The sequence below is a fragment of the Scomber japonicus genome, chromosome 18, assembly GCF_027409825.1.
Source record: "Scomber japonicus isolate fScoJap1 chromosome 18, fScoJap1.pri, whole genome shotgun sequence".
NCBI lineage: Eukaryota > Metazoa > Chordata > Actinopteri > Scombriformes > Scombridae > Scomber > Scomber japonicus.
In genome coordinates this window covers 11,050,520-11,193,743 of record NC_070595.1, presented here as the reverse complement: position 1 = coordinate 11,193,743, position 143,224 = coordinate 11,050,520, and the positions used below count along the sequence as shown (strand labels likewise).

Below are 143,224 nucleotides of genomic sequence, written 5' to 3'. Positions count from 1 at the left end.
GTTTAAGGCTTCATAATGGTTCCCTAAATTGATTTAAATCCACTGAAACATATTGTATGCATTGACACAGGGCGCTATAATTCTTTGCAGAAGACAAAACAAAACACTGTTGCATGCTTATTTTCAGCTTCACTGCCTGCTCTACTGTAGGTATCTGTGGTAGGCCTGATGCTGTTTGCTAGTTAAACAGCATGCTGCCTGGCACCAATCCCCCTCTCTGCTGACGCATGTATTGGAAATCAATTCTGTGCAGGCGAACTATACAGACAGCACTGCAGTGGGGCTTTCCAATGTCCTTACTGTGCCTTATGTGCTAAAGAGGTAAACACTGCCCAAGTCCAATTTTCAGAGTCATTACTGCAATTATAATTACTGTATTCATCAATAAGCTGAAGTCATTTATTATATTATTTCTGGAAATAAAAGGCAAGTGGGGGGACATTGCATGGTGGGTTTGTGCTTTACGAAATTCAAGCTTGTAAAATTTGATGGAATCCAACTGCTCTTTTCAGCCCTGCCTTGAACAGATATTGATTGGGTACTTGATCACCTACACAGCTGGTTTTAATGACAAAATCCAGCTTCTGTGTTGACCCCTGTAATTATTTTTGCCATAAATTGACTACAGTTCCTCCTCATTATTCTTTTTCCTTAGAAGCTGTTTGAGAATACAGTGAGAACAGAGGTGCCATTGATCATTCTCCTGTGACTGAGTTGAGTGCTGAAGCATCCGAGCGTGCATCATGTGCTTTGGGAAGCTACTGACATCAACTGAAACAGGTAAAAGAAATTTGATGAATTAAATAAAACTAATGGATAACAAGAACAGGGAATGAATAAAATGAATTAAATATTGAGTCTTGACATATTTGTCCCTTCTTCCATGTCCTGGAATTACATAACAATGATACATGTAGCAACGTGATTATTCATTATTAGATACCAAACACAGAAAAGGAAAAACTGACAACACACAAAAAGGTCAGTAATTGTGTATGTGTGTATGTGTGTCTCTGCATGCTGAGAAAAAAAACTGAAAATTTCACACTTTCTAATTAGATGATTCTCTCTCGCTTTCCCCCTCTCGACAATAACTCAATTTCCTGATAAGTGATTACTCTGTGCTCCCTCTGACACGAACAAGCGCCACGACACTGACCCTGCTTGCTTTGCTTCGTTAATGTTCTTTCTCTGCTCAAACCAACTGTTCTTTCCCAGCACTGACAGTATTCTGTCTTATCTCTGACAAAAGGATTTCTATAAGCTAAGCTGAACAGGACTTTTGATGACGTCCTATCTGTTAACATCAAACGTGATCATCACCAATTGTGCTTTAAAAAAGATGCTGAATTTTTTTTTTTTTTTTTTTTTTTAAGAACCGGTGCAGACATTAAAGAAGACTTGAGCTGTCATCCGGATCAGGTGTAATGAGAACAAAGTGTCTTTGGAATTTTGTCGTGGTGTCAACACAATATTAAGCATCATCTCATGTAAAACCACTTGTGGTTTGTGCAAAGCAAAACTTTGATCTTGATGCGTTTTGTGTATTTCTGCCTGTTTCTTTTAGCAATGGAGGCAGATGTAGCCTTAAGAAGCATAGTGAACTATAATGACATTTTCAGCTGCAACTTTCACCAATTTTCTTGCTTTCCATATCATTTCACCTCCTTCTAAAATCCTCTCGGCATCTTGTTGTGGAAGCATCGGAACCTGCCTATGTTAGCTGTGTAACTTGTGGGAGAATAGTGCTTTTAGACAGATACATTGAAATGGATACTGGGTGCAGATTGAAATAAGGAAAAGAGAGATGCTAAGTCTTGTGAGGAGGAAGGAGGGTGAATGAGAGAATATACCACACCTGCAAAGATTGGGGTTTTGTGTTATAAAACGGGGAAATTATAATCAGCAGACGTGCAGGAAATATTAAAATGATTGTAGAGAGATGCTGGAGGTGTTGAATAGAAAAGGGACATTTTTATCTACAGATTGAATGCATGCCATAATTTATTTTAAGCCCTCTTCTAACCAGATGATGCAGACTAGATTTTGGATAGTAAAAGTGCACACCCAAACAATCTTCCAGCATCATAAAGAAATGAATAATAACAGAGATGTAATCTGTCACATACTGTAACTATATCTATATATGTTAGATACATGGTCGAATCACTATGGAAGTCACACAGCGAAATCTTACAGAGATTTACAACCAGCAGATAGTGTTTTCACATCACATCGAGCTAAGTTAGAGAGGAGATCGTATGAAAGTCAAGAGGTGAGAAGAAGAAGTGTTAAGGCGTGCTTTTCTGTGGTTGTGATTGTTTCAGTCACAGCTGCTAATCTTTCAACAGCACTTGCAGTATAAGAGAATCCTCTTTGGCCCCTCTGTGTGAAAACAGGTTTAAATGTGGAGCCAGAGTTGAGAAAGAGAGTGAGAGAGGAAAGTGGAGAGTGTGTCTGAAATGTGAATGGCTGAGGCTAAGGGAGTGTGCAGGAGGAGCAAAGAAAGACATGATATTTAGGGCACATTTATGGGGGCACACGAAGAAGACCCTGAGGAAGGTCTTCTATCCAAATATCAAGAATGCAACATATGTCATTGCACTTGTCCAGACTGGATGTTACACAGGCGGGGAGTTCCAGTCCTCTGAAATGAGGCCAACGCGGAAGTAACTTAGAGCTGCATTCTATAAAAAGGCCACCAGGGGGCGACCATCTCTATACAAGTCAATGGAGAATTCACCAATTTCTCACTTGATTTCTAACCTCAGTAAACGTTTTCAAAATGTGTTTATGGTCTCAATCGCTAGTTTAAAGCCTTCTTCAATGCAGTATGATGTTCATTTGTGAAATTTTGGCCTCCCTGATTTTATATTTAACGATAAAGCAGGGTATGCATTAGGGCGTGGCTACGTTGTGATTGACAGGTTGATTGACCAATGTCCTCGAGATCCAGCCCTCGCAACCAATCGCAACCTCCCCGCTCCGCCGTTGGCTCCGCCCATACTTCTGCCCATGACTCCGCCTCTTTCCCATACAAGTAGAATCCGTGTTCTTTTTTCCCAGCATGCACCTGAAATTTTCAAGATGGCGCTGCCTAGATTCGAAACTATTGGCTTCCGAGCAGCAGTCCACAAACCAATGGGTGACGTCATGGATGTTAAGTCCATTTCTTTTATACAGTCTATGATGTTACAACACTGTAAGAGGAGACAGAAAGAAGTGAAGCGGACATGATTTTGCTGGCTTCAAGTCCAAAGTGTAATAAACAAGCAACTACTGTACATCAAAGGTTAGACAAGCTTTACAACAAATAAATGTCTCCACCACAACATTATAGAAAATATGCAAAAGCAAAGGAAAAGTTTATTATTCTATAATGGAGAGATAGTCAGTGATCAACTGGTAAGATTTAATGCTTGCTTGGTTCTCACGCAGCAATATCCGCATGACACTATATGCAGTAGCTAACACATGATGTATATTGTATGTCTTTTCATTAAGGCTTTCTCACTGACAACTACTAACAGCTTTACCAGCAACAACCATAGCAGTTCTACAGCTAGTGGGACACACTAAACAGCTAAACACACACTGGCCTGTGCAAGAAAAGAGATCAGAGAGAGAATAATAAGATTTGAACTCCACCTTCTATCTGTTGTCATGGGAAATGTGCGGCGGCTGAACGAGAGGTGGATAAGCTCTCTGCCTTGATCTTCACTCTTTGGGAATATCACAACTGTCTGCTAATATGCTTGACTGAGAATACACTGGAAAATAACTGACGCATTGATCATGCCGGAGGGTATGCAGACAGTGTGGGCAGAGTGTATAGTGTAGAGCAGAAACTGTTATCATGCTGGGGTTTGGCTCCTGTGTTAATTGAGGAGTGTTAATCTATCTACTAAAGGAAGGAATCTCTATCTGTGTGTCTGTCTTTCTGTATGTGCTTCGTGTACCTCTTGAAGCGTTCATCCGGTCCACTCCACACTGGGGGAAAAAAGGGAACGATTTGTCGAATTTGGTGCAATTTGGACCAGTGTTATGTTTAACATTAATAAACTTTGAATGTACCAGCGATCAGTGAGCCACTTTGCTCTGTGCAGGGGCAGGGCAGCTTAAGGTCTCTGCTGACTGACTCCCACATGTCAGGGAGACAGCAGAGATAAGGCGTGACACAAGTCAGAGAGTAGTGCTCTAAACAGAGAGCTTTATATGCAGATTTATATGACATTTATCAGATCAGCAGCAGCAGCAAGGGACAACACAGGAAGTGATCAGGTACATGGTTGAGGTAACCCACGTTTTGGAAGCGATTGGAGCCCAAAACATAATGACTGTATTTAATAGGGCTGGGCAATTAATCGAAAAATAATCAAAACCGACATTTAGAAACTCTAATCGACTTAATCTTCCTCATGTCAATAAATCATGGTGTTCATTGTTGCCATGACAGCAAAGGTTGCATATCTTTTAAGGAATGTTGTCTCCAGTGATCATTTTAACCCAAACCATGATCTTTACATAGTTCTAATCAAGCAAACTAGACATTAACCACAGCGTCACACCTTAAAACATCTTTATTTTCACTCCCTAAAGATACTCATGAACAATAAACTACACTAACCTAAGTCTGCTTCTGACCTCCTGAAGAGAATTGACAAACTGCTGCACTCTTACCTTCACTGAGACATGGCTACACAAGAGTATCTGACTCCACTACCCAGCTAGCCGGGCTGACTGTCTCTATGACTGTCTCTAGTCCAACACGATTGCTTCATTATGCAGTAAGACCTCAGGCAGTAGCCTCTAGCAGTCAAATTTAGACATTTGTATCTATTAAAAAGTTTTTGGACCGGAAATTCCAATTAAAAAAGTTATTTTATATTAATTATAACTTGCTTTTTCTCTGTTGTAAGAAAAGGTCATAGCCCTAGCCCTTGCATTTTAGGATGAGGCAGATGTAAATGATCTTTTAATTATAATCCAGAATTGCCCTCCATAGACTAAAACCAACAAATAGTGAATCCTGTTTGTATGTGTACCTTATGGCTGCTCCATAGAAATAAATTGTTGTCAAAAAAAAGTTGCACATGGTGACATATTTGTAGGTTTTCCTGGCACTTTGGAGTTTAGCGTAATATTTTGGAATAGTTTAACATAAATCTTAATGCTAATTGTAGACCTAGTCAAAGTTTTGAATAAAGTTTTAGTTCATAGTTGCATTTAGGAATAGGAATTAAAACTGCATTTAGAGTCTAGAGCACACAAACTATTAAGGTAATATATGACTGGTTAAACTGCTACCTTTAATACTGCTCCCAGTATTAGTAATTTGATAGTATTACCCACTCTGTCTTCCTCTGCCATCGTCTGCTGCTTGTATTTTTGGGAACCACGTGTTCCACTTATAAGAAAGGTCAAGTCAAGTAACACTTGCATCTGAGTCATACATCTTACAACTCTAATATGTCATCACATGACACAGAGTGCACAGAATACAGTTGCTCTAAGAAGGATAATATGAGAGAGGAAACAGGAGGGATAAATATCTGCTAAGCTGAAATTGCTCAATTGCTCAGATTTCTGTATAAACACACTTTCCTGAATATAAATCACGTAATTACATTAATTAATTAATTACATTACATGACATACATATTCATATTCTTATTCTATAAACGGTTGAGCTGTGGATTAAGTTTATTTTGTGTCCAATGCACAAATTATTTAGATTATTCTGAAATTGTTTCATGTCCTCTATGGTCACTAGTCCATAAAAAAGGATCCCCTGCAGACATACTGTATATGACAGACATGTACGGTTATTTTTTATTGAATAATAATTTGTGTCCGAATTTGTTTTTTTTGGTTTTTTAAGGAAGAAAATAGACAGTTACTCAATTATACTTCTCATCCATGTCATCTACCAGTGGGCGTATTTACACATGTTCTGTGGTGACACACACCACCCTGTGTTAACAGTCATATTAATGCACAAGCAAACATTACATCAGCTTTCTGAGGGCTCTGTTGCAACTTCACTGCTGCATAAAGTGTCTCCTTTGACAACTTTTATGGACTTGAGCTACAGTCTGGAAACCATGTGTGAAGTAAACAACCTGTTTTTCAAAGCACCCTTGTTTTACTAATACATTCTGTCAATGGCCATTATGATACTATAAACTGCTTTTTTCTGTAACCCTCTAGGGTTTCTCTAGTCATGGGTGACTGGAAAAGCATGTTATGCTTTTATTAAATTTTGATAACTTATTCTATAGGGACTTCTTGTTCTGCAACACACATTACAACAGGCCATTGCTTGGGATTTGAATCCTTCCAGGGGCTTTGCAATTCATGAAGCCACTGTGTTATTTTAAGATGCGTAAGTGTTTCATGTCCTTATTCATCATCATTTACCATAAAAACAACTATTTGGGTCTTCTGGTGAATGAAATCGATGGCAGCCATATTGACTCTCTCTCGACGAATCATAAACTTCTTAACATCTTATTGATCAGTGTGTAAAGAGTTGAGCCAATGAGAATCACAAACTGTCAGATTGCCAATTTACCAACATAATTGGAGAGCTCTATGGTGTGTCGTCCTTGGGCCAGGAAGTAGTATGGAAGTCTGCAGTTTATCAATGTAAAGGCATGTTTCTAACTCTATGCCCACCTGGAGAGCATTGTATGCACAATGTGTCACCGTTAAAAAAATGTGCTGACACTAACAATAAAAATGTGAATAGTGAATACATGTGAAGTTGTAAAGAGCATGAGCTTCATTCACTGCTTATTTCTTCAATTTTGGGTGAGAAAATAGTTATCTGTTTGGACTACCACCAGTTTGCACCCCTGGGTCAACACATACCAGTAATGTACAATACTGAGAAAGACATGGCTTGAGACACTCACTCTGCAGCCAAAGGACAGATGGACATAAACATACTGTAGGCAGATGGACAGACAGAGTATGAGATCAAACATAGTGACCTGACAGAAACCCTGACAAGAAAAACTGCACATCATCGTAAACAGATGGGAACCCTGGATGCAGAGCTGTCTATCTGTGTGTGTATCTCTGTCTCTCCTCTCTAGCCTCTCTGGCAGAGGTTCAGCAGTTTTATTGAGCAGAGGGAGAAAGTATGGAAGCTGTCAGGGGCCATATGATGCTGCCTCTTGATGAAGAATACACATTTGGGCCCCTTCAGACTTGCTAATTGATTAAGTCTGGGAGCCCCTTCCCCTTCAGGCTTGCTAATTGATTAAGTCTGGGAGGCCCTTCCCCTTCAGACTTCTAATTGATTAAGTCTCAGTGCCCCTTCCTTTCCCCCTGCTAGTTTGGCTTTTTGATCTTGTCGACTGTGTCCTTCCTGCCTCCTGCAGGTCTGAATCCAAACACCCCCCCCCCTTCCTGCCTTTTGTTTCCATTGGTAACTATCCCATCTGATCACTGCCTTCCCTCACCCCCTCGATCACTATACCTATTCACATACTTTCTGATCTCTGCTATTGTTACTGTATAAAAGTGTTTTTCTGTCCTTTTTCTTAGTCAGCTCACTGGCTCAGATCCTCTCTGCTTTAATAAACTCACCACTACAACAAACCTCTGAACAGGACTTGAATGATTATCTTCAACACTCTGCAGTTTACACACAGAGACACGCAGAGAGATTGATGGCAAGGACCAAGAGACGTAAAGAGTTCTGCCAGACGATATTGAATCTTATACTGAGGGCTGAAGGTAGATATTAAAGCAATATTCAGCCATATTTCAACCTGGCTTATTTCCTATGAATGTGACCATTATAACTCTATGGATCATGCTAACTTTGCATTCACCGTTACAGAAATGTGGGGAAACGAGGACTCACGCATGACAACATATATCGGGGGCAACACGCTGAGCCTCCTGCAGCTTTTCAAATTAAACACAGAATGTAACCATCTGTAATAGCTATTATTAACTACATTTGGGACATCATGCTAGCCAACCTGCCGACCCTGCACGCTTATCAACACACGCCAGATTGTTTACATGCGCCAAATTGAAATACACCAAAGTTTCCCTTTAAGACACGAATCCAAGTAAGAGTCATTTTGATCTATATTCATTATTCCCATGTGTTTCCTCTTCATACCTGTAGTTTTTGTCAGGTAATGTGTGTTGTGTGTGTGCGGTAAAGGTCAGTACTGTCTCCACCACTCAACTGACCTAGTTTCAAAAGGCCCTTATTATGTGTGTTCGATGATGTGCACATTTGTGTGTGTGTGTGTGTGTGTGTGTGTGGGTGGCCTGCCACTGTCTCTGTATAATCCCCCTGGTAGCATTTGGTTTTGAGCATAAGTCAGAAAACAGTCAGGGACTCAGTTGGCAACAGGCCTGACCTACATCGGCTGCTCACAGTGCGCTTAAGACGACACATGAAGTCACACTTACTGTATCTTCCCTCAACATATCTGCTTTCAAGGGCGTGTGGACACGTGTGTCTGTGGTCTGCTTAAGCGCACACACACACACACACACACACACACACACACCCAGGCTCAACAGTTTAGTAATGATGGTACTTTCACAGAAAATGCTGCTGTCACATTAAGGCAAGGATTAGATTCTCCTTAAGCTTCTCTCACCAGGCTGCTTCTCGCCAGGTGGTTAACAGGAGAGGTATAATCTCCACACACAAACACATACACACACACACACACACACACACACACACATAAACTCACATAAACGCACGTATACAGTGACAAGAATACAAAAATAATTACAGGCGGTGAAATATAGAGAAAAGACATGCAGAAAAAGTCTTGTAAAGGCACAAGAAAGGTGAAAAACACATCCTGCACATGAATATCAACTGTACACCAATACATCTACACAAGGGCACACACATGCACACACATACACACAGACTTCACTCATTGTGTGCTATTTGCAGCAATGTGGCAGCAGTAATTAGAGGTGCGACAGCCAGACAGGTAGAGGTGATGATAACGGGCCGCAGCTATTTCTGTTCTCTACTCGTTTGCTCTCCACCTCTCTGTCTTCACTCTCTCCTCAGTCTCTCCCGCTCACAAATTTTCTCATTGTCAGGGGCCCAACTCTAGTCCAGGCGGAACTGAAATATCCGTACACACACACATACATGTCATACACACTCCGACATGTATGCCTCGCTTTCCTTACAGACCCCCCCCCTTCGGCTCCCTCCCTTATTCCTCATTCATCTCCTCCTGAGTCCTTCCACACACTATCTCGCACTGCTTAATTTTTTCCCATCCTTTTGTGTGGTGAATTGATGAGATGTCAGCTTTTCCTCCGGCATCATTACGTTCCTCAGTCAGTTCCACCATGTTACAGAGGGGGGGTGGGGGGGGGGGAGGGTAGACAGTAGTTAAGGTGCACAGTATGGAAAAAAACATTAACACAGCAGAAAATGAGCCGTATACAATAGATGCTTTAATGGTAAACTGCTGAAGCTATAGCACCATGTGAGATGTTATTATCAAAGAAAATTCCCACTGTGGTAGGTACATCAAAAAACTGCGTTAAATTTCATCACATTCATTTCAATAAAAGTTATCAAGATGTATGGATATCACCAAATTAAATGGGCCATGCTTGCAATTGAATGTAAAAAAAAACATGTTTAGATGAAACTCATTTAAAGTTGGCAGTTCACAGAGTTCATAAGGCACAAAGAGTTTAGTCACCTGATTCATTTATTCCACTTATTATTTCTCAGTCAGAGAGACAGTCCTGAGATAATAAACCTTTTCATATCAGTGGAACCTTATAATATTTAATGTAATATTATCTGAAATTGGAAAATGTTATGATTTCTATTTTACATTTTTTTCACTAATTAAACCGTTTACTTAACCCTCATGTCGTCTTCCCGGGTCAAATTGACCCCGTCTGTTTTGACTGTTCCTTCCTTCCTTCCTTCCTTCTTCCTCCCTTCCATCCTTCCTTCCTCCTTTTCTTCCTCCCTTCCATCCTTCCATCCTTCCATCTTTCCTTCCTCCCTGCTACTGTCCTTCCTTCCTTCCTTCCTTCCCTCCCTCTTTCTTCCTCCCTTCCATCCTTCCTTCCAGTCTTCCTTCCTTCCATCCTTCCAGCTTTCTTTCCTTCCTTCCTTCCTTCTTCCCTTCCATCCTTCCATCCTTCCTTCCTCCTTTTCTTCCTCCCTTCAATCCTTCCTTCCTTGACTTAAGGACAACAGGAGGGTTAAGAAACAGAAGTCTGGAGGCAATAGGATTGACATATGAAACATTGGGCTACTTTTAAGATGATTGGGTAGTTGTAGTTCTTTGATTAGGCTACTTATTGTCAGTCGTACTTTATCTGGTGCCACAGTCCTTGAATCTACAGTACATCCATTATTCTCCATTTATGTCTCCACCAACTCCAGAAGAAAGTATCTGGCTCTTTAGCTGCACAATGCTCCACCATGTTCTCCAGCTAGAGGCTAACTATGTCTGGATTTTAGTACCATGCAGGTAATGTATCAGGGGATTCATCAGAACTTTATCAAAACAGCTGAAAACAATTGAACATGACGCTAAAGAGAGCAATGAGGCTGATTCAAAACAGTTAAGTTGCATGCCAGAAAACATAAACGATTAAAAGACGCTAAAATGCTCAATTTTTTGGTGTTTGGGTTTGTTATAGAGTTGTAGTACACTGACTGTGCCAAAAATGGGCAGAATTAGATAAGGTTTATTACACAATGTGAATATGCATTTAGCTGGGCCTTTTGTCACTTAAGTCATGCTGTTGTCAAATGAAGCCTACAGCTAGATGTGGTGTTGTAGCTAATGAAGCTAAATAAGCCACAAGGGGGGCTAATTGGAAGAGACAGACCTGAACATACGGATATAGATTAGACGTGTGGATATGACTTGCTTTTTTATTCCTTTGTTATTGCTTGTGCAGCCTAAAGGGTTTCGTGTGGCATCACAGTCATGCAATGTGTTCATCTTATCATTGTATCCATGTAGCTGTAAGAGCTAAGGTGAGAAATGTGAGTTAGTGGTAGGAAAAGCAGCTATGTAATAACTGATTCATGATTCAAATAAACAAGAACAATGAGTCAGACGTTGTTATGACACCATTGCATCGCTACTGCATGCAGCACAAAATGGCGACGTCACTGCAAGACCTCAATTCACTTAACATGCCTTACACATTTAGCCTACACCAATAATACAATGACAAAAAACAATAATAGGCATGTTTGTCCGTGTGCTTTTACTCAGCTGCATGCATTTCTCACAGCTACGATCAGCATTTTTGTCCGTACATACAGCTGGAGATGAAGTCTGCCTTGTGTGTGTGTGTGTGTGTGTCGGTATGAATATTTCATCACAGCAGGTTTCCATTAGAGCAGTCCAGATTTAGCATATTATCTGTCATCTGGAGTGAGACTGCTTTGACCTTGAGGATCTTACTAAGAATACATGTTGCACAGTTTCTACTGTGCTGTTCCTCTCTTCTCCTCCCTCACTCCATCCTGCCGTGTCTTTGACAGTCTCATTCTTTCTTTATGGGTCTCTGCCAGTTTGAAAAGGATGCTGCATTAGAAGCCAGTTATTCTTTACCCCCTTGCTCACTATGAATTAAATTCACTCCCTCGTTCACCACAGGGGTGTCATGATGTTTGGTCTGAAATAACCTAAGCTTTCAAGGTCTGGCACATTTGATCTATTACAATAGCGCCTCCACAACCAGTCTCAGAGGGTTTTCAAGTGGTCTTAGTGGTCATAGCCCCAGTAAGTAAGGGTACTGGGGATTCTGCAGCACCCAAAAATGTATTTACCCAAAAAATAGCGAATGTGTGATATTGGATTTTCTGCTAATATTTTCCATCTAATTTTGGCCTATTGCCAATACTGATATATGCACATATTTTTCCCCACCTGGCTGAGGAGGCTATTATGCAAGCAATCACAGCATGTAATGAGTATCATCAAGAAGGACAATATATGAAAGAAGAACTTAGGAAGACTGGAGTTCAGGAGCTCAGTATTAAAATTTAATGAACCTGCCAAGTGGATCAAGGGGTAGAGTTTTCTTTGAGTTTATTAGACAGACAAGATTAATGGGCATGATTTAATCTCTGATCTACACTCCGAAGCAGAAGGTGGCAATGATGCACCTAATATGCCTGTTGCCAATTTATGTTATAAACCAAAAAGCAGTAGTCTTGCATCTGGTCAGCTGAGTTGTTTCTAATCTGTTCAGCCACACAAAGTAGCTCCTCCACAGACTATAAGACCCTGAGAGTCCTGGTGCTTCCTCCACAAGCTCCACTTCACCCAGCTTCATGACAGACTGGCTGCTTCTTCCCACTTTAACCTGAATAAAAAACCAGGGCTCAGTGCTCCAGTTGCATCCACACGGAAAGATGGAAGCAAAGCCTACCCCCATTCCCAGCTCTCTGTGTGGATCCAGCCAGAGCACAGACCACCAGTGTGTTATTCAGGTTAAACTGGGATAAAGCAGCATGTCCGTCAGGCAGCTGAGTGAAGTGGAGACTGCAGAGAGAAGCACCAGGACTGTCAGGGAACAGTCCACAGGGGGAAGTACAGCCAGGAGGTGGAGGAGAAGGCAACAAATACTAATGACTCTTAAAATAAGCTATTATTGACAAATGGCAATTTGTTTTCAGTGGCAGAGAACATACTGTACACAATATCTACTGCAGGACTGAGAATATCAGGTGAGCACAGGATGACAAAAATCTCAGTCCGTTATTGATACGCAACAGAGCCAGGGGCAGAAGTGCAAAACTCATGGTGACGCAAGTTTTATGAAACAGTGGATATGGTTTCAGAGGAACTAAAGAGGAAGGAGTAGCTCTCAGAGAGAATATGGCAGTGAACAGTGGAAATAGATTCCCTTTACCTTCCCTTGCACTTTTACAGAGCCCGACTGAAGATCCAGCTGAAAATGATGGTCATCGGTGACTCTGCCTGTAAAAGACATAGCTGCAAGTATGTCTAAACTCCATCTACAAACAAAGAAGCTGAAAAACCTCATTAAACTACTACTATCTCCATCTCAACTGCTTCATCGGAGAAAACATTTTCCACTCTGCCGTCTGAAGACATAGTCACACACAACTACGACACAATAAAGGCTGACACACCTCGCTCTCATGCATGTTCATGTTGGTATTTTGGACAGTAAGGACATCAATGCCCTAATTAGGACCTTCATTAGTGCCAACCCGGAGAGAAAGCCATGTCAGTGTATTTTATTAATGTTGTTAGTTAAGCATCTATATGCACACTCATAATGTCATTCCTGTCAGGCCCAATTCTGCTCAGTTAAGGGACCCCCCTTCCGGCCCCCTTTTATTTCAGCACCCCCTGTTCAGAATACCTTCCTGCGGCTATGTTAGTGCTTGTTTGGTTTGCAGCAGAACTGTTTTTATTGGATTGTGTATATCATTTCTGTATTGTTATATTTCATAACCATTTTATAAAACACTGCACGTCAGGCTGAACAACACCCCTTAGCCATGATATAATCAAAATATATTACAAGAGTCATGAGATAGTTTTTGATTACTGGTAAAGCTGAGGCCCATTTTTAACTACATAATATATAGCTGGGTAGCTTTTTGTATTATTTGTTCATTATATGTTGCATTAGTGTAAAACAAAGTAACAGTGTTTAAATAAATGTAATAGAGTAAATAGCAAAACCTTGAAATGTCATAAAGTGAATACAAGTATAAAGTAGTGTCACAAACTGGCTCAGGACTGTAACAAGGAGGAAGTCCATGCAAGAGTTTACCCAAACCAAATGTTTATCATGACTAAGGTTAACACACAACAATAAGGTGTTCAGAACAAAGTGCGGAATCAAAAGAGGATGATGCTAGATGGATGTTGGAAGGAGGAAGGGGGAGAAGGAGTGGGATAGATTTTATACAATGGCGGGCCAAGGTGAATCATATTATACTGACAAACCTATCTGACTGTCAGCCAATAGACAGAGGTAGGGGTGTCACAGCACCATAATATGGAATTATATCTAGTAAAATAGAAGTATGCCAACATTGTACAGCCCAATACTTGAATAAATGCACTTGTTGCGCTTTTCCACTACACAGTTCCAGCACGACTCGACTCGATGCGGCTCGACTCAACTCTGTTTTTATTGCGTTTCCACTAGGGATAGTATCTGGTACCTGCTACTTTTTTAGTACCTGCTCTGCTGAGGTTCCAAGCGAGACCAACCGATACTAAATGTGATGTCGACAGACTGCTGGCCGCTGATTGGTCAGAAGAGTTGTCGCTGGAAGAGTCATGAGCCGTCCCACACAAGAATCAAACCCGCCATTTTTAAATACCGGTAACAGTGTTACAGCCATACGGCTCAATTTTGTTGCTTTGTGTGTGACAGAAAGCCACATACAGCAGGAAGTACACCACTGCCTCCATGTCCTCCATTGTTTATGTGTTTGTGTCGTGTATAAAACGAAGTCACGGCAGTTTCACGGAGCCGTTGCTATGACGACCCCGCCCATGTTGAGTAGGTACTTCTTTGTAATGGAAAACGCCGTTCCTGGAACCGAGGCGAGCCGAGTCGTGCTGGAACTGTGTAGTGGAAAAGCGCCATTAGTTACTTTCAATTACTGATTACAACCAGGCAAGCTCTCTGTGATGATGATGATGTTCATGAATGATGATTAAAAACTTCAGAACAGCTACTAAATGGAAGAAGAATAAAGTAGTAGTTGTTGGAATGAGTACAAACCGATTATAAGGATCTACAAATATAATTTATTCTCTAATGGTTCCTGAACAATATGAGCCTCACCCTTTAATATTTTCCTTTGTAAGGGTTGTAATTACATAATGTGTGTACTTGTGAACTCCTGTGTTTAAGAATAAATCCCTGTTTACATCTTGTGTGTATTTGTGAGTGCATGTGTTTCTCTGTGTGTGTGTGTGTTTGCAATATGTGCAAAACATGCTTCCAGATCACAAGCAGACCCCCTCTGCTGCGCTGAGTTGCATCAAAGCATCTGTGGAATTACTTCAGGCTGCCTTATGGCAAAACTCCCTTTAAGACCAGCTCTAGCACTGGATTTATGAGTGTGAATTAATTTGTGTGTATGTGTGTGTGTGTCTGTGTGTGTGTGTGTGTGTGTGTGTGTGTGTATGCATGCAGCTTACACTTCTGGCTCATGCTAGAGGTTAAGATATGCATATTAGAGTTGGTGGGATAACAGACATAGTAGAGCAGAGGGTTGCAGTTTCTTTGGCGCTGACTTTAAAGAACGCCTCTCATGAATGTCTTCAGAAGTGGTTTGTTTTTCTGACCTGGTAGAATAACACAAGCTGCTCACTTACACTAACATCAATCCATTCCATCCATGTCCACTCCATTTATCACTGAGCAAATGACACACATGTATAATATTTCCATTTCAACTGGTATAATTCCCAGTATCTGGAGGTCATGTGATTCCTTTGTGCAAGGAAGGAGACAACAAGATCTCAATAATTATCTCCCAATATCCAAACTTCCCTCTCTGGCAACAATCCTGGAATCACTGCTGAATAAACCAGCTTCAAGTATTTCTGTCCAAATATTCTGTTGTGAGCTCTTACCAGTGTTGCTTCAGACCTACGAAAGTGCCATCTCTCTCTAGTTGTAAACAATATTGTTTCCTGTATGGATAAAAAAGGGGAAAAAAGTATTGTGCTGCTGTTTTTTGTCAAAAGGATTCAACACAACTGCTTGCAGATTGTTTCATCGTTACCTTTCTGAAAGATGTGCCAAAGGTGGAAATATCCAATCTGAGTTTTACCCGTAACAAAAGGTGTTCCACAAGGATCCATTCTGGGCTTTGTCTTGTTTACAATTTATATTAATGCTATTGTCTCTTGTCATACTGACTGTAATATTCATGGTTACACAGATGACACCACACTTTTTGAGAACGTACAACTTAATTCCACTTTGGTTCAAGATGCACAAATGACTATTCATTGCAAGCAAAATAAAGTTCATGATTCTTTCAGAGCAAGAAATGGATCTAAACAGTCTAGACCTATCCACACTGAATGCTGCTGCTGTTATATTCTACTTTTCTATTTAAGGCAAGCTATATTTTTGAAGTAGACATTATGTTACCTGAGGCTTATTGCACTTCTTTTGATTTGAAATAAATCTGAAAGTCAAGTTCACAAATTAAAAACTGTTGTGAAATACAAAATAACAGAATTTTAAACATGCGATAAATCAATTCATGATTAATCGCTTTTTATTTATTTCATCATTTTTCAACCTTAATATCTAGGTATTTGGTTTGATGAGACATTTGACAGCATATTGAAAATCTGATCACCAAACTGGCAAAAACAGAACTACATAAAGAGCTTCTCTTTGAATTGTAGGAACAGTGTAGTTGAGGCAGTCTTTCTATCAGTCCTATAGACACACTGCTGCTTCTAGTCTCAAACCGCTAGATACAGTTTATCACTCTGCACTCAGATTCATTACCGGAGATCATTATGATACTCACCATTGCATTCTATATGATAACGTCAGTTGGTACTCTCTGTCACTGAGGCATGATAAACACTTGTATCTATTCATCCATAAATACCTTATTGGACACAGCCAACATCATCATTAAGCACCCTACTATCTATGCTGGACTGGACCACAGGATCCTACCAAACTAACAGTCTTAAACTACTATGGGTTTATTCCGAACTCAGAAAATGTGCCTCTAGTTTTCATGCACCAAACACATGGAATCATATTCAGTACATCCTCAAGATCAACATTCTCACTACTCCTGGACAATTCAAGATCGCAAACAGTTTCACCTCATCGTGCAGTTTTTTGTTTTTTGTCATACACTGAGTATTGTCTTCTTTGAATTGTTTAGCTCTGTGTATTTCTCTTCATCTCAACATCATTGAAAATGAGGGAAACCTCAATGATATACCTACTTAGCCTAAAATGAAAAATAGTTGATTAAGACATGGACGTTTTTAAGCACAAAACTTAAATCAAATCATTTACTGAAGTGAAAAAGTCCTCAACATCACATGAATTGCACATATAATTTATTTTACTGAAGTTTTTCTGAATGACTTGAAGGTCTGCTCATAGCTATTTAACATTTTTAAATTAATTCGTCTCACATCAACATGGTCTTGTATCAGTGGTTGTATGTGCATGGATGTGAAAGAGTTTAGATTTGGGAGCTCTTTATTCACACACACAATTCTTTGTTATGGGCTTCAGTGGGAGGCCTGGGATGCCCACTGTGGAATGGATATTAGCCTGGCATCCTCTGCTCCCCTCTATTAGTAGATAGAGTTGTTATCAGCCAATCATCCGCCTCCTGCACATGCCCACCCATATCCTGGTCTGGCAAGGATGTGTGTGTGTGTGTGTTGATCTTCATATGTTCATGTTTATTCCAGTATGTGTGTGTGTGTGTGTGTGTGTGTGTGTGTGTGTGTGTGTGTGTGTGTGTGTGTGTGTGTGTGTGTGTGTGTGTGTGTGTGTGTGTGTGTGTGTGTGTGTGTGTGTGTGTGTGCTCCCTCTCCCCAGAGCTGTAACCATGCAGTTATCAAGTTTTCCGCCCTCTTGTGACTCACTTTTTTTACACTACAGTACTATCATCCTCCTGCTCAAATTTAACTGCCCAAATGTGTGTGTGTGTGTGTGTGTGTGTGTGTTTGTACAGGTTTGCATGGAGGGGGGCTTGCTTGTGCATGTGTTTAGCAACGGCATGTGCATGAAGACAGTATAGCATTAAGGAGAGCTTTCTTACAGTGGGGTGCACTTGCTTGTTTGTGAGTGTACAATTTCTGCAACTGTTCAGAGACAAGTAGACCATAGTGATTTTGAAGGCCAACATAACTGTGCACATAAGCATGCAATTATTTATGTGCTCTTTGGTTCAGTTTCATTAGCTTTTATCACAGAATGTCTGGGAACATCAAACCAACAAAGACCTAATGGACAAATCATTTAGTTCTGTTTTTCTAAATTGAAAGTCTCTACTTTTATTGACTGACTGTTCCAAAATGTCAATGTGATTATAATTAATAAAGCCCAATGTAGCACTCATATGTGCTGTAGAATGCAATTGCTATTTACAATATTTGCAATTTCTTGTAATCTTATCTGTTAGTAAATTGCTTTATTCCCCTCGTCAGCTAATGACCTCACTGTGTGTGTATTATGCATGTACACACAAGAGAAAAAAGCCAGCAGTTTGTTCAATAGCTGATCAAGTAACATATGAAAGTAGTGTATTGCACAGTACACTATAATACTCAAGGATGCTACTAGACCAGAAGAAGGTGAAAAAGATGAAAACAAGGCAAGGAGAGATACCAAATAGTGTTTTAACTTTGCAATTACATATAAATATATCATCATTATTATAGTTATTACACCACACCAGACTTCATTGCAGTACTTTTTCTTTTATTAATAAATCCCCTAAATTCTTACATTTATGCAAAAGGCCAAGAACCTAATTATTTACATGAAGCAGCTCAGCACCTACACATATATTACAGCAGGAAAAACAAATGCCTTGTTAATTCAAAGGCCTCATAAGTTTGACTTTAGTTGAAGAGTGTTTCATACCAGGCACTTAAAATCCTTAAAAGGTTCAATGCAACCCCACATGAGAGGAAGTTTCAATATGTGACTGTATTTATTTGAAATAGCTGAGTTTGCAGTATTCAGTAGGTTTGTCAAACAATACCTGACTATTTACAAAGCACTCCTTTGAAACAATATTTCTTCCATTAAAATGACAATAATATAATCATTTCATTTGTTTACTATGTAACTGTTAGTTGCACAGTAGTATTTTGATGGAATATTTACATTGACACATGCCCTGTGAAGCAGCAAGACTGTACACATCTGACAATCAAGAAACTTGTACTGGACACATGATGAAAGCTATGCAGACTTATGATAGAGAACAACAAAACCTGCATAATACTGATGAAGTAAGCCACACACAAATCTGAAATATGATTAGAACAGTATGATGTTGTATGTTTGTGGTGACAGAAGCATAATATGGTAAATGAAATGTGGACAGTAGAAACACAAGTCTGTTGTCTCAAGAGCTTAATACAGATAGTTTGTCACAAATAGAATGAATGAATTAATGCAGAAACCTTAATTAACAGCATTCTATAACTATACAATCAATTATGTCTTGTTATATAAAGCACTCTCAAATCTCAAAGTAGGAAAGGACTTAAATGAAATGTCTTTTCTCCATTGACTAAAGTACTGATACAGTACAGGACATCAAAAAATATCACTGAAAAGACAAACATCAAAATAATTTAAAAATTCCTTACAAAGAAGGAATTTCATCCCACTAAATCATCTGTCAAGAAAGTGTGATGTATGTATTTATCCATTAGTGCAACTATAGACAGAAAGCATCCTGAGTGACCACAAGGACCTGTTAGTACCATTTATAAACAGGAAGCATTGTGAACATACAGTATGTGTAAAGGTCACATTAAGCTGTGTAGTTACTATTAGATGCAGCAATACATAAACATTATTCTCCGACCTTTACATTTAGGTGGCTTAATAGTAAAGGATACTCATAAAATATGAATACATTTGAATAGATACTATGATGTACATTCCACAAAGTAGCATTAGGTTGAATAAAAAGTAAGACACTTGGAGTCATATGTGACATATTCAAAGAACATTTTACAAAATGCACAACATTCTGCATAAAAGTTAGTCATTTTTTAATTGTGCCAAATAAATTGGACCATTTAGGTGTATTCTGTTGTCATTATCTGCAGGAATCAGCCTCTCAGAGCTCAGTCCCTGACAAATACTAGACCAGAAAAAAACGTCTTAGAAACACTCAATAATGCACTTATTCGCTTTGATGAAGTTGGGTTATGTGTTACTATACTTCCTCCTTATATCATGTCTACAGCTACAATGATTAGTCTATTAAATCAATTGGAAACTATTTTTTTTTAATTAATTAATCATTTTGAGTCAAAGTTAAAATTCTCTAATTGCAGCTTCTCAAATGTGAAATTTTCTTTTTTCTTTAGTTTTCTATGACACTACACTACACTGATGGTCTATTCATGAAAGGATCACTAAACCTGCGCAAATAAGACTGAGCTGCCAAGCCAAAGCTGTCTTGGCGCTCCGTTGCTATTTGCAGGTATGTATACTCATAGATTTGGCACAAAATTGGCCCCTTTCTATGCAAATGAACCTCAGTCCAATTCACAAAGACCAGTGCTAATAGACACATGCAGTTAGAATGAAATGATTGGTTGGTGGTAATTGAATCTCACTCGCACTCTCCCTCTCTTGCTTCAAATCTTCAAGCTTGTGAGGCATTGAATGATATTGAATTGATATTGAATAGGCAATTCTGATGAAGCTAAGAATCCCACTGTATAAACCTGAATGTGTGGCTAACAGCCGAGCTGTAAATGTGTAGCAGAACACAGAACATTAACTAGCGTTAGATCCTGACTGATCCGGTGAAGTTGCTGTGCCAAATGCGTAAATTGTATTGTTCCAGCTGCTGTGTGGTGCTGCAACCAGCTGTAACACACAGCCAGCTGTGGGAAACTGATGTTTCTGCTAAATCCTAGATACATTCAGTGACACCTGAACAACATTATTGTAAGAATCAGACATTAACATGTTTTAGACCTGCCTGAATTGCATTAATAGCTGTAGCCTATTTTGATGGACATTTCAGTTATAGATGCAAAATACTAGAGAAGTAAAAGATGCATAATAAGGTTGGTTTGGGATTGTGGAGAGCTCTGTGTTTGTGCACCACTGTTAATTAAAAACTTGCAATTTGAGGCTTTTGAGCTCTCTGTGGTTTTCATTAGGGACCTGTCTGTGTGCTAAAATGAATAATTAATTAACACTAATGCACAATAGTGTACACTTCTGTCACTTTTACCACAGCAGCAAACTGCAATGTATATTTTCTTATCTTCAGAAAGGTTGTTAGATGCTTCTTACAACTGGAAAACTAAAACCTTTGTTTAAGTTAAAGCTTGAGGTGGTTTTGTGGAGCGGACCCCAGATTCAGTCAATGATTTTGATGACTCCATATTTTGTCACTGTACTCCAACATGGAAGTTATGAAAAAAATGTGCGTTATCTCACAGTTTTGTCTTATCTCATAATTTTAACAGGGAAGGTTCAGTATTTCATCATTTGACTTGTAATCGGTCAAAGTTTCACCTCTGAAAGTTTAAAAATATCTGTGTAGAGAATATAAATGAATGAAAAGTTCCAAACAAAAAGTGCCATGTGTAGTAACACTTTCAGCACTGTAATATATAATTATAATGACTGTTATAAATTACTGTCACTAAAATTGATGTGAGGAAATCATTTTCTCTCCCTTTAACTTTGGTTATTGATTAGCTATACCTGTTTCCCGTAGTGGTAACCTATTGGTCTTCTTTACTACATAGGGCAGTTAAGAGTAAATTCCCAACCTAATTAGACAAAGGTCAGAAGAATCAATATACTTTTTCAGTTAGGTGGTGTCTGTGACAAACGAAAGATGAGATTAATTAAGATGTAGCACAAATAGAAGCACATATAGATGTAGGACCTGCCTGATGTGTGCACAAAAGTCAATGGTGCAGTTTGTAAATAAAATAAATAAAGGTCAAAGTGCTTGAAGATTCAATATACCAGTGTGTGTGAGACACCAGAGAGAGTGCTCTAATCAAACACTGAAACCTCAGCAATCAATTACACGATGTTGTGCATGTAGTTCCATATTGGACACTTGTTTTCCGACTGCTGTAGGCTATAGGCAGGAGTCCCAGTGCATTTGCAGGTCATAAGTGTCCAAGAAGTCTGTGGAAAAGACACTAGTGGGTGTTGGAGGGCCCAGTGGAGCCAGTGTGGGTGTTTCCTCACCCTTCTCTTCCCCCATGGAGAGGCCCAACCAGTCCATACTGTCCAAAGCTTGCTCCCCCTCTGGTGTCAGGTTGAAGGTATCCATGGGAGATGGTGGATGGTTCAAGATGCTGGGGGTGCATAGCATTTGGCTGTGGAGGTCATCAATCAAAGTCAATAGGCCACCAGGCTCCACACCAAGGAGAGGTGTCCCAGTGGTGCTTTCCAAAAAGTCCTCCAGACGTCCACTTGTACAATTACTGAAGTGTTGCTTCTCTTCTGAGTTGTCGGCTGGAGTCTGAAGCTCAGGAGGTGTAGAAGGAGTGAACTGTGGGTTGTCACAGCCGGCCAGGACGGGGGGAGGAGGAGGAGAAGAGGCAGAAGATGTGGAATTGAAGTGGTCCAGAGAAGAAGAGGCAGAAGACGTGGAATTAAGGTGGTCCAGAGAAGGGTCTGGTTCTAGTTTGAAAGTGGTGGACATTTCTGAAAAGGAAAGACACAGATACTATTAAAAACACAGAATTTTTAATGGTTGCTTAATTGAGTACATCTAAAAAAAACCTGCTAAATCAGAATAAATGTGTTGTTGTTATTTCATCTCACCTCCTGTCCTGTCCTTCAAAATGATGTCAATAAAATCATCTTCATGCTCTTTATCCTGAGAACAGGTGAGAACAATACAGTTCAGCTGAGTCCACAGTTAAATCACAACACACTAATCTAACTTGCTATGGTGTAATACATAAGGTACAGTAGCAACACCTAAGAAACACAGCAAAGGCAATACAAACAATACTTTTAGACTATAATAATTAAATTAATGATGTAAGAAGGGTCTCAGTGATACAGTCAAACATGTCAAACATACTTTGTTATCAGGTGATGAGGCAACTGTCTTAATGGAAGCTGGAGACAGAGGACTGAACAGGACATCCATATTAGGGCACACCTCCTAGAAAAGAGGACAGGAGAAGAGAGGAGGAAATTAGAAGCTTACATTCACTTTTGGTAGCCAGATAAGGGCCAGGTTTAATTTTTGTTCAACCAAAGTTATCCCAAAATCTTGTGCAATGTGACTGGATGATACAAATCACAGTGGAAGATTATCCATGTCATCAGTAGACTACTTACGGTTGGAGAGGAAGGCAATGTGGTGTTTTCCCCTAAGGAAGTGGTCTCTAAGTCCTTGAAGAAAGGCTTCAGACTTGGTGGTGCTGATAAACACTGAGTGACTCCCTGCTGAGGCTGATCTACAGATACCTGCAGTCCCCCGCTGTGTGCCTTCAATTCATTGGACAAAGTGGGAAAAAAAAGTTCAGACGCAACAGTACTAGTAACAAAGCCAATACTTTGAAACAGAAAGAAGCAAGGTTTTCTATATTGGACTTTATCTTTACAGTGCACATTCTTGATTTTAGTAACACCAATGACTCATTCATAGCTGTAAACACATCTGCCAACACAAAAGAGAGATGCTTATACACGCTTTCTGGTCAAGGATGTCTTGCTCTCATCATCTGACCTTGCAAACTTCCACTTAAAAACCTTCTTCAAAAAAATTTACCCTCCTGCTACGCACTATAAAGAGTGTCATTGCAGGGATAAAGAGACACGGGAAGACTGCTGATGACAGCAGAAAGTGAAATCAGCACACAGTGTCCCACTAAATCTTGTCAGTTTTGGAGGCAGGCTTTGCCGCAAAGACCAAGTGATCCAGCACACCTGCACTCAATGAGAGATACCGTATATCTCAATTAGCCGAGATGCGATGGTGTCTTTGTTACTCCTCGGTTAACAACATAAATCATAGTAATGGAGGGTGTCGTTAGAGTAATTAGCAAAGCAATAATAATCAGCATCAGGCTAGTGTCAGACACTCTTATCATAGACTGCTGTCACTATCTCAAACAGCATACATCATTAATTTCTGCTGCTATTGGACTCAGTGGAGCACTTCTCTTTCATTCCTTTATTTCTCTCTCTCTATTTAAAGAACATTAACAGACTGTTCTGTTGTTGCACACGTGACAGAGAAACTCAAGGACTTTGTGGTTTGGTTGAGTATGAAGTGTTACATGTGTAAAAGTGATGGTATGAACAAGTTTCTTCATGTTTAGGTTTAAAGCCAACATCTTATGAAGGCAGGAATGCTCAAAGTGGAAAAATAAGTAAGTACACATGCTTACATGACCCACAGTCATACAGCTTAAAGTGTTAAGTCTGTATATTAGCAAAACCACTTTTATGGCTCAAAATAGCAGGCGGGGAGTTCCGGTCCTCTGAAATGAGGCCAACGCGGAAGTAACTTAGAGCTGCATTCTATCAAAAGGCCACCAGGGGGTGACCGTCTCTATACAAGTCAATGGAGAATTCACCAATTTCTCACTTGATTTCTAACCTCAGTAAACGTTTTCAAAATGTGTTTATGGTCTCAATCGCTAGTTTAAAGCCTTCTTCAATGCAGTCTGGTGTTCATTTGTGAAATTTTGGCCTCCCTGATTTTATATTTGACGATAAAGCAGGGTATGCATTAGGGCGTGGCTACGTTGTGATTGACAGGTTGATTGACCAATGTCCTCGAGATCCAGTCCTCGCAACCAATCGCAACCTCCCCGCTCTGCCGTTGGCTCCACCCATACTTCCGCCCATGACTCCGCCTCATGCCCATATAAGTAGAATCCGTGTTTTTATTTTTCCCAGCATGCACCTGAAATTTTCAAGATGGCGTTGCCTAGATTCGAAACTATTGGCTTCCCAGCAGCAGTCCACAAACCAATGGGTGACGTCACGGATGTTACATCTATTTCTTTTACACAGTCTATGCAAAATACCCATAAATAATTTACAATGCAATGTTTCTGTTAGTTTCCATATTGTGCAGTACCAGTCAAGCCATTTAGAATCTGCGAGATCAACATTCATTTAAACCTCACCTTTGAATTTTGTTGTTTGGAGAATCCAAGCTGCATGTTCTGTTTGGATTGATTATCAGCTGTTAGTGACTGAACAGGGTCTTGGCTTGGGAGCTTGGCTGGAGTAGACTGTAGTCGCTAATGGAAAATGGAAGTAGCTTAGTTAGTAATGTTTAGTATTGAATATAATAATAATATACTACATCAGGTAATAGCTTTTACATGACTTAGTATGAGGTAGGAATGGTCAGGAGCATGTATTATATAGGCTCAAGCAAAAGAAAGGATTTAAAAACTGGCCTCCCCAACAAAGTGAGTCATGTACCTGCAGTGTAATGTGATTGGTTTCTTTGCTCTCGGGTGCGTCAGTTCTTTGGTCATCAGTGATGTGACTGGTAAGTGCGATCAGGAAGTGGTTACCGTTGCCGTCAGTGACCAGAGTTGGGGTAGAGTCACTCTTGAGGAGATCCAGAGTGAAGGAGGGAGTGGAGCCTGACTGCTGGTTGAGGTGTGCTTGAGACAGCTGTACAAATATATATATATATAAAAAAATCACTTTTAGAGAAAGAATATCAATTTTCCAGCACATTGTTATAGCAGCACGACAAAATTGTGCCTGGAAATTCTGTGTTGACTTGCTGCATCTGTTATTAGAACAACATTCAGTAATATCTGTGACAGAATCCCTTGCCCAAAAATAGCATTGCATTGTTGTAAGATCTGACCTGCAGTGACTGCTTTTGTCCCTTTTGTTTCTGTTGTATTAGAAGCTGCTGCTGCTTCAGATGTATCTTTGTCTGGATCTGGATTTGTTGTGGCTGTTTAGTCTGCTGCTGTTGTTTTATTTGCTGGTGTAACAGTGATTTTTGTTGCTTCAGTAGAATCTGTTGCTTCAGTTGCATGGTCTGTTGATGTTGTTTTGACTGCTGGTGTTGTTGTGACTGTTGGCTCTGCTGCTGCTGCTGTTTGAGCTGCTGTTTGTGAGATTTCTTCTTTCTCTGCTGGGAAAGTCTTTGCAGGTTCTGTTGATTGTCCAGCGTCTGATTGTTGTTCTGAATGTTGTGCTGCTGCTGCTGCTGCTGCTGCTGTAGTAAGAGTTTCTGTATGGCCTGTTGCTGGGCCAGCTGCAGAGTGGTTTGCTGAAGACGTACATGTTGTTTTGTTTGTATGCTCGTCTGGCCTGGCTTGATTTGCAGCTGAATCTGCTCCTGAGTTTGGGAGTGCAGTAACCCATGAGCCATGCCTGGTGATCGCATAGTTGTCTCAGATTCAACTTCCTCTGCATCGATGGCTTCCTGTTTAACGGTTACCTTGGTAACATCCATCTCATATGAAAGTGAGGATGATGGGATTGTGAGATCAGGCTTGTCAGGTGGTTCTTGTTTTACTCTTACAAGAACAACAGGCTCTGCAACTTGTCCTCCTCTCTTCCCATGCTCCAGCTGCATCCTGAGTATCTCCACCAGCCTCTGTTTCTGCATTAGCAACTTGGTCAACTCCTCTATCTGCTTATCTTTCTGCTGCAGCATTTTGTCTTTGTCCATAGTCGCCGCTGAAGCTGTGGTTGTGGTGGTGGGAGCAGCTGATGAGACAAGGCAGTGTTTCTGCAGAGAGACTGCCTTTAAAGAGAATTGACAAGGTGTGGCGGTGGAGCATGAAGGCTCTTCTTTAATGGTTGTGGAGAGCTGAGGAGTTGAAGATGGCTGTAGGCCCAGCTGTGAGCAAGACAGGAAGAACAAACATAGGTAAACATAACATATTAAAGGTACAGTAAGTTTTAAAATATACTTGGCTATACATAAGTGTACTATGCTATTATTTTTTTTATCTAAATACACCTTTTGTACTTAATATAAATATACTTTTATACTATACTTGTGTGAGATTAATGTTCAATGTCATATTTTGAATGTCATATTTTTAAAGTGTAAATACTAATAGTTGTCTAAAAGGTATTAGGTAATTTCATTTAAGCATACTATTAGAACTACGTAAAAGTTCACAATTATTACAAAAAGTAAACTTGGATAAACTTAACAGTGTCTTGTAGTGTATTTAAGTATAAAGCTTTATTATTTATATATTGTTAATGCACTGTCAGAGTACAATACTAGTTAAAAATAGCACATTTTGTACATTAATCATAGGCGCATATTGAAGTACTTAATACAATACAATACAAGTACAATATACTTTTTTTTTTTTAAATAAAGGAACAGCAAAAATGTGTGTGTCACATCCTGGTAGTTTGTTAGACAGTCAATAACCATACTCAAATGTTTAAGATGAGGAATATTTGTGATTATTTAAGAAGATCACATATGAAAAATACAGACCATTTCCAAAGGGTTGCTGTTAAAGCAGGTTTCTTCTGGACTCATGGAAACCAGCGAGTGGTCAGAGGGGGTGAGGGGGACGGCTGGGGGAGATACATTCCCAGCACAGTTCATAAGATGCTGAGCAGTGACTGCAGCTGGGGTGGCACTTCTTCCTGCACTAGCTATATGGAGGTTAAGAAAGGTCATGTAACATTACACAAACAGCACACAGATAATACATTATCTATGTTGTTGCCTTTAAAAAAACTTGATTTAACCATAAAAAATGAACTGAGCATGTATGTTTGTCATCAATATATGCACAGTATATGCAATGATGTTTGCAGCTAGACCCCCCTGACCTGATAGATAATTCTGTAATTGCATTAAATTACAAACAAAGATGTCTATAAGTAGGGTTTTATAGTTAAATCATCATTTTTCAATTACCTGAATGACTGATCAGAGAGGATGTCTGATGGCACTGAAACTGAAACTGTTGCTGTTGTTGTGATGAACTGATGGTGGTTGCAACAGTTTTAGGGGATTTTCCTACTCCTTCAGCCCCTGGCACTATGGTACCCCCTAGTGTGGGAGAAGAGGTAGTGTCACTGCCTCCATTCAACTCCTGGTAGGTCTTCAGCCTCTCAATGAGATCGTTTTTGGTGCCAGAGACAGGCAGGCTACGCAGCTTCAACTCGGACTTCAGTTCTGCAACCTGACAGAGGATGGAGTAAAAAAGAAATTGAGATTGAAGGGATGGAGCTAGGAATAGAGATGAGGATACATATTAAAGGAAAATTGAAAAGGATCAAAGTAAAAAAGAAGAGAGAGAACAAAAAGACAGAGCAATCCATCATTGTCCCTCTCTTTGTCAGCTCTGAGTTTGCAGACCAATTTTCAGTGACAAAACTTTGTTAACAGAGGATTTTTTACACACATCAAGTTCTATCCACCAACTATTCCATCTACTCAGTTGCTTGTAGGCAGCACAAAGAGGGCTGCTGGTTTGCGCTGTACTGATTAAATCAGATCTGGGTGAGTAACCATCACCATTGCTGCTCACATCATGAGAATGAGACAAAAGATATGGATCATTAACTAAACATGTTCCTGTTTCTTTTGGATTTGCATGTTGTTCTGCAACCCACCTTCATTTCATCCAGGTTTGGAGGTAGACACACCGGTTTGGTCCCCCGTGAAGAGGTAGAACTCTGATGGCTGAGACTGTCTTGATTAGAGGGGGCTGTTGAAGGGGTAGCAACAGGCCAAGGTGGAGAGGAGGTGGTCATGGCATTGGAGGAGGATGTGGAAGGTGGTTGCTGGTCAGTCTGAGGTCTGTTGTATAGAAAGAGAAACATGAAGGAAATGGACACATGATCACAACAGTCAGATTTACACAGCTAAATGGAACTAAACCTTAACACAAAATAAAATAGCCCAGTTTTAGCACCACCTTGAATTCATGTTCCCTCAAGATGAAGTTAACATTAAACTCCACTAACTCAAAAGAACAGTTAGGAATGACTATTTTTCTGGCTGCCTTATGTTCTGAAAACATACTTCAACAATGCTGTGTTACTATAACCTACAAACAAACATGAAAAGACTCACTTGGGTGGTGCAGGCAGGATGGTGGGGTAGTTGTGCTGCTGTTGCTGCTGTTGACTGAGTATCTGGAGCTGCAGGAAGAGCTGCTGCTGTTGGAGGATCTTGGCATATGATGAGTCCAAATGAGGAGGAGGCTCTTTATCTCCCTTTTGGTCAGGAGGGATGTACTGATGGTATTTTAACTTCTTTATCTAGAAGGCAACACATTATCAAAGGAACAAATCGTTTCATAAATATTGATTATTCTTTGTATTAGATCTAGTATTAAAAATCGTACAGTCTTACATGTCAGAACCAAAAGATCTACCTTAGGCTTGTTGTCCTTTGGTTTCTTGTGTCTTTGGGCAGAGCGGTCACAGTTAAGTTTAGACTGGGACTACAACAAGAGGAGATATGCTGAAAACCTTTACAGAACTGTATTGCTAATTGTGTATCTAATGTCAGAATAACAAGTAACTTTAAAACCTGCATTAATTGTTTTATGGCCAAGCATCCAAAGCAAGCATCCAACAGATACAGAACAACATTAGCTTTAATTTGGAGTCATGTTTCAGGCCACTTATGTATTCTTCTGTTCTCTCTGTCTGCAATGTGGCACTGTATGTATTTTTCAAAGGTCTTTTAAACCTGGTATTGATAAATGTTGCTTACCTTGATTTGGGAGGTAACACCAGTCCTCTGGGCAGATGGTGCTGCCACCCCATTGGTCAGCTTCAGTGAGGGGGAGGATCCAGAGATTGATGGGACAGGGGTAGCTGGAGGAGGGACCTGATGTATGAGAAGAAAACAAACTTTGAGGATTGGTTTTCCCCCGCCTTACAACACAGTACTTACACCTAAACCTTGAAAAAAGAAAAAACTAAAGAAGAGGATGAAAATTCAACAGTTAATAGACCCCAGACATAAGATGACATAGTGAAGCTAAGTGGTTTTTCTGTCAATTTAGTTATTGCAATGGAGCATAGATACATTTACTATGAGCTCCAGTTTTACACACATGTTGGTCACACTGTGTCGTCCTGTCTCCAGAATGATCCTACCTGTGATGGAGATGGGATGCTGCTGCCAGCCAGTGTCTCTGGTGGAGAGGGCATAGGTCCCAGACTCAGAGGAGACTCCTGGTTAACTGGCTGCTCTGGAGAGAGACTGTCATAGCTGTCTTCATCACATGACGAGTTATCTGCTGAAGCCTTTGGAAACTGTGTCTCTAAGAGTGAGAAGGATGAAATGTGTGGAGAGAGAGGAATAAAAACATAAATAAACCTTAAAGCAGTGTTGAGCAAGAACTGTATTTATCCTTATGTGAGGGAGAAAGTGTGAGACATCCCAAAATCAAACATTGTGTGTGTGTGTGTGTGTGTCTGTCTTGCTTTTGTACATCACCACAATAACAGACACACACACAGCAAACTGTTCTCACCTGCACTCACAGGTATTGAGACAGTAGATGCCTCCATACAATCCAGGCTTACTGCACTGTGACAATAAACTAACACTTGTAAGCATACCAAAAGTTGGCCAAAATGAAAGAAATTCTGCAAGTGTGCCTCTACTACATAAAATACTATGAAAAATACGCATAACAGTATCTGCTCTAGTAATGTCAACCAGCGCATTAATGTCTTGACTGCTGTAGAACAACATTGCCCTCTCTGTGTGTGCATCATGTCCATGACAACCAGTTGTAGATGATATCTTCACAGACAAAAAATGCTTCTTTTTTCCGTGATGACTCAAGCCTTATCTGACAGAAAGTTTCCATTCATCTAAGTTTACTTTCAGCACAGCCTCCTTACTCATACTGGTATTTATCTGACAGATGGAATCTCTCTGAGGAATGACGTTATGCCGAGAATTCTGGATCATTTCTGTAATTTATGCTGTGAATGCATTAACTGTTTATGCGATGGCTTATGCCAGCCTTCTGTGCTACAGTACTAATGATGTACTCCTTACAAAGTGCTTTCCAGGCAACAAATTAGCATAGCAGAATAAGTTTTTAGTTTTTTTTAAAAAAGGACTAACTCAGGGAAAGTCAACCAGTCAACCAAAGGACGAATGTTTCCATATCAGTTGACATCCATCAGCTTGAGACATCCTACAGTGCAGCAGTGAGTCCGAGCCGTGCTCCTGCTGCTAATTTCCCCTCAGGCATATCATATAATCATGTCATTAATATGCAGGCTTTTGAGTCTTTACAGGGCTTTATGAAATAAAAGTACCTGCAAGGATAATCTGGACTAGGATAGAGACTTTTCTTTCTCTGGTGTATGTGTGTTATTTAATTAGAGAAGCTGCTATGGGCTGGATAAGATAGCTATGTAGAATACACCGCTGGCCATTAATTTAGCATCAGCAGGCGATGATGAAAAGACAACATGGGGCTGATTTAATACCCTCTGATCCAATAATGTGATGACTTCCCTACTGCTGAGCTTTGCCAGTGTGTATCTTTGCTTGCTATGTTTGTGTCTTTGCATGTCAACTCTGTAACTCTTGTGTTCCCAGTACTCCTACAGTAAGTGGCGGTAATGCAATTGTGTTTATTGTGTCGCGGTGACGGAGACGGATAATCCACTGACACTGTACCTTATTGAATCTCAGCATTCCTTCCACACATCAATCAAGCAACTGCGCCCACTGTCTCTGATCTCATCCTCTAATATCTGACAGTTCTGGCACTTGACTATAGATATACAATAAAAGTATTCTTTATATGAATCCAGTTTTTTGTGACAGTATGGGCTCTTTCTTTGTCTTCAGTTCTTTCTTTCTCTTCAATTAGTATTTAATTCTCCTAATCAAAGCTAATGGGTTTTATTAACAGACACTGTAGCCATTAAAAGCTGACAGAAGAGAAGGATGTCTTCAGTAACTGTCTGTCAAGCAGACATGAGATGGCATGCATGATTTACTATATCCTAGTTTAACCTTTCTAAACCCACGGCAGTGGTCGTTTGAAGCATGAATACTCAGGTGGGGGGGGGGAGTACGTGTGTGACTTGGGACGTGAATGTGCATGTGTGCCTGTATCTCAAGTGTGTCGCTAGGCATCTGTGTGAGTGCCTGCGTGTGTCATGAGCACAGCTGAGGTTTCTGAAAGGGAACAGCAGTATGTTCATGATAGCTAGAAGAGATAGCCAGGAGGGATATCCTGTCAGGAGCCTCAAAGTGTGGGTGTGTTGTGAGATATCACACATATAAAATTATATTATACCCCCTCCCCTCCTCTACAAATATATACAGGGAATATCTTATTTAAAGGTGCATTTATTGATTTTTGGCCACAAGGGGGCAGAAAGCACAAGCTGAAAGATATACAGCCACTATTAAGGTTTATCATTGTAATCATTGCTATAATTGTAAACCTTTTATGTGCCGTGTGACAATGGAAAGGTGGATAGGTGTACCAACAGTAACAAAAAGTAGTAGGGTACATTAAACGGTTGATTTATGTACTGTATACATCCAGGCCCTATGGAGCAACAGTCTTCATTCTGAGGCATGTTTTTTGGCCACCTGATGAAAATGAGCCCAACATTCACTCTTCTGGTCTGTTTTTACCTCATTTGATTCATTGTCAACATCAAAAATGTGGATATAATGGTTCAAGCATTTATTTGATTTGTTTTATGATGTGTGTGTATGTAAGTGATCAGGGACAAAATCCACAGTCCTTCTGTTCTGTGAAAAAAGGTATTCAGATTTTAATCTGAAATGAATATGAAGCTTCAGTTGTCTGAATTAGAAAAATTTAAAAGAATATGTTCCAGAGCTACAGCCTTGTTAGTACAAAGTTCTTTCTTTTTGTCTGCCCACTGCTGCTCAACAGGGAAACTATGTCCAGGGAAACACAAAGAGGGAATTTTATACTAAAAACACTGCACTTGGAAGATATTCACTTTATTTTACTAACTCGGTGTGCATTTAGGGTTTAGTTAAACGTTTGAATACATTTTTGCACAGTAGGAGGGCTGTGGATTTTGGATCACTTGCACGGAAAATGCATCACAATGAATGTTTCATAGCTAGTATGAACAGGAGGAATAATTACTGCAAGCAAAACCTCTTTGAATGTTTATATAGGCAACTGAGCATTGTTTTAAGACAGACTTGAAAAATTGGGATTCTTCTAATATTGTGGCTATGACACGTCAAAAGGCCTCTTACAGGAGATAGATAGGAAAATAATTCAACAAGATTATCAGATTCTCTGTTGAGAGTATATCAAAAAGAGGCAGAGCCTGCAGCCAGCTCCAATTTTTACACCTGTGCTTATACAGCAGCTCAATTGCAGCTTATTCCTACCACAGTGCTGATGTCGGTGTTCAAGGTTAAAGGACCTGTGGTCAGGTTATTTAATCATAATCTTAATCATCATAATTTAACACTTATGTAAAGCTGTTAATTGGCTCCACCAGTGAGGGGTAATTGTGAGAAGACCTCATTGTAGTCCAACTATACTGGCTGAAGATGGCAGAAGTCCAAAAAAAAGAGTTCATTTGGCAAAAGATAATGGTGGTAATGCTGAATTACCTTGGATGGATTCCATTCGTCATTTAGACCCAGTGGGAGAGTAAATGACAAACAGAATCCATAATGTACAAGTTACAGCTACCCACACCTGTATTATTAGGCCTAGACCTTTTGTGAACATTGTTACTCAAGAACTCAGCAATTCAATAGAAGCTTCAAAGCTTTATTTAGAACCATGATCTGAAGCCTGGCTAGCTTACCCATGATGGCCTGTTTGATGCTGGAGTGGACAGGTAGGATGTTTTTGTGGATCAGCTCCATAGGGCCTGGCCGGTGGGAGATCTTATCATTCAAACCGTCGGTTAGACGAGATCTCTTAAGCTGCAGCTGCTTGGCCTGCAATGACGGCTCTGCTGATGTCTCTGGACATTATGGAAAGTGATGTTTGATCAGTGTGCTATAGGGAATCTTTGGAAGTTATTTGTAGGACTGGTGAAGCTGCCGACAGGCAGAAGGCGCTACGAAACACTCACCCTCCAGGATGTGCATCCTGATCAGTTCAGATCTCTCTGGACGACTTCTGATCTTTCGCTTCAGATAGTCCTCAGTCTGGAGAAAAAGAGATAAAAAATGAGACAAATGGTTGTAATTTTTTTCCAGTTCGGCTCATGATGTTTTTTAGTTTTCACCCAGTGTCTTCAGTCATCATACCCTTTTCTCTACCACAGATTTTTATAGTGTTAGCATGAACATTTCATATGTTTGGACCTAGAGACAGAATGAACAGTTTGAACAGGCCAGTTTTGACTCAAGTGATTGATTTGAGGGTGGCATACTCACCCGTGCTCGTTCCAAACATCGTCTCTGCTCGTGGAAGCCAGCTGAACTTTTCAGTGCTTGAAGAATAAAAAATGAGAGCAGAGGGACAGAGAGAGAGAGAGAGAGAGAGAGAGAGAGAGAGAGAGAGAGAGAGGCAGAGAGAGAGAGACAGAGAGAAAGAGAGAGAGAGAGGGTATTAACATGGCTGTCTGTTGATTCATGCTACTGAGAGGAAATCGAGAGCAAAATGGCTTTGAATGGCTCTTTGCCTCTTCAATAGGTTTGAATAGGTTGACTGATGGTGAGGATTATTCCTCCTTATATTGCCAAATCTTTTCCTTTTTTCAGTGTAGTAAATGGTTGCTTGCACTGTACCAGCTATCATGCTTATAAGCCATGACAGAATTAAATGCATAATAGCCCGGGTAGTGGTCCCATAAAGAAGCTCTGTAGAAGGCCAAAAATCACAAGGTCAAGGGAGAAATCTAATGGGATGGACTCTAATGGGAGCCTATCTACAGCAGTGGAATTAATGGAATATCTTCAGCATTCACTGATTACTCAAGAAAGACTTCCAGGAGGCCTATGAATATGCAAAAACCCAGGGATTACTGGTACTGGAAACCTAAAAGCTCAAGGGTTGTCGTGACACCACACTGACATAACTACAGGCGTTAAGATTTCTCTTCTAATACAATATGACTAAAAACAAAAAAGAATGAACATGGACAAGTTAAGAAGGGTGGAAAATTGCTGAGAATGATACATTTTCTTTTGAGTAACATAGATGAAATTTCAGTGTTTTAAGCCACATAAGTACAGGTAATAAATTAAAAAGACTATTCAATATCAATTATCTCAATTACACAGTATATAATACAATACTTTGATACAGTAACTGTCCACTGGATAGCTGTACATTGTATTTTTAATGTAAAGCAGATGTTTATTTGATGACTATTCACAAGCTCCCATTAACAAGGCAAAACAAAAAGTAGGCAAAGCATTTTTTACAAGTGGATTAAAGAGAGAATTGGTTATGCAAGTGGCGGCCAACACTTTCTGGGCCCTACTTGCGCCGAGCCCACAGTGGATGGTGGGCAGGATGCATGTGTCTCATTTTCTCACACTGCACCTACGTTGTCTAAATAGCAAAATGCACTTGCACCAGTCTGTGCACTTATCGGCATATCGGTCTCAAAATGAGGTGTGGTCAGGTGTGTTGTTGCTGGCGCGTTGCTAGTTTGAGGCAGCGGGAAGCGAATGACCAACAAAAACTAGGTCTGAAGTCACTGGCACATAGGTGCATTATTAAGATTTTAACAGGCGAGTGCACAATGCGTGAACAAAATAGAAATAAAAGTATTACACTGACATATTAAAAAATACATGTCATAATGTTCAGTCTTCCATTAGCTACTGTGAATGTTTGTTTGTTGTGGTGGTGGTGGGGGGGGGGTGTCATCAACTTGGAGAGTGCTGCTGCGGACAGTCTTCACAACTGTATGAGGGGTTAACATGATTAAAACTGTTTTTGAACAATATTTAACGCATATTGTTGAGATGACATTGATCAGGTTTACATACTTTCAAGATTTAAAACTGCTGAGTTTACCTGACTGAACAAAACCTTTTTAAAGAGAACCAAAACTGGAATTAATGATGAATAAATGAATCCAAAGTGCCACAGCGTCTGTTTGGTGCAGCTGCATGCACGGTGAAGTAACGAGAGGAGACGCAAAAATATGCAGTACAAAGCGAGTTGTTGGTGTTTTTTGTGGAAAATGGGTCTCAGAACTACGTCTGCATCTGGAGGAAAGATGCTCTGCTGCCACTTAGTGACTTTATCAACATGAAAAGCATCTGAACATCTGTGGTTAAAAAAATCTGTATTAATCTCTTAATGAATGTGGTCGATCCATAAAGTGTCTGTTATCCTGCTGTTTATACTGCTGGATGACACCAGACTGCTACAGTATAATCACACACACCTTCAGTCAGTTATAACTTCATATTCTTCCTTTTTATTAAATATCGAGTTAGCAGCTCATCAACTATACTTTATTTTCAGCAAAAGTAACTCATGTTTTATTCTTGAAATGCATTTCTTGACAAGTGCACCATTATACTAACAATAAGACAACATGGATGCGCTATAGATCGTTAAAATAGGGCCCTTTGTCCCTTAACATAAAATGAAAGTAGACAAATAAAGTTGGTATGCAAATCACTTTGTGGTCTTTTTTTTTTGTTTGTTTGTTTTTAGTGCATCTACACATCTAAAATGTTCAAAAAGTTCATGAAGACTGTTATACCATGCCATAAAAGTATTTTTGTTACAAGTATCCTTGTGTGTTGCAATGTACAGTATATTATAAAGTTATAACATGTAGTTTTTACCCTTTTGCATTATTATATTGTTGAATATTTATGCATGCAGTATCTTCTAATGGTCAGTGTGAACAGGAGGAATGATTACAGCAAGAAAAAACATTTGGGAACATTGTTTTAAGACAGACTTGAACATGTGTGAACCTGTCCAGTGATTCTGAATGCTTTTGGCTCTCTGTTGGCACATTGGAACTGAGAAGATACCGCGTTTCCACGATGGATCTTCAAATTAAGATTGAGTGTCAGCACTTTAATTACATACTCACAGTTTCATTTCAAATCCAATGTGCTGGAGCTAACACCAGACAAAATGTGTCACTGTCCTAATACTTTCTGACTGCACTGTACATACACACACACACACACACACCAGTGGTGTGACTGGATTAGCAACCCTTGGGCGACACTGCTGGTACCTGCTCAAGCCTCAGTTCACGTCGCTGAGCACTGTCACACTGCTGGTACACACTCACTCTTACACACCCTCAGGACATCAACCCTCTTAGACCTCTCACCCATCCACTGGGGGGTTATGTGGCTTCCTTGAGGGCGTATGAACCTGCCTGTCAGTCAGCCACATGGGAAATGAGCGGTGGGATGGAGGAAAGGATGGATGGATGAGCACAGAGTTTTGAGAAAGGGGACAGTGAAAGGGATAGACATAGATAGGAAAAAGATGAAGAATCAGAAAACGGATGGAGGGAGGATGGGGTAAAAGAGATAAATGGGGAGAGGCAGCTGAAAAAAAATGGAACAACAGACCGAAGGGCAAATGAAGAGGGGAAATCGAGAGTTGTGGGGTGAGGTCAGAGAGAAAAGACCCCATTATGTGCATGAGTGGCTGCATCATGGCTTCTTGCCACCCTGCAAAAGCTAACCAACATTCCCAGTTTTTAAACTGTGAGAGCACAGAGCAGCATCACTTCTTCTGGCAGTGGCTGTCTTTTTATGTTCAGTGTAATGCTGACTTTGTTTTTCTTTGTGTGTTAACAGATTGGCTTGTGCTCAAGAGACTCTGTATTCTGCTTTACTATTCCACAGGTCAGCTGTTTAAACTGGCTGATATGTTTCACGATGGAACAACAAAATTCAAGACAATTAGAGGGAACATTCAAAATTGTAATTTACTGATGAATTAGCTGATGTTTTCTCCTTTTTGTGTTTTTGCTGCTGTCTCTCTATCTGTTGTTTTGGATACAGTTTTTTTCTGCACCCAAATTCACTTTTTTGTCTTCTTCTTTTTTTCTTTTTTTTGTCTGGACAAACCCAGGTCAGTCCTGAGCTGTGGATGTAGTCGTTGCTGTCTGCTGCAGCACACAACGCTAAACTGCCACAAACCCAGTTAGCACCAGGTGCAGTTAGCATTAGCAGCCTGAATGTGGCCTATCTCATATTACACATTAACATTTTGGCTTTCATATTTTAAGCAGTCACAGGTACTTAAGTCACTAATAATAACATTAATTATTGCCAACAACTGTGCTAACCGTGTAATTAAACTTAGCAAGCTAGCTAGCGTTTCTATTTTCACGCTTTCCATTACGTTCATATGTTTTTACGATAAACCCTTTTCTTTTTCTCTGAATTTAGGGCCAATTAATACAGAAAACTATACACATAAGCATGCACAAAATATTAAAAACTTGTCAAAGAATAGTTTCATGTGAACTAAATCATTTCTGGCCACAATTTGTCAACCTCAAGAAAGAGCTTCATTAGTCACAAAATGACAAAAATATCCCTGCTATCGCCAAAAGACATACCAAGAGTTTGCTGTTGTCAGTACAGACCACTGATGTAGCCTTTTCAAAAGTGACAAGTCTATTAGAGTTGCTTTAGTACAGTGTAGCTCTACCTCCACCAGCTAAGAAACACATATAATAATACAGTATTTACGCACAACTCATACTGTACATGGTTGAATAGCATCAGTAAAGCTAACAGCTGCTAACGATCAAATGTTGCAGAAATGTTTGTCTTCATTTGAAAATAGCAGAAACTTTTAAATTATCACTGTATAAACTTGCCAACATTAAATAAATGTGTGACTAAATGGCTTTACATGTCTTAGTTTTAACTGTGTCTGCAAGGGGGGCAGGGGCAACGACAAAATTGCAAAAATATGCTTAGCGCAAATGAATCAGCTGAGTTTCACTGCATGTAACTACCAGCTTTGTGTCTTTCTGATCTTTATTTGGAGAAGGCTTCACTACTGCATTAAGGTTTAGCTTGGCAAAAAGCACATTTACTGAACTGAGAAACGCTTAATTTACTCCTTTATCTCTTGAATGTGAATGTGTGTGTTTTTTTTGTTGTTTAAAAAAAAAGAAGTGTTCAGTTTGTATCTAGAGCATGCAGCACTTTAGAAAGAGTATAAATAGCATGATATGTAAAGTATCACACTGTGGGCTTATTATAGGGTTAGGGTTATGAACACACCCTATCACACGCCATGGACTACAGACACTTAATGTGCAGCCACAGACACACACAAACTTTTATGAAAGAGACAAAGATGATGTGATACTTTGATGACTTTGAAAAGGAGATGAAAATGGACGATGAAGTAGAGGTGGAATAAAGGCAAAATGTCAAGCAGAGGTTTCTGTTAAGAGAACACACTGCCAAAAAGAGCAACTAGGAGAAAAATGAATGAGTAATGGGAATGAAAAGACAATCTAATGTAGAGAAAGAGGGTAAGATGTATGTGGACTGTCAATGAGAGCAGTAATGGGGATATAGAGGAATGAGGAAGCATGTGGCTGAAAGTGAGGGAAAAGAGGAAGAAATTTGATGCCGATAAGTCACTCAAGAAACATGACTGTATGACAATGGTCATGTGAACAATGTGAGAAGCTGAAACATTACTTTTAACCACCTACAACCTACTACGTGTTCAAACAAACAGTCGATTACATCATGTCAACAATCATCACACCACAGGTTTTAACAGTTCCCTTTTAAACCACTTAACTCTTACAATGCAATATATTATATGAATCCCTATTCATCATATTAATCATATTTGCCTCTGTTATTCACATCTCACCTGTTCCTTAGAAACACAGTGTATTTCCTTTAATTCAGGGCTTGCTCTCTGCCTAGGCTTTAAGGGACTTTCTATAATCCCTCTAAACACTGCAGGAGATATGACACTGGAATGAAACAAGCGCCTAATAAAGCAACAAGCCTTTGGTCAAAAGGCATTGAGAGGCATGGGCTAATTGGATGAAACCAAGCAAAAACGACACATTTGATCTTCGAACCTAGCCGGTTTCTACAAAGCAGCGGAGGGGAAGAAACGCATGTCAAGACAGACGAGAGCTGTGATAACGCTAACTGCTCTGGTCACACTCAGCCTGATTGCAGCTAGACCATGGTGTCTCACTCCCACCCACTCACACACACACAGAGACACAGAGATATATGCTCACTCTGCAGATAATACAAAACTGAGTGGCAGAGTTTGTCCTCTAATTGTTAACAAAAGCACATTTTAATTCAAGTCTTTCCATTTTAAACCAGCTCTCCAGCTCATTATTTATGCTCTCTGTCTGTCTACAAAGATAAGAATTGGTTGTTGAATTAAAATTGTTATTTATAGTAAAGAGGAAATAATGCGAGTGTGTATTTGTGATGCAGAACACAATATATCCCTGCAACAGCTGGATGAATGCAAAAAAATAGTCAGTGTAAATAGTTTTTAGGCAGCTTATTCAAGGATTTAGAACTTGCTGACCCAGAGTAAATACTAGCAGATATGACGCACAGCACAACACTCTTCCTGTGTGACAAATGTGTGAAAGAATTCAAATTTTTATCAGATGAATCGTTAAAGGTATATAGCTTTCAGTATTCTTGAAAATCGGTTGAACTAGTGTACTTACATGAGCTGCCCCAAGCTTAAAAAGACACTCTATTAAAAAAGAAATCTATGTTTGTATGAACAAGCATCACCACATGCTGCTATTAATACACGTGTAGCATCAAGCTGATGTCTAATAATGAAAGTGACAGTTTAAACAGTGTACTTGAAAACGTAGAAAAGTGTTTTTTATTGAATGGATCAAATATAAGCTAAAAAAATAAAGCCTCTACACTTTTTTTGTGGAGGGAAAAAAAAAATCTCAATCAGATAAAGAGCAGTTAACGGATGTACACGTTGGCAGTTGAGATATGACCTTGATTCACGTAACTTTGAAGACTGAAACTGCTGTCTGTCAGGAGATGATGCCACCGTCTTAACCTCAATCCAAATCACTTCACAAACTGTCTGACTGTCTATGCAGCAAGTCATAATGAGGCTAAAAGGACCTGAGAGTTTCTCACAGGGGCCAGCTGAATGAAAAACCTCAGTGTGAAGCAAATAACAGGCTGAACTTTGATGCCAGTTTATTTAAGTTCACCAAGCTAAAAAAAAATACATAGATTTTTATCTCCATGAAGATTATAATGTTCAGTTTTGCTGAAACAGATGTGAAGCACTTTCTGGTTCCAGCTTCTCAAATGTGAAGATTTGATGGTTTTATTTGTCATACATGATAACTGATAACTAAATATCTTAAAGTTTGTGGACTCTTTGTTCAAATGAGTAGAGTAAACCACTTTAACCATAATTACATATGACTTACTTTACATTACAGTATATTAGATCTGTTTGTACCTGATAATCACATAATTGTCTTCAAATGAATAAAGCAAATGAGTCATGAATGAATGGACAGGCCTTGCTCTAACTTATAAATATCACCAGCCATGTGAAACATAAACCAACATAAGGCTAACATTGTGTAACAATTTAAGTGTCTGTGTACAGGAACCAAGATTTTTCTCAAAAAATGTAGAGTGTAGTACTTACGAGGCATTATCCCCTGGTTGACCAACTCTTCTCTGCTCCTCCTCTGTTGTAGCTTGAGCTGGAGAACTGAAGACCAAGACCAGATACAGACAAAAACAAGAATGAATGGAGGGCATCAACAAAACCGGCAATACATCATCGCAGCCACAGAAAGACAAGTAAGTTGTGACATTACTCATAAAATGACATGCAAGTTTAAATAAATAAAAATAAAGTCAATACAGCTGCAATAGATGCAATTAGTCATGGTATGTTTCTCTAAAAATGAGGTTTCCATCTACCCTGTTTAGCTGCTGATCATCAAACTGTTGGTCCTCCTTTGAGAAAATGTACAACGTTTATCTCACACAGTACAAAAAGGAAAGGAAACTCTCATGCAGACACAGACACATCAACAACTTCCTGCTTCAACTGTTTGATTAACAAGCAGCACACACACTTTACCGCTACAGTCATCTCATTACCACAGAGACATAGAACGTGTGTGAGAGATAAAGAGAGGTAGAGAGGTAAAGGAAAGAGAACTGCATGCATGTTGTGTAACTTTGTCATGATGTATTTTTCTCTGCATTAAATGTATCATTCCAACTTTCTATTGTGGAGAATGGAGGCTCACATACAAATTAACTATCCTAATCTAGTCCTATCATAAAACGAGAATACCCAGCTTCACATTATCTCAGGAGAAAATATGTCTGCATTGAAAAGTCGGGGGACTTATATTCCAAGTAATTGTAAGAATTGGCAGGAAATGATCATCAGCTCTACTGCATCTGGGTGATAATAATCAATATTAAAGTGCAACAAAACTGAAAACATATTTGGTAGAGGCTTCTTTTTCACACAGACTGCCCAGCCACAGACACTGTTTTAGCTCACACCTTCCAACTACAGCGTGGTGGCCAAGGTGTTGCATAGCAGGTTATAGTATGTTATAGTTGACAATTTCAATTAAAGCTGCAAGAAGCGATGAACAGGCCCTCGCCACCCCATGCATGTCGGTTTACAGATACAATAAGGCTTCGCGCTGGTCAGTGCTCGGGCCCTAATAATAAGCTCATACTTAGAATAAAGCACACTGACCTTGACGACAGTGTAAATGATATGCTGCATGCACACAGTTATTGGTTTTGAGTGGATTTACCTGATCATATTCAAGTACAGAACAACTATAGAAATATTTCTAACTGGTTGTCTGGTGAGCAAGAGTGTTGAAATAACTTTAAAGCGATTATACCACGACTGAACAAAATCTGGATTTGCCTCTTTATTTAACCCAGATCCTGGATGAATCTAAAACTTCCTTTCTTGAACCTCTCATCTACTTTTTCCAACTTCTCTCTGGTCCATTTCCCCAGTGACTTTACCCCTGATCTACCAAACTATGACTGTCTTTCTTTTCTATTTTCTGTCTCTTTTTGCATCAACTAAAAAAAAGCAAGCTCTGTCATTCGTTGCTCCCTTTGTCGTGCCCTTGAATTGGCACTCTGAAAACACTGGCAGGAAATGAGAGGGCTGATCTTTCTCATGCATCTGCCCCTGTTGTTACACTTTTTTTGCTTATCTCAAGTCTACATACGCACTAAATTCTACATACTTGTTTTTTTGTAATTACTGTTTTTTCCACTAGAGTACATTTTCTGTCACCCAAGTTATCAATAATGAGAGCAGGCTCTATGCAGACAGTCTTTATGTGTGTCCTACAGTAGTCTGAGATAAAAAAAAACAACATTCATATTCCTTTGATTTCTGTGACGAGGACGCGACTGACGCAGGATGGTGCAGTTTCTCCCCTTGGCAGCAGGAAAGATTTAACTGGCTCCTGCAGGCAAACATGGGCAGACTAACAAAACAAACACTAACTCAGATACTCATTACAAGCATGCATAATATTTGCACACAAACATACACATAAGTGCATATTAAACATGTGCAAATACACGCACGCAGTTTAAAACCCTAACCCTTACAGCTGCATAGTGTGAATACACATACACAATCATGATACATGCCCACGCATACTCTGCATTCACAGTCACACACACACACACACACACACACACACATACACACAAAACACTTCTTTTCGAGGCAGATGATTTGTGCCAAGAGTTGACAGGCAAGTGATGCAATGTGCTGATACAGAATCTATTCTGGGAAAGTGTGCTCATTGCTCAAATGCCACTACATAACAGCAAGTGTACCATCACTTAAATAACAGTTTAATGCAGACGAAGAGCAATTCAATCATCACACACACTACACATGACTACATTAAAGAGGGTTCTTAATGTAGCTTATACACGAGGGAGTACAAGTCGTAACTATAAAACTACTATGAAGGCAGCTCACATTAGGCTGATAGGAGGTTTTGTCATTTCAAAAACAATAACACAGGATCGCAGTCTAAAAATTATACACACTGTAATGCACTGATACTGAGACTGACATCACAACATACTGAGTCAAATAGCTGAATCAGGTGTTTGTGATGATGATGGGCTAATCTGGTATTGTGTACTTTTTTTTGTTTGTTTATAATTTCTTGTTACATTTTGTTTTAGGAAAGCAATGTTTAAGCTTGATTTTTGTCTTACACATAACATAATGATCCCAGTCTCTTCCACACAGTGTTTTTCTTTAGACTCGTTTGTCTTTTATGTAGCACATGTTGTTAATCAAAGACAAATCTTTCTTACAAGAGACAATAAAAGTAATCCTGACACAAGTTAAAAACTAACAAACATGGATATGAATGATGGACATGTACAGAGCAGTAGTCAGTAGAGGATTGACAAACTAGGATTGGCTAACTGCTATGCAAACATCTGCTGCACCACAGTTTGCATTGATGGTTAATTAGTTTAACTTTGAGATGACAGGAAATGAGGGGAAAGAGACGGGGAGCAAAATAAAAGAAACATTCCTGCCAAAGACAAAGCAGGGATGTTTTTTGATCTAATCCACTTTATTTCTCTGTGATCACATTATTTAAATATTTCTTATATTTTATACAAATAAAATGTACCATCATTATTCCTTTTCTGCTTGTTTCTGCATTGCTAGTTTTGGCCAGTAGAATAACACAATAGTGTACTCTAACTTGTGGTCCTCCCCTCTCCCCTCTCCCCTCTCCCCCCTTCAGTTTTCTATTTGTGTCCATGTTGTAACTGCTAGGAGTGCAATGTGTCTGGAGAGCCAGCTTTAAAAGCTACATTACAGTAAATTACCAACACACACACACACACACACACACACACACACACACACACACACACACACACACACACACACACACACACACAGATGTAGTAAAGACAGTGGAACTTCACTCGGGGGGAAAAGAAAAGGGTAATTAATGCTCACCTCTTAAAATTCAGTCCCCATGTTATCTCATGTTACACAATAATGTCTCTTTAAAAATATGATATGAAATAAAGCTGTAGTCACATAGAAATGAAAATCTATTACAAAAAACGAATCTAAACAAAGCCACAGGCTATAAAAAAAATTAAGGTGTAATTTACATTTAAAAAAATCTTTATATTCTTAATATAATAATATATAATATATATATAATAATATATAATCTTAATATTATTTTTAGAAGTTGGTTCAATCAATGTCAATGTAATTTTTGACTTCTCTGGAAGTCTCTTTAAGTTCGCAGAGCTTGCCCTTTCCTAAATCAGTCCAATCTGCTCTCTGTCCAGCTACTTTGGTCCAAGGCCCATGTCGTTGCAGTCGACAGGTTGTTGGGTTCATGTGCTCAAGCCATTAGTGTGCTATGCCCAGGCTGGCTGAGACCCAACTGTAACCCAGCCACTAGTACAATATTTGATCCACTTTACACCTCCGCCCAGAAAATACACCTTAACCACACTCAGAGGGAGGCCACACACCTAAATGAATTACTGCAGGTTGTAATATACTGGTTCTGGGAAACATTAAACCAACAAGTCACAACCATTTTAAAAGTATTATATAATATAACTGGACTGTTGGAAGCACTGACACACAACAGGTATCCCACCTTGTCTGAGACTCTGACAGGCCTGGCGCTCTAATTCAAATCGGATGGCTCTCTCATCCATGTTGCTGCTGATTGGCTGAGGCCTGAAAGTGACAGGATCAATGCGGACAAAAGGCAGGTGTTCCAGCATGGTGAGTGCGATCCAGCTAAGAAATTATTTTGAATGGGACATCCACAAAGAGTAACAATGAGAGAATTGAAGTAGGCGATTGGCTACAGCTTAGTCCAGGTGTTGGTTTTACGCAGCAGTTGCAAGTCTGTACATCCATGAAACAGAGCAATTGAATCCTTTGTGATAAAAGTAAGTTGCTGGACACAGTTGTGAGTGAAATAAAGGAAAATGATTCTTCAAAGCAAAGAAAAATATGAGAGGAAGTGCTCTGCAAATTTTCTGAAATCGAAGATCTTCTTTTAAAAAAGTCCTTGATTAGATTCAATAAAAAACTCTTCAGTCTGCTCTATAATGTATCATAGAAATCAAATTAAAAGGCAACATCTAAATGCAAAAGCTATCAGAACTACTTCACAGCTTTAGAAGAGCTTCTGCTGTATTTGCTGCAGCTACAGGACTGACTAAGACGCGTGCGTGGTCGTGTGTGTGTGTCAAGTGTCGGTGAATCCGTGATCAGGCAGTCTGTCACAGCTGTTGCTGTACTCAGTCATTCAGCAGTTGACAGACACAAACAGGCACACACGAGCGCACAGGCAGAGCCCCTTACCTCCTCACCAAATTCCTCTCACTTAGCACTTGTGATCTGAGCTCAGTGTGGTGTCAGTGATATGCACCTGTGTGAGCACCTCTCTGCCGTCAAACCCCCAAACTTAAAATCATTACACAGACATACACTAAAAACACCTGCTGCTGCTCTGTATGCCTGCCATCTTTACTTCAGCCCATCTGTCTGACATTTATGTTTTTAATTTTCTTACTAACCATGTTTAAACAAGGCTATTAACACTCACAAGCATAACTTGTTTAGTACAGTTTAGATGTAACACTCCAAACATTGTGAGATCAACTGAAACACAGATCTTGACCTCTTGAGCCTTTGTCAAGTAAACAACAGGAAACTATTCCAAAAGCACTTTTTTTTTTGGATGTACAGGAATGTTGACATTTGATAGGCCGCAGCTACTCATGCATGACAAGCTTAGCATAAGAGTGTGCTGAGGGCAAGCTGCTCTTACTCATGAGTCATGTGCTCTTCAGAGAGTAAATGATGACAAGGACCATAGATAAGTCAATCGTGCTCAACTAAACCTTTTAAAATCCGACGACAAGAGAACAATCAGTAACAGATATTATAATCAATGCAGTCAGGCTGATGTTTCCAAATTGTCACACAAATGAAAGTACAGTGAAGCGGATGGAATTTGAACAGGTTTACATTAAAAGTTATACTCCTAATAGTATCAACCAAAGCTACAGTAAATTGGAGTTAGTGTTTTAAGCATAAGCTCTTGATCTTATGCTTAAGGCTTATAGCTCATACTATACAGTTGAATCCCAACTGTATCTGATGTTTAATGAGGATTTGAGAAAAGACACTTACCCACTAATATGATATAGTATCAACTGCTAAGGTGACAAGTATATATGTGATACCATATTTTAGGATGTATACTCTGTAATATTTCCATTTGAAACTACAATATGTGATGATTTTTAGTTGTTGTTTTTTATTTAACAGTATAATGAAGAAAAGTTGATTCTTTCAGAGATAATCAGTTGAGATCATTTGGTTGTGTTCGCCATTTTATTAGTCCGTTAGTTGTCTGTCTATTATGTAACAAACATTGGAAAGATTGCAGCTCACTTCTCCACTGGTTATAAGAAGTATAACTGCTTAGTCCAACTACCAGTTGATCTATTGTCTTTCTACAGTACATGTCAAAAGTGTAGGCTGTCTCTCTGCTTGCCTTTTAAACTGTCTTTTCTTCTTCACTGCTTTTGTATCTCACTGCCTTTAAGTCAGTATAAAGCACCTGTTCGCTTCCATTGACAGTTTCATTCATCTCTGTTATTAAAGCCCTGTCCCAGGTGACATCAGATAATATGATGTGACATTAAAAGATGAGAGAGGGCCCTTTCAAGGTGAAAAAACAAAGCGCCCTTTCCTCATCTGTCACTTAGCATTATAATGAACCAATGGTGCTTGTCATGTTCACATTACGATGATGAAAAAAATATGTAGCGACGGCAGTGATTCAAAAACAAAGATAAAGTAAGCGCCCAGTTTATACATTTGTGACTCTATTACAGACAGCAAGCATAAAGGACTGTTTTGCTGAGCTGTGTATCTACAGTATATGTGTACATGTTAAATATGCAGGATGATGTGTCTGTGTGTGCCGTTTTGTAACTGAGGGTGTTAATTTGCAAGATGTGGTGTCCCCAGGCAATGAACTCCTCAGTCTGACAAGAGAGGGGAAAACCAATCAGGACTCTGATCCGCCATTACTTCAGATAAGGCCCCAACCAAAACGCTAGCAGGGATAATCCTGCTTTGCTGCGTGTGTGTGTAGGTGTGTGCGGTTGTTTAGTCTCAATATGTGTGACAATGTGTTTAACTCGTATGCATACTGGTGTGCCTGTTTTAATTTGTCTAAAAGCAAGAGTAAAACTGCATCTAAAAATGCTTCATCGTTGTTTTAATCGAAGTCCATTGAAGTCTCTAAAGTGTGTCTACTGAATAACAGCGTGTCCTCCTATCACTCATAAATACTGAGAGAAAAGCCAACAAATTGCTAAGGGCTCCAAGTGGGCCGTAAATCTGTTTTCCTCCCACACAGAGAGCTTGAGGTTTGTCTATCAGGAGATGCAGATGTTAAACAGTGTTTATTAATAAACGGAAAGAGATCTCAGAGTAGTGGTTTGGAGAGGTGAAGTGTTAAAAGCGATGTATTCGTTTGAGGAGCTGGACTTTCATGTTGCCATCTGTTTTCTTGCAGGAGTGCTTGTGGAGGTAAAAGTGGGATTTTGTATCTGTACAAGTACTTGAACTGAGGGATATCTGTCCAAGCTGAGCAGGCACAATTTCTTGGATGGGATGTGGCTAAAAGTTATTATGAAAGTTAAGATGCAGCCTTGTGGAATCTGTGAAGTTGTGTTCTCCAGGTCAAGAATAAACTCTCAAGCTCAAAAATTATTTTGGTGCCACTCACGTCAAGATTTACCCAGTCATTCATCTAAATCCTATCTAAATCTAGGACATTGGATTAAGATGGGAAGCACTTTGTACATTGTTAACATTTTAACACAAATATTGCAGCTAGTGGACTGACTGCAAACAGTCTGCAGCCATGCTAGCACTAATTTAAGCTAAATGCTAATGTCACGATGTCAACATGCTCACAATTAGCATGCTAACATTTGCTAATCAGCAGTAAATACCAAGAACAGCTGAGGCTTGTAGAAATGTCATTAGTGCTAGATATTAACTACTGATGATGTTTGACCTGATTATAACACCTGATGAAAAGTCAGAGTATTGTAAGTTATTACAATCTATCCTGAGAGGAACATAAATGTGTGTACCAGATTTCATGTCAATGAGACCATCCAGATATTTCAGTCTGGACCAAAGCAGTGGAGCATCCCTGGAGCATCCTGTTACTAGTATGGCTATTATAAATTGTGTTTAAGATGTCCATAAAGCCCTTAATATATAGAAACTCTAAAGACCAGACGTTACTCTGAGTCAATGAACCTTATACAAAGCAGATTCAATGAAAACAGTTTAAATTTATAGCATTTTGTGCTTAGACACTGTGAGATCCGTGTGCTTGACCTCCGAGCATTACAGCATGTCTGGCTAAGATTTTCTGTTATGTCACCAAGAGGACATTATGAGATTTGTGGTCAAAAGTCATTGCCAAAAGCAGTGGCCGCATGTAAACTCTGTGTGTGTGTGTGTGTGTGTGTGTGTGTGTGTGTGTGTGTGTGTGTGTGTGTGTGTGTGTGTACTTAAAACAGAACCCCAGCGACCCTCTTAAAGTAAAATTAAATTAAGGCATGAATTTGAGTCTGCAGTGCACAGAGGAATGGTCCCACCTACAATACATCAACATAATAATACTGGATCCACAAGCATCCTTTATGAGGACATGGATTTGGTTCTCAAAAGTTTCATCATTGATTTAATATCATTTTAGCCATACATTGTTTAATGGGTGAGAATTGAAATGTACTCTTATCTATAAATATTACAGGAGTAACTAAACCCTGACTATGAAATTTGTTATTTTCATATTTCCCACTGTTATTAATTCCTTGAAAGGCATGTTCACCTCATCTACAGTTTCATCACCTTTACTCTTCCTGAGACGAGACAAAGCTGTAAACAAGTGTCAAATTAACTCCTACCTGTAACTCCTCGTCTCCCTGGTGGAGTGGTCATTCATCTTATTACAATGGCCAATAAACAAATTACTGCTGTCTATTAAGTTAATGTGCTTTGTAATATTGAGATATACTGAGATGTCTAATATTTTTTGTAGTTTGTGCTGCTTACTGGTTTGTGTAAATTATCAAATCAGACGGTCCATTAACTTTTAAGAGGAGAGGCACACTGTATATTATATATCCTGTTTTTGCTCTGTATCTTTTCTCTGCTGACTCTATCCACCCAACCTGATGCAACTCATGAAATCAGATGCCTATTTTTCAAACCACTCTATTCCCCACACTCCACTTTATATCAGTCTATCTCAAATATATCTTTCTTTCCATTTTTTTTCCCCAAACAGGCCACAGAGGAATAATACAGTCCAAAATGAAAATACAGTTATTAAGTATTGATCCACATGTCAGTCAAACTGACGTCTGTATGAAAACCAGGGATAGAATGAGTTATGTCCATCTCTGTTTTCCTTCAAACTGTGGAAAATAATAGCAGCACATTTTCACAGCTATAAAAGGTGCATCAAATGTCTGTGTGTGTGTTTTATGGCAATAAAGAGAGTTGTAAATGGAGCTTAAACATTTATGTAAGTGATAATTATTCTGTTTTTTTTCACAAACTCCAAACTAATTTAAGATTGAACTCTTCCTTTGACCTTATATTTAATTTTATTCTTCCATACTGCCCCCCAACTTCTTCAGCCAATACCTTTTCGTCATTGTAAATCACCCCACCCCGACCCCTCCTCTGATATTACATCTCTCTTTCCTCTTAACCTCTGTACTCTCTTCCACTGGTTTAAATAGCAAGACCAGCTGGTCACATCGCTATATCCAGAACCTCTTTATCTGTGCACAGTGGGGCTAAGGTTCCTCATAAAAAGGGTCCCCTTACACACACACACACACACACACACACACACACACACACACACACACCATGGAAAAGTTATTCAGGACTAATTAATGGTTTTTTTGGGGGGGATCTAAAACTAATGGGCTAATTCTCATTTGTGTCTGTGATACATAAATGCTGGTTGTGATACTTGTTTTGGCCAGAGGGTGGGCACATGCGCCATTTTTGTGAAGGGGGGCTCCTCTGTGTTTTCCTGTCTCAAACATTGGGTAACTTTGCCACGTTTCAGATTACTGCGTCAGCTGTGTACTTACTGTAGCACATACTGTATATTCCTACTGCACGCTTGAAAGGAAAAAAAACAAAAAACCCCAAACAAATCTATCTGGATCTCTCTGTGTACATTAATTGGTCAAATGCGTGTGCACCACTGAAGGAAAAAAAAAACAGAAATAGTGCTGTAAATATCACTAAGACTCATTTACATTCAAAAGATAAAAACTGATAATGAAGGTTTCAAGAAAATTGTTTAATTAGTCTCTGTGTGAAAGGATCATTTATGTGAAAGGCTCCATGTGAAAGGATCATTCATGCTCAACAGACAAAATCAGAAATGGGAAGTGGTTTTATTTGCATGCTTTATTTAAAAGCAAGTTTTGCAAACAGAAATACACAGACAATTTGTCACCATTAATGCTTATGTTGGGTACATCTGTACATGCCAACAAAACACATGTAAATATGCATAGTGCTGCATTATCAAAGCCAGCTAAATGTCTCTAGCTAGCGGAGTCTACATTTCAACTGTGAAAAAGAACCATGGCTGTTATTTTAGGACCATCATTTGTATTGAGTTACAGCAATCATGCCAGACCAATGCACATGTACTGCATGTGCTGTTGCAATATACAATATAGAGTATGTGTTGATTAGCTAGGTGGAGGGATGCATTGCTGCATCCAAGTGGTACAGTAGTTTTTTTCAAATCCTACACATTGACACTATGTTTGTTTTTTTGCCACTGTTGCTCATGTGGGAATGTTGGGTCTCTTTAAAGTTAAAACCTGAAGAGTTTGGTTTAGACCTACTCTATGTGTAAAATGCCTTGAGATGACTTTGTTGTGATTTGGCACTACACAAATAAAGATTGATTGATAAAGATTGATAACTCTTTGCAACAGTATCAAAAGATAAAAAATAGGGACTTGGTTGCAGGCTATTTAGACTGGACAGTGACACTGAGTGTGTGGAAAAGTTTCAGAAATAGTCAAGTGTTCCTTTAAGAACCTCAACTAATAAGCATTATATTTATACTACCACACAAACTCAGACACAAGCCTTGGTGTTTGGGTCAAGTACTTTGTTGTTTTACCACCATTTCAACATGTGCACCCTGAAATATGGTGTGTGAATATAACATGTTTCTCACAGTGGTTCAAGCCTCTGTGTGTGTGTGTGCCTATGTGTGTGCTCTGTTTACAATGAGGTAATGCGAAGGGAAACCTAGTATGTCTGAAATGTAAACTCTCAGCTTGTAGCTCTAAAGATACTGGAAAAAACTCTGACACACACACCCTCTCTTCTCTCTAGAAACATTTGCTTGACAAGTTACGCATCTGAGTTTGCTAATCAATACAAAGAACAAAGCCCATAATCATACACAACAGACAAAATCAGTCACATGGGGAGTGATTTTATTTGCAGGCTTCATTAAAGCATCTGAACACATGATAACTGGGCTATCAGTAAGTTGCTGTGTTTTTCTGTAGTTTACTAATGTAACAATGTGTGCCATTTAAAGGACACTTTAATCAAACTTGTTATATATGATGAAGTAAAAGCATTTAAATTGTGTTCTTGTGCACAAAATGACACTTACCATTGTTCCTCTCTCTAATTGGCAGCAGGTTTTGGGGCAGGATGCAGGGACAAATCTTACAGATCATTGGTCACAGCTTCACTCTGACAGTTGGTGATGGAAGCATCAGCATTTGGTATCTGTGATGAAAAATACAGCACAATCTCTTAATGCCTCATAAGTACGTACTATCTTAACACTTGATATGAAAGCTTTATTTCACAGTTAGAAGTGCCTCCTGGGTATTGTTTACCGTATGTGGTGATGCTGAGTTTTTGTCTGAGATCCCTGCTCAGAACCCTGTAAGGCGGGAGATGTCAAGCCTATAAGATATGATAAGAATTGTGTTCCTGTGTGTTCCTGTGTGTTCCTGTGTAGACTGCTCTATAAAACTAGGCCAAACAGAGAGGCTATAGCTCTCAGCCTGGGGCATATCATGTTACAGGTTGAAGCCAGCTCACAAGTGTTTTGAATTTAAAAAAAACACAAAGACATTCTCTCTTGTGAGTCTCTTATTTAATTGCCACTACAATCTCCGTGGTGACAAGGGAGAAAGGCTGGTACTGTATATGGACCTTGGAAAGTGAGGAAATACATTAAAAAAGGAAGCTGAAGGACCAATTGTCACATTTCATCTTGTTTAGGATTCTCTGGTCTTTTCTTAAATCAGAAGGTTAACATCAGATCTTCCCTGCTGTTTGTATGTCTCCAGTAACTGAAGCACTATTATTCATCAGATCTTACCATTGGTGCAAATCTATGTTTCTTTTAACCACAGCTCTGACACATACACAGGGTCCGTCCCTCTATCTCACTCTCTCTCAGTCTTAATGACTCATTCCTAGCTATATGAGCCAGTAGTTAACAGTGAAGACATAACATAGGTAACCAATACCCTGGTGTCCCTTACACAGATAATGTTCTGTCACTCTGTTGTTATGGCAACTCCCCATAAACAGGGAAAGATGCTGGCTGATGACCTGCTGTGTAAAATAAATAAATAAAATAATAAATCAACTCCACAAAAAACAACACATTACATAATAAACCATGCATGTGCACACACACACATGATGAAGTGAACAGTGGTGTGGATATGGTCATAATAAAGTGGTACAATGAAACGGATCATTATAACAGATGGATAGAAAAAACAAAAACACAATTTTCTTCTTGAAAAAGTCTTGTAAAGGTATAGAAAGCTCAAATGGTTGGTTTATCATTTTAATACAAGATTGTGAAAGTAATATCACAGCTTTTACTTTATATCCATGTGTGTTGAGAGCAATGATCTTTATGATTATCTTAAGAGGCTCACTGCTTACTACTCATCCTGGCTTATGTCCAAATAAAGTAGAAGATCTGAATTTTGGGATGGCAAGATGTCAAGAGTCACTTATGGCTTGGGGCCTTCACTTTCCCGTGTCTTGGAGGCTGTAACTCTTGGGTCCACATACATGTATACATACTCTCAACATACATGTGTATGCAGTTGTATGTCTTGTAGTTATTTGCCATTGGCTGTTATTATATAAGCTGATCATTTCTTTATTTCCAACCCCCTCTCCCACAAGATAGTATTGTTTGGGCTTTACAACTATTTTTGCTGACTTCATGCATTTTTTACTATAAGTCCAAATATGATTTACTGCTGAGTGCATCACATAATTGAAAAACTGATCTTCAATATTAGAGCCATACAAAATAATATGTGTAAGATGAGAACATCAAGAAATCATCCATTTGGACATGTTAACATATTATTTTTTTTTATAAATACGTTCAACAGACAAGATATATCCAGAAACCATCAACCAATCAATCACTCCACCATACCCTACTTCCAAAGACAAAAGGGACAAAGGCTGTTTTCATGTTCATGATCTATGGCTGACTCATTCTGAAATACTCTTTCTCTTGTACTCATCTGACAAGACAGGACTGTCATTTTTTCCATTGTAAGGACATAAATATATTTAAATTGAAATCACAACTCCATCTCCCAGCTACAGGCAATACAAACATTACATAATATCACTGAATAGAATGTACAGTTGCTGTGTAGCACATTCTAACAGTACAGGTTATTTTTGTCATTTTCATGGCCTTTTCTGTTGATTTCAGAGAACACTGACCTCTGGTATGGTCTGCAGGCACTACCACAATATTTGTGAACTACAACTAATAAATCAAATTTTCCCTTCCTGAAGTAGCCCCAAACAGGTTTATGGTTATGTCTGCGGATATGGCAACTGATACGAGGCTCTAACTTCTCTCCTGGGTACACTAAAGTCTACTGGTCCTCCTCTTCCTCTACCCTGCTCTTTGCTCTTCTTGGTTCACAAACACATCTGCCTAAATGTGTTTAAGAGTCTGGCCTATAAGTAGTGGCTCTGTTTCTGAAACCCTCTGAGAGTGGCTCACTGCATCAGGCTCATTGAAAAAGTCAAAAATCACCAAAGCAAGGACTGGAGGGTGTTGTGCATTTCAGTGTTCCTGCAGACTATCACCAGTCTTCCCTCCTACAACACTTGTCCGACATCAAATATGGGAAGCTGTGTGAAACAGTTTCTGTAACTTCTGACATCTGACAGTCATACCTTTTTCACAATGACTTTTCACACATATGATCGGTCAGCTGTGCAGAAGCGAGAAATGAGCTGGATAGAAACTTCTCAGGTCCTCTTTTTTCATTATTGACACAACTATTTGTGTCACTCTTCATGTGAAGTACAACACTATAAATACCTATGGTTCAGCCAGACCACTTGTTAAGCCCATTCCTAGTCCCATAGCAAATGTAGCAGTGACACCTTCAGTCCTAAGTCTGTGTCTACACAGGATGTGTTCAGGCACAGTATTGAGTGTAGGTCACCCATGTTTTGGTAAAGCTCAGAGTTCAACACACTACTCGTCTTACAGAGGAAAATTGACTAAAGTGTAAAAAAAACAAACCCTGCTGGTTGCGATTACATGCCTATACATAAACATGATATTATGTGTTAATGGGTGGGAAGACATATTTTATCTTTTAGCAGAACCATCAAGCTGGTTCCCCCTGCTTTGAGTTTTCATGCTAAGTTAAGCTAACTATCTCCAGGACAAGACAGTGAAATCAGCAGTGAAGTATATTTCTCAATATTTTGAAGTGTTGTTTAATAAAACTCATAATGTATCAAAGCTGCCTGTTAGGACTGCTTTCAAAAGGAAGGAGAAATAAGTATGGTGACAAAATATTAGCCTTCACCAGGGTCATCACCTCATGAATAGTAAAATGTCTTCATCATGGAGGATGGAGGTGACCCTGAGAGACATTTGGTCAGTAAATCATGATGAAATGTAAAAAATCAAATCAAGTAAATAATAATTTCATATCAATATGGATTGATCACAGATCACGTGTTGATGGTAGGGTGGTCTTTCTGTCCATATATTGATCACAGATGGTGTTAAATGATTGTGGGTTAGAGTAATGAACCACGAAAAGGAACCAAACTATACAGGAAAACCTGTGAGCAGGTATTTGAATGTTGATCTGATGAGGCAGAGTCAGTCCATTTCACACATTTCAACAGACTGAACTGTTCATCCAGGCGACAAGAACATGACTTCTAAAAACAGTCCATTAGCCCTGGACCCCGAGGAGTTGGCCAGGCAGCTGTAGGACCACCAGATAAAGAATGAGGCTCTGGGAATATAGGTTGAGGTGATGAAGGCTCATGTCCAAACTGCAGAGCAACACATCACCTGTCAGGAGGAAAAAACACTGAGCTCTCCACCAGGCTGGAGAAAATAAGTCTCTGTGGAAACAGGTGGAGCTTTTAACCACCAAGCTTCAGGATGAGAGGGCCGAGAGACTGAGACTCACTAATCCTCTTCAGACAGAGAGGGCCTCCCATCAGGAAGAACTTGAAGCAGAGTTGTTGACGTCTCATGCTGACACAGTGAGCGAGGACTAGGAGCTGATCCATGAGCTCAGGGCTGAACATGGGGCTCTCTGTGAAATGATGGGGCAACAGATAAAGAACCTGACTCAATGGACAGACTTCCACCAACCTTGAGCTTGCCACTAAGCTCCAGGCTGAGAGAGAGGAGGCAGGCCAGGCCCTGCAAGTAGAAACTGCCAAGCACAAAGAAGAGCTGAAGGGGCAGAAGGACAAGGTCCTTACAGGCTGTCTCGCTCCTTTTAGAAAAGGAAATCTCTTAGGAGACATTACCAAGGCAAAAAAAAGAACTCAGTGTGGAAAAGAATCCACCTCTTCCTCAGTTTAAGGAGGAAAAGGAAAGAGAGTCTAAATTGATCAACCACAGCAGCTCAGCCCCCTCTCTCCATGCTGTTCAAGAGCAGTTGAAAGCCCAGCTGTGTTTGAAATGCTTTTAGAGGATCCAGTGTTTAAAGTAGGTGGACAGTTAAACATTAAAGACACAGAGAGATTAGCTAAACTCAACGCTACAACCAGAGCTTCATATTGAAATCCATATTTACTAGTTCTTTAGTTTTTGTTGACTAAAACTAGACAAACACTACAGCTAATAAACTGACTAAAACTCAAATAGGCTATCTGATACAGATTGTCTTCAATACATACAAGTAAGTGGTAGAAGATATTTATTTTGCCAGTATTTCACTTCGAGTAAGCAACAAAAGGGATTAACTGCAGGTTTAAAAATAAATAAATAAATAAAGATAATGATAATCTTATTGATAATGATCACAGATTAATTAGTAGCCCAGTATAGTTAACTATCACAGTAGAAACACCACACTGAGGGGTTTCCCCCCTCTCTTCTGAGTACAGGCTTACTGAAGCGACACTGCCTTAATTAATGTATCTTGTAACCATAGACTGTATGAAAGAAAGCTTGTAACACACGCATATAGTTTCAAAAAATGAACCCTGTGCCCTCAAAGCTACCACCAGATGCCGACAGTGTCCGGAACCGCGGTGTCTGAGGGGGGAACCAATGTTTCTGTCGTGGAGGAGGAGGTCATTAATAATGACGGACCAATATGGCGGCCAAACATACTTCAAAACAAATGGGAGGTGTAGCTAAAACGTGTTATTAACCTGTAGTTTGGTGGATTGTACATGTAATAAAGTCCATATTAAATATAACGCCTATGAAGTGCATTCAGTACAGTGATAGGAAACAGATGTAAACGAGTGCTAGCTTAAACGCAGCGTTCTATTGAGAGTCTCTGGACAAACGTCAGTAAAGTTGTTTAGTTCATTATTATATCATTATGTGGGGTGAGATTGAACCTCCTGTTAAAACACAGCCCAGGTTGTCTGAGAGGGATGAGCAGAGGAGATTACCAGAAGACACGGTGACCCAGGCACAAGAACACAGCCCCGCAGACTGTCAGCACTTGCGGCGAGACACCAAGCAGCTCCCGCAAGAGACCCAGCAGCTCCCGCCAGAGACCCAGGTGAGACCACCAGCATGAACTACTTTCAGTCTTACTAGGCACTGTTTTAGTTTTCCTTAAGAGGGTGTTTGAAGGTACAAGTCTTAGATTTGTTCACAGAAGTATGCAATGTTTGTTTGTTTTAGCTTGTCACGGTCAGTAATGTTTTTATGTGATTTTGGCAAACATCTTTGGAAAATCTCCAGTTTCATTGTTCCAGATCTCTGACTTTAAATGAATGACCCATTAATTGATATTTGTCATTTTTAATTGGTTAGTCTATCTATGTAATCATTCATTGTTTTTCTGCTATGTATCCATGAATGATTGTGAAACAATTCTTGCCCTCATCATCATAATGGCTTGTATTGATGTCTTTCATACTTAGGCCATGTAATCAATATTAAATTGCATTCTCTGTGGTATTAAAATATCTTTAAAAGTCCTAGATTTAATTTGTTGAAATATGCATAAAACTCTTTATTTATATACCACATTTCATTACAGGTATGTGCCTCTAATATATAATGAAAATAACTGCCAGCTACACTCTGTTATTGTCATCATTCTGTTCTCACCGACTGTGTTTCTGCTTATCTTGCATGAGCCAGCCTGTGTCCCGTTGCGTGACTGACATGTTGGAAACCATAGTGCTGAGTGGAAGCCTAGTGAAGAGCCAGCAGATCGGAGATGCTGAACTGACCCCAGAGGAGTGTAGAAAGGAGCTGCTGAATCAGTTCAGGAGCAAACCGCTGGTGTTCCTGGAGAGGTACCATGTATGTGTACATAGCCCAATGTGTGCATGTGTCCCACATGTCCTTATATAAACACTGGTACATTATGTGCATCAAATTATACATTCACATACACTGATTCAATTAAAAGTATAAAACAACCACTTTTGGATACTTGCATACTGCTGAGGCAGTGAGGTGAATATATAATGAAAATAACTGCCAGCTACACTCTGTCATCATTCTGTTTACACCGACTGTGTTTCTGTTTATCTTGCATGAGCAAGATATCTTGCATGAGCCAGGCTGTGTCCCGTTGCGTGACTGACATGTTGTATCAGAGCGGTTACATATAGTAAAGCCTATGTGCTGCCCTATCTGCCCCCATCAGAGATACAACTGGGAATTAAGACTGGCTCTTAAACATTTTCTTATAGTGCTTGACTTCATACACACCTGTTAAATGGTCCCTTAGTGATTCCTTACATGTTTAGGATTTGTAGTAAGCTCCCTAGAATAAGTTGTAACTTGTTGCATTCAGCAGTTAGAAAGAGCAGTAATGACAGTTCATGGGCACACTACATGACAACAAGTCATTCCAACTCTTCCTCCATTTCCAGGCCTGCCTGAAGCCCCAGCATCTGCTAGAATTTACCCACGTCAGCTCAGACCCACGTGCTCAGTACTACAGCAAAGTGATACAGAGACGAGCTTCAGGATGCACCAACAGGACCAGGGTCCGAAACCATCGCTACGCTGCCCTCAGGGCCCTGCAGAAGGGTAGGGGCTTTGATTTTCAACAGCATCAAAAATATACATCCAGTGTATTGATTCACCTCAGTTAAGACATTTGAGTGTTGGTTTCATCTGATGAGGTACATATCTACTATAAAATGAATTTGTTCACTACACAAAAAAAAGAGAAAAGCTTTGCTGTTGACTTTTTATGAAGTCATTTAAATGTGAAATATTGACTTTAGACCTGTTCCTGCGTGACTTAGCTCATTTCTGCCCAATTTCTCATTACACCAATCACTGGTGGTCCTGTAGTAGATACTCTATACTTCTTGAAATACAAGAATTGCACCCAATTTGTGATTTCTCTGTTCTTCTGCACCATCTCCTTTCCCAGAGGGTCAGTATTTCAGTGAGGAACAGATGCGGATGAGGGAGCCACTGCTATATGAACAGTATATCGGCCAATACCTGACTGATGAGGAGGTGAGAAGAGAATTTGCAGTGGTAGTGTTGCCATACACAAAGGATATACAGTCATGTTCATGCATAACTTATAGTTGAGTTTAGATGGTTTTAAACTCAGTTTCTAAATGCTTTCATTAATGTTTTAGGTGCTGGAGCGCTCCCAGGGGGCCATGTTGGATGGTGCAGAGGGGGGACCAGGAGCACCCGGGGGAGGCACAGGAGGGCTCGCCCACCTCCTCCTCAACTCCTACCAGGAGCGTCTCATCCAGGATCGCCTGCAGGAGCAACAGGAGAGAGAGGAGTGCACAAAGGAGGAGGAGGAGGATGAGGAAGATGAAGGTGAAGCTTAAGTCATAGGATAAAAGACAGGAAATGCACAAAACACCAAAGAGTGTGAAAACATGCCTGTGGATTTAGTTTCTGTGTTGTTGCTCAGGTAGAAAGACAAAGAAGAAAACGAGTTGTGTTTTTTTTGTTTTGTTACTTCTCTCTGTGCTCTGCTCACCAACCTGTCTTTCTGGTTTTCTGCTGCAGATAACACAGTCCAGGAGACGGCATGCGAGCCAACCTCTGAGGAGAAGGCTCTGCTCAGGGAGGAGTTTATCAGTCAGATGCACCAGCGTTTCCTTGATGGCAAAGACAAGGATTTCAACTACAGGTCAGCCACACCACCACTGATCAGACATTCAGTCTGGTTGCATTAGAGTTCAGTAGATTAGATCTAGGACCCCATTAACCCTTACATACTGTTTGACCCACTTTGAAAAAATTCAATAAAATACATTTAAATCATTATTACTATGTTATATTTCCATGTCTTAGGTAAAATAGGACATGATATCTAAAAATGAGTGGTGTAAAACATACAAAATACACTCTCTCTGCTCTTTGAAACATTAATCAAGGTTTGATCACCCGTGTAGTGATCAGTCAGATCGGCTATTTATGCTTTCTAAACAGATCTGTGGTTCAAAATTAGGTATAGACACTTTTTATGAGGGGAATCTTAGACCAGGTCAAAACTGACCCAGAACATGAACAGTATGTAAGGGTTAAGTATCGCAGAAAGTTATTTGGCAGTAAATTACCACTGAGTGAGCAGGCTTTGTGGAAATGTTATTGTAGTGACAATAAAGAGATTTTGGTGTTAAATTTATAAGCTTATAAGCACAAATAAAAGCATGTTTAAACACTTTGTACAGTAGCTTCATTTATAGCTGTAGTGTAGTGGTAATTTATTCATAATGTTATTTCAAATGTGCAAAATTTAAAAAAATATACTTCTAAGATGAAATGTTTGCATTAAGACACAAAGTAATGAAGAGATAGTATAGTAGCTAACTAATTGTGAATTATTGATTTAATGTAGCTTTTGTGTAAATTGCTAATGTGTGTGTGTTTTTTATAGTGAGGTGGATGACAACCCAGACTATGACAACCTGGACATAGTCAACAGAGATGCAGAGGAAAAATATTTTGATGAAGATGAGGAGGAGGAGGAGGAGGAGGAAGAAGAAGAGGAAGAGGAGGAAGAAAACATGATAGAGTAGTTGCTGTTGTAATAGTAACAACTATTTAACAGTCTCTGCTCTGAGTGAACTGTGAATACAAATGTACAAAATAATATGTATTCTTTTTTTAGTTACATCTGAATGTTTAACAGCTGGTAATAAATATTGTTTTGTGTTTTTTTTGCAATTTGTATGACTCTGATCTTCTTTCACCAATCTTACAGGAACAGAACAGTCTGTAAATTCTGCCTTGTATACACAGTGTAGCTCTTAACCTCAGAAATACTATAGCAGTACACAGAGAATAATGAGTTGAGGAAGTGCATCAACTTCATTATTTGGAATGTTCATTTTTATAATGAGACACAGTAATGCAGTATATAGATCAATATATATATGTAGTGGTATGGATAAACAATATTCACATTGATTTCCAAGTATCCCAATTATTAATGTAAAATCATTTTATTATCTTATTGCAGGAGATTACCAGCTACAGTCAGCTACATTTAACCTTCCTGCCGTCCTCACGGGTCAAATTGACTCCGTTTTTTTTATTGTTCCTCCCTCCCTTCTGTCTGTCCTTCCTCCCTCCTTCACTTTCTTTTCTTCCTTCCTCTTTTCCTTTCTCCCTCCCTTCTTTCTTCCTCCCTTCCTTCCCTCCTTTCCTTCTTTCTTCCTCCCTTCGGTCTGTACTTTCTCCACCCCCTATTCTTCCCTCCTTCTTTCCTTCCTCCACCCAATATTCTTCCCTCCTTCCTTTCCTTCCTCTCTCCCTCCTTCACTCTTTACTTCTTCTGTCCTTCTTTACTTCCTTCCTCTTTTCCTTTCTCCCTCCCGCCTTCCTTCATCCTCCCTTCCTTCCTTCATCCTCCCTTCCTTCCTTCTTCCTCCTTTCCTTCCTTCCTTCCTTCACTTGAGGACAACAGGAGGGTTAAAGTGAAGTTCACAGCTATCTCAACCTGTTTTTTAAATCAAATTTTAGGCCTTCTTTGTGAGTTACACCTGGCCTGGCAGTGTAAAAAAGTTACTGGGAAATTGTGTTCATTCAGGTGAAAGAATACACATTTCAGAGAAGGGTGTATTGGGATTGCATGATAGAAACACACCATTTTAAAAACATGTCAAATTTATTTAAAACTCACCACCAAAATTTGATCCTGAGCAGTTATATAGTATATAGTAAGTAGATTGCTCTGCCACTGTGGTAGAGCTAGACACAGAAGGGAATGTCGATAGTACAGTTGACAATAATAATAATTGCCTACTGTTAAAATATGTTACAGTGCAATGATGTCATTGTTTCAATCTCCTTATTTGCAGGGCATAGTATTCCTCTTGTAACTTCAAGACTTTCAACTGCATTTTTATTTTCTCTTTCTTTAGCTGATCAAGGTCCATCGCATCCAGATTATAGTCAGCGGAGGGCCCAGAGCATTGACCCTCCAACACATGTGAGAATTGGACTGTTTGGCAACACCTGTAGAAGAAAAAAAAACTTTTATGGTCATGCAGGTGAATTAAGCATTTTTTTTAAATCCTAAAAATCATGAGACTACCTTTCCACTTGCTCCATCTCTTCTAATTGTGCTGCATTATGGCCAGAGGTGGCAACATCTGTATGTCCTGAGTTCTCACTTGTACACTTAACCAGCACACTCGCAGGTATAATGGATGGATCAACACCTGTATAGAAAAATTTAAATGTGAAATGCCTTTTAAATTTTTACACAATTAGGCAAACAATGTGTCCTATGAAACAGAACATACAATATTAAACCAAAGTCTACAAAAATGACATGAAACTGCTGATTTCTTACTCATCGCCTCCACATGTTCTTCTTTCAAACCTCCTATGAGTGATGTGTTTGCATCGCTGATATTTTCATTTGCAATGGCTTGACCGCTGTCTTCAGATTTTGGCATGTAAACATGTTCATTATTTGCACTGTCACAGTCCTCAAAACATTCAAACAGCGGTCTCTGCATTTCGAGCCCCACTGCTCCTCTCCTCCATTCTTCTTCCTTCTCTCCACAATGCCCTGTGTCCAACTCTCCGACTTCTGGTCCCTGCAAGTTATCTTTGCAGACGACAAAATGTCAAACACATAAAAATATATTTTGCATATTCCAGAAATCTTAAACCATTGTATTATTAGAGGAAGTGTTTGCTCCTAACCTGTGTCAGCAGCTTTGATATCTAATGATGGGGGAGCTGAGGGTGAAGAAGTTTCAGTTTTGATTTCTCTCTGTTCATCTTCTTCACTCTCATCACTTAGTATGACACACTCACTGAGCTCCTCTCCATTTTCTTCCTTAATACCTCCAATGACAGGTGGGTCTGACATCTGCATGGGCACAGTGTGTGTGGCTGTGGCTGATGTGTCATCTTTTGCAGCAGCATTGTCTCCTCTCTCCTCTTCAATCAGTGAATTTTCATCCAGCGTGAAACAATTGCCTGTTCACAAGTTCACAAGAGAAGAGAACAGAATGACCCAAATTACAAAATAATACTGTGAAATTAGCTTACACACATTTATAGATTAAAGCGGGATGAACATGTAGAGTGAGTATCATCCTAGAAATGAATTGATCACATTTAATCTGATTGCTCATACTGTAATAATTGACTTTGCTGAAGCAGGAGAGAAGAGACAATAACAACATTTACAAACCTATTACTGGAAGCTCTCTGTAGTCGGCCTGACAATCACAGCTGAACTGAAACAAGGGCGCATACATAATTAATACAGGGGGGGAAAAAACCTCATACCGAGCCACTGTGTAGATGATTCTTAGTTTTATTTGGAGGTATGCCTAATGCAAAGATGTTGAGATTATATTCAATACCCTGAACTCTTTGTCATGTTCCTCAAACCATTCATGAACAATTTTAGTAATGTCATGCTAAGAGGCCAGTGCCATCAGGATATACCATTGCCATAAAGGGGGTGTACTTGTTCATCCGCATGAATACCACAGCCCAAGGTTTCCCAGCAGAACACTGCTACCAACCATTTACAGGCGCCATGGTAGATATAATCAATGTTATTCTATTTAACTGGATAACCATTATTATGTTTACCATGTTCATCATCTTAGTTTAGTGTGCTACCATCCTAACATTTGCAAATTAGCACTAAACACAAATTATAGCTGAGGCTGATGGCAATGTCATTATTTTTGTGGGTATTTAGTAATAAACTGAACTATTGGCGCTAGATGAAAGGTTCAATGTGTAAGCTACAATGTGTGTACCAAACTTCATGGCAATCTATTCAACGATGTATTTCATTCATTCATTTTAACATCATGTATTATTACTATTAATATATCTAAACCACAAACTTCATGGCACAGTGACACTAAAAGAAAGGTCAACAGATCACCAAATGTTCCACTGGGGACCAAGAATGTCAAAGTGGTAGAGTGACCAACCAACCAACAAAATGACACTGGCATCCCTGGAGCCAACCTGCTGGCTAAGCTTTGTGTGTTTGGAGACATATTAGAAGGGATTATGTACACAAAGAAAGAAGGATACAATTTTGGAATGATATATAGATAACTTTAAATGTCTCTTGATCTTACCTCTGGCAGCCTCTTGATGAGAACTTGCAGTTTCGTTTGCAATGCACTTTTTTTCGCAGCTGAAATGATCAATTTTGATTCACTCTCTGAAAGAAGATAATCAATATTCATACATCCACAAGAGACGCTAAGTAGCCTAACATGCCATCAATTTAAATAAGATGAAGGTCTCTATCGGAAAAGTCACCTTCAAAAACATTGTTGTGACTGTTGTTATCAGCATCAGCAGGAATATCCTCATCTTCAGTTTTTCCCTTTTCCATTTTATCTTCCTCTTCTACAACCTCTCCTCCATTTTCATCCCCTACCCTTTCTTTCTCCTCCTCCTCCTGTGTATCATGTATCAATTCCTCACTGCTTGGATCGAAGTCTTCATCTTTAACATCATCTTCCTCAGATTCTTCAGGATATGGTAGGCTTATTTCTGACTCTTTGATAGGAATATATATTTGAAGTTGTTAATTACTTCTATGCATCGAATAATTATGAAATGGGTACTATTGTATTGGCATGCACTATGTCTTTAATGTTATTTTAATTCAAATGTTGCTTTAAGTTACAGTTAGATGTTGTAAGAAAGTGCACACAAACCTTCAGAAGAGCTCTCTGATTCAAGATCTGATGACAGGATTTTCCTACGCTGGAAGAATAAAGATAAAATACTCTTCACTGTCAAAGTTGTATGAATATGATTCAGAAAATCCGTATCACAATATATTCTGAAGTTCAGTTACCTTTGCAGTCTCATTTCCTCTCCTTTTATATCCCTTAGTGGTTAAGGAACCTTGCTGTGAAGTAAGTAGTATTCTTTAGTGCTTGGTCAGACTTTCTTAAATAAAGGAATGTACACCATGCATAAAGGATCTTACCTCAAACCAAAACTGCAGAGGCTTATTTTCAAGGAAAATACTTGTTTTCCATTTTTTACTTGGGCCTTTCCCCCCAAAGTCCTCAAAGGCAGGCGGAGCAAACCAACGACCCTTACACTCAATACACTCTTCACCTAAACACAGCGCCCCGATGCAGCAGCACAAATGAGAAATAAAAGGGTGTAAATTACTAAAGAACAATCAAATGAAAACAAACTATAAGTTGAGTGAACTCATCTACAGTACAAATACAGGTTTCTGTTTACCTCTGCTCAGCTTTTTGACATCCATGATGCCCTCTTTAGTTCCACAGATTACAGGCAAGAGTCCTAGATAAAGCACACATTGGCATAAATGGCACACAGGAGTTGGACACATAGGTGACATGTAACACAATATTTGACTGTGACATGTCAAGGACAATGTTTTGTAGGTAATTCAATAGCATAAATGTTACACTCACTTTCTTCTTGTGTTATGTGGGTGGGGGTGTTCTGGGTGGATGGGCCTGGCTGCTCATTATCCTCCTCTTCTGCCTCCTCCACATATACATCATCATATTCAGCATATGTGACTCTCTTTGTAAACCTTTGGCTAGATCGCCTGTCCCTATCTTCTTCCTCTGAAAAGAGTCCTGAGCGAGTTCTTTTTCTCTCCATTCAGTATTTCCAAATAAATAAAAAAACAGCTGAATTCTCTGAGCAGCTTTTGTTTAAGCTGTTGCATTCATACCTGCAGAAAAGGTGAAGAAAAAATATGTTTTGTTTTCACTTAATTTTCGTGATTTAAAGGTTTCCTCCTTTGCAAAGTTATTCATAGTTTCCTAAACAGATGCCCTCACAGTTGCATGGCAACCAGTGTTCATATGTTCAAAAACCCAGTCACTTTTAACATCATGTATTATTACTATTATTATTATTATTATTATTATTACTTTAATCATTTTTGGCACAGCACACAAATATGTGTATGCCCACAAAACAGTTAAATTATACAGATTGTGGTTCCTAGTGGAGGAGAATAAACATTAAGTCGACGTGCCAGACATTAGTCACACCCTTTGGTTGACTTGTTACTTCTTGTCATTTGTTTTGACATGAAAAGGGAAGTAAGGAACATAGCTTCCCAGTTTCAAGACCAGCAAAAATTCGCTCGCAGAAACGTTGCATGTTTTTGTAAATCAACACCCACAGTTTTCAAAGACAATTATGAGCTATATAAGCACAGTCATCCCACATTCCACTGTTGACCAACCCAACGAAAAAAAAAAAAACCCGCGACAGGAGACGGAAGTATGATGCTGCTGCCTTTCAGTCCCAGTCAGTGATAAAGTAGCGCTCCATATAAAAACCAGCTCACTCATCTTTCCAACTGTCCGATCAGTATCGTGACGTGTGTATGTTAATGTGTAACTACTTAATGCTTTATCACGACTCCTAACGTTTTAAGATGACCCTTAATGCCACATAAAGCAAACAATTTGGAATTATTTTCCCACATCTGATGTGAAAACAGATGTGACCAACCTATCGTACAGTAACAATTAATTGATGTAAGAACAACTTAAATCGATCATTTATCTTTAGCTGCTATTGATTGACATATATTAAAATAAAACAATGTAACAGCAAACATCAGCAAAAACTCGTTCATCTATACATCGAGGCTGTCTGTTTATGTGCAACTGTTTCTCAAAACTGCAGTACAAACAGCTAAGCGACTTTACATTTATTAAAAAACTTATCAAAAAAAACTTATTAAACTTATTAAAACAATATCATAATAATAACAGATACAGTCTCAAAGCAGTGTCTTACCTGTGCTGCATAGGAAATGAAACAGAAACTGAGCTGCAGACACTCCCACAAACTTCACTTAATAAACACCCACATTAAAGTTGAGTCATTTGAAGCTCTACCCAGCATGTCATTACACTAAAGCTGGCAACAGGGGGCGATCTAATGTGAAAATCACTCAGATCAGACACTAGAGATGGGGAAAAAATAATACTGCCAGTTAAACAACATTAACGTTTCATTTCTTTCTTTCTTTCTTTCTTTCTTTCTTTCTTTCTTTCTTATGCTGATGGTTTCAGGAGAAAACTATAAAATCTTTTTTCTAAATTTTGATAGATAGATTTCAGAAAACATTGTTTCCAAACAAATTATTTCAAATAAAATGCATTACATGAATTAAACTCCTATTATAGACTTGAGGAATAGATGATAAATAAATGCACAAAAACATTAAGATGATCATAACTGGTATTACAACCCGACCTATGCGTCCAAGACGACTAACAGGAACATGAACAAACCAGACAACATTTCAGGTTTTCATGTGTCTTCTCTGCAGCCAGTCTTGCCTTTTTCTCCTTTGCTCTCCACAGCTTCCTCTTCTCCTTCTTCAGATCTTCCCCTTGAGTCTCTCCTGCAGCTGTCTCTCCTTGTGCCTGATCTCACCTCTCTCTACCAGGATGCCCTCCTGACTTTCCCTGATCATACTTTCCTCTGTGGGGTACAGCTCCACCTTGTAATGTTCCCCAGCATTCAGGGCCAATGCGTTCAGACCAATACATTTTGGTAAGCTGACACGCATTGGTCAATCAATAAAGTTCTTCTATGCTAAGTGTTGCTGGAGCTTTGACCTTCTTCAGATAAATGAAACATAACACATTTGCTACACCGATCTTATGTGATAATGTGCAAGGTACAAAATACAAACCATGGTAAGAAAGTAAAAGAATCACTGCTGTACAAAGATATTCCAGAAGATCTAAATACGTATTTTCCTCAAATGGTTAAAGTGGAAATTTTCTTTTCTTTCAGATAAAAGTTTGATATTGTCTGAATCTTTTCAGTTGCATCCCTGACTATGCTGGATTGAACAACGTTATTAAATTGCATGTGAAGTCCTACAGAATGGATCTATCTTTCCAGTAGGCCTATAATTATAAACATAATTATAATTATATTCACTGGGTCAAATATCTGGCTCAGAGTTGTCAAAGTTAGCCCAAAATTCTCAGAAGGACTCATATTTGCTTATACTGATTAAAAAAGGAAGCATCTGAATGCAAAAAAAATCCTATGTCAGTCACATTTGTCTGTTTCTTTTTTATCCAGTAAACTTTATTGAAGACATTTGAGATCTTGTTTGCAAGTTAGACCTGGCATGGCAGTGTTAAATAGTTGCTAAAAGATGGTGTACATTCAGGAAAAACAAGATGTCAAAGTACTTACTATCAGAGTAAATAGATTGCTCTGCCTTCCACTGTGAGAGAGGAAATTATGATGATACAGTTGACAATAATGTGGCTGCCCTTAATAACAAAGCTCTGAGTGTGAATTAGTCAACTTTACAATTAAGTTACAGTGACATGCTTTCATTGTTTACAATTCTTTATTTGCATGGTGTAGTATTCCTCTTGTAATTTTAAGACTTTCAACTGCATTTTTATTTTTTTTCTCTTTAGCTGATCAAGGTCCATCGTATCCAGATTACAGTCAGCGGAGGACCCAGAGGCTGGACCCTCCATCACGTCTGCGACTTGGTCTGTTTGGTGACACCTGTGGAAGAAAAAAAACTTTTATGCCTGTGCAGGTAAATCTAATTTTTTCCCCCCAAATTACGTCATTGCCAGGCTACCTTTTCCCTTGCTCCATTTCTTGTGTTTGTGCTGCGTTATAGCCAGAGATGGCAACATCTGTGTGCCCTGAGTTCTCACTTACACACTTCATCAGAAAAACTGAAAGAACAGGATCAACATTAATACATCCACAAAGACACACTTAGTAGTCTTACATGTCATCAGTTTAAATAATAAGGTTCCTATCAGAAACGTCACCTTCAAAAACACTGTTGTCACTTTTGTTACTATTGTCAGCAGAAATAGCCTCATCTTCAATTTCTTCTACAACCTCTCCTCCATATTCTTCTGCTATCCTGTCTTCCTCCTCCTCATCCTTGCGCTCTGGTGCCAATTCTTCACTGCCTGGATCTTCATCTTCCTCAATTTCTTCAAAAGGTATTGGGCTTATTGGTGGCTCTTTGAAAGGAATATATATTTCAAGTTGTTAATTACTACTTGATATTTCTATACATTGAATAAATATCAAATGGACACTATTAAGTTGGCATGCACTATGTCTTTAGTGTTATGTTAATTCAAATGCTGTTTTAAGTTACAGTTTGAAGTTGTAAGAAAGTGCACGCAAACCTTCAGAAGAGCTCTCTGATTCAAGATCTGATGATAGGATTTTCCTACGCTGGAAGAATAAAGATAAAATACTCTTCACTGTTAAAACTATAAGAATATGTTTCAGAAAATCTGTATCACAATGTATTCTGAAGTTCAGTTACCTTTGCAGTCTCATTTCCTCTCCTTTTATATCTCTTAGTGGTTAAGAAACCTTTCTGTGAAGGAAGTGGTGGTATTTAATGTTTGGTCAGACTTTCTTAAATAAAGGAATGTACACCATGCATAAAGGATCTTACCTCAAACCAAAACTGCAGAGGCTTTTTTTTATAGGAAATACTTATTTTCCATTTTTTATTGGAGCCTTTCCCCCCAAAGTCCTCAAAGGCAGACGGAGCAAACCAACGATCCTCACACTCAATACACTCTTCAGCTAAACAGAGCACCCCGATGCAGCAGCACAAATTAGAAACAAAAAGGGGGAAATTACTAAAGAACATCAAAAGAAAAAATATATGTCGAGTGAACTCATCTACAGTACAAATAGAACATTTTTGCTCACCTCTCTCTAGCCTTTCTACATCCAGTATGCCCTCTTTAGTTCCACAGATTACAGGCAAGAGTCCTAGATTAAGCACACATTGACATAAATGGCACACAGGAGTTGGACACATAAGTGACATTTAACAAAATATTTGACTGTGACATGTCAAGGACAATGTTTTGTAGGAAATTCAATAGCATAAATGTTACACTCACTTTTTTCTTGTGTTGTGTAGGTGGGGGTGTTCTGGGTGGATGGGCCTGGCCGCTCATTATCCTCCTGCACTTCCTCCTCTACTTCCTCCTCCACATATTCATCATCATCTTCAACATATCTGATTCTCTTTGTAAACCTTTGGCTAAACGGTCTTGAGCGAGTCCTTTTCCTTTTCCTCCCCATTCAGTATCCAAATAAATGAATAAACTGCTGAAATCTAAAAAAAACAGAGGAATAGCACGTCCTAAAAAGCATTCTCCATTTTTTTCTCTACATCAGAAAAAATATTTGTGCCGAGATTCAGGTTCAGTTTGACACTGGTGCGTCAGGTTTGGGCCTGAGGAAAACAAGTGGCACCATTAGTGGGTGGGAAACCAGTGAGGGACCCTGTCCTTCTGGTGTTTTGCACTGCATCCCTCAAGCTACACAATTTAAAACTTGGCTTGACTTGGGGTCACGTATTTTTCCCTTTATAAATCGCAGTCCACCTGGAAATGTGAATATGTAGAACAGTCTCATAACCTGCCCTTTACATGCCCACATTCAACCATAAATCGTAAATGCAAATGTATTCATGAATATTGACCTTTTTCTTTCACCGTACCAATCAGTCTCTTTGTCATTAGACACCTGACCAATCATGGTTGAGAGTCAGCGAATCGGCCCTTTCACTTCCTAGTTAACCAGTTTTGAGTAGTTTTTCTACCACATACTCAATATCTACAATACAATAAACACTGTATTCATTTATATTTACTCCAAAATCCAGCATACAGGCATTTGTCTAATTTACACAGTCCATATTTGAGTGCCGGTGATAAAGATGTGCTGGTTAGGTGACTGGAGAAGGCCAAGTGTGCAGCCACCACAGAGTGAAAAATAATCAATAGAAAGACTGTTAATATCAGAGAAAGGCAAACTGATCTTTCCTGAATCCTGCCACCTGCCACATCCTGGCATAGGCATGGGTAAGAGTTTGCATACACGTGCTCACATTCTCCCATGGGTCAGAGTTTGCATACACGTGCTCACACTCTCCCATCAAGTTTGTCTTTATAGATCTGGACTTTTGCCTTGTAAGTGGCGCCACCAGAAACCTCTTTCAAGCCCTGTTTTGTGTGTATGCAATGGTTATAAATGAGGTTGTTGTTGTAAACTGAGGGTGTGTCAGTACAACAGTTTAAGATTATTATAGATTCCTGTGGTTCCTAGTAGAAGAGATTAACATGAACCTCCCCAGCTAGTATCCAACTAATAAATTGCTTCTGTGCTTTAAGTCAACATGCCAGATATTAGTCACACCCTTTGATTGACATGTTATTTCTTGTCATTTGTTTTGATGAGGAGAGGGAACATAGCATTACACCTCCCAGTTTCCTTATAACTTTTGGACATTGCCCTTAATGCATGCAGCTTACAGCGAATAATGTGGAATTATTTTCCCACATCTAATTTTATGTATCGTGCTGCAAAACTCACTTTTTGTCAACAATACATTTATGTAACAACTTAAACCCATCATTTATTTGTGGCTGCTATTCATTGACATCTATTTTAATTACAGAAAACAGATCATCAAAAACACAGCACCTGTTCATCTGTACATCAATTCAGTCTGTTTAATATGTGCAATTGTTTCTCAAAACTGCAGTACAAACAGCTAAGCGATTTTACATTTGTTGTTCAAAAATCACCATAATAATAACAGATACAATCTCAAAGCAGTGTCCTACCTGTGCTGCATAAGAAATGAAAGAGAAACTGAGCTGCAGACACTCCCACAATCTTACAAATTTAGTGAACACCCACAGTAAAATTCAGTTGTTTCAAGGTCCACCCAGCATGTCATTGCGCCAAAGCTGCCACCAGGGGGCGATCCAATGTGAAAATCACTGCCATAGTTGAGCAGAAATTTCAATTCAGAGAGGTAAACATTAAGGTTGCCTTTCTTTCTTTTGGTTCTATGTTTTTATATGCTGCTGATTTATATCTTATCTTTCTTTTATGATAGGTGACAGTTCCTGACACATTATTGCAAATTGCTACAAAAATATAACAAAATAGTTCATAGACCTACTAAGAAGCTGCTTGAGTAAATCTTATTCTTAAATCTTATTATCATAAAACGGTATTAAACTCCATTTCAAAGCACAGTGTATCTCAGTAATATTTTTTTTACTGTTTTGTTACATGAGTTGATTCATTGTTAATCAGAGCAAAGCTACAAACTTTTGACAGGTTTAAAACAAACATTTTCCAAACAAATTAACTATTATCTATTATAGACTTGAGGAATACATGACTAATTACTAATAATGCATCACTATCTCAACACATATCTACTGAGTTTTCTTGCTAGACATCCATGGTATTTTTTCTGAAATAGTTGGAAGGACATTTACATAAATAAACACGAAGATCATCGTCACTGGTACTGCAGCCCAACCTATCACTGCGCTCAACACGACTCCAAAGAGGAACATCAAGAAGACATCTAGCAGATTCAAGTTAAACTTCTCTGCAGCCAGTCTTGCCTTTTTCTCCTCTGCTCTCCACACCTTCCTCTTCTCCGTCTTCAGTTCTTCCCCCTGGAATCTCTCCTGCAGCTGTCTCTCCTTGCGCCTGATCTCCTCATCTCTCTCTTTCAGGATACTCTCCTGTCTTTCCCTGATCTCCTTCTCCTTTTTAGGGTACAGCTTTGTCTCGTAATGTCCCCCTGCATTCAGGGCCACCAGAGTCTGGATCTTTGCAATAAAGCTTGTCACCTGCTCTTGTTCCTCCGGTTCATTGTTGTTGAAGACATGGAAGCCACCGCTACACTTGCGTATGAAGTTGCGGAGGTTTTCTTCGCTCTCAGTGATGACGTCGTTAATCGTTTTTCCCTCCAAACGATCCCCATGAGTGAACAGCACAATGGTGTAGTCCCACACTCTTGGGCCAAATTTGCTTTCAATCAGGCTGTTGGTATCTTCATCTTCCTGAGTCATCCTTCCAACAGGGATCACTAACACAAAGACATGAGGCCCCGGCTCCTGAAGTTTGACAGACTGCAGAATTTCTCGAACTATTTCATCCTTCTTGCGGTCCGTCTCAAAAAACCCTGGAGTGTCAATAACATCGATGTGCACATCCCCAACTTTTCCAATCCCCATTTCACAGTACTGGGTGACTCTCGTCAGACTCATGTCTGATTTAAACGCCTTTTTTCCCAGCATGGTGTTCCCACTCGAGCTCTTGCCTGCTCCGCTCTTCCCAAGAAGCATGATCCTCAGGGGCTTTTTTACCTCTGTAAGTTCAACAAATACAAAACACAATAGGTTTGTTCTTAGTCATCAGCCTAGTATTACCCCACAGCTTTATTCACTTATACAAAATGTAGTGTAGAACTGCAAGTAACAATTATTTTCATTACTGATCATTTGTCTGTTATTTTCTTTATGACTCAATTAGTCATTTGGTCTATAAAATTGTGAAAAATGTCTATCACTGTTTCCCAAAGCCCAATATGACATCCTCAACAGTCTTCTTTTGTCCTCACTAACAGTCCACACCCAAAAGATATTCAGTTTATATTTGAGAAGCTGAAATAAAAGTGTTTGTCTTTTTTCCTTTAAAAAAAGGCTCAAAATGATTAACAAACATGATTGCAAATGTATATATAAAAGCTCTACATTAGTATACAGGTGGATACACTCTTTGTATGGTACAGTATATGGAGGTTTTTGTCTAAAAAATACTAAAACATGTAAAAAAAGATTCCAGGTTTCCTTGTTAAAAATTATTTTTGATATCACCATATTCTTTTTTTGATATATATATCAAAAAAATGATTAGTCCAACTTTCCATAAGTTACTTTTTCAGTGGTAACATGTAGGCATCTTTCATCCTCATCTCTGTAAGGTATGTATTTACTGTGAACCACACCTCAACTAATGTATTACTCATATACTTTACCAAATGTAAGCATTTTAATTTAGAAAAAATACTATCACTAAAATGGTAACTGTATTAGGCCTACATGTTGTTTATACATTCTAATCATATGTGCTACTTCAAAAATTCTTGATTTTGTATTTCTCTAGCCTGTATGTGGTGTTGATATGGCTGCTACTGCTAGACATATGTGACACATAGGATATTTATATGTAATTGCCCACTTACTTAAATTCGTTAATTATTTTTGTATGCACTTTTTCTAGAATGCTTACTTATTTATTTGCTAAATTGGTATTTTGAATTAGAATTAGGTTGTGGTTACAATGAGTGGTTATTGCCAAATTACAACTGTCAAAACGTCAAAGAGAGTCAGATGTAACATTTGCCTAACTCCACTGGTGTATATACTGTATATGTAAAATTTAATTTTGGAGGTTTTTATAGTTTATGCTTTCTTTTTTGTGTAGTGCAACGGTTAATAGAATGTAGACGTTAAAGCCAGAGCTCAAACAAGTGATTAGTAGTTGCCAAGGCAACCAGGCAACTCACAGGTAATGAAAGAGATTTTATCATTAATGTAATTGTGACTGAAGGTATAAGGTAATAAGATAATTTTATATTGGATACAAGAATTTCAATGCCTTTAGACTTTTTATTAGCCTACTGATTATTTATAAGCCTACTGTTATAACACAGCGTTTTATGTTTGTCTGCACAAGGAGGACCTAGAAAACCCAGATTCTACTGGGAGGACAAGGTGCATATTGTCATCCAGATAAAGACTCCTGATAGTCCTGTCTACAAGGTCACAGCTGAAAATGAGAAAAGCAGTACAAGTGTGCTCCATCATAATCTTCTCTCACCCTGTGACAACTTACCTGTAGAGGATGCAGCCGAGTCAGCAGTCCCTGACATGCATCCTAAAAAGTAAAGAAAGGGACAATCAAATGGAGAGACAAACACAACAAAAGGGAAGGCAGAACAAAGTGGAAGTGACTCAGAGTGTGACTATATACTCAGATACACAGTCACATTGGAGACGTTGTGTGATACTGTTAGCTATTGGTTATAATTAGAAATATCTCATGAATTCATGGTTATGTGCGAATGTTGACATTTTCCTATAATGCTGTGATTTTCATATTACATTGTTATTGTTTATATTGTTCCAGCTAAAGTTGGCAGTAAACACCCAACCAGTAAAGCCATAAGGGATCAGTTAGAAAGTTAAAAATGTGATTCATGATCACGTGACGAAGTTTGATGGCTACTTTTAGAACTGCAATACAACAGTATAGATAGGCATTGTTGTAACCAATAACTCCAGAAGGCAGTTGTGTTTTAAAGCAGCTGAAATACGACACCTTAACCAGAAGAGTTTAAGACTACCTTCATCACGCTCTTCCTCCTTTGCTGCGGGCATATTGTCAGAGTCCATGGCGGAGGAGATTAAGCTCAACAGTGTATCGCGTCACACTTTACAGAGATTTTTTGGAGACAGCTGACTTGTACTGACTCACAGTGTAGTTATTGGTAACTTTTAATCGCCCGATGGGATATCTAGTTGTTCGCGTCAGTCGTGTTTCCAGCTTTCTTCCTGCTTCACAAGGAAAGTGAAACCATACGACGAAGGAAACGTTTCTGGTTTAAAGGGTCAAAGGTCTGAAGTACAACACATATTATGCAACAAAACTTTTTCTCTGTTTGCGGACAGAAGATTTCTGGCTTCAGTCATTGCAGGGAATTATTACGTTTGTACAAATTTCACCGCGAGACAGTGTTTGAGTTTTTTAAAGTTTTTTTTTAAATGTATTAAAAGGTCACATCACCAATGATAACCACATAAGTAAATTATTTGAATTACGGGGGAGCAAAGCACAGAAGCTTGAAAGCCTCCTGTGAGAGCTCAAAAAAATCGTCCACTTTTATAGCTTATATTTTCTTTTCCCTATGTTAAGGTTCGCAAAATTAAAGTCCCACCCACTTTTTAAAATCATTAGTTTGGACATCAGTACACCAGTCTATCCACTCAGCGCTGTCTTCGTAGCGCTGTGTGTCAGAGCTTCATTATTAAATCCGTTCAGCTTGTTTATTGAGAGAAAATCCAAATCAATGAAACTCCGCTCCATGTATTCACTGATACCGACACACAACCACACACACACACACACACACAAGCACAACACTCTGACAACATGTTCAGGATCAGGACATTATTAACTTACTGAAACTAAATGTTGGTATTTTGTCGCCTTTATGCCCTGTCTCTAGGTCTCTACACAGACTATTCCGTTAGATCATGTTTCCTTATCTAGACTACATGGACATAAAGACAGTAAGTCATCACTGGTAGTAATCCATTAACTTCAGCTAACTACACCTGTGTCTTATGGACAGGAGCTGACTAATAAAAGCCTGGCTGCCTCATTTATAAACTGACTCATAAAACCTCCTATTCTACATTTTGAGGAGTAATCTTTGGCCTGCTGCTTTGGGTATATTTTCCACAGACTGGTATTTTACAGTCAGTTGTATTTACATTAAGTATTTACATTCAGTACAATTTGTTCTGATTGTAAACATGAAAGATACTGCTCACTAAATAATGATCACTCCACCACCTCTCCTGACATCTAGGTGTATGGGAGAGAGTCAGACCGGTGCAGGAAGTAGGAACAGTGCAGAGACCATTTGCTGTGGTGAGATTTGACAGTTTAGAATAATTTGTCAACTGGAATATTGAATGGGAAACATTTAAGTCACAGTTTTGACATATGGATTCATCCATTTCTATACGTTTAGCTTTTTAATATCTTCTAACATGTGATCTGGGACCAAGCACGTCCTCAGGATATAATTACAAAATGTACCCATCATTTTTCTCAAAGTATAGTCAATTTAAAGTGTCAAACCACCTTTTAAAAGGCACCACAATACATTTATTCTGTTAAAAATTTCCTGGGGGAGAACCTTCAGCCCCCCCCCCCCCCCCCATTACATTGTCCCACTCACATTTCAAATGCTTCCTACACCCATGTAATAGTATAAGAAAATCAAAAGACCAAACCATGCACAGACCCAGATATAACCTGTGTTCCTCTGCTTTGTGATAGTTTTATCAAACTTCTTGCATGATTTTACTGCAGTAGTAATGTGTGCATTTGACTTGAAGTCATGTTGCACTGGAAAATAGGGCTCCCCCGAAAGCCACTGTGTAATTCGAACACTAAAAGTAGTAGTAGTCAAAGTTTCAAATGAGTACCTTGCTCTTTAGAGGTAGATTGAATGCATCATATCGGCTACAGAACAGGTATTATGAATAACTCAGCTGACCAAGAAACATTTAGTAGATGACAAACACCATCTAGTGGCCAAAATATTGTACTGCTATTGGTACAGGGTACCACAATATCTACAGACCATAGCAGGTTTTGCCTTTAAAATTAAGGTAACCTAACCTTGTGAAAGATACAGTATGTGCAATAATAGTAATACTGTTGCAGACATATTAGATCATTTGTACTTTATTATGAAATATTATATCTTCTTGTCTTTAGAAATGCTTGGTGAACATGGAAGTTCACCAATTTCTGTACTATTTTAGTTATGTTTTAGAATTTTTCCCTTAATCCTGTGGTCGTTTTAAGAAAAATATTTTTAACTGAGCACTGGATGAAAGTGATTTTATTGGATGTTAGTGCTGCAAAACTAATCAATGAAGATGTAAACTATGTAATAATATGCCCCATTGGGGCAGTTCATATGATTGTATTTATTCCCATTATGTTCAAAAGCACTGTGGCTTGTAAAAACCCAACAAGATATAACACTCAGGCTGGTCACCATATATCAGGAGTGTTCATAATCACAATGTCAGGATGGGAGAATGGTTTAAAAAGCGTCATTTCCGATCCGCCAGTCTCTGGAGGAGGGCGATGACTGTATCCTGTTTGGATGAGAGCAGCTCCAAGGCTGTGGCTATCCTGCCAAGGGACTCTGCCATCCGCACCTCCCTCCTCTCGCGCCTCTTTTCTCTGGCTTCAACCCGGCGGCGAGTTACTCGATCCAGGTAGGATTGCTCCTCCTGTCGCTTCAAAACCTCCTGGAACAACGTGTTGCTGCTGTGCTCCTCATTTCCTTTCTGGTTCTGTATTTCTGTTCCTGTCATGGTTGTTGAAGATAATGAGGTGGAATTGGAAGACGTGAGACAGGAGGGTGTAGGGGGGAAAGAGGAGGAGAGACCAAGGAGGTTCTGGGTGTTGCTAAGGCGAAAGGGTACAACACCTGATGAGAAGGATGGAGCTTTATGGCTTACGAAGCGGGATGTGTTAAGGTCCGTGTTACAGGTTGGCCCAAGAGAAGGGGAAGTTGAGGCTGTTTCTGTAAAACAAGGTGAGGAGATAAAAGAGGGAGATGGCACAATGGTGGCTGGATGAATACTGGTTGTAACAATGTCACTGTTCAGGACAATCAGGGGCTTGATCTCTGGAGCATTTGTTGGGCTAACGGTTGCCGTAGACATTGAGGTTATGGCAGAAGCACTACTGATGATCTGACCACTGGCAGCAACCTGGCCCATTGATTCCACACCAGCTGTTGTGGCAAAGTCACCATTATGGCGGATGATTGTGGTGGACTGCGGGACTTGTGGTTTTGCAGCGATCTTTGCCAAGGGACCAGGCAGTGCAGAGACAGAACTGCTACCTTTGGTTCTTTTGTTGTTGGTAATCTGGGTGCCAACAGTGTCACAAAGGGTGGCATCCATTAACTAGTGTGAGAAAAGACAAACACAAAGAGGTGGAAAAAGACCATACATTATTAGGTTATTTCAGCCTAAGAGTGCTTCTCACTGTAAATAAACTTTAAATCCGGGTTCTATTATTCTGTAAATTGCTTTGTAAGCCATGTTTTACAGATAAAGTCATTCTCAGTCTTTCCCCACTTGTAAAACTATTTATGTAGTTTGTCCTAAGAGCTGTGAGGCTAACAATCCTTACTACCGGTAATTACATTTCTCTTTTACCTTACTGTATGTACACCTGACAAAACTTCAAGAAATATTTATATCTTTCTATAGCTGTAAACACAGTCTGTATATATCGTGTAGGCAGAGTATGTAAGAACATTGGAGGGACAGGGGCTTTCACAATGGAAAGAAGAAAGTATTATTTTGCCAGTTGGAGGATAATTCAGACTAATTTCAACTTCATCTCATGGAAAAACATCTTTCAGTTTGGTGTTCTGGAGCAGAACACCGACCTGATCCAGTTCAATTTCCCGAGCAAGTAGCAAGTTCAAATTGCCTCCCCCAAAAAAGAAAGAAAGGAAGCACCCATCCTGTCCCCTGGTTTCTTACTTCCTACCATTACACTCACATCAAAGAACTCCCAGGTTGTTTTAGCATGTCCAGTCTCGCGGCTGCGGTCTTTCACCCTCTTGTACGTGACAATGAGGTTGTTCCACTTGCGACGTATCTTTTCAACAGGAAGCACATGCCCCTTGGAGGCCATCTCCTCCTGGACGCTTTGGAAGAGCTGTGACCGTTCCCGAGTCTCATACAGGCCCCAGCGGCGCCCGACAGCCTCGATCAGACACAGAACAGCTTTGGAAGAGAAATCAGAACCAGAGGGAAGCGTCTTCTCTGAAGGAGCAGGTGGCATCACTGAAGCTGGGAAAAGGCACAGATGACTTAGACTGAAAAAGATATATGCATCTTAACATTTTCTGTAGGGTTGCTCGGGGTTTGAAGGAGAGCTCTAAGAAATATTGATATTTATTTAACATGAAAAACGTATGAAACATATAATTTCTTTCTTTCTGTTGGAAATGTAAAACAAAGGAAATCAATTTATGGCATTTTTAGGATCTAAAAGCAGTCAGTTAAGTTAAGTGTACTGTAATATACTGCAAAATCTTTCGGAAGTCTGTCAGTGCTGTACGTTTATTAACAAAACTAAAGTTATTTGTGAGAAAATCACTTCTTACATAGATTTCAGTCAGTTATTGAGACATGACAAAGGCCAAAATGTGTCCTGCAACAGACTACGCAAGCTTTGTTTTTAGCCTAGCTGATTGCCATAAATTTATTTTGCTATGTTGTAATTCATATCGCAATGCAACCCACTCTCAAGGTACGGAAATTTAGTACCGAAAACATAGCAACAAAGCATGATTGGTTGTCCCCAGTGGAAACAAGATTCCAAACTGAAGCAGTTGTTGATCACTTGTGGTCCCTACATGCCATAGAGTGAAGAGCCAGCATTCAATTGTATACAACACAGTCAATGGCATTAGGAAATAGTCATTTCAAAAATTGTGAATCCTCACAACCATGAGAGGTCCTTGAGCATACAGACATAAATGTGCACAACAAACATTAGACTGATGATGCACTGGTATATAAGATTAGCTGCAGACAGATACACACAGAGACACACAACCACATGTATGATCCAGGCTTACACCTGACAGAGATAGCTATTTACCTGGAGCTATCTTCAGGTAGGTTTTTCCATCCCCTGATGTGGTGAAGAAACGGTCAGTGCTCACAGGATCTGATGATGAAACAGATCAAAGACACATGATAGATCAACTGCTTCATAATGGCAACTTTGTTATAGTCAGATTTTTTTAATTATATAAGTGGAAATTAGGCTTTCAAAAGTCGGCAATGTATTCTATGTTGCCCTCTAAACCAAACAAACAAACAAAAAACAAGAGATGATTACACTCACACAGCAGTACAGGAGTAGTTGAGGTGGCTGCTTGCAGCTCTGTGTCACCTAGCACCTCTGCAGTCTGATCCACTCCTCCTCCTCCTCCTCTGCATGCGGTATCACCGCAGGGCGCAGGCGACTCCTGACTGCCCAAAACCAGCGCAGATGCATTTTCATCGACCGCTTCAGTTTTCACGTGCATTGTTGCAACATCGCAGCTGCCTCCTTGTTGATCTTCCTCCATGGTTGACACAGAAGCAAAAAAAAAGCCAAATGGAGGAAAGACAGACAGAGAGAAAAGAGAGAGAGACAGATTTGGCTGCGCAGGCGTTGAATTGGGGGAAAGTTTGAAGATCGCGGATGTCAATCGGTGATGCCGAGTTCAGCCCCGGTACTCACTGCTTAAGTCATCATCCCCACACGTCAGGTTACTTCTTGTGCATGACGGACACACACCATCCCCTGTATGTTTTTCATGAGGGGCAGAGAAATGGCTGCGCTGTCCACCTCAGCCGACGGATGCGCATGGCGGCTGCGCAGCTCTCAGCACAGATTTGCTGCGGGCAACTGTGGCAGTGACGTCAGCAGACAGCAAATACAGTGCACACGTCACATGTTACGTTTACTGAACATTAAAGCTTAAAAACGAGACCATCTTCAGCATGCATCTCCATGCAGCTGCTCTCAGAGTGTTAGATAATCTGAAGGTATTTGGTCCACATTTGATGTAAGCCCCCCCCCAAAAAAACAATAAAAAAAACATTCACCTCATTTTGTTTGTGTTAGTCCCTGTATTAAAAAAAACATTCAGCAGATCCTAACCTTCTGTTTGGAACATACAATATTTTATTTCATCAGACATCAATAGGTAACAAACCAACAAGATCACAAGCAGTACTTTAAGTACCACAAACATGGAAATGAAAAAATGGAAAAATGTTGCTATATTCCTGTACAATGACAATAAACTATTCTATTCATCTGGTTTGATATTTTTCATGATGTAAATGGATTAGCCATAGCCTGCATAGTTTTCCTTTTCTAATACTTATTCTGTTTTCATTTTCTGATACCTACATTCATAACACATACAATCTGAAACTCACACGGTGGTGCATCATACAAATACATCAATATTATACTGAGGACAACATATAGTAGGCTACATGCATTTAAATGAATGTAACTTTTCCTTACTGCAAAACACTTCTTACAAAACTTATCAGATATTAACTTAACAGATATTAAACTTATTTTTCATAAAATACATTGCGTCTGCCATACAACTAACTTTTGTACCGCAGAAAAACACTGAAATATTAAATCTTTGGTTATTTTTTGTTTAAACTGTACTTCAAACTACACCATTTCTGAAAGCAACCTAAGGAGAAACTAGTCTTGCACATCAAAGTCTGTACAGGTTTTGGGGAGTATTACTTAATATGTGAAAAGTTTTATAAAAACCTCATATGGCTCCAGAGAGCTGTGCAAAGTAAGAAATATGTTGTTGCTTGAAGAATATAAATTTGAAAATGTAAAAAAAAAAAAATCAAATCAAAAACACTAAACTAAAGACCTATTTCTAAATGGACTTTTATCTCCATCCTCATATTGTTGGATTTGTCTGTAGCCTTAACACAGCTGACCACAGTATACTGACAGAGAGATTCAAGCACTTGGTTGGCACATCTGGGACAGTCATGAAGTGGTTCAACTCCTACTCACCTAACAAAAGATGCTTTGTTCTTATCGATGAATATTACATTTTAGAGTCCTCCAGAAATTCATACTTGGATTGATTCTGTTCTCATTCCATATGCTCCTACTTGATTACATTAAGTGGAGACATCCCATCCCATTTTTATGCAGACAGACAGGCAGATGTGTATACTGGCATGACAATCCCACTACCATTTCCACCTTAAGAAACTGTTGAGCAGATATAAAAGACTTTCTGCAACTAAATCCCGACAACAGACAAAAAAACAAAAATTCCTATCATAGGCTGACCATCAACAAATCCAGTCATCACTTTGTCCACTCTGCAAATATATTAAGCCCTCTGCAGAAACCTCAGTGTGATGCTGGACTGCAACCTCAACTTTGAAAAACGTACCAGCAAAGTAATATAAACTTGATTCTACCATCTCAGGAACATTGCCCCAGTTTCTTCAATTTGATTACTGCAATGGTTTCTTAACTGGCATAAATCACAAATCAATTCAAAGAAAAAACTGCACAAAATCCAGTTGGCAGACTTCTAAGACAGACCAAAAGAAGAGACCATACTAGTCTTCTTTTAATGTCCTTTTACTGGCTGCCTGTTGGTTTAAAAATAATATCACCACGTCTACTACAACTCCTCCTATTTATATTTACAATTTACAATTTTCCAGTATCAGTTTGCTGATTTGTGAAGCTGAAGACTGTTCATAACTCAGCATCTTCATGGATACTGAATGCATTCTTAAATTCTCCGTCAAATAGCTCCTTCAGTCTGACGCCAATGGCAAGGAACTCAGCATTGTCCTGCAAGAGAACATAATAGTCTTTGTCAATATAGTATCTTGTTTCTCTCTCTATTGATGCACACCTTTTGGTAAAGAATGCAGAAATGATGAATACTCTCAACCCTTCATCCAGAGACACTGTTTCTTACTTTGTTATACAAGGCACAGTTGGTGAAAATGAGCTCGACGTCGGACACAAATTCTCCAACAGTCTGGTAGTTGTCCCTCTGCAGTTTGTCTGCTACATTGCCCAGCCACATTGGAGTTTTGATCACAGTGGTGTAGTTTCCCAACTGTGAGCGTTAGAGAAATGAGTGAACAGTTCTGTCAGTAATGAATTTGTACTAGTTTTAATGATTAGAAAGACAGTGACCATGTCCATATGAACAGCAGAGAATGAGACTTACATAGCGGCTTGGGTTTGTGGCAAAGTCCTGTTCCTCATCAGCACTGTACAGAGAGAGGAGGAGATACTGGCATTCCTATTGATGTGCGACAAAAGAGGGATGAGTACCGGCAGTGTGAACATTACAGACAGACATTACTGTAAGGCTGACAGACCTAAAGACAGAGATGAACCAACAAGTTGTTACGCACTCTACTCACCAGCATGTGTGAGGATATTTGACGGGTCATGACTGCATTCCTTTCCAAATTATACTCCAACTCAGAGTAACGCCACTGTTGATTCCTTCTGAATACACAGAATGTACACACCCATGGTGCATCATCCCTGCTCACACACACACACACACACACACACACACAAACACACATCAGACCATGGTCACCTTTGGAGACATTACATAGCCTTACATTCATTTTCTGAAGATTTACCATAACCACTCACCCAAAAATCAGCTTTTTCCTAATTTAGGACATGGCCTTTGAAATTTGTCCCAAAAAGTAGCCAATGACACACATGTAGTCAGTTGTCAATTGGACTAGTGTAAGATGAGTATTAAGCTTGCAATTTATTAAGTTCCAACATCTGTGTGCAAATAAATTAGTGTTACATCATCAAGTTGATATGGTGAATGTTTTGCTCATGTACTCATCCAGCGGACACAGCACCACATTAGCAGTTAGCTAAAATCATGTTTCTGGTGAATTTACATGCAATATTCAATTTCCTTTTTAACTCTGAGGGAAATATCTGTTTATTTAGCTGCTGAATATTCCCCTATTTCCACCAGCTAGTAGCTAACTTTGTCTGTGATTTAGTGCTGGGTAGGTAGTGTGCAGTGATAAAAGAGGATGATGAGAACAGTGAGAGTGAACCAAAACATTAAAGTTCTGAGCCATCTAAAAGATATTAAATTGCTATGCAGAGCTGAGGGCAGCTTCAGAGTTGTGTTAGTTTTTCCTGTTGGTTCATCAGTATGGACAGTACATTTTACATTACACATGTCCATTGATAAATTGTTTATATACATATTGATTAGTGCAGCTTTAAATTACTATTTCACCAGAGAAAAGTGTCCTAGCTCATTACAGTGTCTACTGTTTTCAATACACTGTAGAGTCACAGCGCTTTAAAATTATACAAAATCTCTTTCAATCATTATAAAATAGTTGAAGCCAAAGACACAACAAAAAATCAGCCAATACAAAAAGGAGAGCCAAGAATTCTCCAAACAACAAACAAAATGAATATTATATGACCTAGTAGGCTCCTATTCTAATCAACACTTACTCCAAAATTGTGTCTTCAACATGAGGAAGGTGACACTTCTGGTGGAAGGAGCGAGGGCATTCATCACACTCCACCAGCTTTTCTTCGTCTTCAGTTTTACAGATACAACAGTCATCATCGTTTCTCTGATTATCCTGCCAGGACATATATGAGAGACGCCACTATGATAATACGTTTCCTTGTTCATTAAAATCTAACTTGATTATATTTTTAGAACCCAGAAGGGGCAGACTTGTACTGTACACTGTGAAAGGCACAGGTTTTGCACTATTCAACAGCACTGAGCAGCATTTCAAATAGCCATTGCATTGTTCATGCAGAATAAATATGAATGTAGAATGAGGAAATTCTATTACAGAGTCTGAAACGGATCAACAACTTACCAGGTCATCAGGCTTTTGACTGCAGAGTTTGCAAGTACACAGCAGTGAGTGGATCCTCAGGATTTTTGCCTAGAACAGACATATAAACAGTTTCTTCCTCTTTTGTAGTTTTGGTTTGGTGGCTCTTTTTTTAGAACATTATCCCTATAGTTGACCCAACCTGTGACTGCACTTCCTTCTGCTCTCTGTCTTCATCTCTTTAACATTTTTTCTGTAAATAAACTCAGAATTTGTGTCTTTCACCAATTCTGTTTGAAGATTAGTCTGTTCTATATCATTCAACTTCATCTGGTAATTAAGATTCACAGTGGCTTCTGAAGGCAATGTTGGGCTGCAGCTTGCAGTAAGTGTTGTCTTGAAAGTGCGGATTTACACACACAGTGACTGCCTTTGAAAAAAATCCAATTTCAGTGCATTTGCCTATGACTTCATTGGTATGATTAAATGACAAATGTCACTTTTAAATAGAGTTATTCCATCCCCCTCTATGCAAATGCTAGGAACCCCTTATCCATGGACTTTAATGGCAACACAAACACATAGGTTATAACACATAGGTGTCAAACTCATTCCACAAAGGGCCATGTGGCCAAGCAGGAGCACACCAGGCTCACTCATTTAATCGGATGAACTCACTCTTCAGTCAGCTGATTGGTGTGTATGTGTGCTCCTGCTTGGTTGGAATGAAAACCTGCAGCCACATGGCCCTTTGTGGAATGAGTTTGACCCCTATGTGTGTTTGACATGCCTGTTATAACACAACCCTGACCATAGTTACCTCTATCAGGACACTGAGTGGTTTGCCTTCCCACAGGACTTCTTTCCTCCAGGAGGCATCTCTCTCAGTCAAAACCTCCCTCATGAACTCCTCTGGGTTCATCCAGCTCGTCTCAGTACGAATACTCTTCCCACAAGTCCCTGGAGAGGAAAGTTTAGAGGAGATTCATTTTGTTGTGTTGCAGGATAGTTCATATCTTTAAACTGACTGTTAACCAGAATTACAAGTCTGTAATAGAAAAGGAAAATGCATATTAAACAGGATTTACAGTAGAGATAACTATATTATAAAGTAGTAGTATAGTTACCTGATGCAAATCGTTTTTTGTGCAATGTCCCAACTTTATCTCCGCAAGTTACTTTGAACACCTTCTGACCGCTGCTGGTTTGTGGCTCCTCTTCCGTCTCTCCTTCATCTGTAGTTGACGCATGTAGAGAATTTGATGAACAAAGTCTATTCTTAATAACATGGATGTATTTCAACCTAGAATATCACTTTGTATAAACCAGCACCTGTGACATCTGGGGAACTTTCTCTCTCGCTTAGTGACTCCTGATCCTCCTCATCTTCATCTTCTTCCCCATCAGTCACTACAAAAAATGAGGAGGTGAAAGTCTGACATTTGTTTCACATATCACTGCTTTCTCCCACATTAGCACTTAACAGTAAGAGATACTTGTGGGAATGCAGTGCTCAAACTATTGAAAAATATTCCATGTGGTACTGCCAGTCTTGACCAAAATCAGTGTTTTGAACTAAAACAACAAACCTGTGATGGCCGTATTAGATGGGAACAGACATTTCTTGTACTAGGAGGAAGAAAATTGAGGATACAATTCAGACAGGAATCAAAAGAAGTCAGAATTATTTGTTCATTTATTTTTGCCACATTTCTATCTTACCTTTTTACAGCCTCCTTTGTAGCGCACTGATTTCAGGTGACCATCCTATAGTCAAAAAAAAAAAAAAAAACCCCAACAGAAAATTCAAATGATTTCCACAGCAAATGGTGTGAAGTTATCTAACAAGGAACAAATATTAAAGTAAATGAAACTGTGTCACATATGGCACTTTTCCACTACACAGTTCCAGCACTAATCGGCTCAACTCGCCTCGGTTCCAGGAACGACCTTTTCCATTACAAAGAAGTACCTACTCAACGTGGGCGGGGTCGTCATAGCACGGCTCCATGAAACTGCTGTGACTTCGTTTTATACGCGACACAAACACATAAACTATGGAGGACATTGAAGCAGTGGTGTACTTGCTGCTGTATGTGGCTTTCTGTCACACACAAAGCAACAAAACTGAGCCGTTTTTTGAGCCGTATAGCTGTTACGCTGTTGCCGGTATTTAAAAATGGCGGGTTTGATTCTTGTGTGGGACGGCTCATGACTCTTCCAGCAACAACTCTTCTGACCAATCAGCAGCCAGCAGTCTGTTGACGTCACATTTAGTATCGGCTCGGCTCGCTTGGAACCTCAGCAGAGCAGGTACTAAAAAAGTACCAGGTACCAGATACTATCCCTAGTGGAAACGCAAAAAAAAACTTAGTAGAGTCTAGCCGTGCTGGAACTGTGTAGTGGAAAAGCGCCAATAGTCTTGTTTCACGTATAATCCAAAAATCTCATGCACACACCTGTATAAGTTTTTGTAGGGGGGTGTTGCTACATCGGATGCTCGACTTCCAGTTCTTGCAGGTCTCCTTCCCTCCAAGTCTCTCAAATTCAGTGGGAGTATACCACTGTTTGTTGACCAGAATGCTCTTCTCCCCTGAAACATTTAACAGATTGGTAAATCAAACAACTTTGTCACACACAGGAAGATATAGAAAAAGATAAAGATAAAAGTAGAACTGTAACAATTAGTCGATTATTGGATTAGTTGCCAAGTATTTTGATAATTGATTAATCGTTTTGAAATTATCTAATTCCAGCTTCTCAAATGTGAATATTTTCTGGCATCTTAAGTCTTCCATGACAGTAAACTGAACATCTTCAGGTTGTGGACTGCTGGTTGGGACAAAACAAAACATCTGATGAAGTCATCTTGGACTTTGGGAAACAGTGATTGACATTTTTCACTATTTTCTGACAATTTTAGACATTCAGTTTTACTTCACTTCTCTGACCTTTAGCCAGTCTGTCTTTGTCCAGCATCCCCTTCTGCACTCCACAGGTCACAGGCAGCTGAGTCTTATAAAGGGCCCAGGTCCAAATCTCGCTCTTCTCTCCTTTCTTTAGTGGAGAAGCTGTAAAAAAAGGCATTTTGACTCATTTGTCCCAAATAAGAAACTCTTCTTCTGTCCTCCACTGAGACAGCTTCTGATTCAAACATTCTGCTCATTGAATCTATTGCATCTGTTAGCCTGTATAACAAACTCAACTAAGATATCAACTTTCATGTTATATACAGTCATGTTAATATAAGTAAAGCAGTGAAAGATGACTTACAGAAGACTATTTTGGGCTTTTTATTATGACTCAGAGTTAGCTGAGAAGATGGGCCGGGCTGCTCCTCCTCCAAATCACACCCGCTCCTCCTTCTTTGTTTCCTCTTCTTTTTCACTGAGCTTGTTTGCTTCTCTTCTCCCTCTTCATCCTCTGAAGTTCCTTTCCTTTTCCTCTTATCCGTTTCCTCCAAATCACACCCGCTCCTCCATTTTTGTTTCCTCTTCTTTTTCACTGAGCTTGTTTGCTTCTCTTCTCCCTCTTCATCCTCTGAAGTTCCCTTCCTTTTCCTCTCATCTGTTTCTTCCTGTTCCACCTTCTCAGGCAGTTTTGTGTAAAAATGGAAGGATCCTGCCATAGAATGAAATCCAAGGATAGAGTTCATATCACATAGAGAAAAGAGACAAACAGCTCTTGCATTGAGTAGGTTGTAATCAATGAAAGAATAATGAGAGGATAGCTACACAGCAAGTATAGTCATACCATCCATGAGGCTTTTGCGCAACTCTCGCAGGGTGGGGTACTGGTTCATGATGGTCTCCTTGAAGACACACCTCCAAAACACATCAATGTGCTCAGATCGCTCCTTTTCCAACCAGTCCAGAATGTCATAAAGGCCTTTCTTCATGTTGTCTTTGCTCTTCATACGACTCACTTTCTGTAAATATGCAAGTATAGGACTATTAGCGCAGTGTACATTATCATTTAACATGCATGATGATAAGTGCAAGGAAAGGTGGTCTATTGATATTTGATACAAACCTAAATTACGAACATGTTTCATGAACTAGAGTCTTGAATTGAATGAATTGAACCAAAAGTCAAAGACCTCTGTGTAAATAGTTCTATTCAGGTATAGTGCTATTACTGTAGCTACAGAAACAAGCAAGTTTAGTGGTCTCAATGAAGGGAAAATACTTTGTTTACGACCTTTACGTGAAATGGAAGGTGAAGTCCGTTTTATGTTTTCTGCTTGCAATTTAATATATAATAAGTTATGTGTCTTAAATAAATCCATGAAGATCAGGCCACTTGTATGTGAATGACATCACTTCAGACTTTTATGTCTTGATTAATACAGTATAAACACGTAGACTTATGAACTTATTATGGTGAGACTGATTGGTTGAACTTCTGGCTCTGTCACTTATTATTGCAGCTATTCTAACTTTCATGATATGAAAGTTAGATGATTTATTGAGAATTGTGGTGTGAGAAAACCTGGACCAGTGAGAGATTCATCTGAAACTTGATGAACTTGGTTGATTGTCCAGCTCTATAGCAGATATGTTAAGGAGACGTGAATCAATATTAGATATAGTTTGCAGTCAATAATCAATTTACAGAGAATATATGGAAATGATCAATCATATTTTTAAAAGGTTCAATATTACTTCATGATTTTGTAAGCTATCATTTCCTTGGCTGAGACTGGCTCAAACACTGGGTGTGTACAAAGCTCATGTTTGCCATCTTTGTGGTGAGTAGATTATGAATATACTGTATTTATTTTGGAGTGAGCTATTCTTTTAAACAGCAGGCTAGTATTACTGTGTTGTCGTCATAGAGAAATACATGCATCTGGACAACTGTTTTTAGATAAATGTTGTACATTAAAGAAAAACAGTATGGATGTCGCACAGTTGTATAAGACGCCGTCTATTTTGGGGGTGTCATGCTGGGAAAAACGCTTTTCTAAGACTGCTTTATTTGAATGCAGCAGTAGCTATTCATTTATAAACATATACGTTTATACTCCAAAACTTTTTAAATTTACTTTGATTTGAATCACAATCAAAGCACACATATAACACATGTTCAGATCGATAAGAGCCGGCTGCTTAATAGAATTAAGCTCTAATGGAAAGTACAAACTAGCTTTCTATTTAATAAATCCCTCCAGGGGGGTTCTGGGTAGATAAAGAGCAGACTGTGAAATGAAACTGTAGTCCAAGATGTATGTGCACAATTTTCTCACGTATGGTTGTGTGTTTGTGTGTGTGTGTGTGTGTGTATACATGTTTGTGCATTAAGGGAAGAGAGACACTGTAAAATGGGATTGAATTATTGGCCTGTCTGAACATCAGGTGTGACGTGTGGCAGGGGACAGCAGGAATGAAGGAGTTGTCTGTTCATGTATGTTATTAAATACAGAGTTTTTATGAGTGCAAACATCTCTAATTTGCATATTGACTGTTTTAGGCTTGCTATTAGTCCAATCTACAAGGTTAATGTGCAGTCATTTATTGTTTTAACAGGCATAAACAGGCAGCAGTTTGTTCAATAAAGGCAAGTGTACGCTTATTAATAGTTCTAGATATGAAAATAATTGTGATTAAATATTACAGCATCTACACAGTAGCTGAAACCTGATGTGGAAGAATTAAAACTATGCAATTAGAAATATTGTTTAGTATGATTTTTTTTTGTTTGAAACAAAAACACTCGCTGCCAAAGCAACAAAGCTAACAGCACACAGCTAGACAAACACTCCATCAGTACACTGGGCAAAACATCACAGCTGGGCTTTAATGGAAGCAGGGTTATTATTGTGTGAATTGTTTTTTTGACAACTCAGTCCTCTTAAATGTTAACATTTTGAAATAATGAAATAACTTGTTCCTCTTTTCCATCCTCCTCTCTACCTTCCCTGTCACCACACCCACTTTCTTTACTTTCTATATCCCCATTTCTCTCTCTCTTCTTCTCTCTCACTTCCTCTCTTGGCATTGAAACAGTACCGTGACCCTATTGCAAGGACACCTCAGCACAGCCTGAGACATGACTGATGTGTTACACACCCGCACACACGTTCAAAGGTTTATCCATTCAAAGGTGAACATATGTCCAGTCAGCTGGGACTCTGAATGTTTGATAAGAGCACGGGGGGCCACAGATCAGGTTTCAGTTGAGGTATATGTGTTTGTCTGTGTGTAAAGAGAGAGAAAGTTTGTGTGTGTGTGTCTGTGTATGTGTAGAGAGAAAAGGCTGAAACCGAAAAAAAAAAAAAATCAAAGTGCTTTACGTGAGACATAACAAACATTACAGAAGAGGAGCCTCACAGTTGAAATGAATGCTACGCTACTACTAAACTCAACTCCCAGAGGCGTGTGTACAGCTCTCTCTCTTTCTGTGTATGTGCATGATTGCCTGTACTTACACATATGTCAGTTTAACACATGAAACAGTGTATCTGGTAGATGGTTAATGGTTTAGTAATTATTTGCTTAACTGAACTGGACCAGTACTGTATATAAACTCAGCCCAGGTTTGGGTTAGGCTATGAGTTTTAATTAAACCTTTTAAAAGCACACAGTAACTTTACATATTTGATAAAGTGTGTAGCTGTATGTTTACTCGAGTCCTAAAAACTCTCGCTTTGCACAAATATTGCCCCCGAGTCATTATAAGGCTCACTCTCTCTGTGTCAGTCCCAGGGTCAAACAAAGTATCACCCAGTGGAAAAACAGTTAATGAATAGTTTATCTGTGCTCATACTGTGTGTCACTGCCACACAATAGAGGGGTCTTTATGGTTGGTGTCATTTCCCCTGATACATTATATGTTAATGAATGAAGGTACTAAAGGTCACTAAGACTGAGAGCAGACTTGCTACAATGTTACACAATTAATTAGAGACAGATAGATTATGAAACTGAGGACTAGACTGGCTTTCAAACTATTTGTGATGTCACAAATCATGCTAATAGGCCCACCACTTTAATGTAGATTTTCAATGAGCACAGAGAAGCTTTCTATTTTAAGCAGATGAATGTGAAAACAGCCATCTATTATCAAACTCTACATATAGTTACATCACCCTGTACAGTGAAGCTTGAATAACCAACTGAAGGAGAAACATATTTTTGAGTGGAGAAAAATGACTTTAAATGATTAATTGATTATCAGAACAGTTGCAGGTTACTTTTCTGTTTATTAAATAAGTGATGCAGCTCCACCACAAACTAATTTATAATTCATTAGCAGGCTTTTTCATTTTTAGGTTAATCAGATTAAGTTAACTACTAAGTACAAAATGTACAAAATGTTTTGCCCTGGGGCTCCCTTGTTGGCTTTATATGGGTTTCTAATATACAGTGAGTATAAACAAAATAACAGTTGAAAGCATTAACGTTCATATGATTTAATTATTCAGTCCTGTTACCAACACTAGTCCACATTTAGGAAATCATTAGACCGTGTACCGCAGTTCCGCATTTCGCGCCAGCTCGCCAGCGCGCGTAGTTCATTCAAACACGGAGGAAGTAAAGGTGGGTAGTAACAAATGCGTAATGTTTACACTTAAGCAGCTCACCTTATAACTGTCCTCCGGAATCAGGTTGTGATCCCGGAGCTGGTTGAGAAAGATGTGCGGGTTCTCCATGCATGACATTTCGGTTTTATTACAGTGGAAAAAGCGCAGCAGTTCATCAGCGTCCAGGAAATCCATCGGATCCATCAGATCCAGCAGTAAGTCTTGAAACCACAACTGCTCCAAATGGCCACTAGATGTAACATAAAAATGTGGCACAGAATAAACTGCTCCAAAGTAGCCCCCTCCTCGGTTATACCATGCATAAACTGACCTGGTCAGCAGGACAGGCTCATAGAGTGTAACTAAGCATGAGCACTAAAAAGCACCAGAAAGTTACGCTGTTGTGAAAACACGAGACGCGGAAATGTAGGAATTAGGCGGAAGTCCCTCCATAATAAACCAGAGCTATTCGTGTGTGACTGCCTGGTAACTGCCCACTAATTTCCTGCTCTTAATGACGTTTGGAAAGTGAAACTGATTTATTTTTCTCTTAGGAAGGTGCACTACTACTCAGTGGCTGCAGGGGGCGAAACAGCATCTGAAGCCTGCATCCACAGACGACTGACTGGGATCAGAATATGATTATTACATGCGCGGCTATTTCATATTTGACATTATTAGAACACCATTTGACATTTATAAAATATTATGTACCCTAGAATGATTGTAGATTACATAAAGCCTGTGTTTTAGAGAACACATATCATAATAATGTATCACCAGTCTATATGAAATGTATCAAAATCAAAATAAATTGATTAATTAACGTTTTGAAAGTATTATTCAAGGTTTTGAACGCTAGCATCTTCAGACCACCATTGTTTGTTTGTTTTTATCCTGCATTGCATTCATGGTGAAATGCAACTGTTGGCTGGACTGTAATGTTTTGTTTTTTTAAATAGAAATCCACAATCCCTTCTGAATGAATGAAAAAATCTGAATACTTTGGTAGAGCCATAATCAAATCAATATTTTAACCTGTCCAATAATTGATTTATGACCAAAACTACTGATATTCCCATCATCTTAGATATGTTTAGAGCTAGTTTGTAAAATATTAGCATGTCAACACACCAAACTAAGATGGTGAATATCAAGATGAGATGATTTGATCTTATTTCTCATCTTATTTCTCCATCAAACAAGCAAACTTTACCAGAGACTATGGTATATTGTGCTTTTTGTTTAAATATTCTATGTCTTCTTTTTACATATTGTTTTAATTGTTTATTTCATAAACACAGCCAATTTAATACAGATAAACAACAGTGTGTGATGAAATGTTTATTAATATACACTGTTCCTGACAAATTAACTAATAAAATACATGTGTCTGTACTGATGTGTCTATGAGTAAGTTTTCTGTTTATTTGTTAATCCTCCTTTACTTCATTTCTCTTTTTAGGTGAAGTTAAATCTGCTGAACGCTGCGGTTGAGGGTCCCCTAGCTGCGCGGGTTTTCCATACCAACCGACTTTTGCCGGTTCTTTGTGCACGGAGAGCTGTAATTGGCTCCGCAGCATAAGACAGGTGGTAACTACATTGTATGGAGGATGAGTGGCTGAGTGGCTACCACCACTTCCTGCCTGTGTTTTTGATGTATTATGTGAGATGATTCATTTGTATGAGTTCAACAGCCAGTGGAAGAGAGAGAACATTGGTGACCTGATCCTGGAGAGTCTTTAGTGTTTGAGTGCTATGGAGGGAAGGATACTTTCATTAACATCAAATACACAGTGGGGTTGTAATAGTCCTGCATGATGAACTGAGAAAACTGTCAGATCCACGAGTTACAGACTTCAAATTTTTCTCACTGGATTGAATAAATTGTGGGATTTTTAACAGTTATCAGTGCAGTACTTTTTTACTTGCATGTTTTCAAATATTAAATCTTAGTAATTTAACAGATTGTAGCTAATTTCTTTAATGGTTTGTCTTTATACAATACTGATTTGTTGTTATACACTGAAATGGGTCTTAGTCACTGCAACAATGACTTACTCTCCATATGGACCCTGAAGCTATTCTTTCATATTCATGTTCATTCATCTTGATATATTATCTTTTCATGACTGAAGTTAATCACTAAGACTTCTGAGAGCAGACTTGCCACAATGTTACACAATTGGTAAGAGACAGATACATGTGAAATATATTTATGATTTATCTTTTTCTTAGTTAAGGTCTTGATCATATTCTTTATCATATCCCTCCATGTCATTGTAAATGACATCTTTGTGGTGACGCTGACACATCTGCACCACCTGCAGGACGGTTGCTAGGCGTCGGTCCAGAGCAGAGAGGTGTAGTTCAGAGAGGAGCGGGGCCACGCCTGCCAGAGGATCCTGGGCCAGGGACTCCCGCATGACATCACTCAGGCGGAAGCCCGGGAGGGACAAAAGATGCAAACGGAAGAGAGTGGAGCGACGGATCCTACGAAGGTGACACTAACATTAACCAAAATAAGTTTCTTTTTGTTAATTGTAGGCACTTCAATATTAGGTTAATTCAAAGTTTTAGTACACTTTGCAACTTTATCCACTCTTGAATGAAATTGAATACTTCCTTACAATTTATTTCACCAATACTTCACTTTTAAGTGTTTAAGACACACAGTTTTACCTGCAACACTGTTGCAAGGGAGCCAGAATAGACGGCTCATCCCGAGAGTGACGCCCAAATCTGAAAAATGTTTTAAACAACATGTCAGTCATGAGAAAGTAACATAATAAAGACAATTACTGACACTTTAGTGATAAATAAAACAGATGTTGTCATTGGCTGACACACAAAGATTGTAGACCCTGAACTGAAATGAGTTGAAATATGTTCATAGTACTTACGCCCGTCCGTTATCCAAATGCAGCAGGAAAGTCTCATTGCCGAACTTCTCAAATGTTTCATAGTGGTGTCTATCCATGTTGCCTTTGAATGAAAAGCATTCATGCTTCATGTATGTAAAAATGTACAACATTATTAACTCATAATAACATCCTCAGTGCTTTCACGTGCTGTTCATATTATTAAAGGTGTTTCAAGTGTTGATGCTTGCTACACTATCTGCTGAGGTTAGCTATAATATCAGGATCAACCTTAAGTAGATGGCGGATGGCAGCGCTGTCAAAATTACCGCTGAACAGTACACAAAAATATTGTTTCTGAAAACATTTGAGGAAATAAGCAATGCACTATTATAATCTTGATGCAAATTTTATCAGCACTATCATGTTTGACAGTTTGATATGAGTTTTTTGAGTTGTCAGCCTTCTTCTTCTTTCCCCACAGTTTATTGAATAAATGATGCACACATTTGTTTTGGTCTGAGATGAGAGGTGAGATGTCTAGTGGCTGAATGCCATGTATTGAATTTAGGATATTAAAATGTCAAATGGTACTGACTCATGAGGAAGTCCAGTATAGCCATGTCTATGAGATCCACCAGTCTGGTGCCATGGTTGTAAGGAAGTGTCTGCTTCACCGTGTCACAGTAGGCTGGGTCCTTCTCCCACCTGGAAATGACAGCGCAGTTAAATAAAGTAAAAGAAAATAGATCTTGATGTCATAAATTATTTGGAATTGAATTTCACTAAAATAAACATCAAGTTATAAAAAATATTTTTGGTTTCAGTGTTTGGCTTTTTTGTCTCTTTAGCTCTTCAGTTCAGTTTTATCAACAGTCTGGCTGGCCTTGTTGATTAGCAGTTGATTTAGCAGTTGGTAATCCACTCAGTTATCTTGTGAGGCTTTTGCTAAATATTCATACTAGTACTAAAGTGGTTAAAGTCAAAGCTTTCCATTAAATAGGCTGCAGATACTTTGTATGTACAGTATCTATGGAATGTAAACTATTTGTACATAGCCAAATATTACTCACAAAACTGCTGAGGAAAAATGTCTTTAGGATTTAACATTTATTTTTATTATTGCTATTTATTTTTAATATCTAATCTACCTACTGAGCCTGATACAGTAAAAGCAAATACACGATCAATTGTAATTTGCCAAGATTCTCAAATAACAGTGTTATAGTTGATGTAATCCTGTATGTCACCTGGAAGAGATCCCAAGATCAGTACCTTGGACAGCAATTGCGACTTCATTTATGCCAAGTGACTGATCTATGGGTAGTCTTCAGCCTTTGTAATTTTTAATATATCACTTAAACCAACTTTTACCTTTTACCTTTTACCACCTTACCTTATTCATTGTGATTCACAAGCCATCTGATAGTCATAATAACCCCTGTATGTGTTGATGACAATATTGATCATGCAGATATTACACCTCTAATAGGTCTGACAGACAGACAAGTAAAAAAGAGACTTAATTTATCTGACAGACTAAGACACTTAGAGTGTACACACTGTGCCAACTTGGTTCGACTGTAGGATCGTCTCCACGGCGACCTCCAGGATCTGCGGGGAGCAAGGGTGAGGTCAGGTAGCATGGCAGCCAGGGATACCTCCAGTGCATGTGGCTGACCGCACACTGGATTCTCTGTTGAACAGTAGTACTCGCACTGGCCGTAGAAACACACGTTCCCCACTAGAGGGAGTCAGAAGTCAGAGTTTGCCCTCAGTAGTAAGGTGGTTTGCATTGACAGTATACAGTACATGCTCATGCCTGGTATATGCAAGCCTGACACAAGCATACCGGGGGAAGTGAAGAAGGTCCTAGACAGCCGGTGGTCAGTGGTAATCTCTCTGATCTCTGTGGTGACATTGATGAGTCGTCCGACTACTGGAGGGATCCTGTTAAAACCCAGCAACCTTAAACACAGAACAAGACAGAGAGATGAGAACAGGGCAAACATTAACAAGAACAGCGTGTATAATTCTAGTGCTAATTAATCACACCATATCCCTGTGAAACAAGCAGCATGATAGCCTTGTAGATGAATGAGTGTCAAACCAGTGACAGAATGGTTACAAAATGATCTGTCTACCCACCAGAACACTTGCTGACTGCTGACGGGGTGTTAAATAGTCTGTACCTGTCAAGGTGAAACGCAGAGATCTCTGCATTGTGTCTTTCAAAGTCTGAGAAGTAGAAGAGGTTTACATCTGTTTCTGCACCTCTGGATTGCCTGTGCAAAACAAACAAACACACATACACACTGAAAAAGGAAAGAACACAGGAGCAACACTAACGCTTTTAGTTAGCTTGAATGTCTGACAACCTGTTTAAGGACAGCGTGGTCTTACTTCATGGGTTTGAGCAGAGCTTGTCCGTGGTTTGGGAACGATATGAGCAGTTTAAGCTGGGTACCTCCTGTCTTCTGAACTGAAAGATATGCATAAAGTGCATATAAAAATAATTAGAAATGGACAAGTATACTGTTTGTATTATTCACTGTAGCGTATTACACCTGTTTGTCCACATGGTGGCCCATAACATAGTTTAACAACACTAGACCATCCATTTTGTACATTACTGCAATAAGTCTGGGACAAAATACTTTCTGAAATGGATTTAACTAGTTGTATTACATCATTTGATCTTTGATTGAATATTTTGTTATCTTGGAGGTCTCTTTGGGGAATATTTGGTAGGAATTCCGCCTCTATAATTCATAAGAAAGGCAATCAGTGTATCATGAGCTACTTTTGAAAGTAATTATTCTTTTTACATTTACAAGTAATCCTAAGAATGTGTTCTTTCAAGTGAATGAGTTCAATTCAAGGTCCCAGACTGCTGGAAAAAAGGGCTGCTTTGGTTGTTGCATGCCGAGCTTGGAGGAGCAAGTTCAGTACACATTTCAAAATATATGAGACATAGATGAGATGCTGAATCATAACCAGTTTCTCTCATTATTTATTTATGACATGATGATGAAGAAGATGATGATGATGATGATGGAAAATGTAGCTGAATTTAAATGTATAAAGATATATAAATTCTGTTAAACATGATAAAGAAAGGGATGACACAGCAACCAAAAAAATCTGCCTGTAGCTGAGATTAGTGCTTAATCTGCACCGTATAATACAAATCTCAATACATTATTCATTATGCGGTTTGCTGAGAGATGGGGACAGGGTGTCTGAGGATAAGCAAATACAAAATGTGCGTGAGGTGATGCAAGTAGTGTGTGTTTATGTATGTGTATGAGAGATAATGCAAGTTTGTGGGCGGATTATGTTTAACACACTACAACAAAAGGTCATGTGTGCTGCAGATTAAAGATACAATTATCTGGCTGACAAGATGTTTTTTTATGAACGTCTACAAATGTGCCAGCTGTTTAGAATTATAATTGTATTTTATGTTTAGGAGTTGGTGTCTTGTGTCACTGTGCGCACAAATGCGTGTGTGTGTGTGCAGTGCTTAATTTGCCTCCAAGGAGGAATTGCTCTTTCCATATGTTTTGTACCATAAATTGTATAAAAACATGGTCCAGTCTAGTACAGTGTAATTCCAGGCAGTAGGTTACACCATCTCAACACACACTACAGCCTCATTAACACTACAAGCTTCAGAAAAATAATATTTATAGTGCAGGGCCTATAATGTCCACACATATGTACAGTCAATTTATGACCCGCATACCTCTTCTATGTTTCGTTTTCTACCTTCTTCACATTAACTTTGCGACAAAGAGAATTTGTGGGTCATCATCATTGTGTTGAATCCTCCTCCTGGGTTTATGCTTCTATTCTGTGTAAATGTGCTTTGTGATATTAGTGTGTTTGAATTTTATATATTTTTTCTATACGTAATATTTAAAGTAAATCCTATAGCACCAATGGGACCATCAAGGGTAAAGATTAGGTCAGTTCATACATTTAGATTTGGTGTATTAAGCGATGCAGTCTTATGGAGCGAACAGCTGCTTTATATCTGTTTGGCCTTAAAGCTGCATTTTGGGACTTTTGTCTCCAACCTTAGGCAGTGAGAGTAATTATAAAAACACTGTCAACACATGCTTACGTCATAGGCTCCCCCGTAGCCTCCTCCGTTGCTACTGTTGCTACTGTAAAATGGTGGATAAATTGCTTTGAGTGTGACACAACCCCCGCAAAATAAGTCATTTCACAGCCAGAGAGTGAATATCCTGCCTGACCTGAGATTTAAAAACTCTGTATACTATGAAATACTGAGAGTGGTGATAGGCTTAATTAGCATCGTGTGAATTTGTTTGGCAAAGGCTTTGATGTAACTGACATTTAGCTACATTTATATGTATAAGTTCTTCACTGCAGGTTTAGTGGCACTGAAAATGAAGAGTTTACGCAGTGGTTATGGGTTGTTAGATTCCACTCCATAACACATTCCCCGATATGTGGCTCCTCAGACTGCCTTCATCACATCATTGTAAACATGGTGCATAGATCCAGATCCAGATTTGATATGTTAATTACTGAATTTGTTAATGTCAGGGGTGCAGGTTTTGCCAGAGCATAGATAATGTATAAAGAGTCACATCTGCACTCTGCAATATGTTTTCAAATATGCTGTACACAGGTGTGCCAGTGAGAAGCAATTTTGCCCAGCTTACACTTACACACAGTGTGTATTTTAGGAACAGAGTGATCAAAAGAAGAGAAATGAAATCATTTGTAACCCTCTACCTTCTTCAGTGTAACTTCCTGTAATGTCTCCGTTCTTTCTAAAATTTCCCTAGCCCTGTCCTCCCACCTCTTAGCCCACCCCCTCCTCCTTACTCACCAGCACTGAGGATATGCTGTGTTGCCAGATAGTGAGTCAGTTGGACCAGGTTGGGGTCCTTCCTGTTGTACAGCTCCCAGCGAGAGATGCCCAGGTGGAACCGGAGCCAGGGAGGGTGGGTCTCCACATTGCTGGTCCAATCGACTTTGTCATAGCCCTCTTCCTGACTGGCACTCTGCCTTTAAGAGAGGAAGTGAGGTGATAAATGGCAGACCCAGCGAGGATTACTGTCAAACTGAGTTTGTTACATGGGGCTACAAATATAAATGCAATGCAGGGCTAAAATGTGTAATGAAGATTAAGCAGCATATCACATTACATTCATGATAGGGATATATATTCCCAAGAGTTATCTCTAGTAATGAGACTGAAGAGCTACAATAGTTTATAGTACAATACAGTCCAGTTGTGAAATTGTGAAACACGTCTACTGTCAGGCTAGCAGCTAACATGCTCACAATGACACAATCTTAGTTTAATTTGTTAGCATACTAACACTTGCTACTTAATACACTCCACACAAAGTAAAGCTGAGGTTGAGGGAATGTTGTTAGTTTTGCAGGCACTGCACAGACACATTGACAATTCAAAATTGGATGATAAATGAAAAGTCAAAGGATCTCCAAAGTGATTATATATTATGCTGAGGAGAACATGATTATCTACCAAATTTCATGGCAATCGATCCAGTACTTGTTGAGAGATAAAAAACAAAACAAAATGTCAACCTCATGATGATGCTGGTGGAAAAGTTGGAAGATCACCAAGATTTGTGATTCGTGAATGTCTGCAATTGCAATCCATTCAATAAATGTTGAAAAATTTCAGTCTGGATCAATGTGGTGGACTGACTAACAGGCCGACATTGCTATCCCTGGAGCCACATGGCTAACATGGCATTAAGAGAGGCGTATCATGATCTCATTTGTAAATGTTCAGTTTTTGAACAGGAACATCTTAAACTCTTGGGCCTTGTCAAGAACTATTTATTTAGAAGCCAATGTTAATGAATAACCATCAAGAATGAACACAGATGCATAACAGTGGACACTTTTTAGGGGACTTTGTTAGTTGAACTTGATACATTGATTTATCCATTTTCTCCATCTGTTTCATTATCATACTGCCACCCGTTCCACTCACCACTGACTGTCATTGGTAATACTGTCTTCTTTCTCCTCCTCCTCCTCACTCCTTGTTTCCCTTGCATCTTCGTGTGTCTTCACCCTCAGTAGCCAATCATCTTCTTGCAGCTCTGGGCGTGGAAGGTTGTACAGAGGGTGTTCGAAAAGTGCCTCTAGCTTAGAACGACCATTCACTTTTTGGATAAGTTTCTTCTCTCTCTCAGTGGTGCCACTGAGGGAGTCTCTCTCTTTATGGTGTAAAACAGCATTTAGCTTGTGATGTTCTTCATTTTGGGGGCTTGTTGGCAGTTTATGTGAAGAGGAGGTGTTTGACTGATGGCGCTGGGTGTCTGTTCTCAGAGTGGAGGAGGAGGAAGAAGAAGAGGTGGGAAGGACACAGGCTGTCTGGAGGACAGAGAGACAAAACAATGCCAGAAGGAGGTGGAGAGCCAGGGACAGAAACGCCAGACCAAGATAGATGGAGCGAGTGGATCGACCCAGGTACTGTCTCACCATGCTGGAAGACAGAAAGGGAACAACAGGGGGAGACATTACAAATCCAAACAGACCATGGAGCCCTGCCAAACCCTTCGGATTATGATGAAATATTTACCACTCGTTGCATTCCACAAAATAAGAAAAACATCAGATAAAAAAAGAGCCTTAACTTTGATGTACAAGAACACACAGAGATACACACAGATCAAAGCCAATCGATATTACAAAGGCCTGAAAACCGAAAACTGATAATCAATTAAAACCAAAAATTCACTGGTTCCAGCTTCTTAAATATAATATTTCCTTGGGTCACATCTAATCAGTATTTAAAAAATCTCTAATTGTGAAGAGGGAAATTAGCTGAAATTTAATTTATATACAGTACAGTAAAGATTTTTAGACACAATATTTGGTATTACCACACCGCTGCATACTTTTACTACTATGTCCCACAGTTTTGTGAATTCTTTTGTTGAATAAAAGAGTAACAAATCAATAGGTAAAGGAATAGTTTGACATTTTGGGAGACATTTGCTTCCTTGCTCAAAGGTAGATGTAACGATTGATACTTAATCCATAACAAACTGTAAAAAGGACACTATCAGGAAGTTATGTGCTAGAAAGACCATTCTGTGGGTGGAAACATTCTCTTTCTAGAGTCTTGTGATTACAGTGATTTTTGTCAAGCAGGAAACAGAAACTCCAGGAAGTGACTCTGCATAGCTAAGAACTATTCTGTCCATTTTTGAGCTTTAGAGGTGTTCCCAGGCTTTGTGCTAAGGCAACCACATTAACACTGTTACCTCATTATGACCCCATACTACCATTACATACCACTATTACTATTCAGTAGCTGTTTGATGATCATCAGGATGAAGTTGAACACCTGCTTTAGTCTCTTCCTTACAAAACATAATTGAGACTTTATGGGATGTTTAGGAATACAAAGGACATTTCTACCTTATTTATTTTTCAGTAAAGTGAAGGAAGAATGAACAATATCCTACACACCCCAACTGCAGCTTTTGAGGGCACAGAGTTGCACTGTGCAGTATTATCTACAGTACTTCATACATAGATTATATAATGTATCGTGAGGTACTACTTTTATTCTCGGCTAAGCTTGTTCTCTTTGCTCACACACAGAAATTACACAATTAAGCAAACATTTTGATTAGTTTAGACAGGTGGATGGACACAGAAACAGGCACACATACATAGGTTCACACTCCATTAAGTAAGAAACTGTCAAATAATTATTTACATCAGATGTTCCAAAAAAAGAAAAGCTCACTGAAGAAAATCAATACATTATTGAACAACTTGCTGCTCCCATATTCCCTGTGTGGACTAGCAGGCCAGAGGAATTACTTACATCTCTTTCCCTTCAAGACCTTTTTTCTTCTCCCCCGCTCTCTATTCCACTCCTTTTCCTCTGTTAATGAGAGAGATATTCAGAGCTTGATAGCATTTCGACCGCAGATTGCATTTGTGTGTGTGTGTGTGTGTGTGTGTGTGTGTGTGTGTTTGCTGTCATGCGGTCACTGCAATCCAAACAGAAGTAAGAGGACTGGCATGTTGCGGTTGCAGTGACCTGTGTCTGCGTGACCCACAGAGGTAAATGGCAATATACTGCCAAATGATCTTTTAGTCTGCCTGGATCAATGCAGTGTGGGTGAAACTAAACAACACTGCTGTACAGAAGGCTAACACAGTATTACTGACACAATATGTGGGATCATGTTAACATCAAATAACTTGTAATTAACTCTTTTGTCCCTCTTTCATTTCTTGCCCCTACAGCAATTGTTGACACCAATCTCTTGTCTGCATGGTGAACATGAAGCTACTAAAACCAACCAGATAGCTTAGCTTAGCATTGCTTGCATTGACTGTATTTATTAATTATGTATAGTTTTATTGTTTTTAATTGATCCTGCTCCTGTAAAGCATCTTTGAGTATTGTTAAAAGTGCTCTACAAATAAAATGTATTATATCATTATTATCATTATTACAAAGACAGGGTACATTAAAAAGAAAAAAAGCTTGCTCTGTTCAAAAGTGACAAAATCTGCAACATCTAAATCTCACTATAACACCTTATATCTCTTTTTTTCATTGCGTACAAAGAACGTACTGTAGAAACAAGACCATGTAGGACTATTTCTTGGTTCCAGTAACCTCATGAAACCACGTCATTTTCAGGCTTCAAGTAAATATGTAGATTAAAACAAATGAGATACAATGTGTTTGTGAGTTTGGGCAGGTTTTGTCACCCTCATTTAGAGCCAGTGAGCTGTTTCCTATTTCCAGTCTTTGTTCTAAGCTAAGCTAACCAGTCACTCGTGGCAGCTTATTAAAGATGAGACACAAGAGTGGTTTCAATCCTCTCATCTAACTCCCAGGAAGAAAGTGAGTAAGCTCATTTTCTAAAATGTCGAGCTGTTCCTTTAACCCCATAGACTCCACATTTGTTATTTTCTGCATCATTTGGCTCTTGTTGTAGTTCCTCCTCTAGATCAACAGTTTCTCTCTCAATTTAATTCAGATCAGTTCTGCCTCTGGTTTTTTGAATAGAGATATGATTTGTGTTCATTCTGTGAAATTAAGGAGACTCCTTTTTTAATGAAGCACAGAGTTTTGCTTGAACACTCATTGAAAATGTGGCAGATATCAAGATTAGGCAGTTGGTCCCTTTTTTTAAATAAAAATATGAATCCTTGCAGCATATTATTGCATGGTGCACATGCATGCACACACAGTGAAACATGCAGAGTAATGAATTCATATTCTAAAGGAGCACACATTAAATTAAATATTAATATGTCACTGTCTCTCTTTTTGTCGTTCTTTGAATGTGCACCCCCCCCTCACCCCCCCTCCACTCGCACCCCCCTTTTTGTATAAAACCATCAATTATATCTCTTGCTGTCACATTGAATCCTTCTCTCTGACTTTCAGTATGCCCTCTGAGGGTTGAAAAATAGTTTAAAATAGATAAATAAATAAAAAAATGGAATTCTGCTAATTAGCAAACTATATGTTTCTGTTAATTAGCTAACTTAGCTTTGAGAAAGAATGTATAATGTATGTTTCAGCAGGTCCCAGCAGAATTGGCCAGTGCCCTGCAGTAATATTCTGTGTTATTATACTGTATGCAGGTCTAGGAGAGTTTCATTACTTGTAAACAACTATGTCACAGATTAGATCACAATATAAACACTGACACACAGAATGAATCATTTACTAGATACTCAGTGCCATTCATTGTCGTGAATTGAGAAAACTGCATGACAGATGTATGGTTATTCTCTTTATTAATTGTTGTTGTGTTTCTTCATTCATTCTCTAAAACATAAAATGAAAAGAAGCAGCAAAGCCTCTTAAACGACTGGCTGGACCCTGACACTAGTCCCTTGGGACAATCTCGGAACCCATCAGCTATCATCTGATGACAATTTAGCCTCTGGGGGAAATGGCTAATGTCTCTGGGCTTCTGTATAGTTGCTGGCTACACTGGGTATCCCAGCTAAGACTTCCTCTTGCTAAAGTAAACAGCAAGTTTACTTTCTTTTATTTCACCAGTTGAACATTTTTCCACACAATACTACACTAACATGGATGATTTTTGTGGGTGTTTTAGGTCCAGACAACATTTCTGCCAATGTGTTCTGACTCTCTCACTCCCCAAATGGACTGTTTACCTTCACAGAAAAATGCATTCATATGCAGCTTATAGAGATTAACCTTGGGATGGCTGGCAGTGCTATCAAAGATCATTGAAGAGGCCTTAATTGATAATGGTTTCAAAAGTTTGGAAATAAATGAAAGGCTGCCTTTAATACTGACAAATGATGTGTGAGTGGAGCACACACAAGACACAGGCATTATGACTGCTCATAATGCAATCCATACAGTATAACTAAATGTTATATAATGAGATCTTATGAATCTCTGTCTTTCAACAGCCACCAACAGAAACGATTGCATTTTAAAGCTTGTCTCATCAGTGAAGGCACAATCCTACATCTATTCTGTTCTCTCAGAGCTCTGATCTTATTACAGGATGCCTGGAAATCAAATATAATAACATACTTTGAATTTGTGTTGCTTTCAATTTATTTACAGCCCATCTCCCATCTTTATTGCATTTCTTTCTCTCATCCACACACATAAAACACACCGAAACCCTCACATTCAAACAGCGAAAACATCCTTCAAAGCTTTGAAGCCCCATTTCCCTCACAGCAGTTGCAGCTTAATGTAGGTTGCTTGGAAACAACCCAGAATTTGGCACCTAATTGGAGCGTGCGTGTGTTTTAGGCAGGCAGACGGCGACTCTGTTGTGCAAACTCAGGATAATAAGACAAAGTGAATTCAAGATTACATCTGGCACTTTGGAGGGAGAACAGGCAACAGAGGAGCTATTGGATCATGTGGAGGAATGACCGATGAAAGCCTCAGAGATGAATACTTATGCTTATGCTTGCATGTATGCTCGAGTTGCGTGTGCTTGTTAATGTATTAGAGAGTGTGTCTCCCTGTGTATTAATGTTGTTGTGTGTGTGTGAGCAAAAACAGCTTAAGTGGCCTTATGAGCACCCAAGGGTGCAGGGTATTTTTTAGGTGTGTGCACGAGTGTTGAATACAAAGGGAGTGGAGTGTTTAATCATGTGTCAGCCAATGTTTGAAGTGCTGGAGGCACTGTATGATCTCTCTTACTCTCACACACTCTCTGGTCTTCTTTCTCTTTGTGTTTAACCTACTGTGTGTGTGTGTGTGTGTGTGTGTGTGTGTGTGTGTGTGTGTGTGTGTGTGTGTGTGTGTGTGCGCGTTTGTGTGTGTGTTTCATCATGTGTCGGTTGGTTTCTGATGTGATGAAGCGCTCCTCTCCACCCCTCTTTTTTTTACTTGTCTTCCTACTCTTCATCTCTCACTCGGTCACTATTTATCTCTCTCTCACCTGCTCTGTCTTCACCTCTTCTATCTTTCCGCCTACTCACCACCGCACCACCGCATCCCCTCCCTCCCCCTGCCCTCCACCACCTCCCTCTCTCTCTCTCTCTCTCTCTCTCTCTCTAAGCTCAGAGACCCGGAGTCTTTGAAAGCATTGACTCCTGTGGCTCCGGCTGCTGCTGCTGTTACACTCCCAGTATGGATGGGCATGAATATTTCATCTTGAGGGAGAGCGAGAGAGAGAGTGAGAGAGAGAGAGAGAGAGAGAGAGAGATAGAAAGACAGAGAGGGAGAGACAAGAGGGAGAGAGGGGGGTTAGAGGTTGATGGGGATCGAAAGAGAAGGAAGAGGATGTGATGGAGCAAATCAGGTGGGAGCAATAGGTACAAATAAAGACAAAAAGGAGCAAATGCAAATGTAGAAGAGAGGGAAATAAAATACACAAACAGAGAGAGAGAGAGAGAGAGAGAGAGAGAGAGAGGGAGCAATGGAGGGGAGGAGAGGTAAGATAGATTTTGGAGACCATGAGGAGGAAACTCGCATGGAATACCAAGTAGAGTTAAAGCAACAATGTGTTTGATATGCACAGTTTATTTGGAGAGGTGCACACCACACACACACACACACACACACACACACACACACACACACACATACAAGAACACACGCTTACATACACACACACACAACTCACCAAAACAACACCTATGCAAGTGGAAAATCATATAAACCCTCTGCAATCCAGCAATCTTATATTCCCAGAAGAGTCATTTTAATTTTCAGTGTGTTCATATCCTCACGCCATCCATCTTTCATAACTGCTGGTGCTTCTCTCTCTCTCTCTCTCTCTCTCTCTCTCTCTCTCTCTCTCTCTCTCTCTCTCTCTCTCTCTCTCACTCTCTCTCTCTCTCTCTCTCTCTCTCTCTCTCTCTCTCTCTTGTTCTCATCCATTCCAAGGTGACAGCTTTTGGGAGAATCTAATCCTGCATCTCTCCACATGGGACAATCTGTCATGAGATACAGCTAAGTGAGTGGATCTGTGTATGCACATTATTGTGAGAGATAGTGAAGGGCAATTAAGAATGCTGTGAAAAAGGAGGGAAGGGAAGAATGAATGAAACTATGAAAATCATTCTGCTATAGGGGATGGTGAGACAAAATGACACAGCATTTTATAATACTGTAGCTTTACAAGTTATGCACATGTAAAAACAAATTATTTACTACAAATTTAGATTCTGTTACATATCTGATGAGATATTTCAGTTCTTCATGTGTAAACAGCTTAAACCTTTTCATAAACACTAGTCTAGGTGGCACTGGCAGACACAATGATCCTGCTGCTCAACATAGGGTTAATTTTAGTTGATAGTTTTGGAGGATTGTGAGTGTAGTTTAGTATTGGTTTTTAAAGAGCATGGTCAAAATTGAAGCAGCAGAGGTTGAGATATTAAGTCAAATACTGACTCAAAGAACCCTGAATCCTACACTTCCCATAATGCAACCTGGTAGCATCTTTCATCCTTTCATCTGACTTTCTCTGCCTAATAAATTCACACATCTTTCAAATGCCACACTGGAGTGTGACACCAAATTGTAAAGTTATACATACACACATTTCTAAAGATGAAACTGAATCTGGATGATGTAATCAGGGTTATTTCCTCAAACTTAAAAACACTCTATACAGAGCTACAGGAAGTATTATCCAGCCTTTTTCACAGACTGTGCAATATTTGACAATACATATGACGCGTAAACTGAAATCAAGTGTAAAATCTATAAAAAATATTTAAATCTCTATAAAATGAGTAGAAAGTAGAAAAAAGGCCTGCAAACTGACAGCACTGACTGTACTGGTCCATGTGTTATTGCTTCTTCACTTACTGCAGTTTATTTTACCCCCATGTCCCAGGTACTGTATGTTCTTGATTTCTTGTCTTTTAAAGCATTTTTATTCCTGATATTTTACTATTTCTGCCTGTCGATTTTATTCTCTAATATGAAATTCACTCTGGGTTTTTTTTAATTATTGTTTTATGTGTAACTCTCTCAGCATTTTATCATTTTAGCGTTTTAATCAAGCACTGGTACAACTATTATATTAAATATTAATAAATTAACTTATTTTAGCGCAGTTGGGGAAACCATTTTTTTACTTTATCTTTGCAGGTGATTTTTAAAATTGTTTGTCTGTCCTTGCCATGCTTATATAAACTTGCAGTATAGTAAAAGTCCTCTTACAGTGCTCTATCTATTCCATTCTGGCTTGAATTGAAATTAATGAAAAATTCAAGCTCTGCAGTTGTTTCTCCAACTGCACAGCCCTGTTCTTTAGGTGGTAGGAACAGCAAGATCTCTACAGAGCCATGGGAGAGGTCAGAGGTCATCGCAGCTTACACACAGAGCTTCAGGTGGTCTGTGATGAAGCAATAAGTCTCTCTTTGAAGTGAATTGCTTACAGCAGCATAGTGGCACACTTAGCATGAGTACAGTGACACTGGAACTAGCAGCGCCCCCTCTAAGTAATGTTGTTTTATTTTTTTCTATCTCTGCTTGTTTATTGGTTGCTCATTTCACCAAACCTGCTGTGGCTCCACCAGTCTCCTGACAAGTGATAAAGGAAAAAACACCTCAGCTTCCTCACTTTCAACACCATCCTAGGAATTTGTTGACAGCTTCTCACAGATTTTACTCTGCAAAAATGAAGTAGTGTTTTTGGTTGGAATAAAAACTGAATATCAGCAAAGTAAGAGACTTAGAAGACCGCAGGATGTGAAATGTATAAAGGACAATGTGGCTGATGAGTCAGAGTTGCACCAGTTTCGTGCTGTTAATAGATGCTTGTGATTCTTAATTGATGAGTTTTATTTAGAGTGATTGTGTGGTGGATTTGGAGAATCCATTAGTCATGAAGGCGTAGGTTGTAGGTCTTTTTTCTTGACTACAATTTTTAAATACTGAGAAGAAGAGAGCTTGAATGAGTAGTTTTATGAAGCTAAGGTTGTCAGCAAAAAGCCAAAATTGCCAAAAAGTGTGTGTTTTGTGTGTGTGTGTGTGTGTGTGTGTGTGTGTGCGTGTGTCTGTGTCTGTGTGTCTGTGTGTGTGTCTGTGTGTATCTTTCCACCCAACAGTAAATTGATTTCCAGCAGATGGCATGAAAAGCCCTCAGAGGACACGAGTGTGTGCTCACTCAGAAAATATTTGGAGGACAAAACACAGAGATGGATGCATTTTTAAACAAGTCTGTTCAGACACACACACATACCCGCACCTTGAAATACAGCATGGAGGGTCTCTGAGTGCAGAACACATTTATATTTTAGTTGAGGTGATAAAATAGACTCCACAACTCCACAACTCCACGCTGGCTGCTCTGTATTGTCCTGTACATAACCATGGTTTATCTAGCACTAACATCACTAACACATTTTGTTGATGGTAGGAAATGTGTGTAAAATTTGACATGACAAACAGATCTTATTTGTTTTTTTGTCCCTAGTTTATATCTTTTTTTTTATTCCTCTTTTTTATTTTTCATACTTTGCTTGTATGAAATAGGACAGTTTATCTGGCATGTGTTCACTGCATTTCTCATCCTTCATCATCCAACATTCACACACTAGTCTCATCTTCTCACTCCTCCACTAATTTCAGTAAAGGCTGTCAGACAGTCATTTGTCTTCAAACTACAATTTTATTCCTTCCCTTTCTTTAACAATGTGCAGAATACAGAAACAAGACAATACATGTATCTAATTAATAATAATGAAGGAAATTCAGCCTAGGTTGTGAATACAGATGCTAAAATAATGGACAAAATGTATCACCACAAAACAAAATACTTGATAGCTTATTGCCTGGAGACACAAACATTGGTTATTTTAGTTCAAAAGCCAAATAAAAAGACACAAGTGCTCAAGCTTAAAGGAACACTGAAAAAAATACAATGCACAGAGAGCAAAGCATTCAGGATGGGTTTTATAAATAAATGAAGGCACAAAGTGGATTATTAGTTACAGGCCAAGAGCCAGGCAAGGTGCACTCACACATACGCAAAATCTTGACAACTGAGCTCTGAAGTGAATCACAGGCTACAATAATTATCATGCATCTCCTTACCCCCAGTGAAACTAGAAGGAGTGAGAGACAAAAGGGAGAGGAGATGTAATTAGACAGAGAAAGAGAGGGGAAAATGTCAGGGAGGGATTACATTAGTGCGGAAATACCTTAATAATGTGAAGAATAATTTGGGTTGTTGGAAGTCACAAGGAGTGGCAGGCACAGCCTTCAAGAGCAATTCAGGTTCAGTATTTTGTCCAAGGACATTTCAATAAGCATACTGGAGGAGCCATGGATTGAACCTCCAACCTTCCAATTAGTGGATGACCTGCTCTACCTCCTGAGCCACACCTGCCCCTGGTCTCCATGTTAAAGTCCAACTGAAATCATATTTAAGTATAACTCTTTTCAATCAAAAGTTATGTCTGTTTTATTATAAGGAAAAAATGTATTTGTGGAAATATCAGAAATATCCTTCTATTGGTTTGTAAGTAACATATTTAACAATAATAGCAATATGTCATGTAGGCATGTAGACAAGACTATTAAGATTAAAGTAAAGTTTAGGTTATTTTAAATATTGAATTGTATTGTCAAAGTTAAACTACATTAACTGTTGCTAACTAGCTAGTGTTAATATTACTGTTGCTGTGGTGAAGCATCTCCATTTCCTCTATTAACTAGTACCAAAAAAGAAAATCTGTATCCATTTCTACTAGCTGTGTTTCAGTGATCAACTACAGCTGTCAAGGTTGCTAGGCAATGCAAAATAGAAAATCCTCTGTAGACGAGACTGTCTCATTTAACAATGCTAGGGGGATGTAGGGGTCTTTGTAGACTGTGAGGGAATTTTGACGTGCTGCCTTAAATTGGGGTCATGTTTACCATGTTCACAAGAGGAGTCCATATGAATGCGCCGCCTGTCCTAAAGGGATAGTAAGTTAATATATTGTATTTTTTAGTCATTCAACGTTTTTCTTAGTCATTTTATAATACATACACTGAGTAACCTTTGTCACCTCATTTCCTGTTCCTCCACATTGCATCTAAATACAAAGTCAGAACAACAATGGGTCTTTTGACAAATGTGTTGCCTAGAAGCGGTCCTCTTAGCACTTGAACACGTGTGCATCACATCAAGGTCACGAGTTCCATTTGAAGGGGCCAACAGTTCTTGTCTTCTGTCTTCATGAGCCATTTTATAAAGATATTACATGTTTCATCTGTATGTTCATCTTCTCTGTTGCTTTCTCAGTCAACTAAATATTATCATAACCAGAATTAAGACTACTGAATTATTTTTTAACAACACAATACATGAAACCAAACAGGAAACAAGCAGCAGTACTACTGTACATTACACCAATTATCAGGAACCTGTTTGATATTCAGATGAAACCATTGAGAGATGAAACAAACCAATGCTGATTTCTTTATTACTAAATAAGCCATTTGGGGTACAGTTTTGGTGTGGGTGTATATTTTTAACATAAGTGACCTCAGAGGAAACAAAACCAACCCCTTTAGCACTATAACAAGGATGCTTTGCCAACACAGTTACACAAGGCCACCCACCTGTGTTTGAAAGAATATTGTATTAACAAAGCGGAGGAGAACAAGTGTGGGAGGGAGGAATATGAGATGCAAAGTGGGTGACAAAGACGGAGGAAGAGAAAAGCCTGTTCCTGTCCAGATGGAGACTCAGCGGGGATTTTGGACCATCTCTCTCTGTGTGTGGATGTCTGTGTGGATGAAGAGTAACAATTTTAGTTACTCTGCCATGTGGAGGCTGTGAGTGGGTGGATCACCTACTCTGATTCAACTGGGAAAGTGATGAGTAGGTGGATTTCAGGATTTTGATAGTAGGCAGGTGCTGTGATGACAGTATAATGTCTAAATGTTTTGTTGACGTCAATACCATCACCTAAATGTTGAAGTTATAATCCTCATGAAATCAAACCCCATTTTAAGTACTATTAATTGTCAGCCTTTCTTTTTTGTGTGATTACTGTTCTGTTTAATAGTTTTCATTGTTGCTAGATTATGAAACACGGGTAGGCTTGCATTGTGAAGCAGTGACAAAAAGAATTCTGGCTTTTATGGTGTGTTTATTCAGAACTTGTACAGCAGTTTAAGCCCTTGCAGTATAAAGTAAATCCCCTACATATAAAAAGAGTTTTGCAGTTCCAATCCCCCCTGCAAAAAAAGGAAAAAGGAAGCCAAAAAAACAAAAACATACTTCTTAATTTCCAGTGGGGCAGTTCATTCAATATTTACTAGGGCTATAAATGACTAGCACCCCCATAAAGTCAAAACCCACCGGAGCAACACTTCATTTTGTGATCAACAGACACTTCCTGGAGCTGCTCATTTGTCAAGGAGAGGAATGCTGCTTCTAGGCTGAATATGTGCTTGAGCTTTTAAAACCCAAATGAGCTCCATGTGGGAACAACACAGCTTTGCATCAGAAAAAGTCTAATCTTCAGAGAGGAGTCAATACGTTTGGTCTTTGAGGGAAGCAGCCATTGAATTCAAGACAATCAAAAGAGAGCAAATGCATAGCAAATTGTTTATTTTTTGGCATAAATTGATTTTTGCTTTATCACAGCCTGAGATAAACCAGGTTAGGGCAGTTGAAAGAGAGTTCATTTAATATGCTGCAAATTCTGTTTGTTGGTCCTCCCATTCCATGGATTATATGGGATTACAATCTGTTCATTCCTAGATGGAACATTATGGATTAGGTAGGAGCTGGTAATCCAACAGGGAATATCATCTTGTTGTGGATATGAGTTGAATGCTAAAGATGGTTGGCCTGGTGGTCATAGAGGTTTCTGCAAAGCCCAGGGGTCACAGGTTAAATCCAGCATATTCATCCATGTATGACTCTGCAGGCTGCCAATCTTCTCTGGCTGTCTGTCACTCTGAAGACGTTATGTTTCCATAAGTAAAGCAAAGACACCAAGCCCCAAGCTTGATGCTAAAACAACAGAGAAGAGATTTGATCTGATGTGTATGATTGACACATTGAATTTGTGTTTCCTCCTACATCTTTTCCATTTGCAGCCTCTGAAAAATCAAGAGCACTGAGCAAGAAATTAACACACAGAAGCCTGCCAAGAGCAGTTAGAAACTGGCTGTGACAGCGTGGTAAATCTACAGTACTGTGGCAGGTGTCAGACACATTTAGCAAATATAAGAAATAAGCCCTTGCCCATTCCAATTTGTCTTTCAAGCAGTAAGATATTGTACAGCCGTGATACTTGAAGGATTTTGGGATTACAGCATCAGGTACCTCTTCAGTTTACACATACCTGCTGATGGCTCCATCACTAAAACAAATGTTTACAGGCAAACATTTCTCACATTTTATTTAGAATTCTACACAACCTTATAAAGTTATAATAAAAATGTATATATTTTATATTGCCTCTGAAATTAAATTATATTTTAAAAATAGTGCAGTTAATTTTTGAGTTTCAAGATCCTGCCCAGATTTAAAAATACTATTATTATATGTGTGTCTGATATGGGTTTTTCACAAAAAAAACTTGGCATATCCTTCTTCTCCCCCAATGGAAAACCCCAAAACTTTGTAAATAAATGGAGGCATTCAAGTCTGTCTGGGTTTGATTAAGTGGCATACTGGATCATGATTGGCTCAAGAATAGCTGTGATGTCACAAAATCATGCTCTTAGGTACCTGTGCTTGACTTGATTTTTGATTTGATTTAACTTTATTGTCAGAATATTTCTCTGAAATGTGTCTTGTGTCCCGAGGCTGTTTCACATACATAACAAAACGCATTTAACCAAAATTTAAGGTGAAAGACTTTCTCTCTTAAGAAGTGCCAAACTCAGCACAGTGAGGGACAAACATCCAAGTAACAATAGCCTAAACAATTTCTGGGAGATAGAGACTTTCCCACAAATTCAACATTGCCTCACTGAAGTGACATTTTTATGTACAGCATGGAAGCTTATTTTTGACTTTTAAATGGCTTACTGAAGGTGAATATCGAAATGGAGTGACAGTGCAGATGGGTTTAATGTTATGTTCTAACTCATGAGCTAGTGTAAGCAGTGTCTCACACACAACAGGCTACACAGTAACAAGCTTAACAGGATTTTGACTTGGTTTAGATCTAAGATGTGTGACAGTGGCCAGCTGACTGTGAATGTCTGGCACGAGCAGGAGGGTCGGTGATGGACTTAAATTGTAAGTCCATTACTAAAAAAGAGGATTGCATCAACAAATTGTGCTCAGTCTTGTCTTATCTATTGGGGCAGTTGAACAGATTTACACATACTAATTAGGGATTATAGATATTGCCCTTTTGTTCTGCATCATACACTACTGTACATTATCTCTTAGTTGCTGTATCCAATAGTTTGGTATTTCTTGCCTTTTCACATCACTCACTTAATGACTTTTCAGATCACCAACAGAGAGTGTAAGCACACAGGCTGAAGAGAAAAATCAAGATTTAAAAAATCATGTTGCATGACTTGGGTCTTGAGGCAGAGAAGCATAGATGAAGTCATTTGCTTTTAAATCCCTATGCAAAGCTTTTTTGTTTTTACACTCTTCCCTCCCTTCAATTTTTGCACACAATTCCCCATCTGTAAAAATGACAGATTTATGACAACAAACTTGAAATGTCAGAGTTTTGTGCTGTGTAAGCATCTCTATTTTTTCACAGTGGAAGTGTTGAGAGAAGAAATTGTGGAAAAATAGGACATGAGGAATGCAGGAATTGAGTAAAGTGCAGGTGACAATTGAGAAGGAGCAGAGGAGGATGTGGGTTATGTAGACAACGTGCCTCTGAGAGGAGGAGGGAGAGGAGAAGTGAGAAGATGAGAGGAGTGTGAGAATGGAGGAAGACAGAGAGGTGGCACATGAATGCCAAGTGAGAATTAAACCTGTCTATTTTTATATTCAAAAAGGAGACATGGAACTTTTACAGTCATCACAAACAGGGATAAAATCATAAATACAAGTACAATTTAATCCAGTCTTATAAAATAGACAATGCTGTCAATTTTTGGGTCATATGAGTGGCAAGCGAGTGAGTGGTGGAGGAGAGGTAACTTTAATATTACTTACATACTTTAAGTCACCAAAAACATTGACAACACCACGTAGGGAACTTCACCTTAGAAACTATATATTATATTACCATACCAACAACAAAATGCACTGAGAGAGAATGTGGTTGAGAGAGAAACTAAGGGACCTTATCAGTGCTGAGGCTTATCAGTGGGGGGACATGAGTCAGAGGGAGGGGGAGTGCAATGAGTCCCAAAGGAATAACATAAATCACCCCTATCAGCCGTGACAATCCCACACAGTCGGTACCCACTTTTCGGGCAACACTGTCAAGGTGCTTAATTTTGCTTATTTCTTAATCAGCCCGCCCATCTGGCTCATTTTAACAAGTTTTGGGATAATCCAATACCGTTCATCGTTTTGCCCATTTTTTTGTAACCCACATTTTACTGGTATGTGGGTCTTGTCCCCACTTTTCACGCAAAACTGCCAGGTGCTTAATTTTACACATTTTTCAATCAGCCTGCCTCCCCTGACTCATATTAGCAAGTTTTGGGACAATCCGACACCTTTCATAATTGTACCCAATTTTTAATAATCCATACCTTATGCATTTAACCTATTTTTTTTGCCTTGTACCCACCTTTCGAGTAACACCCCCCAAGGTACTTAATTTTGCTAATTAATTAATTATCCCGCCCCTCTGGCTCATTTTAGCAAGTTGTGGAATAAACCGCCACCTGTCATCGTTTTGCCCATTTTTTAAATTTTTAAATGATTTATGGGCTTGACATAGTATTCTTAATTGTTGAAACAATATAACTGTTGACGTGGAGCCACAAGTCTTTCTTCAAGAGGCCAGGTACATTATCATCATGCTTAGCACCGTTTAAATCAAATGAATGCAAAAACAAATATATTTTAGAATAAGAATCTGATCTATTTTTGAGAAAAGTCTGGTTTATTAGATTCAGTGTTCATATAATGTAATATTAAGATTTTAATCCAACATTAGATTAAATGCATGCCATGAACTGTGCAGAGCCAACAGTGGTGTTGATTGTATGTCAGTAGACTTAATATGATGCCCCCCCATCCCCCCGGGGTGTGGCAAAATTCAGGTTTGAAATTGATGTGAGAGTTTTTCATGTTTCAGGTCATTTTCATATTTACATACATTTATAATGAATTTAGCAGTAAAAATGATGTCTCGAAACCCTTCAGAAAGGGTGGATCCCACCAGGCTGCTGCCAGTTAGGAGTCCTCATAGTGTATAAAAACGTGTGTGTGTGTGTGTGTGTGTGTGTGTGTTGTGTGTTGTGTGTCTTGGTGTCCTTGGATAAAAGAGCAGCTGGCATCCTTATAATCTTAATTCACTGCACTTTCTCCTCATGCTAATAAAGTGTCAGTTCAGAGGTTTTATGAAAAGACTCACATTCTTTACATCTGAAAATTAGGAATTTAATTTTAAAGATTTGACATTTGAACACCAGCACATGTGCAGAACAATACAACACCAAACAAGACATAGACATACAGTATAAATACTCACAATAACAAATAAATAGACAGATACCAATGCATACAGTGAAAAATAAAAAAAAACATAATTGGCATGTAAGACAAACATTCCAGATAGAGATAAAAAGCTTAGTTTTCATTTCCAATAATCTTAAAGAAATAATGCCACAACACTATCAAATAGCCCAAAAAGCCCTAACATGAGCTGAACAGACACCAGGCATATTATTCATAATAACACTGCAGACTTAGAGGCATCATCAAAGACACTATTAGGCACAACAAGATGATTTTGACCTGATTTAGCATCAGTTTTGTACATAGGTTTCCAGTCCTGTGTTTTCAAATGTTTTATAAAACCTCTTTATAATACTCTTGAAACTTCTTGAAAATTCACCAGGGGCAGAAAGACTGATGCTTAATTAGCTGGAAATATCTTGTAGTGTGAATTTTCCATCAGGATAGGTTAGATGATTTGTTTACATAGGTACAAATACCCTGGCAGGCACTTTCCACTTTTATATGCTGGGGAGAGCCAGTATTTCAGAAAAATTGAAATTAACAACATCTGTTTTTAACATTATGTGTCATATAACAGTAGAGAATAACTGTCCAAAGGATTTTTGAAGTACAAACATGGTCAGAGGTTGATTTTCAGAAACATATTGGATGCATCAAGGCGTGTTACAACTCATGCATGGAATGTACATAGGTTGAAAGTGTTGGAGGTTGCAGGTTGTTACACCACACGTTACTGAGTGGCTGAATGTATAAAATTACAAAGATGAAACAGCATCAGTAGTATAGTAGTAGTCAGTATCTAAAAATAACAGTGAATTGTGTAAATTTAAAATATATGAATGCTGCTTTAAAGCACTTTAAAGCCAAAAGTTTCCTTGAACAGACCACACACTTTGACCTTCTTAAATTTACACAGAATGATACAAATGGGACAAAAGTTTGGCAGGAAGTGTGTAGAATGCATCCAAAAAAGAAGAAGATTGTGTGAATTGTGGAAATAGGACTGTGTTCAGTGACCCACTGGCCTCGATGAACAAAAAAAGAATGACAATTTAATTTTAAAAAATCCCCCTAGTGTCTAAGATGTGGGAGGCACTGTCCACTTCTGTGAAACACATTGCAATGGCAAGACAAGTACAGTATGTGGATCCACATGCAGAGGTGAAAACAATGTAGCATCACTCCATAAAAGCTCCTCAAAATATAACCATTTCTTTTCTCCTGTCCTCCCTCTTCCCTTTGTCTTTCATCATCTATTCCTTGCTGCCATCAACTACTCAATATTCATCCTAACCCTTTCTCCATGTTTCATCTAATCTCATTCATTCATCTCACCTTGGCTCCCAAACTACAGAGCTGTCACAGCCCTTAATTAACTCCACTCTGGCCCTGCTGTACTCATGGACGGCTTTCAGCTGGCTTGATACAACTTCTGGCAGCCATATAGGAGGTCAACAGCTCTTAAGCTACAACAGCTGTTAACATCTTTTTGAATTACTCATAACTTGCCTGAATAAATAAACAATGTTAATACGTGAGGTTTTTAACTATGAACTGACAGTATCCCTAAATGATATCTGATCAGTTAAGGTTAATGGCCAGTTGAACACATTTTCTCATTGGTTAATAGCTAGTACAGGGTTCAACTGTTGGTGAGTAGTTTGACATTAGACTGCTAGTTGGTTTGCTAACAAAGCAGAGAGTAGGAGCTGGACCAATGACAATATAGTTGTCATTGGTCCATACTGTGGCCTTACTCTTAAAACAACTTCATCACACTGTTCTACTACTCCTAAAGTACATGTAACATACATAATGTGAACTACAGTAAACCCATACTACAGCTATATTAATGAGGAATCGCATCTTGTATTGCACAATTTTCCAGTGGGCCTCCATAATGGCACTGGCTGTGGTTGCTAGAAGTTTATTTAAGTAACTGCAAAGCCTCTACTCTTGTCATATATCCTTCATTTTCCTGTTGTCTTACACACTTGTTAGTCCATGCCACACAAAGCTTTCCAGTAATACCAGGTAGATGGAACTTCTCTTTTATGCCCCCCGCCTCCCCACTCAAACCCCCACCCTTCACTTCTTTTTCCTTCATTGATTTTACTCCTTCAGTCACTGAGAGCTTCGGCTGTGTTTACTACAAGGCTCCCCTGGGTCCTTGGTGGCTCCATTGTAAACCTCAACTCCGCTCTCAGTCCAGGGGGCCACATTGCCCTGGCTTACTTTGCCACAACGTGCCAAGCTGGCCACTTGGCTAGAAGGCAGCACTCGGTCCCAGAGACCCACCTGGGACAACTCTCCAACCAAGGCTTGGGATGAGTCAAAACCACCACCCAGGGAATCCTGGAGAAAAAGAAGAGTGTTGTTAGATGGATAAAAGAAAGATGATAAGGGATAATGACTCAAAAACAAAAGCACGGTCAGCTTGGGCTGTTTTGCTGCCTTGGGCAAGACTGTGGGCTTGCTTTTGGGAAGATGAAAGAGATGTGGTGAAGGATGACTAGTATAAACACAGGACTACAAAACAAAGAGGTCACATAGGAGAGGGTCTTTTGGCTATGGACCAATGTCTCAAAGGCTATTACCCTTGCCTGTGCAACTAAACTATGTACACATACACCTCAATGACCCACTACCTCAACACTTTAGGTAGCTGTTTTCTCCAAACTAAATTGAATTTACAGATTTACTGTTTTATCTCAGTCTGTCCTTTACAACTCATGAAGAAACCAGAGAGTGAATAGACGCACAGCTGCAGCAGGGTAAACAATTATTTGCTTGCAATGCTATAGTCAGCAGTAACACACCAAATTTAATTTCTTTTGGAGTATCCTACCCACCTTATGCCTGCCTCTAATCTGTTCAAATGCCAGTCATTCATTCAGTCTCTAGCTCACTCTTTCATGCATTCACCTGTTCCTGCCCCAGTACGAGGACTCCTCCAGATCTGATGAGATGTCCAGCTGCCAGTGCATGGCCCTCACCCCTCAGCTTTCCCCCCTGGTAGGCTTGCCAGGCTCCTCCTTTCTGACTCCAGGTGACACAGATGTGCTGCCAGCTTCCTCTGGAGAGGTTCAGAGGCAATTGCGCCACCTACAGTAAGGAAGGGAAGGAGCAGCTCAGATAAAGTAGATGATAGTAATTTGCTGTTTCTGAATGACAGACATTTGAAGGTAGACATGTCATCTGGTAACTGCATATGATATACTGTACCTTTGCATGATAGTGGTGCAGCTGTACACAGCAGTATTTTTTGTCATCCATTAAAACAGCACTTCTTCAGTCCCAAAGACATTCTGTTGCCTCCAAGGACACTCAACTTTTCCCTTCAGGCATCTATTACCATAATGCCTTCATTGAATTATATCTTAAGTCACTGCACTGCACTACACAACTCTGCGAGGCTGACAAAGTGGTTCCTTAATTTGCCATTTAAACACATGCATGAGGCTATTTAACTTGTCGCAATTTCATTTGATTTGTACAACATATTTGTATGCTAATAAAGTGCAGCTTTTCCTCCATAATAGACATTGTAAATTATAATCATGTTTTTTTATGTAGAGTAAAACTTTCAAAAAGTCAATGAGTCTTGTTAAAAGATATGCATACCAGTCGCCTCTGAGGTTAGTGCAGCAGACTTTAGATCCATTCTCTTTTTTACCAAAAGAAAACTTTGAAATGGTGAAAGATTTTTGGGAATGCATAAAGTCATTCTAACAAGTTCCTAATTTTAATTTTAATTTTAATTTTTTTTAAAGCCAAAGTATTGCATTTAACATATGTATGTACATCTTACTAGCAATAACTGACATACTGAGCAATTCTTTGGTAATATGCTCAATGTATTGCACAATTAAATATTAATATGTAGTTATTAATTGCAAATGTAAATATATACAATGGCCAGATTTTTTTCTGGCCATTTTTATTATTCATCTTGACTAGAGTTTAAAATAAAGTTATGATGAACAATATTGTACAACATGTGCTTGTGTGGACTCTCTCTAATAGTTGAGTATAGTAATGCAACATTTTAGGAATTTAATTAAAATAATATGAAATATGACCCCTAGGCCATGATATAAATGCCCTGGGGGAAATCAGTTGCAAACAAGCAGTGGACAGTTTGGTGCAGATACACAGTAGCCTCTTGGTTGACACATACCTTGTCATTGATGAGCAGCTCAGTGGGGGTATGCAGGCCTTGCAGCAGCACCAGTTCATTTGGTTGGTCAGGAACTGCATACGACAGGGGCGTACCAATACCTCCTTCTGCAGGCCGTAGCCACAGGCACATGGTGAAGGCCCGCAGCTTTGGGATGGGGTGTTTCAAAACAGCATACATGTAGTTTGTCCGAGTTGGGAAAGACAGTCTGTAGCCCTCTGGAAAAGAATGCCCTGAGACACCTGGAGAAAATGGAGAGACCATAAATAAGGAAACAAAAGGCAGGAGGTGATAGAGAATGCAAGGGTAAATCAATGTGATCTGGCATGAAGAGCAAATAGATTCCCTGCTTTTCTTATCTATCTACTTTCTTCACATTAATACATCAGTATTTTTGTATTGGCATGCATTTTATAGTCTGACCATTTTTTCTTTACATAAATTAAACATAATTTATTCATCATAAATAATCTCCATGTCTTGATTTGATTGAACAGTAACATAAAAATAAAACATCTGAGGTATTTTTTTCATGAGTGACTTGAGTTGTCATGTAAGTCAATCACATTCACTTATAATGTCTCTCTTCATTTTATAAAGCTCTTTTTAACATACACATTAAATGTATCCACCCATACACAAACATTCTCTAATGACAGCTTAATTTTTCTTCTCTATTAATACCTACCTTCCTCCAACACTGAGATTCGGTGGTGTAGTTTATTGATGCCCTGGTTGATTTCATGTCTGTGTTTCTCTGTTTCTAGCCTCAGGGCTTTTCTCTCTTTCTCAAGCATCTCCACCTTCCTCTCCAGCTCTCCCTCCAAGTCTTCCATCCTCCAGGGCCTCTCGGCACCAGCTCTGTACCCAGGATCAGCCAACTTTTCTGGGTTGCCAGACATCCCGCCTTCCTCTGGCGCTCCCGAGGTACTGCTGTCCGTCTGGTTGTGAGGAAATGGGCCAATGTCTGACTGCAGAGAAGGAAGACAAAACTGGTTCAGAGTGTGTATGGTAAATACTGTAAAGTACTCTCTCCACTTGCTATGCACTACACTGTGGTATGGAAACACCATCATACTAGCTATATATAGCAGTGGTTCTCATGATTATATAGTGGTTTCCTGCCTATAAGAGAAGCAAAATTCTTCAACCCAGTAAATAATTGATTCCTCTGAACCATTACATGACACCTGGGGATACATCTAGGAGTTGATTTAATAAGGTTTCAATATTCCTTGGTTAATGTGACGCTTTTTCCATATACTTGGTGGGTATTCAATTAGTCAGTCTCAATTACTTTTCCTCTATCACCACCAGCATGTTGCCATTTTGAGTAAGTGAAATGCCTTAACAAATATGTGATAGTTATGACATGTTGTACAAAATTAATTCTTTGGTGATCTCCAGACTTCTCCTCTAGTGCCACCATGAAGTTGAGAGTTGGTGGTTTTGAGACAACTAAGGACAGCTCTGTGAAATTTGCAACAGATTATTAAGATCAATAACAACTTTGGTGAGCCCTTAACCTTTCTACTGTTATGATGATCTGAGCAGTTAGTTTGATACATTTTTGTACTTTTACCAAAGAGCTGACTTTGGCTCATCACACATGCCCATGAATGGCTATCCTTTCCATAGCATCTGTTGCTAAGGTTTTTCCAAGGCTTGTTTGTGTTGTTCCCTCTCATATTTTGGATCAAATTTTGTCTCCAACATGGATGAATGCATCTGAGAAGTTGACATTTTAAGTAATGGATGAGAAAAAGTTTAAAGTTAAATCCCACTACTATGGTTTGTTCCATGGTTTGTTCCCGAGCCGCAGCTTCTAACAGCTGGCCAATCCGAACAGAGTGGGTTCATCAGGACGTGGGCCTTACAAAGACAACAAACTGCTAGACTCTGCTGCATAATGGCTCACTAATGTATATTTAAACAGTATACAATAATATTGGCAGGTATTGATTTTGGTCCCAAAAAGGTTAGCCCTAACCCTAACCGCAATTTATGGAAATTCCAATATAATCCTCAATCTATCCATTTTAACATGTATCTTTTACTAATCCACGTCACTCTATTCCTACAAACAAAGTTCTCTGGAAAAAGTACATTTTTTGCTAAAATAGACAAGAAAATTCCCAAACATTCCTGATCTTTTGTCATTATATTCCACTTGTTAAGTATACAGTGTTGGATGTGTTATTTTCTTGAAGCACAAATAATGTGTCCATTGAAACTGAACTTAAAATGGCATCTGATGAAAACATACAGTACTTATTCTAATGAAGCAGCTGAAATCACAAACACTCCTCCTGTCATGAATAGCAGAGCAGATGGACTCAAATGCAGAGACTGATGGCTGATAAAGACTGAAAAAAGCACTTTACTCGGGCTGAACACCAAAAAAAAAGAATGCAGGGCAACTGAGCAGAGCAAACTGCACCAAAACAGAGGATCCAACAGCAATTGAACAAAAAAATACACAAAGGGTGATTACAAACAAGACACAGGTAAAGCACATGAGAAAATCAACTAAGGCAGTAAATCACAGGAAATACAGACAACACACACAACACACACCTTTCCAAATAAAACAGAGTAAAACACAAATAGAAAGCTCAGGCAGGATGTCACACCTCATACTAATAGTTGATCTATCCTCAAATATTTCATTTCTGTTATTCAGGCTGGGGTTAGGCTCTGAGGCAGGTATTTACATGTGCAGATGTCAAGTGTTTCTAGTGAGAAAAGTTGTGTAAGTACAGACATTATTACTGTTCTCATATCATTAAATATAATGTTACATTTTAAATGCTATTTGCATTTTTTGTAGCTATAAAACGTTTTCATGCTTTCATGATGCTCTGATTAGAACTTTACCTAATTTGTGTTTGCCTGTTCAGGTGCTTAATACATATCTTACTTTATTTCAGGACAATTGCTATTTGTATAGGTGTCCGCTCCATAGCGCCACCTACTGGATACAATAGCACCCCCTATAAAATTTTAAAAATTGAGCCCCTTGACTCAGATTGACATAGACAAACGAAATTCGGTACGCATATATATTATGTAAAGACGCACAAAAAAGTCTCTTGGACCCATATCCTAACTCTAACAGGAAGTCAGCCATTTTTAATCAAATTTGCGATGTTGGCGATTTACATGCCACATACTTTAATGAATTCCTCCTACAGATTTAAACCGACTGACTTCATATCCACTCTGTGTCATCTCAAGACCTTGAAGATGCATTGTGTCAAATGTTGCTGCTTCAGGGCGGGGGAGCGAGGGCTCGATCATCGCTGCTTGCAGCTTTAATTAATGTTATAATTAGAGATGCACAGCTGTCACATTTTCACAGCCCATATGATGAAAATACAACTAAAGCAATTGCAAAAGAAAAAGCACATCTTTAAATACTTTTTTTTTTTTTAAATGCACTCACGGAGCACTTTATTAGGAACACCTGCACAATCTAATGCAATTCAATACACCAGCTCGGCAATAAATTCTACTCTCAAACATTTTCAGTTTTTGTTGACATTGTCAGAAAAGGTGATAATTCTACTTTATGTTTATAGTTGAGGTCATAGTGGATGGCCGTGGTGCACAGCAGTACTCCAGTAACACCATACGCTTCGTAAAAGTAGAATTTATGGCACAGCTGTTGTGTTGGATTGTGCAAGTGTACTTAATAAAGTTCTTTGTGATTGTAAGTCAGCATAGGCTTGAAGAGATTGCTCCTCATTTTAACTGGTTTATTGCAAACACTGCTATTAATCAGATAAAACACATTGTGGTGGATCACTGCATTGGAGCTGGATCAGCTGGATATTACACAGAGCTTACTACCATTGTAACTGCTCAAGCTGTGATCAAAAACTGTAGTAACACTGCTAGAAATGGAGAACCATTCACTGCACATTCACACCACTTGTTTATCGTGTCGGATCTGATGTTACTGCTTCTTCTGAAATATCAAGCAACAGGCAAAAGGAAGGTAACAGGAAATAGAGTGAAGCTACAGTAGTATGTGATTTGGATACTAATGAGGGATGTTGCCTGTGAATTTAAAAATTCTGTCCTTACAAGTGAAGCGAGGTGGTGAATGTAAGGGTTCTAGTTTTAGAAAAATATCTGAACATCTAGGGACTGGTGCTGGTGGATGATAAGCAAAACAGTCTGAGCTGACCACATCCCAGAGGTAAGCTTAGGAGCTAAAGAAACGCAGTTATTTGACCTGACTAGTATTCCCCAATGCTCTCTGTAAATTCACCAGAACACATGATCTCATGTAAGCATCACAGTGCTACTGAAGTAGGCCATGTACCTACTGTACATAGAAACCTAACTTGGATATTGATGAGAGAGAGAGGGTGACAACAATCATATTATATCGGTGATAGTGGTCACAGAAGCTACACATGATTATACTAGCGGTACCTTGGAAATGCAACAGATCTTATTCTGTTGTAAGAAAATGTGTGGTGAAAAGTCCATTTTTTTATTCTTGAAAAGACAAAAAATCATATTCAGCCCATTTTTCTTCTGATGGTGGAAATATGGAAAATGACATGAAGAAAATGACCCGTACAGTCATGTCCTACATAAACTACTCTTGAGTGAGGACTACGAGCCTGTGCTTTCAACAAATATAGGCAAGTCATAAATTATTTATGGGTTTCCTTTATCCAAAAATGAGGTTATACATCATTGGATTGCGGTCAGATAAGAGCACGTTTCATGTTACTCTGCTGTATTTTCTGCTCCACCTCCATCTCCTCCTGCTGTTGCTGCTGCTTTTTCTCCTCCCCCTTTATCCTTATCCTCAGCTCTCTTCTTCCTCCTTTGCCTTTCTCTCCATCTCTGCTTTTTTCTCATTTATATTTCAATCACTTTAATGGTATGATATATTAGACACCTACTATATGTTCCCAAAACAATTATTTAAGTATTGTTTAAAATACTAACACATGATCACCTATAATTACACAAAATCACTAAGTGTGGATGTTATCAGCAATTAAAATCCATTATAATTTAAATTAAATCACACTATCCATGTCCTTGATTGTATTGTAAGGAAGTGGAGGCTTCCACTGCTGTGTTGTGAAGGTTTTTTTAATAATAATACATTAGTGATGAGCTTCACTTGGTGTTTACAAAAAAATCTATCTATCTGACTGCCAGTATCTACAAAGGCTTTTAGACAACTCACCTGTTCTCATTCAAAATGATGACCTTTACTTAAACCACTCTACATGCCCAGATATCAGAAGGGACTACAGGGAACAAGGGACTAATTTAGCCATAGATATAAAGCATTTTTAAAGCTGCGTAGTTGGAAGTAGGCTATAACCTTTAATTCAAAGCAGTTATCAGACCAAGGAACACAATCCTGATTTAATCTAATTGGGAGATCCTTCTTTGTCTTTAAAATGAATTCATGTGGGACTAAGGGGTGCTCCTTGGGATTAATTACGCGTGTCGTGTATTCTTGTAGTTTAATGCAGTGGCTGATTTATGTGGAGGGGATGCTGTTCTTCACACTTTGCCTACCTCCAGTTTCTCTATGCGGTCTTTGAGCTGAGTGATAGCCTGCTCCAGTTCATCCACAGCCCTGACGGTGAGCAAGTGGACACTGTCAGAGGTCGACCCCGGGCTATCCCGCACCATGATCCTCTCCAGGTGCGTCTCATCGGCCGTGCCTTTGCCCCCCCTTAGTCCCGCAGCGCTTCCTCGTCTGTCCGCGATACTGCTCTGGCCGTCCAGCCCCTTTTCACACTCGGATAGTTTCCCCGTTAGCTCTCTGATGGTCCGCTGGTCTGTTAATATTTGGTCCTTCTGCTGCAGAACTGTCTGGCGGAGGTCCTCCGCGGTGGTGCGGAGAAAACCCCAATCTTCGCCCGCGTACAGCGACGGGTCGTCCGCTTGTTGCTGAAAGTTTTTCGGGTTGCACTCACCAGCTGGGATCGGTGTGCAGATTAGTCGACTGACCGTTGGGTCATGCCCAGTGAGTCCAGTGACCCCATCCAGCCCACCAAGCCCGATGTTAAAGGTTGGCGCTTGTGATGCGGGTGTTTCAGAACCATGGAGAGCGCCCAAAGATCCGGCCCGAGCCACCGAGCCCCCAGCAGCCGGGGTTTGCGCCGCGGCGTCCGGATACAGCGAGTGGTTGTCGGCTGCTGGCTGCTGTGCCACGGCCGCCTTGGAGGCTCCGGTGTGGACGGCCGCGATGATGCAGATTACCGCTCCGATGAAGGCCACCATCCCGGCGGCCAAGATGATAACAATGAACTTCAGGGTGGCGGCGGGGGCGATCGATTATTAGAAAAATCTAATAATAACACTATGGATGGGCAAGAAACTCAAAAGCTTCAAAACAGCAAAAGTATAAAATTACTTTCATAAAATGCAGAAAAATAGCTGTTTACTTTCCTCCATAAGAACAGGCGATTAGAAATTGAGAGTTCTGCACCATAATTGAGTGATCATGGAGTCAACACAAAACATCAGAAGCAGTCTCTTACACCTCCTCCTCCTCCTCCTATGCAGCGCGCATGTCCTCGGTATTCGGGCAAAATCCAGCCTGTTAATAGCCTAGTAAGGCAGAGTGAGGGGGAGAGAGATGGATGGAGACAACATTTTATAGGCGAGAGAGAAACGAAGTTAGACAACACAGGACTTCTCTATGCAGTCTGATGGCCAACCTTTAGTTCATTTTGTGCCTTCCTCTTGTAGCTTTTCTAGAGCTAACTTTTCCAGCAATGTTTGAAATGATATTTGTCATCTCTTAATCTAGGATAAGAACATTCCACATTTCCTTCTGATTTTCTATATGTTGCAGTATGACCTACAGTCGATGCTCTGCCTCAGAGAATATATTATCTTTTTCTCACAAATAATGGGTTGTTGGTATGAAAAAAGGTGCACAAACATGCCATTTGACATTTTTTTGCCTCCAGTTTTCATTGAAGATGCAGTCCGGAACTAGAGCTTTCCTGCATGGATAGCCAGCCGTATTACATCAGAAAATTACTTTTTGCCCTTCCTCTCGGCTTAATAATTTCCAGCTCAGCAACACATTACAGGCATACTGTAATATGATGTGTGGATGGCTATATGTCAGCCTGAAGGCTCCCTGTGGAACAGCTCTACAGCAGCATAGATGACAGAATGATGGCCCTGGTTGGGATTGATCTGTGTGTGTGTGTGTGTGTGTGTGTGTGTGTGTGTGTGTGTGTGTGGTTATACATGATACAGATCTAGTGCTATTAGTGAATGTCATTAAACCCTGGTTGCCAAGCCAAGTAATAATACATGTAAATCTCCCTCTCTCTCACACACACACACGCACATGCAAGGACTCTCGTGTGTTTAAAAGTAGTGTGTGATGTGTATTCTCACACAAGTAATAAAGGGGATTTAAGCTAATACTTCTCACAGTCACAGCTGCTAAAGCTCTAATTTAAGATGGGTGAGGAGGGGTGGAGGGAGCATCCAACATGTCTGCAGCAGAAAATAGCTCTCAGTCTTCACTGAAGCACACACTAGAATAGTAAGTAAGTAAGAGATTGCTAAGTTTGCCTTTAGAGATTGGGACCAGAGCAGAGGAAAAAGTACAAAACAATGACTTCTCCAAGGGTGATGGCTGAGTATATTTGTATTCAATGGAAAAAACTACATGTCACAAGTGGCATTTTCCGCTGTGAATGCCTTTTTCAGCAGTAGTGAGAGTTCTTGTTGCTGTTGTCTTGAGTTATTTGTCACTGTACTGGTGTTAGTGCTGACTGTAAAGTTTGTAGCTTTAAATTGTTGTTATTTCTGTACTTTAGGATGATGAAAGTGTAAACACTAGCATTTACGTTACATGAATGCATCTGAGGTTTAAAGCATATAAAATTACATTTCTTCATTCAGTGGTGGTTTATTGGAATTAAATGATTGTTCAACACTGCAGCACAGTTCATGTTCAGTCTACTAAGCTTTGGTAATACACAGGATTCAACTGCATTAAAATACACTGCTGGTCTATTATGTCTATAAAAGCCTCTGTGGCCACCAAGCCTGACCTCAATTCATTCAGGTCACCCTTGACCTTTGTATTGTGGACTGCTATGACATTGATTGCAGCTTTCCTTTGTTGTTTTAGTAGGGTCCAAGTACCGAGTGGTGTGAAGGCCCTCTTGTTCCTGAAGGAATTATTATAAGGGCCCGGAGCACAGATAGTGTGAAGGTCCTTTTGAAGGAGTTATTATTATTATTTAAATTATTTAAATTATTATTTTAAAATTGGTCAATGAGTCACGTTGGTATCATTTCTACAATTATAGAGAAGAAGTCAAATTCGGGAGTTATTCACTCCAGTCCATTTCTGTTTCTTTTATAACTTGTCCTGTTAGATCAGTTTGTGTGTTTATATTTAAGAGATACTTCCTCTTGTGTGATCATACAGCGAGCATTGAGAATGCATTATTACAAATCCAAACATAAATCCACAGTCCGTTTGATGTTTCCGATGCTCACTAGAGGGGGCTGTTGTATTCCTACAACAAACATAGGAGTTACAAACTTTAACTCTTATGTATAAATGTATATACATATATATTTGCATAGGTACATACATACACATACATGTACACATGTAAACATCCGCACCTTTTTACCTACACCCATATCTACATACATATCTATTAATTACACATTGTCGTGTAGATGAGTCACTGTATCAAAATTAGTTGTCCATTTCCTTCAGTAACTGGAAAATTTGTTCACACAGATTCAGGGAGAAAGTTAGCTTTTCTATGTCATATAATTATTTTACGATTCCAATCCATTGCCAATCCAGTTTTGACTGTTTGTTTATGTAGATTGTTTTTTCTTAGAGACATGTACAGGTTTTTAATAAATTTTGTTGTAAATTGTTCAATAAAGCATAAAAACATTCCGCCTTCATGAGTTAAACACAAGGCAGCTTTAGTTGTACAGTGCATTTTAACAACAAGCCAATTCAAAATGATTTACCTAAAATATAAAAAGGCACAAGACAAACTGTAAAAGAAACACAGGACATTATAAAACTCATATAGGTTATACAAATAAAGAGTTACCATGTGAGTGGACAAATACTGATGGTGAGTTTTCCACAAAAGCTCCACAATGGAAGAAAGAAAAGTTTTATTCTATATAAAAACACAAGTCAGTAATGAAGCATTTTATTGTACATGATCAGAATAAAAAAGCTGTGAGAGTACAAATCTGCAGTAGGATGTTACACTTGTAATAGTACTTTTACCTTGTAGTACACAGATGTATCACAGCAGCGTCATATTAAAAATCAGTGATTACACAAGAAAGTAAAAGCAAACAGGATCATCATAACCTGCTGCTTTCATCTTTAAATGTTATTTGTCAAATTGAATGTCAATCATGAGATTTGGTTTGATAGACTAAAAACAGCAGAGTCTGTAAGATACAGAAAGTGGCTCCTGTTTGAACTCTGATCAGCTATCCACTGATTCCTTTCACCACCTTCTGCCTCCCAGCTGGAGTGAAATTCAGGTTCCCTCCAATCCCCACAAAGCTCTGCAACCACGACAACACAGATAACGACACAGTTTGGGTTAACAGAGCACCAACGCAACATCGGGTTAACTTCGGCAATCTGTTATTTTGACCCAGTGTTAAACACAACTAGTTGAAAACTGTCACACATGTCTTGTTTCTTGTACAAAATGTACATGTGACATTCAAAAGATACACAAGTTATTAGCTATCAACAAAAAAAGTGTAAGTTTAAACTGAGTAGAATAAATAACCCAACAGGAAAATAAAAAAGAACACTAACATCGGCTCAAAGCATTATCCTAGTGTTGTGCTGCTGCTATATTGATGCAAAGTGGGTGTTGTATGAGTGTTTTATGGGTCTTTGGGTTCATGGTGTGATGTTCAAATTACCCGTTATCCATATATACACAACACGTCATCATTATTTATACTTTGCTGCTCTGACTGTGGTAAAACACTGTCTCACTCTGAAAGTTAGAGTCAATTTTATTCTGCTTCATTCATTAGTTTTAGTCCTCGTTAACTCTCTCTTAAATATGGGCCCAGGCTCAGAGTCTGACTTAAAACACTAGTTTTTTTTTACTTTATCTACATCAAACAGCTCATGTTTGAGAAATCTGTAAAGGGCTGAGTTCAACAAAATCCAGAGATAACTGTTCAGTTTGTAGTCAGTTAAGAGACTTAAGTGAAGACAACAAAATCCAGATCCAGACTCCGGTCCAGATGGATCATCAGGATACAGCTGATCCTCTCTCAACACACACTCCTGGATGGTCACTAACACTCTGACAGAGATCATCACCATCTGATGAGAGAAGAAGAAACAACCGAGGTCATGAATCAGTGTTTAGTGAGACTCACTTCATCAGCTGTCATTCAGTGATGCAGCACATCCAGTATAAAGAGCAGCAGGGACTTCAGTCATGTTCAGACCAGAAGTGGAACATCAGTGCAGTGTAGCCAGCTTCCTTTCAGATCTTATGTTAACGTGTTTACTGAGCTCCAAGCTCACAATCCTGCACAGACTTTTACTATCAAGTCTGTTTTCTCTGCAGATTTCACTCAAGTACACAGAGGAAATAAACTGCTGGGAGTCATGAACACATCATTACTGCAGAAACAGAGAGATTCACTCATCAGTTTACTGATGGATTTACTGCTAATACATGTGAATCTTATCAAATCTTATCAAAATTTAAAACTACAAAGTTTCTGTGGGATTTGAAAATGTTTCATGCTGTTAAGTCATTACATGCAACATGGTCACCAGAATTGTTTATTTCTGCAAACCAAGGACAATACGCTCAATACAAAGAATATGAACATTTCAACAATATGTATCATATTAAGACTTGTATGCTTTAATATGCAATAATTTCCCCCTCCTACTAAACTATGTCGTTAGAAACATATGAAAAACTTCCAAAAGACCCACCGCTGTGTTCTCACCTCTGCAGTCCTGATGAGTTTGTATGTATTTAGTCAACCACAGCTGTTAAAAAGCTAACGGCTGCTGCTGGTTATAAGTAAACTAAAACCAAATACTGTGCCTTCTCTCACACACACTCCAACATTAAAAAGCCTCAGATAGCGAGTGAACATCAAAGAGACGCTGGATGTTCTCCTGTTTGGATGTAACATTAAACAACCCACTCCTGCAGTTACTCCTCCTCCTCACCTCCTCTGTGTTCCTGCAATTACTCCTCCTCCTCTAATTTCTTCTCCTCACCTTTCCTACTCTCCTATCCTCCCCTATTCTGTTCACCTCTCCTGCTCTCCTGTCCTCTCCTCTCCACTTCCAGCTTTTGGATGATCTGATTGGCTGACTGTTCTCTCTCTCTGTCTGTCTTTCTGTCCAATTCTTAAGTCATCATTCTCCTCTCACAGCTTCACAGCACTGAGAAGGTTGCAGGTACACCAGGAAATACTGGATATTTGCTTTGATACTGAATGTGTTTAATGCAAAGCTGCTGAAACAAGCACAGACTGACTCCAACTCTCTACTGACCTCTTCTTAAAATCAGGAAGCTGCTTCATGTCTGAATCCTTCAGGTTGTTTTTATCCAGAAACAGACCTTTCAGATGGGAGGGGTTGGCCTTCAGAGCTGCAGCCAGATGATCACAGCTGATCTTTGACAAACTGCAGTCCTCCAGCCTGAATAAGGAATAGAATATGTCACTTTAAAAGTTCATGCTTGAAATCATTCAATGTTTCATGTTGTGTCAAAGTTGCATAATTTGTTCAGAGCTGAAGAAGGTTTAATATAAGACAGCCAGAGTTAGCTGACCATCCTGAGTCACCACAGTCCTTTAAATTGTCTAGTCTACAGACTTTAACTATTCAGATCACAGTTTATGGGACAGTCATGACTCAAGGTAGTAAATATAGCAGCTAGCATCTACTTTGTTATTTTTGTTAAATTAATAATTAAGTGCTTATTTGTGTATTTTTGTGTTGCTATTTGTTTTGAAGAATATAGCTTGGTTAATTTGATTATAATATAATAATAAGTGTCATTTTGGTTAATTTGAGTACTGGTTCATGCTTTTGTTTTGAATGTACTGGGCAGCTTGGGGCACAGAGATTAATCTATTTCTGTACGTAGACAGGTAGAGGACCAGCAGGCACCAGGAAGGGGATATGTTTTTTTACCAGAGCAAGAGAGGCAGCAGACACCAATGGTCCTTGTCTGTTTGCTTGCAAAATGGTAAAATAAACCAAAAGAAACTTCATGCTTGCCAGGACAATGTATTTTTTCCCTGTGTAAAATTAATTCTTGATGTGCATCAGTGGCCATTTGAGTTTGAGTTCAATAATTAATTAATTTAGTTATTCATTTATTTTTATTTATTTTTTATTTTACTCAAGTAAAGGACAAATCGCCACTACAATGCTGCTCTAACTGAAACACTGCATTCATACAACACAGTGCACATGTACACTTGTTAACTGAGTAAAACAAAAGCACAAGTAAAAGCAAATATCCATCTATGGATTTCATGAATTGATTACTGATCATTTAAATAACACAATTAATCTTCCTTTTTTTTGTTTGTTCAGCCCTAAAGTTTAGTAGATGGAAACTCCAAACCTAAAGCCAACAGGATCCAAGTTAAAAACTGTCAAATATAAAAGACAAAAAACTGTTTTAGATGTTCAGAGTTAATTATCCAGCGTAGTATTTTACATTGGATTAAACCACTGAAGAAGAAAGTAGACTTTCCCATTAAGTTATTCAGTGTTGATCAGCATAATATCAGCTTTATGTCTACAGTTTAGTGTCACCACAACAATCACATAATATTAATCATCATATTAATGTCAACACAGAAGTAAAAATGGTGTCTGACCTCAGAACCTCCAGTTTACATTGTGGATCCTTCAGAAAATCACAAAGCAGCTCCACTCCTGTATCTTGCAGCTTGTTGTTATTCAGAAACAGCGCTACCAGATGGGAGGGGTTGTCCTTCAGAGCTGAGACCAGAGAGGCACAGCTAATCTCTGTCAGATTGCAGCCATTCAATCTGAATAAAGAACAAATAATGTAGATTAAAATCTATTTATAGTCCAATCAGATGTATTCAGGTTTTGACAGACAAAGATGTTTTGTAGTTCAACATTACTATGTCCTCATCAATCTCAATCAAAGCTGGACTGGTCCACTAGTGGTAGTAGTAGTAGTAGTATTAGTAATTGTATTACTGCTATTATTACTACTACAGCTACTACTACTACTATTACAGGAAGTTGAAAGTATCTTAGTTTTTGTATACATTTCTGAGCAATTGAAAAACAAAGTGGTTTGTCCAATAACTTATTTTAATGTTGTATGGACTATTGTGTTTACATTTAGGCTTACATCCCTTGTGTGACTATAACAGTAACTTTGTCATGTATACTCCTGGCTGGTACCTCATTTAAAAAAAGATATATATGAAATAATTAGGGTTAGAGTGTGTGTGTGTGTGTGTGTGTGTGTGTGTGTGTGTGTGTGTGTGTGTGTGTGTGTGTGTGTGTGTGTGTGTGTGTGTGTGTGTGTGTGTGTGTGTGTGTGTGTGTGTTATTAAAGTAAATAAGCAACAAATGGTTGGTTTATCATTTTAATAGATGATCGTGAAGTTGGATCACTGTCTTAGCCTTGCAATTGTGCTATCTTGTGGAATGTGCTCTTGCTTATTAATAAGAAGTCTACTTCCTTGCATTGGTCTATGTCAGGATAAGATAAAAGTTCTGAGTTTTGGGATGTGTGGATGTATGACCACTGCCTTGGCCCTGTAATTGTGTGTTTTCTGAGGGATGCTCTCATTGGCTACATTAAGGGGTCTGATGGTCACCAGGTTCCTGACTTGTGTCCAGGTAAAGACTTGGGGTCTTGGAAAGGGCAGGATGTGGTGAAGTGCCAGCAAATAACTTTTGGCTTAAGGCCTGTATGTGTCTGTGCATGTGTGTGTGCGTGTGTGTGTATGTGTGTGTGTGTGTGTGTGTGTGTGTATATTCTGAAGGATCAATATGATTCTTCAGCAAGTAAACTTGATCAGTTTCAAACACATATTAGTTAAGAGGATTTTCTGTATACAGATGTGACCCTTTACCAAACATTATAAACATTAATTTACTTTAAAAACTAAGTTAATTAACTTAATGGAGGTAAGTTATGTATGAATTAGGTTCAGTTGTTAAATATGAAGATCAACAATAGTAACAGACAGTCAGTGAACTCACAGCAGAGTCTTCAGTCGACAGTCTGGACTCTTCAGAAAATCACGCAGCAGCTCCACGTCTGACTCCTGCAGCTTGTTTTCACTCAGATTCAGCACTCTCAGATGGGAGGGGTTAGACTTCAGGGCTGAGACCAGAGAAGTACAGCTGATCTCTGACATACCGCAGCCCCCCAATCTGAATGAATAATAAATGATGTAGATTAAAATCCATTTATAATCCAATCAGATGTGTTCAGGTTTTAAATGTATAGTTCAACATTACTATGAGCTTTTCTCTAAAATGAGCAAAGTGACTTTGTCATTGTGTTATTGTGGATAATCATAATGTCAGCCGTCTACAGACTTCATCCAAATATCACCACAACATTCAGACACATATTTATGTCAACACTGAGTGATAAAATGCTTTAAACACCTGCATTGATCTCTCTCTCTCTCTGTGTGTGTGTGTGTGTGTGTGTGTGTGTGTGTGTGTGTGTGTGTGTGTGTGTGTGTGTGTGTATAAAATATTTTGGTATATTCTGGTCCCATCCTTTAAGATCAGGCCACGTATGAACATAAATTAAGTTCATGTGTTAAACATTGAGATCAACTATAGTAATAGATAGTCAGTGAACTTACCCCAGAGCCTCCAATCTACAGTCTGAACTCTTAAGAAACGTGCACAGCAGCTCCACATCTGAATCCTGCAGCTTGTTTTCTCTCAGACTCAGCAGTCTCAGATTGGAAGTGTTTGACTCCAGAGCTGAGACCAGAGAAGGACAGCTGCTCCCTGGCAAACTGCAGTCCTCCAACCTGAATAAAAAATAAACTGTACAGTAAAATACTGAAAATATAGAAAAAATAATTAAGGGATGTAAGATATGTATGTACATTAGGTTGAGTTGTTAAACATTAAGATCAACAATAATAACAGACAGTTAGTGAACGGACCTCAGAACCTCCAGTTTACAGGCTGGACTCTCCTTAAGATCACGCAGCAGCTTTACATCTGAGCTCTGCAAGTTGTTGTAGCTCAGATCCAGCTCTCTCAGATGGGAGGGGTTACCCTTCAGAGCTGAGGCTAGAGAAGCACAGCCGATCGCTGACAAACTGCAGCCACACAATCTTAATAAAGAATAAATGATGTAGATTAAAATCCATTTATAATCCAATCATATGTGTTCAGGTTTTAAATGTATAGTTCAACACATAATGAGCTTTTTTCTAAAATGAGAAGTGACTTTGTCATTGTGTTTTGTCTTTTGTGTTTTGTTTGTCATCCAAATGTCAACACAACGTCCAGACACATATTCATGTTAACATACTTCTGCATTGATCTCTTTGCGTGTTTGTGTGTGTGTGTGTGTGTGTGTGTGGGGGGGGGGGGGGGGGGGGTGGAAAGTAAGTAAGAAACAAATGGTTGTATAATTTGATGATTGTTAAGTAAGATCACTGTTTTGGCCTTGTAATTGTGCTGTCTTGTGGAAGTCTACTGCTACTTCCTTGCTGTGGACTATGTCAAGATAAGAAGTTCTGAGTTTTGGGATGTGTGGATATATGACCACTGCCTTGACCCTGTAATTGTGTGTGTCCTGAGGGATGCTCTCATTGACTACATTATAGGATCTGATGGTCACCAGGTTCCTGACTTGTATCCAGATAAGGTAAAGACTTGGGGCCTTGGAAAGGGCAGGAACTCTTAGTAACATTTTCTTAAGTGAGGCAAATGGGCTTAATTCCTGAAAAAATGTAATTTTTCAGCTCAAGCAAATCCTAAAAATGTATGAACAATCTGAAACTTCAGTGAAGGATTTTAGTTGAATACTGTATATAGAAACAGATCTACCAAAACTACAGTCAATGAACTGACCTCAGAGTCTCCAGTCTACAGTTTAGACTTTCCAGTCCAGCACACAGAAGCTTAATGTCTGAATCAGACAGGGTGTTGTAGCTCAGGTCCAGCTCTCTCAGATGGGAAGGGTTGTCCTTCAGAGCTGAGGCCACAACTTCACACTCAGTATCTGAGAGTCCACAGTGAGTAAGTCTGTAATGACACATATATTAAAACATATGTTATCATGAAACAGGACACGTTATGTTTATTTCATGCATTTGATGACAGAACAGTTTGAAGTTAATAAAAATCCATTCCTTTACTGTAAAGCAACAGTCGAGAGATACACAGGAAACAAGAAGAGAGAGACAGAGAATAACATGCTGCCAAGGTCCACTGCTGGAACTGAATCACTGACATTGTAGCTATATGTGTCTTAACCAGTAAGCTACCAGAACATCCCCATTTCAGTGTGTTTAAATGAAACAATAATGCTAATCACTCTCTCTCATGCCTGCAGACTTTTAATCTTTGTTTTGCTTTAATCTTGCAGATGAAGGAGATAAAAGGGAGTTACTTTGAGGCTTCCATAATGTGTCTGTCTGTGTGATCTAAACTCATGTCTCCACAAAGTTAACATCAGGACATCTTGATTATAAAACCAGTTTTACTGTCCACTATTTTTTATGTGACTGCAGGATATCTTTACTCAGTTCAAGTCAGTGAAAAGTTACAGTTGAGAAAGATCATCTCTCTTTAATAACTGCTGCTGTCAGGTTCACATCCATAAGCAGCTAAATTCACTGACTGATGACAAACACAAAGAAAGAACAAATGTATGAATGTAATTAAATATTTAGATGTGCATGACAGATGACTGCATAACTTTCAGTTGTTGACTTCCTTAAACGCCTGTGTAAAGGAAAATCAGAAATGTATCACATTATACATGTTAGAAAATAGTTGGTTGAAGTTGTTCTTTTAGGTGAGCATGTTACTATGACACACACACATTCACACAAACTGGGATTCATGTCAGATAATCTGCTGTTACTGATGAATAAGCCACTTTCAGTCAATGTAGTGCTCAAGGAGTTACTTGAAGCACCTGTTGCTGCCAGTAGCTTCAGGTTCATCAGCGGCTGTACAGCTGGGAGATCCTCAATCAGAGGAAGAGCAATTACTGGGCAGCACTTCACCAAAAAGCACAGTGTGAGAGGTAAAAGGTGACGGCCATAATGAAGCCACCAAGGACTGAGAAGAAGTGAGTAATGTAAAGTGCACCAAACTCCATTGAAACAAACATAGTGGTAAAAAATATCCAATAATTACTAGAAATAAATAGAAGATCGGTGTTCATTAACTTAACAGCTATAAACACACCAACTAAAAAAATCAACATTATTTGCACTCACAACATTTGAAAGAGATCAAGAACATCTAAATATAACTGATGTTATTTCAGCTATAAATCAGTAAAGCTCTATTTTAACAATAATAAGAATTTTATAATTCAGTTTTATTTAAAAAGCAACAAATCACAACCAAAGTTGCCTCAATCCATTTTTCACATAGAGCAGGCCTAGATCGTACTCTTTAATTTAATTTAAAGAAACCCAACATCCTCAATATTTGACTTAATATATTATTTACATTTGAAGAACTAAACTACTAATCTATACTGATTTATAATCACATCTGGACTTACCGAGCCTTTCTACAGTTCCTCATAGCTGGGATCAGTCTCTGTTGTCCCTCATAAGATGTATTGTACTTCTTCAAGTCCAACTCATCCAGAACCTCCTCTGACATCTGCAGCATGTAGGCCAGAGCTGAGCAGTGGATCACAGAGAGTTCCGTCTTTGATCTGTTCTCTGACTCCAAGAACTCTTGGATCTCCTGATGTACCGAGTGATTGTTCATCTCCATCAGGCAGTGGAAGATGTTGATGCTTCTGTCAGGAGAGAAATACTCAGTGTTCATCTCCTTCAGGTTGTTGATGACTCTCTGGATGATTTCTGGACTGTTCTCTGGCCGACCCAGCAGGCCTTCTAAGACATTGTGGTTGGACTCCAGAGAGAGGCCATGAAGAAAGCGAACAAACAGGTCCAGGTGGCCATTTTCACTTCCGAGAGATTTCCCCATGGCTCTCCTCAGAAAGACATCCAGAGATGGATAATGCCTACCACTTGTTCCTAAACAAGCAGTAATCTTCCCAACGAAAGATTTTTTACTATGTTTGTAGTTTTCTACCAGGAAGTCCTCCAGTACCTTTGTGTTCTTTCTGATGTAACAGTGGTACATGTAGACTGCAGCCAGAAACTCCTGAACACTCAGATGAACAAAGCTGTAGACTGTTTTCTTCTGGAGTTCCTCTGTTTTGAAGATCTGTGTACAAAATCCTGATAACACAAAGGCCTCTGTGACATCAAGACCACACTGCTTCAGGTCTTCTTTGTAGAACATGATGTTTCCTTTCATCAGTTGTTCAAACGCCAGCCTCCCCAGCTTCAGAAGAAGTTTCCTGTCAGCCTTCGTCAGCTCCTGTGGACTGGTCTTATGTCTCCCATCATACTTGTGCTTCTTCCTCTTTGTCTGAATCAGCAGAAAGTGCGAGTACATTTTAGTAAGGGTCTTGGGAAGCTCTCCTCTCTGGTCTGTAGTCAACATGTCCTCCAGAACTGTAGCAGTGATCCAGCAGAAGACTGGGATGTGACACATGATGTGGAGGCTCCTGGATGTCTTTATGTGTGAGATGATTCTGTTGGATTGCTCTTCATCTCTGAATCTCTTCCCGAAGTACACCTCCTTCTGGGTGTCAGTGAAGCCTCGTACTTCTGTTGCCCTATCAACACATGAAGGAGGGATCAGATTGGCTGCTGCTGGTCGGGAAGTTATCCAGACGAGAGCCATGGGAAGCAGATTTCCCTCGATAAGATTTGTCAATAGCACGTTGATTGACGATTTCTGTGTGACATCAGTCACAACCTTCCTGTTGATGAAATCAAGTGAAAGTCTGCTTTCATCCAGGCCATCAAAGATGAACAAAACTTTACAGACAGCGAGCTTCTCTGCTGTAAGCATCTGTAATGTTGGATAGAAGAAATGGATCAGCATGATCAGACTGTACTTCTTCTTTTTGATCAGGTTCAGCTCCCTGAACGGAAGCAGAATCAGCAGACTGATATCTTGGTTTTTCAAGGACTCTGCCCAGTCCAGAGCGAACTTCTTCACTGTGAAGGTTTTTCCAACACCAGCGACACCATTCATCAGAACGACTCTGATGTATTTCCTTTGGTTGGGTAAGGCTTTAAAGATGTCATGGCACTTGATTGGAATGTCATTGAGGGTCTTCATCTTGGAAGCTGTCTCAAGCTGCCACACTTCATGTTGAGTATTAACCTTGTTACTCCTTCCCTCTGCGATGTAGACATCAGTGTAGATATCGTTGAAGTGGGTTTCACCTCCTGGTTCCTCACTTGTTTCAGTCACATTTTGACATCTCCTCCTCACAGTGACCTTACATAAACCTAAAGAGAAGAAAAATATCGATCTAAACAACTATCAGTGTTAACATGCACATATGCAGGGGTGCTGCCAGGGATTTTGGGCCTCATGAAAAGATATCATATTGGGTCCCACCACCGGGCACAGGCCGTGCCAACTGTACTGTACAATATTTACTGACATTGAGCTGTGAAAATATAACACTGTGCACACATGAAACATTCTCTCAACATAATCTATAAAATGATATAATGAATAAAATGATAAAAATCTGCAGCACAATTTTGAAAGCAGTATATTACCAATTCCTCATCATTAATTTTTTTTTATTATTATTTTTCTATAATAATGAAAATAAATTATCACAGCCCTTTCAGTTATGTTAAGTGGCATGTCATTCAGCACAATGCTGTTTACCTCCTTCTTCAGTTGGTGGGGCTGCTTCATTTGGCGGGGACAGAGGGGCTGCTGGGCCTGAAGATGCATCCGCTGGTTCAGGCACAAGGAGCAGGGACAACAGATTTAGTATGAATATCTGCTAAAAGTTTATCTGCATTCATTAAATGTCATATAAAAGACGAGTGAAATTCAAACACTCAGATTTGTGATGTTATTAGCAATAACTAATGTTAGAGGAGCAAAACTAATGTTAACACATAATCAGCAGCAAAATTTTGAGCTAAGCATACTACCAATTTTATATAATTGAAAATATAATTCAAAATTATTTTTTCACAATAATAAAAATAAATTCTCAAAGCTATGTTAAGTGACATGTCATTCAGCACAATGCTGCTTACCTGCTCCTTCAGTGGGTGGGATTGGTTCATCATTACTGAGGGACAGAGGGGCTGCTGGGCCTGAAGATGCATCTACTGGTCCTGGCACGAGGAGCAGGGACAACTGATTTAGTATGAAGTGATCTGATTTCTCCTCTACATCAACCTTATTATCAAAGTATGCCTTTCTTATT

The 143,224-nt window shown here is 39.1% G+C and overlaps 9 protein-coding genes across 11 annotated transcripts in view; 1 reads left to right on the top strand and 8 right to left on the bottom strand.

The window, feature by feature from the left end:
- Positions 1–21,604: 21,604 nt before the first annotated feature.
- Positions 21,605–45,454, bottom strand: LOC128379217 (myocardin-related transcription factor A-like). Its single transcript, XM_053338861.1, has 20 exons — positions 45,382–45,454; positions 41,349–41,414; positions 34,121–34,176; positions 33,814–33,889; positions 33,541–33,702; positions 29,845–30,011; positions 29,456–29,572; positions 29,112–29,180; positions 28,808–28,995; positions 28,345–28,531; positions 27,644–27,911; positions 27,212–27,375; positions 26,027–26,590; positions 25,601–25,723; positions 25,201–25,398; positions 24,897–25,013; positions 23,095–23,244; positions 22,832–22,915; positions 22,567–22,621; positions 21,605–22,446 (listed from the first exon to the last, which is right to left on the bottom strand). The coding sequence occupies exons 1-20, from the start codon at positions 45,440–45,442 to the stop codon at positions 21,872–21,874; spliced, it is 3,447 nt and encodes a 1,148-aa protein (XP_053194836.1). The 5' UTR covers positions 45,443–45,454; the 3' UTR covers positions 21,605–21,871.
- A 12,066-nt stretch (positions 45,455–57,520) lies between these two features.
- ccdc97 (coiled-coil domain containing 97) lies at positions 57,521–62,765 on the top strand. 3 transcript variants are annotated; one of them, XM_053338236.1, is made up of 8 exons: positions 57,521–57,589; positions 57,779–57,928; positions 58,519–58,683; positions 59,262–59,421; positions 59,774–59,862; positions 59,991–60,183; positions 60,379–60,502; positions 61,253–61,690. In XM_053338236.1, exons 3-8 carry the CDS (start codon positions 58,543–58,545, stop codon positions 61,392–61,394), a joined length of 849 nt encoding a protein of 282 aa, XP_053194211.1. In that variant the 5' UTR covers positions 57,521–57,589; positions 57,779–57,928; positions 58,519–58,542; the 3' UTR covers positions 61,395–61,690. The 3 variants fall into 3 exon arrangements, with proteins under 3 accessions (XP_053194211.1, XP_053194210.1, XP_053194209.1); XM_053338235.1 differs by adding an exon at positions 62,742–62,765 and having other exon boundaries at positions 57,527–57,928; positions 61,253–61,408; XM_053338234.1 differs by having other exon boundaries at positions 57,527–57,928.
- LOC128378668 (uncharacterized) lies at positions 62,537–67,721 on the bottom strand. The gene is made up of 12 exons (XM_053338233.1): positions 67,633–67,721; positions 66,279–66,547; positions 66,082–66,144; positions 65,816–65,949; positions 65,681–65,734; positions 65,538–65,586; positions 65,134–65,376; positions 64,947–65,032; positions 63,535–63,703; positions 63,176–63,436; positions 62,915–63,041; positions 62,537–62,835 (listed from the first exon to the last, which is right to left on the bottom strand). Exons 2-12 carry the CDS (start codon positions 66,472–66,474, stop codon positions 62,652–62,654), a joined length of 1,566 nt encoding a protein of 521 aa, XP_053194208.1. The 5' UTR covers positions 66,475–66,547; positions 67,633–67,721; the 3' UTR covers positions 62,537–62,651.
- A 4,588-nt stretch (positions 67,722–72,309) lies between these two features.
- LOC128378751 (GTPase IMAP family member 7-like) lies at positions 72,310–76,340 on the bottom strand. The gene is made up of 3 exons (XM_053338336.1): positions 76,100–76,340; positions 75,589–75,630; positions 72,310–74,059 (listed from the first exon to the last, which is right to left on the bottom strand). The coding sequence occupies exons 1-3, from the start codon at positions 76,146–76,148 to the stop codon at positions 73,113–73,115; spliced, it is 1,038 nt and encodes a 345-aa protein (XP_053194311.1). The 5' UTR covers positions 76,149–76,340; the 3' UTR covers positions 72,310–73,112.
- Positions 76,341–78,503: 2,163 nt separating this feature from the next.
- LOC128379056 (uncharacterized) lies at positions 78,504–81,921 on the bottom strand. Its single transcript, XM_053338668.1, has 5 exons — positions 81,826–81,921; positions 81,445–81,745; positions 81,196–81,264; positions 80,086–80,378; positions 78,504–79,478 (listed from the first exon to the last, which is right to left on the bottom strand). The coding sequence occupies exons 2-5, from the start codon at positions 81,668–81,670 to the stop codon at positions 78,612–78,614; spliced, it is 1,455 nt and encodes a 484-aa protein (XP_053194643.1). The 5' UTR covers positions 81,671–81,745; positions 81,826–81,921; the 3' UTR covers positions 78,504–78,611.
- Positions 81,922–83,777: 1,856 nt separating this feature from the next.
- sp100.1 (SP110 nuclear antigen, tandem duplicate 1) lies at positions 83,778–93,885 on the bottom strand. The gene is made up of 16 exons (XM_053338629.1): positions 93,559–93,885; positions 89,727–89,901; positions 89,247–89,594; positions 88,925–89,044; positions 88,433–88,566; positions 87,696–87,740; positions 87,563–87,602; positions 87,306–87,383; positions 87,101–87,208; positions 86,794–86,933; positions 86,016–86,084; positions 85,633–85,766; positions 84,543–84,669; positions 84,344–84,418; positions 84,086–84,229; positions 83,778–83,955 (listed from the first exon to the last, which is right to left on the bottom strand). The coding sequence occupies exons 1-16, from the start codon at positions 93,700–93,702 to the stop codon at positions 83,857–83,859; spliced, it is 1,980 nt and encodes a 659-aa protein (XP_053194604.1). The 5' UTR covers positions 93,703–93,885; the 3' UTR covers positions 83,778–83,856.
- Positions 93,886–95,708: 1,823 nt separating this feature from the next.
- Positions 95,709–104,366, bottom strand: LOC128378647 (extracellular serine/threonine protein kinase FAM20C-like). Its single transcript, XM_053338214.1, has 11 exons — positions 104,224–104,366; positions 102,370–102,867; positions 101,227–101,405; positions 98,763–98,841; positions 98,552–98,644; positions 98,212–98,327; positions 97,923–98,103; positions 96,958–97,067; positions 96,402–96,483; positions 96,181–96,240; positions 95,709–95,991 (listed from the first exon to the last, which is right to left on the bottom strand). Exons 2-11 carry the CDS (start codon positions 102,864–102,866, stop codon positions 95,733–95,735), a joined length of 1,656 nt encoding a protein of 551 aa, XP_053194189.1. The 5' UTR covers position 102,867; positions 104,224–104,366; the 3' UTR covers positions 95,709–95,732.
- Positions 104,367–120,583: 16,217 nt separating this feature from the next.
- Positions 120,584–128,930, bottom strand: cbx6b (chromobox homolog 6b). Its single transcript, XM_053338622.1, has 5 exons — positions 128,199–128,930; positions 123,328–123,610; positions 122,640–122,881; positions 121,385–121,564; positions 120,584–120,814 (listed from the first exon to the last, which is right to left on the bottom strand). The coding sequence occupies exons 1-5, from the start codon at positions 128,907–128,909 to the stop codon at positions 120,584–120,586; spliced, it is 1,647 nt and encodes a 548-aa protein (XP_053194597.1). The 5' UTR covers positions 128,910–128,930.
- A 5,232-nt stretch (positions 128,931–134,162) lies between these two features.
- The window catches only part of LOC128379216 (NACHT, LRR and PYD domains-containing protein 12-like), a 10,304-nt gene continuing 1,242 nt past the window's right edge, over positions 134,163–143,224 (bottom strand). Inside the window, exons 2-10 of the mRNA XM_053338860.1 lie at positions 143,052–143,132; positions 142,669–142,740; positions 140,453–142,274; positions 138,781–138,954; positions 137,862–138,035; positions 137,550–137,723; positions 136,930–137,103; positions 135,558–135,731; positions 134,163–134,361 (exon numbers count right to left, since the gene is read on the bottom strand). Of these exons, the coding sequence (XP_053194835.1) occupies positions 134,163–134,361; positions 135,558–135,731; positions 136,930–137,103; positions 137,550–137,723; positions 137,862–138,035; positions 138,781–138,954; positions 140,453–142,274; positions 142,669–142,740; positions 143,052–143,132 (3,044 nt within the window). The remainder of the gene's footprint in view (positions 134,362–135,557; positions 135,732–136,929; positions 137,104–137,549; positions 137,724–137,861; positions 138,036–138,780; positions 138,955–140,452; positions 142,275–142,668; positions 142,741–143,051; positions 143,133–143,224) is intronic.

Coding starts and splice junctions, on each gene's coding strand:
- LOC128379217 (XM_053338861.1), bottom strand. CDS start 45,442: ATGGATGAGAGAGCCATCCGATTTGAATTAGAGCGCCAGGCCTGTCAG. Junction 33,890..34,120: donor GATGTTTGGAACGAGCACGG/GTGAGTATGCCA, acceptor CTTTTTCTCCAG/ACTGAGGACTATCTGAAGCG. Junction 22,622..22,831: donor CCTCATCACCTGATAACAAA/GTATGTTTGACA, acceptor ACCTGTTCTCAG/GATAAAGAGCATGAAGATGA.
- ccdc97 (XM_053338235.1), top strand. CDS start 57,743: ATGTGGGGTGAGATTGAACCTCCTGTTAAAACACAGCCCAGGTTGTCT. Junction 58,684..59,261: donor TGTTCCTGGAGAGGTACCAT/GTATGTGTACAT, acceptor CTCCATTTCCAG/GCCTGCCTGAAGCCCCAGCA. Junction 60,184..60,378: donor GGAGGATGAGGAAGATGAAG/GTGAAGCTTAAG, acceptor TTTCTGCTGCAG/ATAACACAGTCCAGGAGACG.
- LOC128378668 (XM_053338233.1), bottom strand. CDS start 66,474: ATGGAGAGAAAAAGAACTCGCTCAGGACTCTTTTCAGAGGAAGAAGAT. Junction 66,145..66,278: donor CCACATAACACAAGAAGAAA/GTGAGTGTAACA, acceptor TGCTTTATCTAG/GACTCTTGCCTGTAATCTGT. Junction 63,704..64,946: donor TCATCAAGAGGCTGCCAGAG/GTAAGATCAAGA, acceptor GTGCCCATGCAG/ATGTCAGACCCACCTGTCAT.
- LOC128378751 (XM_053338336.1), bottom strand. CDS start 76,148: ATGGACTCTGACAATATGCCCGCAGCAAAGGAGGAAGAGCGTGATGAA. Junction 75,631..76,099: donor GGAGGAAGAGCGTGATGAAG/GTAGTCTTAAAC, acceptor TTTACTTTTTAG/GATGCATGTCAGGGACTGCT. Junction 74,060..75,588: donor CTCGGCTGCATCCTCTACAG/GTAAGTTGTCAC, acceptor TTGAACTTACAG/AGGTAAAAAAGCCCCTGAGG.
- LOC128379056 (XM_053338668.1), bottom strand. CDS start 81,670: ATGGAGGAAGATCAACAAGGAGGCAGCTGCGATGTTGCAACAATGCAC. Junction 81,265..81,444: donor AACTACTCCTGTACTGCTGT/GTGAGTGTAATC, acceptor TTTCATCATCAG/ATCCTGTGAGCACTGACCGT. Junction 80,379..81,195: donor CTACCTGAAGATAGCTCCAG/GTAAATAGCTAT, acceptor GCCTTTTCCCAG/CTTCAGTGATGCCACCTGCT.
- sp100.1 (XM_053338629.1), bottom strand. CDS start 93,702: ATGGATCCGATGGATTTCCTGGACGCTGATGAACTGCTGCGCTTTTTC. Junction 88,567..88,924: donor CAAAGACAGACTGGCTAAAG/GTCAGAGAAGTG, acceptor TAAATGTTTCAG/GGGAGAAGAGCATTCTGGTC. Junction 86,934..87,100: donor CAAAAAACGATTTGCATCAG/GTAACTATACTA, acceptor TTTCCTCTCCAG/GGACTTGTGGGAAGAGTATT.
- LOC128378647 (XM_053338214.1), bottom strand. CDS start 102,866: ATGGTGAGACAGTACCTGGGTCGATCCACTCGCTCCATCTATCTTGGT. Junction 98,842..101,226: donor ACAGCATATCCTCAGTGCTG/GTGAGTAAGGAG, acceptor CATATCTTTCAG/TTCAGAAGACAGGAGGTACC. Junction 96,241..96,401: donor CATTTGGATAACGGACGGGC/GTAAGTACTATG, acceptor AACATTTTTCAG/ATTTGGGCGTCACTCTCGGG.
- cbx6b (XM_053338622.1), bottom strand. CDS start 128,909: ATGGTGGCCTTCATCGGAGCGGTAATCTGCATCATCGCGGCCGTCCAC. Junction 123,611..128,198: donor ACCGCATAGAGAAACTGGAG/GTAGGCAAAGTG, acceptor CCTTCTCTGCAG/TCAGACATTGGCCCATTTCC. Junction 122,882..123,327: donor AATCTCAGTGTTGGAGGAAG/GTAGGTATTAAT, acceptor CATTTTCTCCAG/GTGTCTCAGGGCATTCTTTT.